Source organism: Balaenoptera acutorostrata, chromosome 5 (genome assembly GCF_949987535.1).
Source record: "Balaenoptera acutorostrata chromosome 5, mBalAcu1.1, whole genome shotgun sequence".
NCBI lineage: Eukaryota > Metazoa > Chordata > Mammalia > Artiodactyla > Balaenopteridae > Balaenoptera > Balaenoptera acutorostrata.
Genome location: NC_080068.1, coordinates 35,836,985 through 35,981,163, shown reverse-complemented (window position 1 = coordinate 35,981,163; position 144,179 = coordinate 35,836,985). Strand labels below are relative to the sequence as shown.

The 144,179-nt window shown below is 41.2% G+C and overlaps 2 protein-coding genes across 2 annotated transcripts; both read left to right on the top strand.

Annotated features, from left to right (window-relative positions):
- Positions 1 to 48,304: 48,304 nt before the first annotated feature.
- SFRP2 (secreted frizzled related protein 2) lies at positions 48,305 to 56,693 on the top strand. Its single transcript, XM_007189443.2, has 3 exons — positions 48,305 to 49,077; positions 51,445 to 51,525; positions 55,509 to 56,693. Exons 1-3 carry the CDS (start codon positions 48,579 to 48,581, stop codon positions 55,811 to 55,813), a joined length of 885 nt encoding a protein of 294 aa, XP_007189505.1. The 5' UTR covers positions 48,305 to 48,578; the 3' UTR covers positions 55,814 to 56,693.
- Positions 56,694 to 78,501: 21,808 nt separating this feature from the next.
- RNF175 (ring finger protein 175) lies at positions 78,502 to 142,888 on the top strand. The gene is given in 10 exon segments (XM_057546300.1): positions 78,502 to 78,693; positions 89,788 to 89,825; positions 92,576 to 92,717; positions 110,946 to 111,100; positions 123,716 to 123,823; positions 126,998 to 127,121; positions 131,561 to 131,694; positions 134,728 to 134,829; positions 141,104 to 141,110; positions 142,769 to 142,888. Coding segments are annotated over 10 exon segments (1,122 nt in total).
- The last annotated feature ends 1,291 nt before the right edge of the window (positions 142,889 to 144,179 follow it).

Genomic DNA, 144,179 nt, shown 5'->3' with positions numbered 1-144,179 from the left:
GGCAGACATACTAATATAGAAAAACTATCTTTATTTGTGATCATGCCACCTCTGAAATATCAAACTCAGACTTCCTACTCTCTCATCATAATCTCCTGCCCTAGTTCTCTCACTGAGTTATTCCCCACACCTATCAGCCCCATGTGACTGTCGCTACACACAGCCAGCTTCGATTCTATCATCTGACCACTCTCTTACCAGTATCATTGACTCATTTGCCCAACTGGCCTTCCATCATTTCTCCCTGGAAAAACCTAGATCTGTGCACATCCAACTTTCCACCTTCTCCATGCCACATCTATGCTGCTTAGCACTAGCTAAGAACCAAACTGGTAAATTACTATTAGAATAATAATAATAACAATAACAACATCAGTAATAGAAAATATTTAACAATATTAATTCTTCAATCCAAGAACACATGGTATATCTTTCCATCTGTTTATGTCATCTTCAATTTCTTTCATCAGTGGCTTATAATTTTCTGAGTTCAGGTCTTTTACCTCCTTACATAGGTTTATCCCTAGGCATTGTATTCTTTTTGATGCAATGGTAAATGGGATTGTTTCCTTAATTTCTATTTCTGATAGTTCATTGTTAGTGTATAGAAATGCAACAGATTTCTGTATATTAATTTCGTATCCTACAACTTTACTCAATTCATTGATGAGCTCTAGTAGTTTTCCTGGTGGTGTGTTTAGGATTTTCTATGTACAGTATCATGTCATCTGCAAACAGTGACAGTTTTATGTCTTCCTTTCCAATTTAGATTCCATTTATTTCTTTTTCTTCTCTGATTGCCATGGCTAGGACTTCTGAAACTATGTTGAATAAAAGTGGTAAGAGTAGGCATCCTTGTATTGTTCCTGATCTTAGGGAATGCTTTCAGCTTTTTACCATTGAGTATGATGTTAGCTGTGGGCTTGTCATATATGGCCTTTATTATGTTGAGGTATGTTCCCTCTATGCCCACTTTCTGGAGGTGTTTATCATAAATGGGTGCTGAATTTTGTCAAAAGCTTTTCTGCATCTATTGAAACAATCATATGGTTTTTATTCTTCAACTTATCAATGTGGTGTATCACATTGATTGATTTGCAGATATTAAAAAATCCTTGCATTCCTGGGATAAATCCCACTTGATCATGGTGTATGAATCTTTTAATGTATTGTTGGATTTGATTTGCTAATACTTTGTAGACGACTTTTGCATCTATGTTCATCAGTGATCTTGACCTGTACTTTTCTTTTATTGTGATATCTTTGTCTGGTTTTGGCATCAGGGTGATGCTGGCCTCACAGAATCAGTTCAGACGTGTTCCTTCCTCTGCAAATTTTTGGAATACTTTGAGAAGGATAGGTGTTAACTATTCTATAAATGTTCGGTAGAATTCACCCATGAAGGCATCTGGTGCTGGACTTTTGTTGGTTGGGAGTTCTTAAATTACTGATTCAATTTCGTTACTGTTAATTGATCTATTCAAATTTTCTATTTCTTCCTGGTTCAGTCTTGGGAGATTGTACATTTCTAAGAATTTGTCCATTTCTTCTAGATTGTCCATTTTATTGGCGTATAGTTGTTTGTAGTATTCTCTTATGATCCTTTGTATTTCTGTGGTGTCAGTTGTACCTTCTCCTTTTCATTTCTGATTTCATTGATCTGGGCCCTCTCCCTTTTTCCTTGAATTTTTTTTCCTACAGATTCAATGCAATCCCTATCAAAATGCCAATGGAATTTTTCACAGAACTACAACAAATAATTTTAAAATTTGTATGGAAACACAAAAGACCCCGAATAGATAAGCCAATCTTGAGAAAGAAGAACATGCTCCCTGACTTCAGACTATACTACAAAGCTATAGTAATCAAAACAGTATGGTACTGGCACAAAAACAGACACACAGTACAATGGAACAGACTAGAGAGCCCAGAAATAAACCCACATACTTATGGTCAATTAAACCACAACAAAGGAGGCAAGAATATATCATGGAGAAAAGACAGTCTCTTTCACAAGTGGTGGTGGGAAAACTGGACAACTATGTGTAAAAGAATGAAATTAGAATATTCTCTAACCCCATATACAAAAATAAACTCAAAATAGATTAAAGACCTAAATGTAAGATCAGATACCATAAAACTCCTAGAGGATAACACAGGCAGAACACTCTTTGACATAAATCATAGCAGTATTTTCTTGGCTCCATCTCCTAAAGCAAAGAAAGTGAAAGCAAAAATGAACAAATGGACCTAATTAAACTTAAAAACTTTTGCACAGCAAGGGAAACCATTGACAAAATGAAAAAACAACATACTGAATGGGATAAAATATTTGCAAATGATATGACCAATAAGGGATTAATATCCAACATACACAAGCAGCTCATACAGCTCAACATCAAAGAAACAAACAACCCAATTTAAAAAATGGGCAAAATAACTGAATAGACATTTTTCCAAAGAGGAGATGCAGATGGCCAACAGGCACATGCAAAGATGCTCAACATCACTAATCATCAGGGAAATTCAAATCAAAACCACAATGAGATACCACCTCACACCTGTCAGAATGACTATCATCAAAGAGAACACAAATAACAAATGTTGGTGTGGATGTAGAGAAAAGGGAACCCTCCTACATTGTTGGTGGGAATGTAAGATGGTGCAGCTACTGTGGAAAACAGTATGGAGATTTCTCAAAATACTAGAAGTAGAACTACCATATGACCCAGCAATTCCACTCTTGGGTATATATCTGAAAAAAATAAAAACACTAATTTGAAAAGTTACATGCACTCCAATGTTCATAGCAGCATTATTTACAATAGCCAAGATATGGAAGCAGCTTAAGTGTCAATCAACAGATAAATGGATAAAGAAGACATGCCATATATATATATATATATATATATATATATATATATATATATATATATATATTCAATATATATATTCAATGGAATACTATTCAACCATTAAAAAGAATGAAAGTTTGCCATTTGCAGCAACATGGATGGCTCTGTTGGGCATTATGCTAAGTGAAATAAGTCAGACAAAGACAAATACTGTATGATATCATTTATATGTGGAATCTAAAAAAATACAGTAACAAACTAGTGAATATAACAAAAAAAGAAGCAGACTTACAGATACAGAGAATGAACTAGTGGTTACCAGTGGTGAGAAGGAAGTGGGGAGGGGCAATATAGGGGTTGGAGATTATGAGGTACAAACTACGATGTATAAAATAAGCTACAAGGACATATTGTACGACACAGGAAATATAACCACTATTTTATAATAACTATAAATGGAGTATAACTTTTAAAAATTGTGAAGCATTATATTGTTCACCTGTAACTTGTATAATATTATACATCAACTATACTTTGATTTAAAATTTTTTAATAAAATATTTATTAACTGCTTACTACATGCCAGACACTGTGCTATCTCATTTAATCCTCCCAACAACCCCATTAGCAACCCAGTGAACTAATGTTATCTCTACTGCATGAAGAAACTGAGTATCAGAGACATTACATACCTGCCCCAAGTTGCACACAGAGTGTCAGTGTAGGGACTCATGGCGGACTGAATCCAGGCATGTCTTATCTCAAGCCCATGCTCCTTACCACTACAAGGAAGGGTCACTGTTTTCCATCTCCATTGGCCCTAAACTGTCCTATGGTGCTGTTTCCCACATAACACAGCAGCCATTCCAAATCTTCATTCTACTTAGACCTCCCACTTCTAACCATCACCTCCATCCTGAAGCTGAGCCCCTCAACTCCTGCTTTACAGGAAAAATAAGAGCCATCAAAAAAGAGAGCAACTGCCTCTGCTTCCCATCACCAACCCTATAAAATTACATCCCACCCTTCCATCCTTTCCTCCTCCTTTCTAAGACTAATTTCTCCACTTCGGCCTGAGTCCCATTCAACCCACTCCTTCAACTCTGTCTTTAACTTTCACTCCCTTTAGCAGGAAAGCAGGCTATTTCTCATCTCTGGTTCTCTACTACACAAATTCTTCCACCTGAGACAATGTTATTCTCCTCCTTCACTGACTGGGATTCACATTCTGCCACTTCCTCCAGGGTTTCCCAAGTGATGTATACCCATCCTCGAAGCTCCCTCCCACCATGGTCTAAGCTTCCCTCTATCACTGGCTTACTCTCCAGGCTTCTGCTAGACAGCACACTCCCTAAGGGCAGGGACCCCATCCACTGTATTCTTGTCAGTCCTGGCATAGTGCTTGGCACAGAGTAGGCACCAGAAATATATACTGAATGAATTAATGAATGGATTAACAGAGGCAAGGAGAGGCAACCTGAGAATTTTAAACTTGGCAAGAATTCAGACTTAATGAAATAAGGAAAAGGGAGTCACTGAAGGTTTTGAGCAAAAGGATGAAATTATAAACTCTGAGGGGTTGGAGACTTCCCTGGTGGTCCAGCAGTTAAGACTCCACACTCCCAACGCAGGGAGCCCGGGTTCAATCCCTGATAATGGAACTAGATCCCACATGCTGCAACTAAAGATCCCACGTGTCACAATGAAGATCCCACGTGCTGCGACTAAGACCTGGCGCAGCCAAATAAATAAATAAATAAATAAAAATTAAAAAAAAAATCTGAGGGGTTTATTGTTTTGTTTTATAAGATTCATCTTGTTGTGTCTTTGGAATAAAATGAAGTGCAGAGACTAGAGTTCTGAGGTTAATTAAAACAATAATACCAGCATAAAGTAACAAATGCCTCATTAGGGTTATAGTGGTAGAAATGAAATCATATTTTAAAAAAAAATCAACAAGACTTTCTGATGGACCCATTATGTGAGCTGAGTACAACTGGACAAGTCAAAATAACTCCATCTACTTCAGGATTTTATAGTCCATATGTAAAAGACTATATACAGGGTATAAGGTGACATGTATGCTATAAGGTGCTTTGGTTACTTGCCTAAAGGCAACCTGTTTTATTCATTCAATATGTCCTTTGAACTGACCATGATGCCTTGAATATGGCAGGTGCCAACTGAACAGGTGAATGAATCTAATTCCTCTTTTATTGCCTAGGGTCACTTTATGGAAAGTAGGAAATATAATATAACTATGTTTACATATAGTTTTAGATATACAGTTGTGCGTATTAGATATGTGTGTACAAATATGCATATATGTGTGCATATATGATTATACAAACATTCCTGTTTCCTCTGATGTCTTTTTTCAATCACGAAAGTCATAATAACACATAGAATGAAATTTTTCCTTGGACTTCTCTAACCAAATGTTAATCTCCTATTAATCTTTTCCAAATCTCTATCTGATTTACCAACGCATTTTTCTCCCTAAAGATATTATTATTATCTGAATAGATTTCACCAGAGAACTGCAAATGGACAATAAGGCACATGAAAAAGTCCCCAACGTCATTAATAATCAGAGAAATGCAAATCAAAATGACAATGAGATACCACTTCACATTCACTAGGATGACTTTAATCAAAAAGACAGATAACAAGTGTTATTGAGGATGTGGAGAAACTGAAACCCTCATACAGTGCTGGTGGGAATGTAAAATGGTGCAGCCACTATGGATAACAATATAGCAGCTCCTCCAAAAGTTAAACATAGGGTTACTATTTGACCCAGCAACTCCACTCCTAAGCATATAGCCAAGAGAAATAAAAACATACATACACACACACACACACACACACGTGCACATGCACAAACTTATACACAAATGTTCATAGCAGCATTATATATAATACCCTAAAGGTGGAAATAAATCAAATGAAGGGATAAACAAAATATGGCATGTCCATACAATGAAATATTATTTGGACATAAAAAAGAATTAAGTACTGATACATGCTACATATATGCCTTTTATATGAAATGTCCAGAATAGGCACATCAGGTAAAGACAGAAAGTGGTTTTGGGGAATAAGGATCAAGGGGTGGTGATGGCTAAAGGGTGTAGGGTTTCTTTGGGGGGTAATGAAAATATTCTAAAATTGATTACAGTGATGATTGCACAATTCTGTGAATACACTAAAAAATATTGAATTGTACACTTTAAATGAGTGGATGTGCGAATGTATGATATGTGATTTATATCTCAGTAAAGGTACTACAAAAATATTATTATTGAAGCGGCATTCTTTTACAGGCTCATTTACATGGAGAAAAGGACAAAGAAATGGGGGTGGCGGCAGATACTATTTTCAGCAGTGAAGGGTGGGGCTTGTTTATGCCAACTGACTGCTTTTCAGGGAATAAATCAGGAAATGTAAAATATACAGCATTAATCAAGGGCAGTTTACTTTTTTATATTTATTTATTTATTTATTTTTGGCAGCGTTGGGTCTTCGTTGCTGCGCGTGGGCTTTCTCTAGTTGCGGTGAGAGGGGGCTACTCTTCATTGTGGTGCGTGGGCTTCTCATTGCGGTGGCTTCTCTTGCTGCGGAGCACGGGCTCTAGGCGTGCAGGCTTCGGTAGTTGTGGCTCATGGGGTCTGGAGCGCAGGCTCAGTAGTTGTGGCACACGGGCTTAGCTGCTCCGTGGCACTTGGGATCTTCACGGACCAGGGCTCAAACCCCTGTCTCTTGCATTGGCAGGCAGATTCTTAACCACAGCGCCACCAGGGAAGTCCCTCGAGGGCAGTTTAAATACACCAATAATATTTCCTCCTTGCCTCCACTTAGGATAAATCCTTATGTTAATTAATAAGCATCTTTGTCTATCATTTTACTGAATTTGGTTTTACCTGTTTTGTTCAAAAGCAAGTGAGAGTGTCAAGGACGGGGGGAGGGAAATGGATGATCTAATTTTAAAAATACTGAGACAAAGATTCTTTCATTGGGAGGGAAGTTAAACTGAAAGTATCTCAAATTCATCCTTCTCTGAGATCTCATACAAACTCCATTTTCTCACTTGTAGAATGGGGAGGAAGGTTTTTAACTAGGCATCTCTAAGGTTACTCCTAATTCCAAAATTCTATGACTATGGCACGGAATTCAACCACAGAATATGTGTAAGAACTGTGGTCAAACTTCATGAATTAAAGAGCAAACTTTGAGATTTCCCAGGTGCGTGAATGAAAACCACATCTCAGTTAGCAGTTGAAAACCCTTGTCTAAGAGCTTGTCCTTTACACTGACTCTTTTATCTGAAATAGGTTAGGATGGGGAAAATTCAGTTCAGCATGATTGCTAGCTCTGCTTTCTGTAATACCAACTGACAATTAAGGTGTGTAGTTAGCCTGAATTGTTTCAGTCACTGTGTGAACAGGAACAATCACAAAAAGCTTCTCTCTGAAATTATCTGGTCTGTTCAGGCCATTGAATTGGGATTGGCAATTTCTTCCAAATATGATTATGTTATTTTCATGGAGTAGGGACTCAGCAAGAAATTTTTCAGACCAAAGTGATATATTCTTTTTCCCCCTTGATAAATTTAGACAAGTTGGGGTATTCAAAATAAGGCGAAGGACTTTGAGACAAGGAAGGAATGCATGTTGGCTCCTTAGCTTTGGAACTGGAAAGCAAAATTCCAAGAAGTGGAAACTCAAAGATGAGGCGGTCTGCTGGGGAAGCATAGCTCTGTAATGGAGGAAGCTAAAAAAAATAATAATAATAAAAATCTAATGAGTTTTCCAGGAATTGGAAATGCTGAGTAGTGAATGAAATTCAGAGAATTAAAATCGGGGTAGATAGAAAATGTATTTTATCTCTTTCTTTAAAAAATATTTTTTGACAGACCTAGGCTATCTGGGCAAGGTACTAAAAAATGCTAATACAATTACAGCCTAGTGTTAGAGGTTCTCTTGGCTGTTCTTAATCCCATGGAACTAGTCTCTGCCTTCACCCCATAAGGAATTAACCAAAACCAGCCTTAAAAAATGAAATGGGTTGGGTCCACTCAAACCAGCTCAGATAGTTTCCATCTTCTTAGATTTTAGTTGGCTTTTAGGGAGGAGGCACGTAAAAATTAGGCTTCCCTCTCCAATCCATAAATTTAATTTTACTTCAATGTAAGTAGGCCTTGACATCAATCTGGTGTGCACTTCGGCTCTATTCCAGCTGGACTTGTAAAGGCTTTCTGTGTGGGGCAGCAAAGTGCCCAGTTTCATGCCTGAAAAATTAATTTCAGGTTGCATAAGATGGTACATAGGTAAGGAAAAATAAGGAAGACTGGAAGTAGCACTATACAAATTGCATTGTTGTGGATAAGGAAAGAAATGTGGAAGGGAGGCTGGGAAAATCTATTTGCCAGTTGTTTTAACAAAACATCAGACTTTTTTCAAGATTTCTAAGATGGCCTTTGATAAGATTTGACTGGTATGTAGTACCTATAACTAGAGTGAGGGTCCTGTCTGTGATTTATGAGACTATTGTGACTAGTTCAATCCATCTACGTACAAGGCAATAAATTAAACAGAAGCCCACCAAAGACTTGTTTCCTACAAAAGCATAGAGACACCTCAATCTGAGTTTCCAGAAACTTCTGCAAATGGGACTCAGTTTCAAAATTTTTTCAAATGGAAATGTGAGTTCCTTGGAAGCAAAGTAAGTATACTACCCTACATTCTCGGTATGAGGGTAACTATGTTATACCATTACATTTCTCCTGCTTGACTTAAATTATATGTGGTAAGTAGAATTTACAGCAAAGACACTGCAAAGGAATTCAAACGTTCAATGCATTTACAGAAGAAAAAAAAAAGGAAATCATTATAGGGTTGAAAAAATGAAAAACTCTCAGATCCAAAATGAAACTACACATTTGCCTACAAACTTACCAATAAAATGCATGCTCTGGAAAACACTAAGAGGAAGTATACTAATTTCATGGGAGGAAAAAAATCCCTGATATACATGGGGCTTTAAGGAAATAGGAACTTTTCATGAGGTCCTATACATACACTGTATAACTCAGGCCTCCCTACGACATTGAGATGTAAGTGTTACTCCCTGTCTCACAGCTGAGGACACGGAAGCTCAAAGAGGCTAAGCACTTTGTCCCAAGTCAACCCAGCTGGTAAACCAAGCCAGAATTTGGACACAAATCTGTCTGGCTCCAGAGTCCAGGCCATTAAATCATGCTCCATGAAACACCCTGCGCTTTTATAAACTAGAGAAAAGAATTACCTGAGCAGTCTTCCGTCTTTGCTCTCTAATTTTTTTTTTTTTTTTTTTTCTGTAAGGGACCAGCTCGGTCTGAGTATAGCAACAATCCAGGCACAAATATATTTCCTTCCCACCCCCACAGACTAAAATAAGCTCTGTAACATCCACGTTGTTACTAGAAATACAGTGTATGAAAAGAAGTGGAAATGCCCGAGATAACGTTAGTTTTCCATCTGACTTAATCCAGTCAATGATGTTCATAAAAGGAAGAATGCATCACAGGTGAGCTCTTTACATTCAGTTCTTTCAAAAATGCAACTTCATTAAAAATAATATTTTAACTATGCTTTTTAAAGCTTTTTTCCCCAGAAGCTCTACTCATTTAACCTTGATAATTATCCATGGGGTAGGACAGGTACTCAACCATTTTATTAGTTGCTATTATAATATGGGCAAGGTATAGCCTCACTAGACAAATATTAATAAATACTTAATTGGCATATTAACTGCTTGGATACAAATGGATTATACAAAATACTTGAAATGAGTTATTTTACATACAAGAGACTCTCAATTCACCATTTCCAGTGTGGGATAGCTACTGAGCCAATTTGCCTTCCTCCCTAAAAAATGACTCTTTTTATTTGTTTTCCATTATTATATTCATTCAAGGTGGTTTTTTTCCTCTAAAGGTCCACTGAGGATAAAAAACAGTGCTAGACATCATGGAGGCTACGAAAACAAAGAATCCCTCAAGGACCAATAGTTTGACCAAATAAAAATTGCAGTACTACTAAAATAATCTACAAAAATGTCACATATTAGCAGACACAAATACTTGGCTGCATATAGGAATCACTTGGTGAGCTTTAAAAAGTACTAATAACTGGGTCACAGACACAGAGATTTTGACTTAACTGGTCTGGGATGCAGCCTGGGCATTGGTGCTTTTAAAAGCTCCCAGATGATTCTGTATAGTGCTGAGGCTGAGAAGCACATAGGACCACAGTGATGGGAGCCCAGAGGTGCCTGAATGTTGAGGGTGTCAGTTCAATATCTGTGGCACATTGTAGGGATGCCCTCCCTCCCTCCCTCCCTCCCTTCCTTCCTTCCTGAATTGACCCCTTGAAGGAGAGGCAATATGTACACGGGGCCATAAAGAATGGGGGGCCTTGAAGCATTGGAGAGAAGGCAGAGAAAGGGTGTTGAAGGAGGTGGAAATGCTATACACCAAGGCAAGGGTGCAAGGAACATTTCAGGGATTTTAACTTTGAATGGAGCAGAGTCCTGGGGAAAATTAGAGGGGAGAGTGGGTCAGAAATGTGGGCCAGGGCCCCCAGGCAGTGGGACTCATGACAATTAAGTTTGGAGCTGATTTCAGAAGCAGTAAGAAACCACTGATAATTTTTGAGCCAGGAAATGATAGGACCAAATAACTATAACTCTGTAACTGGAAATTTAGAAAAATTCATCCAGAGAAAGTGTGGTATGGGCTTGCAGGGGAGAGCCTGGAGAGAGAGGGAGCCCAGGGAGGCGAGGGAGGAGGTGATGAAAATGAGGGGGGCAAAGGTCAGAGGCGCTGAACCAGGGCCATGGCAGTGGGAGGGCAAAGGACAGATTCCAAGCACACAGTGATGGAGGGAGTGACAGGACTTAATTGGATGACAGGAGAAGAGGAGAGAAAGGGATCAAAGATGGCAGCAAGATTTAGTGCTTGGTGACATAATTAACAGAGATGGGAAGTCAGGAGGAAGAAGCAGGTTATACATTTTGCTTCAGCTGCCATCATGTCATCAACTTGGAAATGTCCAGTGACATGTTTGAAATTAGGAATGGGAACACAGCAGAGAATTTCAAAGTAGAAGCAGAGATTTGGGTGTCATATCATTGTGGGTCATTAGGGAAGGTGACATGTGAATTCTCTGAGGGGCATGAAGTAGATAAAAGCATCTTTGACTATGCTTGAGGGGGCTTGTGAAGGAGACAGGAAAACACAGAAAGGGACAAGGACAGGCTGTGTCTCAGGACTCAGTGAGAAGAAGAGATTCCAAGAGCATGGCATAATCTATAATGGCGAATGTTGCAGGAAAATAATCACAAATTAAGGCAGAAAAAAAAAACCGGGGTATAGCCATTCACAGGTCATTGGTGACCAAAAAAATACTAGGATGAAGGCAGCACCCATAGCAGGTGGGGCGAGAGCAAGACAGCTGGGAGCTGAAGGTGGGGGGCAAGAAAGTGGAGCCATGAAGTCAGGTCAACTGACTCAAAGAGTCTGCAGGTGGAGGAGAGAGGGAACTACCCAGACAGCTGAACTACCCATTCAGAGCAAGTGAAATCGATAAAGGAGCTCCATGAAAGTGGACACGTGTGGGGGCCAGAGCAACCAGGGGAGACTTAGATGCCCAAGGGGAAGGGGTGCTGAGGAGAGGGCAAGGGGTCATTCAGAAGGTAGGTCAAAACGCAGCCCTTCCCAGGAAGGAAGGCTAGGTCATCTTTTTCTTGGAAACAGAAGGAAAGGAGAAGGGATTCACGAAAGGACAGCTCAGCAGCAGTGGAAAGGAGAATAGTAAGGGAGCTGGAAAACCTGATGATCGAGGTTTTCCCAGTGACCCAGAAAACAAGGGTCCCTTCGAAAGATGGGAGAGCAGGTGGCACAGAGGCAAGACGATGCCTGTGTGTGGGTGGAGGCAGGCAGAGCCCCGACCTGGGCTAGACAGACGACCCGAAGGAACCAAAGAACCCAGCCGGCACCAGCCTCAAAGTGGTCTCCCTTAAGTGCTACCACCCAGAAGCAATCTGAGTGTACAAGCCCCTCTCCACCACACAAGCTCCCCTTGAGGTCTTAAACCAGTAAGTCGTTCCCACCTCCCACTTCGGGTGTCAGGAGTTCTTTAAAAGGCTGCAAACCTCAGCCTGGCCCGATGTAAGCTCCCCTCCCCAGTTCAGCTTCACTGCTGTTATCTTCACTTTCAAGGCTCCTATGGCCCAAACGGGCAGATTCTCAACCCAACCTGCGTTCGTGAACAAGTCACATATCACGCGTCTCCTGGACTGGAAAATGAAGGGCGATGATGATGGGGCTCGGCCTCCAGCACAAAGGGCTTCTGAGGATTAAAGGACAAAGGGCTGAGCAATTTGCAGTTATGAAGCCATAGAAAAGCCCCGCGATCATCTCTGCCTGGCTGGGCACAGCGCAGTCCAGCACACACAAAGGCCACAGTCAGACCTTCCCAGGTGCCAAAGACCCGCAGGGAGCTGGTCAAATGAAGCAGAAGCAGAAGACAAAAGAAAATCCCTCAACAAAACAAGGCCAGAGGAGAGAGGATACATAGAGGAAAGGGATTGGGCGGTTAGAGGGTCATGGGGTTTCTGCCGCTGAAATTCCCCCGGACAAAGAAATCATTTCATGTTTCTGTTTGGGTTCCAATACGTGGGCGCATATAACGGAGGCTGCGCGTTGACCCCAGCGCCAGCTAGGAAATCTATCTGATGGAGTGGGAGAGGTCTCTGCGCAGCACAGTGCCACTGTGGTCCAATAAAGCCAGCTGCTGTGGCTTGTCAAGCCTACCGCCATGCATTCCTCCTGCGGAGCGCTTCCCTCCAGGGAAGAAGCAGCACCTCGAAGTATCGGGGGCAGCCCTCTTTTCCTTTTCTACTCAGCCAGAGACTTGCTCCATGGGGACTTCATGAACTTTAGAGACTTTCATCTTAAATAATAGTCTGTGCAAAACTTTTTTAAAGCCTACTAAATGCCGAAAGTCACCAAACTTGTCCACCCTTATCAGTGTTGTAAAGTGCTATGGAATGAGCATCCCCATGGCATTCTGAAGAAACATACTCCTTGGGGTGGGTCACACTTGAAGTTGTTGGGTAACGCAGGGTTCCCAGGACCCTGTCCAGTTTTCAGGCCCTAGAAGAACACATGAGCACGGTATGTCTTGGCTCTGTGAGTGGCCTTCATCCACTAGAGAGTGGTTATCCCCAGGCTCTATGTTCCCAGGTTTCTGAGAGGCCCTGAAAGGGCAGACGGGGTGGTGTTCTTGCATGTATTCTGACAAGAGCTGAGCCAGTGTCTTTTCAGCCTGGCCCTGCGCTCCAACTGCTTCCTCCATCATGCAGCTCTGGGCTCCCTGGGCTCCAGGCCACTGCTGTGTGGTTGCCAAGCCCACCATATCCTATGCTGACTGTCTCGTGACCACAGCTGCCCCCGGCTTCAGCCCTCTCTGTACGGCCAGCCTCCACCTTCCTCATGGTCTCCGCCTTATGATGGCCATGCTACCTTCCTCCAGCTGATACAGAAAACAGCTGATACAGAAAATGTCCTCCTTGTTCAGAAAAGTGAGGGACAGTCACAGCCCTGGGGTCGGGGTGCTTGTGGCATGATTATGTCACTTCGTCCTCAGCTGCAGCCCTCTCTCACAGAACATGTGGGTGAAGGAGGGAGGACCACAGTGGTCCTTGGTCCCCTGTGCCCTCCTGACATCAGTTCTCAGGCTTGGTCTGACCCATGCTTTCAAACTCCTTATTCATTCCTGGTGGTTTTCTTACAGGGACCCTGCTCCCAGTCTTCCCTGAACCAGGTTTCCAAGGGGTAGGAGTGGGAGAACTGTTACAGGGATAGTTAGATAGTGTAGTCAGTCCGTCATGTCAGGATAGGTCTGAACATCAGTTGTGAATGAGGTTTAAACCTTCTTAAGTGGCTTCTGGGCCTCTGGACTGCAGCTCATTCTCTTAGAAAGGTCCCATTAAATGACTCAAGCCTGGGTCCACACTCAGTGTGCACTTGGCCCCTGGGAAATTCATCTTCTTGCCACTCTTTCCAATGAGAGGACAGGACCTGCTGCTGCCATCCTATCCCCCTTGTCAGGCAGCTCTCCTTCTTTAAGAGGATGCCCAACCTCCAAGAGCGGTTCTCTTGAAGCGCTACTCCCACCTCCTCCCGTGAAATACATACACATATGTACAAGTGCGAGTGCATGTACACACACACAGACACACACACACACACACACAGAGCCAGTACCTCCTAGGCTGGCACAACCCTATCTTGAACTCCTTACGCTTTACTTTGATGGCTGTCTTCAACCCATCTTCTGAAGGTCTAGCCTTATCCTGGATAGGCTGAGCGGGTGACAGGTTTTCGTGACTGGCTCTGCTAGCCTCTTAGTCAGTGCAGCAGGGAGGTCTCTGGCCCCCTCTTTGGAAAGTAGGAGTTACTTAATGCTTTGTTCTCAGCTTTGGGGCAGCAGCTGAAATTAGAACAATAGGATATCATTTATTTTTGTATGTGTTTAGGTTATTGAATACAAATTATTGATATGAGTTAACAGTTGTTGAAAAGCAATGGTTCCTAACAGTTTTTAATATAAATTAGCCAGTATTATATCTGGTTCATGATGAGATACTTTCCAGAGTATACTCATAATTTAGTGCATGAGAAAAGAGATTATAAAGGTTTACTGGAGCTTCAAAATAATAAGGAAGAAATCCAACATAGAGGCATTTAATACTGATTATTTCACTTATTTGAAATCCAGTGACTCACTTTTGTTCACCAAGCCTCTTCCAGGCAGTAACAGTTCTGATTGCTCTAAGAGGTCTACAGTGATTGGAAATCAGGAAATTAGTTGAAAAAATTACTATTTTCTCTCACATATTAAAGTACAAAAAAAGATTCACCCTATGTAGGGTCTAGCTATTAAGTTGAATTATTAATGGAGCCCTCAATACCAGAGTTTACCACTCAAGTAAAAATATTCCAAATAAGTTAATATGCTTCCAAACCAAAGATAGTGTACTATTTAACATCACCCAGAAATGGTCACACAAGACACATCTAGCTTGACATTTAATCCCTGCTGTCATATTTTTGGCTCTCTCTGTATCACTGACCAACATAAACATAAACTTCTACTCTGAACCTAGACACAGTAAATCGGCTGTATCTTTTGCTTGGGCCCTTTTGGCAGAGTTGGCAAGTTTCAACACAGAAAGAATTAGGAGCAGAGGCATCCCTGACAATCCCACTGTTGATCTATCCCTGCGGTTTTCGCCTCTGAAATGCAGTGCATCCACAGATGTTGTTGAGATACTGTTGGCCAGAGAAGCAACTCAGGCAGCTGGTTCCACTCGGCACGGTCTTCATACACAGCTGCATCCCACCCACCACAGAAACCACTGCTTCTCTCTCAGAGCCGTGGCACTTTCACCAGCACTTCCTCAGGTAACAGCGTCTGCAGATGCCCCGTCCCTTACAGTTCCCCTTTCCGGCTTCACCCCCACCCCGGGCCCATTGCCCTGAGTCATCGCACCCCAACCAAATAGGGAAAATACGGCTTTGACTCTCCCACCTCTCCCTTTCTCCACCTTCTTTCTTCTTCAGTGTCATCTCCTGGCCACAAGTCCCCAGGGGTCTTGAGTATGTTCCCTCCTTCCTAACAGAGTATGTTCTCGGGAAAGAATCAGGACAAGTCATTAGCTCATTGAGACTGAAGTATAAAAGACTGACAAGGTTGCACTTTTCCTTAATGATTTTCACAGTCATTAAGTCCCTTGTTTGGCTTTAGCTGGAGCTCTGATTGTGGCAGACCTCTGCCAGCCTGTCTCAGCAATAAACTCTCATGGTCATTCCTTCATAACTAGCTTCCCAGTCTCATGACCTGGTCTGACACAGCCTTCTTCCCCCTGCATACTCCCCCCACCCCCAGCCATTTCACCTCTAAATTTCTAACAAGATTTGCCTTTTATTCTCTGCCAGTTACTCTGCTTCCCCTCACCCCTGCCACACACACCCCTATCTCTCAACCCTAAGTCTGCCTTATCTTTCCCCATTAAACTATACTCTCGGGCTTCCCTGGTGGTGCAGTGGTTGAGAGTCTGCCTGCCAATGCAGGGGACACGGGTTCGAGCCCTGGTCTGGGAAGATCCCACATGCTGTGGAGCAACTAAGCCCGTGAGCCACAATTACTGAGCCTGCGCGTCTGGAGCCTGTGCTCCGCAACAAGAGAGGCTGCGATAGTGAGAGGCCCACGCACCGCGATGAAGAGTGGCCCCCGCTTGCCGCAACTAGAGAAAGCCCTCGCACAGAAACGAAGACCCAACACAGCCAAAAATAAATAAATAAATAAATAAATAAACTATACTCTCCACTCACTCCTCTAGCTATAAGCAAAATTGTTAAACAAACTTCCTCAGATAGCTCTTGTCCGCAACCTCTTTAAAGAGAAAAGAGAAATTGTAAGTTCCCTAAAGTGAATTTACAGCTTATTCCTCCGTTACACTAAAAAAGCAAAGGAGAGAAGATAAAGTACCCATCAATTCTTGGTTAACTGAAACCAAGTCGGTGTGTTTTCAAACAAACCTCTAGCACAGGATAAAATTAGTTAGCCAAAGAATACTAGGTTTAATATATGGAGAGCTCATTTTTTAAAAATCAGTGCTTTCCAGTAGAAAAATGTAAAAGTTACCTGAACAAACAATATAAAAAGTGGAAATGTAATTGGCTATAAAAAGAGAAATCTTCTCTCTCTACATAGTAAATGCTTCAACAAAATTTACATTTTTCATGTACAAAATTAGAGGAACAAAATGATAATACTCAACATTGTGGAAGAGTAAATTCAGAGACCTTTTTGGAAAGCAATTTGGTAAAATATATCTAGTAGCCTTAAGAAGTTTATACTTTTTAATCAGAAATTCCATTTCTAAGGAAAAATTCTAAACACAGAAAAAAATAAGATTATTAAAAGTTTACAGTAGCAATGCTTATAAGAGCAAAATGTTGGAATAATCTGAAGAGCCAATAAAAAAGATATGATAAAATATGATATATACACTTTATAGAATGGTGAAACAGAATGAAAGGTTTATATATTCATATATTATGCCTGGAAAAGATGGAAGGAAATATATTAAAATGTTAGCACTGTTTTGTCTGAGAGATGAAGCTAATGGTGATTATTTCTTTTTATTTGATATTCTCCATGATGAAAAGGTATTCCATTTATAGTTTTTTTTAAGTATACCTTAAAAGAAATCATTTATAAGCTATACTCATTTTCAGCCTAATAAATCTAGAAATCCAAAAAAGTCTGGAGAAGTCCTCTCACCAGGTTCATCCTTGGCTACTTCTTGATGACAGCCTTCTGATTCTCACTGGGGAAAAAAATCAAAGGATAGAAAGTAATCCTAGTTCAAGGTGGTAAATTGAACATACACACATGCACACACACACCTGCCTTCCGTGCTGACGGAATGCAGCAGAAACTGTTCTGGGCCATCTGTATCCAGTTCTCCTTGCCCTCCTGGGTACACAGCTAAACTTCATTTCTCAGCTTCTCCTGAGGAGTCCAGCCAGTTAACGCTGGCAGAGGCACTACAACGCACTTCAAGGCCTCTCTCTAAAACCACTCTAGCTCTAGCTATCTCTCTCCTGCCTGCATGGCTGGAAGTGAAGGACTCAGCTTGGAGGACAGCTGACCAGAAGAGATGCCCAAACAGGATCAACCAATTAGACTCTGGATGAGGCAGAAATACACCTTTACTATATTAAGCCACAGAGATGTCAAGATCTGTTTTTTATTATAGCACAACCTAACCTTCTCTGCCTAATATACCAAGGCCCTGGTGAAAGTAAAGGAATCCATGTAGAAATAAACCCATAAACACATTTTGAAAAGAGAAGGCCAAGGGAGGCAATTTGATGGAAGAAACAGAGGAGAAAGAGCTGCAGCTCCAAGTGTGCGCAGGACAACGCTGCAGCTGTGGGAGCATCCTCCCACAAAAACCTAAAGATGATGTCAAGGAGGATGCAGGACAGGTCTGACAAATGGAGCTGAAAACAAGGAATTGGATGGATACCTATCAAGGGGAAAGCTATTCCAGGTACCCTGCTCTCAGCAGTAGGTTAGCCAGCGTTTACCTCCAAGGAAAAAATATTTCTTCCCTAAACAGCAGAAAGAAAAGGCACTAGGAAGAATGATCCAATAAGATTTCCCAAATAGAGAACACGGAGAGCAGGAAATTATTAGAGAAATGATAATCAAACATCCCCAACCTGAAGAAAGAGAGTGTTCTGATTGTAAGGGCTCACGGAGCACACGCACAGAAAACATAAGTGGGCCGACCTAGAAATAGCATCGTGAAATTTGAAAACTGCACAGAGTACAAGAAGATCAGTTCAAGACAACGGAATCATCAAGGTGGCCACCCACAGAATTGAAAACTGAAACAGTTCAAAGTGACTGCCTCTGACAAGGACTGCTGCTGGGAGGGGTGGGGTGGGGACTCGCCTTTCATTTGAGTATTTCTATCATATTTCTAGTCAAACCCATACCTGAATAAGAGACCTTTACAGAAGTGTTATTTGCATAAGAAAATTTTGTCAATTGATTCAGTATATGCACTTTCCCAAATATCTGATGGGCCTCGGCCTCTTTGGTTCTCTCACTAACCCACTTTAGTCCTTGGCAGGAACAGGGATGAAATGCGTACTTGTGTGGTAAGGTTAGAACTGCAGTCAGAGTCCAAATGAAAGTGGTTTAAATTGGGAACCATTTAAATCATTGTCTTTTTTTTTCCTGCATTAACAACTAGTAATTAATAGTTCCATTTAATGTATTCATACTCTGCCATTTTTCAGGGAAAACAAAGATTAGAAGTCACTTACAAAACAAATATCATAAAATGCCTCAAAATAGGGATGAAAAAGAAGGTAACACAGGGGTAGAAAGAGGAAATCTAAAGGCCAGTCATCATAATGGTTGTGGTACATGTGACTGAGCATAACCAGCATCACATTTTCTGGCAACTGAAGTTTGAGGAGGGAAGAAAAGAGGGAAGATTCTCATAGAAAAAAAAAACAAAGCATTCCTTAGGAAAGACAAAGGTCTTTCTTGGACCAACTTTGAGAGAAATACACTGGGTGGGGCATGACAGAGAGCTCTGAGAAACAGGAGAGCAACATTCTTTCAGCATCTTCTCAACAGAGACAGAAACCCTCCTCCGACTGTTACTCAATATTTATCATCCCCACCCCCGACCCCCCCACACACACCCAATCACAAAATCCACCCCTTTTAAAATGCCCGTCCTCATTGTACGAGGTGAGTAATTCCCAGACTTGCCTGATCATAGCAATCAGCTGGTCCATTTCCTCAACTGGAGACGCAGTTGATTTGATGAGTCTGCAGGAATCGCCATGGTGAACACCTTCTCCAGGTGAGCAGGTGAGTCTGGGAAACAAGGTGACAGGGGATAGTCTCCAGCTGCAAATGAGTATGCTCCTCTGGTTGATTACAGCCCTGTGGTAACCTCCCTCAGCTGGACTCTCTCCAGATGACAGCCGCTCTGACATGAATTTGCAGGAATTTGAGAAAGATAAATAATGTAACATTTGTTCCTTGATGGTAATAACTCAAAACTCTCCCCTCCCTTCCTCCACGACACTAATTTCATCAGTGTTACCATGAGAATTCACTAGAGACTCCACATGAGGTACATCACCCACACGATTTGATACAAACACATCTGTGCTGATGTGCACAGCTCTTTATCACTACAGATGATACGTAGGCCGCTGCAGAATGTTTTTAAAGTCTTAAGATTGCATCTATTATTTCTGAAACGAGGGAGGAAAAAAAATCTCCCTGGGAAAAGAGCTACATACAATGGGGCATACATTACTTTTGCTAGACTCCCATGCTGAATTAATTGCACTTCCAAAACATTCTTGCCTGAACCACGTTTCAAGAAGGCTCTTAGCTACAGAGAACGAAAATTCCCTTCCATACACATCGAAATCAGGAAATCAGAGCAGGCACCAGATTTCCCCCCACAGTGTCGTTTCCCTCCTGCCATTCATGAGAAACCTGGTCCAAGATGTTGCATTGCAAGGAAATTGGAGATGAAATGGTCACAAAAGTAGAGAGATGTTTAGCCTAAGGACAGTTATATGTGTTCCAGAACAAAGGAAAAAAAGGTCAAACCTAAGTCAAGGGACTGGCTCAGCTTTCTCTAAAATAGAGACAGAGAACTTTTCTCAGCTGAAAACATAATAATTGCAGGAGAGGAAAGAAACCTGAGAGGGAGCTCGATAGCATTCTCTTGACTTGGCCAAATGTTCATGTGGATTGTCAAAATTCATGGAGAATCAAACTGTGTGCAAAGCCTAAAGGTGAAGTATGACCTATAAATAAATACAAAAATCCTTAATCATGGGTTAGGAGTGGGGGTTCCCCAAAATACATTGTCCATGTACCCTGAAATTTTAGGATGCATTGGAAGCCATAGATTCAAAAAAGGCCAACCAGAGAGGCCAGACTTACTACATGCATTCCAAGTCAACCTAACCAGTCGAACCTTGGCCACCCAAAAAGGATTAAAGATTAGTTATCATTTCAATCCTGTGAAAGAAGATCTATATTTCTCTTTTAGACACAAAATTCTCTAGAGGATAGTGCTTGCCAACACTCTGAAAAAATAATCTCTCAAAATTCTTGCAACCCACTGTGTTATGATTTCATCTCATGAAATACAACACCTTTACATTAAACCTCATAAAACTAAGTCCCACTGGATCTCTTCCAAACTCAGAGAATAAGCAGCTCTGTTGGTGATGCTTAGAAAAGTGAAACACAGCCTCTCCTCATTGGGTTGGTTCCCACCACTGTGTCCATTTTGCTTTACTTCTACCACATATTTACATGTGATTAATCTCACACATAATAGACCTTAGAAATGCTTTGTGATTGAAATAACACCTTCCAACATCACAAAGTTAATTACCTTAAAAAGGATCTTTTAAATTGAAATGTACACAAATTCATTCTGGTTTTCCAATCTATGAAAGTTATATCTAGTTGCCTTGGATTTGCCTGTGTGTGGTCAAAAGTGTGAATATAGGTTCAGAAAGGACAAAATAAAAGGGTCTTCTGGCTAAGGAGAAATTCCCTCGGGTTTCCATTATATTCTTGACTCAAGAACAAGAAACAGTTGCCTTGTTAGAGAGACAATATCTCCATCTATCATACACACACATTCACACAAAGCAAATCTTCACATGCTTTCATCAGTGGTTATATGTTCTCCCAATACTGTAATTTTCAGCAACAAAGTCATCTCTTGATAAAGATCTCACCAAGAAATCAATCAATGATCAGTACCCCAAAGATCAATACCTCGTGCTTTCATATTATTATCATTAGAATCGCCTCCCTTCACTCACATTTACCATCAGTCTTTCCATTTGTCTCAAAGGTGGGCCAAATGTCAAGAAAGTTCCATTGGAACCCCACATGTCTTCTCACACTCCCTTTGATACCATCCTTCTTCTGTCAGATGTAAAATGATATGGTATAGACTATGCTTTGGTATCATCACAGACAACTTTCCATACACCCCAGCAAGTATCACTTGGAATACAGGCTAGTTTCTTGGCCTGGGAAATTCTTCTCTAGTCAGGCATTCATATGATAGGATAGAGTTACCATTTTATTCAGCAAATAACTGTTGAATGCCTTCATTGAACCAGCATGGTGATGCAAAGAGGTATTAGGTAGTAATGTTTATCCACCCAATGAAGAATCTATTTTCATTTCAGAAAGATAAATACCATATGACATCACTTATATGTGGAATCTAAAATATGGCACAAATGAAGCTACCTATGAAACAGAAACTGAATCACGGACATAGAGAACAGACTGGTGGTTGCCAAGGGGGAGGGGGTTGGGGGAGGGATGGAGTGGGAGGGTGGGGTTAGCAGATGTAAGCTTTTATATATAGAATGGATAAACAACAAGGTCCTACTGTATAGCACAGGGAACTATATTCAATATCCTATGATAAACCATAATGGAAAAGAATATTTTTTTAAAAAAGAATGTATATATATGTATAATTGAATCACTTTGCTATACAGCAGTAATTAACACAACATTGTAAATCAACTATACTTCAATTAAAAAAAAATAATCTATTATCATTTCTAATGCATCTTCTAAAGGGCATTAGTACAGATTTGACATCCTTTTTACCTTTTCTATGTACATATATTTTCAGGATTCAACCCATCATTCTTGAGTAAAAAGTGATTAGTCAGTGACATTTAGATGTGACATGGGAATTCCAATGTTCTACAGAAGAGTTTCAGCTGGTCTTCTATAGCATTCAAATTCATAATGTACTCATGTCCATACTTATTTCAGGAATATATTAATAATTTACCCACAATAGGCTCTCAGACATGGAAATCCATTATTTCTACTATTCCAGATTAGTGGGGGTAAAGGTTATAAACCCCATGTTTCTAGTGGTAGGAAAAGACAGGATGAATGTGTCTGTATTATTCTTAGTCCCATCAAGCTTCCTTTATCTCATTCAGTTTGTCAATCATTTACATTAATGTTAACACAGAGAAAGTATTTTATTCTTCAAAACATCAAAATTCTTCTCCCATTTGGTATTTGCTTCCACTGGACCCATAAAACTCCTGTATTGACCCTCTCTGGCTGCCCTTGGAATATGAATTAAAGACAATGCTTGTGTTCCTACAGGGCTGATAGGGGCCATGAGCAGTTAATGTAAATTCCAGTGACATTTTCTCATCTAGATATAAACACGCTTGTTCTCTGAACTGATACACAAGAAATACAGAGTAATCACATAGTTACTCATTCACTTAATATGTCATTAAAACATTTACTCATGTCCCCAAATCTGGCTGTATAGACAAGAAATATGGGGCACAAAATTTGTAATATAATTATCATGAGGTATGAGACCTTAAGATGCTTAATTTCTCTGAGCTTCCTCAGTTTTCTCATCTGTAAAATAGAAATGATACCTTTTTACCAGGGTTTCTGTGATTAATTGAGAATAATACCTATGCTTTTTAAACTAACATTAGTAGTAGTAGTTGTTGTTGTTATTAATAAGCCCAGATTGAACTTCCCAAGGCTACTCTTTCATGAGATCATACATTCATTCTACAGATATGTTCTGAGTCCCTGTGAAGGGCTGCCAAGCACTGCATGTCTCAGTGATGACCAAAAACAACTATAGCTTCTGCCTTCATGGAGCTTTTTAAGGTCTTCCTAGTGAGGGGGAAAGACAGTAATTTAATAATCACACTAAAAAAGAAAAAAGAAAAATTGTAACTGTAATAAGTGCTTTGAAGCTGTACATAGTGTTATGAGAATTTCTCATAGCGGATTTTGACCAGAAGGGGCCATTATGGTTCATTTATTTAACAGTATTAATTGGGCACATGAATTGCCACACACTGTGAAAATGCCGGGGATTCAAAGACTAAAGCCTGATGCCAACCCCCAGCCAGCTCACCATGCAGAGAAAGGGGTCACGTGGGTAAACAAGCAAGCACCGTGCCCAGGGGAAGCCAGTGAGGCATCAGGAAGAGGGAATTCTACAGAGAAAGGAAGGGAAAGGAAGATGAGAAAAGAGTTTGTAAATGAGGTAAGCCAAGACTTAAAAGTAAGTAGAAGCCTCTCAGGTGTTCACCCAAGAAAGGGCAACACAGAAAGAAGCAGAAATGTAAGGAAAGACAGAGCAGTGGGAAGCGTAATCCACTGGAGCAGTAGTTGGTGGGGGGAGGCGTGATTTCCCCCACCCCTACTACCAGGGACATTTGGCTACATCTGGAGACATTTTTGGTTGTCACAACCTGGGGGAAAGGGGAGGTACCACTGGCATCTAGTGGGTAGAGGACAAAGATGCTGTTAAACATCCTACAAGGCACAGATGGTCCCCCCACTGGTGAAAAATTACCTGGTCCAAAATGTCAACAAGGCTGAGGTTGAGAAACCCTACGTTAGAGGAAATATGGTAGAAAAGCCTCAGTGCTCATACATGTACGAAAGAAACACAGAAATTTTTCCTTCCTTATGAGAAACAGTCCCCAGAATTGGATGTCCTTCTTCTCTGGGGTGTCGCCCACATCTCCCTATAGGAGACATTCAAGAAGTGAAGTGCACACTTTCTTTCAAGAGAAAGATGTACAATGGAAATATAGGCTTAGGGCACGTCGGGAGGTGATGACTGGAGTCCTGGGAGTGGACGAGACCATGCAGGAAACATGTGTGATATACTGAAAATAGGAGAAGGCCCAACACGGAGCTCTGGAGAAACAGCACCATCTAAGAGGCTGACAAAGGAGGCAACAGCAAAGGGGAACAGGAGGGGATCAAAGGAGAAGGGCACCTGTGGAAGTCAGGAAGGACAGGCTTTCAGAATTGAGGGGCCATGACCCAAATGAGCAGAAAACCTGCACACGGATGTTTCTAGCAGCTTTATCCACAGTTGCCAAAACTTGAAGCAACCACAATGTTTTCAACAGGCAAATGGATAAACAAACTGGAGTACATCCACACGATGGAATATTACTCAGTGATAACAAAGAAATGAGCTATGAAGCCACACAAAGACATGGAGGAACCTTAAATGCATGTTGCTAAGTGAAAGAAGCCAGTCTGGAAATGCTCACACTGTGTGACTCCAAGTATATGACATTCTGAAAAAGGCAAAACTATGGAGACAGTAAACAGATTAATGGTTGCCAGGTTCAGGGCGGGGGGGAGGGGGGTGGTCAATAGGTGGAACACAGGAGATCTTCTAGGGCAGTGAAACTATTCTGTTTGGTACCATAACTGTGGATACGAGACATTATACATTTATCAAAACCCATTCAACCATACAACACAAAGAGCAAGCCCTAATGTAAGCTGTGCACTTTAGTTAATGATGTATCAATATTGGCTCATCAGTTGTGACAAATATACCACACTAATGCAAGATGTGAAAACTGTGAGAGAGGAAAGAAGAGGTATATGGGAACTCTCCCTGTACTTTCCATTCAATTTTTCTGTAAGCCCAAAACTGCTCTAAAAAATAAAGTCTATTAATTGTATTTTTAAGACTAGGATTTAGTAACTTAAGTTCAATTAATATGCATACTAATGAATGAAGATTAATATAAAAAGATGCTAAACATTACCTTAAATGTTATAATTTATAATTTATCTGCATTAACCACCCCCCCAAAAAAACTGAGTGATAAACTGTTAAATATCATAGAGAAGTCAAATAAGGAGATCCCAAACTGAATCTACTCAACTTGATAATCAGGATATCATGGTGACATTTGACAGACAATTAAGTGAAATGGTCAAGGCAAGGATTGCAGAGGGCTTAACATGAATTAGCGGTAAGAAAGTGGAAAAAATAAGTGTAGAAGCTAATACTACAATGGCAATAATATTGCAAAATATAAATGTATCGAATCAACATGTACACCTTAACCTTACACAATGTGATACATTAACTATATTTTGATTTTTAAAATGAAAAAATAAAGTGTAGACAACTCTTTCAAGAAGCTAGGCTGTGAAAGAATAAAAGGATAGTGGGATGCAGAATAAAGGTCTTCTTCTTAATATAGGAGGGACTTGAATATGTTTGTAAACTGCAGGGAAGACCCGGCAAAGGAGGAGAGATTAGAAATATGGTAAAGAGAGATTACTAAAGAACAGGTCAATGAAGAAGACATGGAAGATAATTGACTCAAGTCTTAGAGGAAAATACAGGGACATTTTTCTTTACTATTTTAATAAGGAGATTTTGAAAGACAAGGGGTAGCCTGAGAGTGGAGAGAGTAGCAAGACCAGCTTTGTCTCCCTCACCATCCAGCCTGGTCCTCAGTCTCGGATTCTCATAGACCAGCATCAGGAGCACTGGACAGGCTGACATGGCCAGCTTTCCATGGATGTGTGAACTTGAATTAAGAATCAGGAATTCTAGGACCTGCCCCCACCCCACATCTATTGCATCTCCATACCACTATCAGCTTCATCTCCTAGTGATTTAGCTAAGTTGTTTGGCCCTCTTGGGACCTCAGGTACATCACCTATAAAACAGCAGAAGCACTAAATTCCCAGCCTAGGGCTGGGTGCCTGATCAATTGACCTTGGGATTGTACAGCCAGAGATACTGCAGATGGACCACCACTTTGGCTGAGGAAGTAAGCCTTCTGGTCATGGAGATTTTCCTTCAAACATCATGGAGAAGAAAAACAAGTCAACCAAGCAGTATTCTCCATGGAAATTTACAGTATCTAGCCTCTCCAAAGTCAACCTCAAAAGATAAAGTTGCACTTTGAGGTCAATATGAATTTCAACATGAGCCAATTCTAATGTTAACCAACACTGGCATTCATCCAATTTTTTAAAGCCTTTCTGTTTATATCAAAGGAAACTGCACTGAGGCAATCACAGATGGACTAAGCAATCTCTGAAACAAACAAAAACAGTTTAAATGACTTCATATGGACTAACAATCTTTATCACCAACTTTTGATCTTACAAGCATGACATTTTTTAATCAAGAAGGGTAATGTTCAAAAAAAGGTGGGAAAAGCCAAATAGGCTAAAACCACATCATCCCGAAGTGTGTTTCCACAAGCTAGAGATCAAAGCCTCAAGACCCATGGCATCCTATTCCCACAGATAAACCATCTTGGTCTGAGAAGTTTAGCAGAGTATGGCATGGAAATCTTAGTTGGAGGATTTTCCAAGGGAAGACATTTCAGTGCCGTAGAAATTAGTTGGCAAACTTCCTACCTAACTTCAGTCCTGCACCCTGATACTTTCAATTGCTTCTTCTGTAGCCTTATCCCAAGCCTGGCCAGATTGAAAGTGCCAGGGATAGACCATGCAGCAGCCTGAGTCACAAACCACACATTCAAGGCATGACCAGGCTTGCCACAAAACCTTTGATACTAGCCTCACAGGAACACTAATGAAATCTGAGTAGAACTAACAATCCTAAGTGCCCCTCAACTCATGCTCCTGGAGGTTCTTTCAGCCAAGGATGACCCAGGGCTGGGCTGCTCCATGCTCATGCCTTTATCTATGCCACTCCCCCTGCTACCCTGTCTTCAGCCCTTGACCAGAACCAAAGGACACTCTGTGGGAAGGCAGGTGGCATGACCTGTCCTTGCTGGGAATTCATTCATCTGTGTCAGGGAACCAGAAACTGGACCAAGTGTTCACTGCCAAATCTAAACCTAGGACTGGTCAGTAATGCAAGAAGTTGGATTATATCTTTGTGTGAATTGTGCACAAGATGGTGACATGGAATAGCAGCAGGATGCTTGTTTCTTTCAAAGCCACACCAATAGAATACAGACCACCCTGTGGCTACAACAGGTGGACTGGAATGCTTGTGTCTCTTGAAGCAAATGCCTTAGAGTTCCAAAAGGAACTTTATATGGATTGTTTTGTAGTAGAAAACACACTGTTGAACATCTCATACTACAAAATAGTCCTGCGAGTATTTATAATGTGACTTTAGGAGCACATGACATGTGCTCTGAGGACTAAGTATTTGATGCACAAAAATATCCTTGTGGTACCCAAGCTGCCACAGTGAATCCAAGATGTTTGTAGAAAGATCATCTAAGGAAAACTTGGAACCAACTGTTGGCACATGGGGCACTTACTTATCATAAACTGCCTCTCAATCTGTAGTCATGTTTTACTCCTCCTATTAGAAGTTAAATTCTGGATACACAAGGAACACGTTCTGTCTTCTCCTTTCCCTTCCTCTGTTGGATCCTCCCTCACCTCACTAACTCATACCCATTACTGTAAATGTTTTCAGTGATAACCAATATTGAATGAATGAATGAATGTGTTTGGCTATAAATGAATGTAAAAAATAAAAACTTTCACTACAAGGCCTTACCCAGATATGGGTTTACTTTGTCTCTGGCGACAGGAAGTCTAAGGGTAGGAACACCAGGCTGTCAGAGGAGCTCAGGATGCCACAAGTCTCTGTCCTCAGGATCACCAGACGGCCACTGCACTTTCAGATGCCAAATCCACTCTCCAGGAAGCAAGACCGTGTGAGGGCTAATGGCCTTTCCCCCAGGCGTGTTGGTCTTTTTGCCTGGGAAGGTGTGCTGGGCAACTGAATCACTGGCCAGCACTGAGCCACGTGTCCCCCCAAGACAGAACATGTCCAAGAAAAGTGAGTGTTGAGCATTCTGGCCTCTTTAAAGGGGGAAGGCAAGGGACAAGCCGGTTGGGAATGGGGTTGAGTGAGCCAAGCCCTGGAACTATGTGCTAACAGCTCTTCTCCCAAGAATAAATGGTTTTCACATAACTTGCTGCTCACTGATACTGTTTTGTTCTATTTATTTAGTCCAGGCTCTTGGGTTGCATGTGATGAAGGGTCCTCTTCATTTCATTCCAGTATTTCTAGAGTCCAGTGAGAGCCTTATGGTCCAGCTCTTCCAACCATTTCAAATTGATACAGACAGCTCAGGTTTCTGCCCCAAACTTCTGTCCAATTATATTTATTTCAATATCAACTTTTTTCACTTTGATTCATTTTGTTAACATTCTTTTTACCCTACTTTGTTTATAAGTGAGAGAGCTTGAATTCAAACTCAATCAGATCTGTAGTCACCATTTTTTAGCTGCTTCTAGAACACCTGTGACTCCGGGGATACTTGGACACACTTTGCCATTAAGAGGATTTCCACCGTGTTTGCTCACCGAAGTCTGTATAAAGTTGCCTGGTATGTGATAACACATGAAAATAAAATACAAAAAGAATTATTTATGGACTTGAAGGGTTGGCTATTACAACCCTATCTCAGACAATTCACAAAAAGCAATTCCAGGTCAATTAAAGACTATGAAAAGCAAAATTTCTAGACAGAATGTTAGGATACATTTTTATGAAGTTATGTTGAAAGGATTTCTTAACCAAGTCATAGAAAACATAAACCATAAACAAAAAGAATTATAATTTTGCCTAAATTAAAGTTACTTCTAGATGAAATGAGACAATAATAAAAATTTAAAAGACAAGATCCAGAGAAAGTGAAAATACTTGCAATTGATTTCATGGATTTTTTTTTAAAACATGACATCCAGAATATATAAAGAAGATCTACAAGTCAACTAAAGAAATAGAAAAGACAAAAAATAGAAAATAGGGGAAAACACTCAATTGGCTCAAGAAGAAATCTGAACAGCCCATAAATATTACAAAATATATGTTGACTCTCAGTTGTAGTCAGGGAATTGAAAAAAAAATTAATACAATATTCATTCACACCCATCAAATTGGTAAAAATGTATGTCTGCCAACACTAAATGTAAGGGTGTGGGAAAATAGGAGCCCTCCAACATTGCTGGTGGGATTTTCGATTGGCACAGACACTTGGAGAGCAATTTGGACTATCTAGTACATCCCAAGACTCAGCAATCCTATCCCCCAGTTCATATACTGAAAAAAACTCTCCAGTGTGCAAGAGAAAACATATGCTAAGGTGTTCACAATAGCTTTGTTTGTGACAACAACAATTTGGAAGCAATTTAATTGTCCATCAGTAGGAAAATGGGTGAATAAATTATATATTCGTCCAATGGAATACTATAAAAACATTAAAATGAATGAGACAGAGCTCATGTTTCAAGATAGATAAACCTCCAAAACATGGGGAGATGAAAAAGCACTGCCCTTCATCGAGCTCTGCGCCTCGCCTTCCATTTCCATCCTCCATCTGTTTAAATTCCATCTCTCCTCCAAAATCCTTCCAGAAACTTTCCCTGCTGTTTCCAACTTTGATCCTTCCTTGGGGGCTTGTGGTTTGTATCTCTATGACGCTCACTCTCAGTGCAGCACAGCAGAGTGCCCTAGCATCATCGCCTCCCCGACATTTTTTCTTAATCTTGGATCACTTGATAGAAGGGAAAAATCTTACTTTAATGCATATTTATCAATTGCTCATGAGATTGAAATTTTTTCATATGTTAATTATTTACGTGTATTTCTTCTGTCTTATTTACAGCATCCCCTACAGCCTTTGAACATGGTGCCTAGCACATATCGAAAACAGCAAAGAAATTTTGACCTGACTTGAATTAAAAGCTAGAAATTCAAAGTAAATCAACAAAAACACTCAAAAAATTACCCCAACATAAGCAGTGTACTAAAATATAAAAGCATATCACTAATACTACAAGCTTGCCTGTTGAGGTCCTTTCTTAATTAGGGAAATGGAACACGTCTTATTGCTTATATGATGCCAGGTATAGGAGGCATCCACCCTTTTAGGCTTAAATAGCTTCTGCTGGTTTGAGGAACAAGTGGAATTTGATGCAAACAAAAAGAATACAGATGTCAAGAGAGTATGTGCCAGGAGCCAGTGTTCCCTACAAAGTCTCTAATGTGAGACAGGTACCCACTCCAACAAACCTTGAATTCCACAAATGTATGACCTTACTCCCCAAGTTTAATGTATGTGTCTTTGGAAAGGTTCCTATTAACCTCATGACTTCTGGGGTTTATAGCTAATAAGCAGAATCATAATTGAAATGATTATGTAAATACAGAGAGTTACTTTTCTTCCAGAAAATGTAAGCTATTTTTTCCCAGCAGTTCACAGGGCATTTAGTGGTCCCTGGGTTTCCTATTATTTCTTCGTAGGATTCTAGAGATCCCAAGGTTCATTTCCAGACAGCATAGTTTTTCCTAACAGCTTCCAGTAACTTATTCTGCCATTCAAATTCAGAGGTTCAACTTGGGAATCAGATGTTGAGTATAAAAAATATCTGTAGCTAAAAGAACAGCTGTAGCACTGGAATTACCAAGATCATAGCCAGTGACCATCACTGCAATAATTTTCTCTCTTTTCATTTATGAGTAATTTATCACTCTGTCTGGATTTTGACACGTAGCATCAACCAACCCAGATTTTAAAAGAGCACTTGGCTCCCAAAGTGCTGACCAGACAGAATCTCTTCTTTCAAGAATAGTCAGAACATCAGGGTAGAGCTCCTTAGGAGATTAACTCTAGAATACTACTTACTCAGGATTTAACCTGTAATGAATCCAACTGAATGAGGATGAGGTTTTATGATTATCACAGGACATTAAAAACAAGCAAATTAAAAAAAAAAAAAACCAGAAAGGACAAGATTGTCACATTTCCATTACCTTGTCCCTTTATGGGGCTATATTATAAGAAGGTAAAAACATTATTCAGTTGAAAAGCAAAATAACAATGGCAGCATTGCCCAGAAATATTATGCTTCCTCTGAATATTCTACCAGCTTCTAAACTATATTTTCATTGATATAAATTTAAATGTAACTTTATCTATATGTTGTAAAGTGTTCAAGGGATGTTTCTGCTTTTTGTTCATTTGTTGTTTTTTGTTTTTGTTTTTAGTCTCATGCAAAATAAATAAGACTTTGTACTAAATCTGTAACTATCATGAGTGAATACTTGTCACAAAGTTTTAAAAAAATCAGTGTAAACCAGACTTTATGTTAAAAAGTTCCCTAGGGAACTGGGTTTTACATTTGAGCCCTGTTTTAGCTAAAAGATTTATAAGGGCACATGTAGAAATACAGGTCCCTATTGGGTGATGAACCAGGGGTGAGACATAATTATGATTCTCTCTGCTCTCCATTCCACTGGAAACTGCTCCCAGGAGCCCAAAGGTGAGCTGGTGATCGAAGAAGAACATAAATGCTCTACACAATACGACCATCTGGTCACCTTCCCAACCTCCAATGCCAACCCAAAGGACACTAGAAGGTGATGCACAAATCTTTTCAGATATTCAGTTAATCGGAATATTTGTTTCTCTTGGAAAACTCATGTCACTGAAATGTTTTGTAGGCCTTGAAGCCAAATTTGGTTGGATCTACTTGTGCGTTATCACTCCAGGCTGCCACTCGGCTCAGCCTGTCACAGGTGCAGTGACAGCCTAAGCAAAAGATGAGGTCGCCACGTAATGTGTGTAGAACAGTCCAGGAATGGAGAATTGAAATTTTCCTTGTAAAAAAAAGGAAAATGAAATTGCTCAATAACTTGCTGAAACTTCTCAAGAGTGAGGTAACACACTGGGAGGCCTAATCTTGGCAGCCCGTCCCCTTTGAAAATGTCCCCAAGTTATCACCTTAAGGGACAGAGTGGGGAAACCTATTTATCAGTCTACTAGGGAGTACCACAAGTTTCTTACAAGCCTCAGGGCATGACAGTATTGTTGCCATCACTGAACTATCAGAGCAAAGATCTGGGCCACCCAGAAAACTCCTCACAGGAGCCTGGTAATCACCAGCCACGGGCTCAGGAACACAGGGGTTGAATGTCAATATTCAATTATATAACCAAAACAAGATTTAACAAGGAGATTATACGGGAAAAGTGTCTATTCTTTCTCTCGATGACAACCACCCCACCACCAACCACATACCCTCACCTCTGCCAACAGCTAAATGAATGCAACAGGGTTCCAAACTTACAAAACTTTGATAACCACCCTTCCCATATGAAAACTACCATGTTATCAGTTCTAAGAAAACTATACATATTTTGTACCCATATTTTGTACTGTAGGTAAAGGTGTAAAAAGTCAGAAATGTACAAATCTGGAAAAAATTTAGCAAGGTATTGTTCAGAGTATTTTCTGAAAGTTTGTTCCATATGGAGAAGTCAAGTAAGTTCCATATGGAGAAGCAATTTCAAATTATTATTCTAACCCTGTTTAGTTATGTGGAATAAAACACTGGTCATCATTAATTGTTTATTCCCTAAAGTAAGATTGCTTACATACTTTTCTAATACTTCTGCTGAAGATTTTCTATTCCTTTGACAAAAGTACTTCACTGTTATAACTTTACTAGCTTGCCACTATTTTTATTTTTCATAATTATTTTATTTTTACATCCAATGTGAGGTTTGTTTCATTGTTTAATCTCATAAAGCGTTTATGGAAATTAATGTCATTTTTAGATAGCCCCAACATCGAGCTTTCTCCACATTAGAATAAATTTCATCTGCTAATTTGTGTAACAATCTGCCCATCAACAAACGGTCTCTTTGCCTGTGGCTTTAGCTTAGGAACTGGACAGTGGATTCACAGATGTCCCTTGTGGTTCCAGGGATTAAGCAGTGTGACCCATGAACCACAAGCCACACGGGATATAATACTGAAACCGTCCTATAACTACTGCATAAATAACAGGTGAAGTTTTCCCATGACTGGCAGCCTTCCTCTTGATCATTAACACAGTTTCTTATGGCTTAAAGCAATAATGCAGTCTGTGAATGTATTTGTGCCTTATTCTCAGTTCTAGAGGACTACTTCCTTATCGTCGGGTGTGTGATATTCAAAGGCCAAGGAGAGTAATCATCACTCTATGTTGCCAAATAAGGACAACCTTTATCCTCCATATTCATCTAACTAGGTCCAAATGAAAAAATTGGTAGTAAACATGGAAATAACACATGCACTGAAATATTTATTTTATGGAGATAGATCTATTTTTAACAACTGACCTTTCAAAATTAACAGCAACATGAAAAAGTAGGAAGGAACATCAGAACAGAAGCAAACAGAGAAAATGTAAGTGCCTACTACATAAGGACATCTGTGACATTAGGAAGAAATGTACATGAGAACAAACAGGGGAGCCAGATGCAGACTCCACCAACTGAGCACTCATGGGTGAAAACGGGCGATGCATCATTAGTCAAAGCAGGACGAATCTTCTGCTGCTAAATAAGAACCTACTACACCCAAGAGTTTGTAAATATCATTAAATGAGAAGGGCAAAGACATAATAAAAGAGGATGCCTCATTGAATATAAGTAATCTAGATTATAATGACCTACCCAAAGGTCATAAATAAATAACATTTGTCTACACAGAATAGAAAGAGCAGCTCATTGAAGCATGTAGAGCAAATCTGTTTGCTTTATGAAATATCTGCAATTATCTGCCACTAGCCATTTGGAAATAAGAAATCAGAGTATAATCAGCACCTATTTCCAATAAGAATGCCCTTCAACTGTAATGAAAACTTATTGCATTACTGATAAGTATGAAATCCCAAAAGACAATCACACATGTAAGGCCTGCCTGATGGGATCAGGCACTAAACCACGTGGAAAGTCATCTCACTTTCAAAGCAGCAAAAGTACTGATGTGCCCGGGCGCCCTCATGAGGCTGTTCTCTCACATCTCCAATGTTTTTAATCTAATCTGCTTTGGCTTTCAACCGGTGAGCCCAAAGAATAAAGAGATGCATCTCAGTTTATTTCACTGGAGTTCATTTGAGAATTGAGTGCTTACTATGTACTAGGTACCATGCTAGACTCTGGTAGCCCAAGAGGGAGAAGGCAGGACTCCTGTCATTCAGGAGCTCACTGTCAAATATGGTCATTCAAGAGGTGATAAAATAAAATGAGGCCATTAGGGCAGGGCCCTAATCCAATATGACTGGTGTTATAAGAAGAGGAAGAGAGGGCAGGGGTGTGCGTGTGCAGAGGGACAACCACGTGAAGAGGCAGCGAGAAGGCGGCATCTGAAGCCAAGGAGAGAGGCCTCCAGAAACCAAGCCTGCTGCCACCTTGATCTTGGACTTCCAGCCTCCAAAACTGTGAGAAAATAAGTTTGTGTTGTTTAAGTGCCCGCACTCTATGGTATTCTGTCATGACAGCCCTGGCAGACTAATACAGCATCCTTCCCTGTACCAGGGTTCCTTGGTGAACACAGGAGACAGTGAAGGGAGTTAGATGACCTTGAAAAGGAGCTCATGAGGGAGTTCCTCATCCCCGTGTGTGTTCAAGGAGAAACTGGGTGAATCCCTGTCAGGGACATCACACTGGGTGGGAAAATGGACCAGCTGGTCTCGAACCTCTTTCCAACACTTAGATTGTATCATTTTTCTCTACAAACTTCAACTTATCCATGGAAGACAATTATCTCTTCCATCATCAAATATACTTTGGGGTCTCCTATCTAGAAATTTAAAACAAAACAGAAACACATTTAAATACTTTCACTTGACTCCCTCTGGCCCCTCCTTCATTTGACTCCCTAATTTCTCAAACCCACAGTGTCTTACTGCTGCCATCATCTTTCTCCCACTTTTTGGAGATGAGTATTTGAAATGGAACTTGAAGGACCAATGGGACCTTACCAAGTGGGAGGGAAAGGACTGGGAGTTGTCTTTCCAGGTGAAGAGAAGGAGGGCGATGAACCCGTCTCTACTGTCAGAGTCACAGAGAGCTGAGATGATCTTTGAACAGCTACAGTTACAAGTATTCTAGACTCTTCTGCCAGGCTCAAGAGTCAGCAGATTTGCATCTACTCTTGCTGGTTGTAAAGAGTCAACTCACCTTAGGGAACCGTGACCTGTGTTAAGTTATTAGCCAGTCTAACCAATTCTGTTGTAAGAAAAGAATAGCAAGAATAGTGGCTATTGATAATACAACATTTTCATTTTGGTCAATAAATTCTATTTCCTACACCAACAAATCATTTTACAAAGCTGTTGCTGAGAGAACCCATTAAATGATAAGTGTGTCCTTGCTCTTCTGTACCCTCTCTTTGGTAAAAATGCTAATGAACAGTAGATTCCCCAAAATGTGAATGGCACTTCGATCAAACAGTTAATACATCTATTTAATGTCACTGAACTGTGCACTTTAAAAAGGATTAAATGGTAACGTTTAGGTTATATATATTTTACCACAATTTTTAAAAAGTAACACCAAGTTTTAGTCACATAATAAAATAACACCTCTAAGCCTGTTAGCCTTCTAAGAGAGTAGGTAATGGATAAATAAAACCATGTTGGTCAGTGTGGTGGGGTGGGAATAGGAGTGGAGAGTTGAGAATTATATCATCTGTACCCAAAGAGACATGAAGTCTCTATGCTGAGAATAATACTCAGTATGAACTTGTCTGCAAAACATGAGTTCCCTTGCCCTAGTAGGTTTTACAAGGTTACACTCTTATGCTGTTTGAATCATTTTTCTACGAGCACTGTCTGTCTACTGTTTTGGAAGGAGAAGGTGAAGGCCCAGGGTGAAGGCCCAGATGTGAGGCTCATACTGTCAGACCCAAGTTCACTCTTCCCACTTGGATTGTCTCTGAACACCAGCGTGTGATTGGAAAAAGGAATGGCTCTGCTCCAGGAAACCCTTCTGTTCTATGTTTGCCTGAAGTCTAGGATTTGATGTCCTACTCTCACTGCAGAGTAGTAACAAAATACTTTGATTATACACTTGCTGTATACACAACACACCACTAAGTCTTGGGGCTGTGGCAGTACCCAAAAAATAAACTCCTGCCATCCCCAGGCCTAGACTCTGGATGGGCTGAGAAAATGTGTTTCTAATTAGTAACGGTTACCCTGAGATTACCAGTGAAGATTAATTACAAGGGTTTTTCTTGAAGTGCCAAAACTGTTTCCCTCAGTTAATATTTCAACTACTTGTCATCTATTTTGGAATACAATTTTGACTTCAAATTCAAATTCCAACAACAGTAACAACATTTAAAAAATAATTAGATCTCTTTCCAACTTAGTGAGTCTGATTTTCTTTTGAACCTGTATAAAGCGTAAGTTGGATTTGCCTGCCCCTTCCCGGGATGCAGGTGTGGAGTCCACCCCTGGCCGTCTTTCACAGCTGAGTGGCACTCCACCTCTCCTAATGATTCAGGACTTTCTTTGTTACCTGGGTAAGTCTCTTAACACTTCATTACACCCACATGAGAAGTTTCCAGAGGAAGCCTCTGTGGCTAGAGTTGGCTGACATCATGCACTAATGACTACCTAGTAGAACAAAAATAATAAACAGCACTTACATAAAGTACTTAACTGTACTGCTAAGTGCTTTATTCCTTTCATCAGGCGCATTAGTATCCCGTTCAACTGGTGAAGAAACTGAGGCACAGAGAGTTCAGGTAACCTGTCCAGGATCTCTCAGCTAGAAAACAGTGAAGTTAGATTTGAATGCAGTCTGAGTTTTGACCATCAGGCAGCCCCAGGAATCAGCCTGGGAGAAGCTGATCTCTCCCAGTACCAAATGGATATCTCAAATTAAGCCACAGGATTTGCTTTCTTGGGTTGCAACACTGTTGCAAGAGTCTCTAAGAAAACATCTGCAATCCTCATTCCCCCTCTGTGACAAGAAAGACTCTGACTCCCCTCCCCTGGGGAGTCTTGAAGCCTGTTCTTTTTGGCATTCCTCGGTCTATGGAAAACAAGAGAATCAAAATAGTTCAGAGGGTTCCTTTCTCTTCCTTCCCTCAATCTGCCATCTTTATCTAATTTCCTGGCAATTTACATTTCATTGAACATATTTGCATAGCTGGATCACCTTAAAATGCCACCAAAAAAATCTAATCCGTGAAGACCAGAAATGCATGTTATACAAAATACATCATAATATGTATTCCTGGCTAGCGCCCTGATAGATTTCAGTTTGCTCAAGGATTTTATTTTATTAAATTATTTCACAAAGTCATTTTATTTCGTTGTTTTATTCTCCCAGATTACATTCTCCCAGAGAAATCATTCTCTAAGCTACATAATGGAAACATATTATTAAAGCAAATTTCCATAGATAGGTCCTTTAGGTAATGCTCTTATTTCCTATACTACTGGAAACACCTATAGTTCATTAAAATTACCAATTAGAAATGTAGAGGAACTTCTATAGCACCCATCAACTCAGGCCTCTCAATTCCAGGGAGCAGGTTTATATTTCTCTAGACCTCTTAAGAGTGGCCTATTTTTATTTCTTCATGTAAGTTGACAATGCCAGTTAAAATGCAGTGGACTCAGATCATAACCTAGCTTGCTGTCATATAGATTCTGCTCTGATACAAATCAAAGCATAACCATAGAAAAAGGTTCATGTAATATTTTCCAATTGTCAATTTTTTCACTAACCCCAACTTTACAGCATATTATAATCTATAAACCTTACCAGTATTTACTTATTACTTGACATTTATTGACATTTCTTGATTAACAATAGCAGCTTAAGCACGGTACAAAGCATGGAATTAGATGTGGAGTGTGTACAAATACGCTATAGGTGTTGCTACCATTCTCTGACATCCCATTCTTCTCCACTTCCAGCTGCAGGGCAGGAGTGCACATTCGACCCCTCTGAAGTTAGGGGTGACCTTCTTACTCATTTTGGCCAATAGAATGTGAGTGAAAGTGACATGTATCATTTCCCAATGGAAGCATTTACTTCCAGTAATGGATTCACCAGCCCTTTGCCTGTTAAGTGACTATGGGAGCACATCTTGATATGGAAATGCCATAAAATAAAGCAGCTGGGAATGCTGAGCCGAGAAAATAGCTGCCCTGGAAGACCCCCCTGACCCTGACCCACAGCAAACTTTGCATTAGTGAAAGACAGACTTCTGTTGTTTGGTGATGATTGTTACAGCAGTAAAACCTAGCCTATCCTGATTGATATGGTATTGTATGTGATGCATGATTTGCATCACACTGAAGCCCAGGGCCGTGTGTGTAATTCCTAAGTAAACCAGTCAATTTGCTTTGTCAATGGCTAAACATCATTTTAACCCTACCATCTTGAAAATGAGTACTAATGTGTGTTACAAGGAAAACTGAGAAAGATAATTTGCATAAATAAGTGTACATTCCCTTGACTTCTATAAAAGTGAGTGATGGCACATATCTTAATGATTAATATTCAATAGGACCATCCTCGCCCATAAATGACAGTTCATTACATCTTGTAAATCAAAAATCTATTTTAGCTAAATTGATTCTAGAAGTAGAACATAGATAGACACAATATATCAGAGAGTGTCCAGCTATTTCATGCCAGCGTGAAGAGCCTCACTAAAGGTCTTATAGGCACACACTATGTGAACAGACAGAGCACCACTCATGTGAGTGTGTCAGACCTATCCTGACACTGTCTCCTTCCAAAACTACACCCACCTGAGAGGAGAAAAGGGAACCCTCCTACACTGTTGGTGGGAATGTAAGTTGGTGCAGCCACTGTGGAAAACAGTATGGAGGTCCCTCAGAAAACTAAAAATAGAATTACCATATGATCCAGCAATCCCACTCCTGGGCATATATCCAGACAAAACTATAATTTAAAAAGATACATGCAGGGACTTCCCTGGTGGTCCAGTGGTTAAGACTCCATGCTCCTAATGCATGGGGCCCGGGTTCAATTCCTGGTTAGGGAACTAGATCCTGCATGCCGCAACTAAGATCTGGCACAGCCAAATAAATAAATAAATACTTTTTAAAAAAAGTTACATGCACCCCTATGTTAATAGCAGCACTATTCACAACAGCCAAGACATGGAAGCAACCTAAACGTCCATCAACAGATGAATGGATAAAGAAGATGTGGTACATATATACAATGGAATATTACTCAGCCATAAAAGAATGAAATAATGCCATTTGCAGCAACATGGATGCAACTAGAGATTATCATATAAGTAAATCAGAAAGAGAAAGACAAATCCTATATGATATCACTTATATGTGGAATCTAAAATATGAAACAAGTGAACCTACCTATGAAACAGAAACAGAATCATGGGCATAAAGAACAGACTGGTAGTTGTCAAGGGGGAGGGGGTTGGGGGAGGGATGGAGTGGGAGGTTGGGGTTAGCAGATGTAAGCTTTTGTATATAGGATGGATAAACAACAAGGTCCTACTATATAGCACAGAGAACTATATTCAATATCCTATAATAAACCATAATGGAAAAGAACATTTTAAAAAAGAATGTGTATATATATATATATGTATAACTGAATCACTTTGCTGTACAGCAATAATTAACACAACATTGTAAATCAACTATACTTCAATAAAAAAAAAAACCTACACCCACCTGAGAGTGAACACATTCTTCTCCCAGAAAACATGAACTCATGGAGTGGCAGCCCTTAACCATAACTCATCCTCCCCTCACCTTCCCTGTGGATCACCCTTGTGGTAGACAGAACTGAGCCTTCCAAGGATGTTCTCCAAGAACCAGAAAGTTCTGGTTCCCAAAGTACATTCTTCTCTGCACAAAGGGATATTTGAAATACGTGAATGGGAAAAATGGCTCAGAAAAATAAGAGCTAACCCTTCTCAAATTCTAACCACGCCATTTTTGAGGTTAAAAGCAAAGCTCAATTGCTTTTTTTATTTTTCATTGCAAATCTAAAATTCCTCTTTTCAACCAAGTTGATATGGGAAATATGAGAAAAACAGTTTCTGCGTTGTGGCCAACCTGTCCAAATGCCAGAAGACATTACGATCAAACTAATATGTTGGAAGAAATCTGGACAGTGAGGTGCTTACCCAGACCCATGTTAATCATGATAGGCACAAATCAGTCACTACAAAAGCAGTGCCACTTATGAGCCGGTAAGAAACTAGAGGAAACATCAATGCAGAGGAATTCACTCATGAAATTGAATATGGTTCAAGTATTATATTCAAAGGTAATTTATTATGACATAGATCAGCATTTGTTGACATATGGAGAGTTGTTATAAACAGTATGTATGTTTGACTGCATTTTTATAAAGCTTTGTGTGTATTCATTTTCTCTTAAATTAGAAAAATACAATTATGTTTCTCATTTTTTGGCAAATCAGGACAGTGAAATTAAAAGATTTCCACTTTCCTCTTTATAATTCTCTGTGTTGCCTGAATTTTTTACATGTATTACCTTTACAAACAATAGGCATTGGTGGGGGAGGAGCAATTCATGAGTAAAAATGAGTTTCATATTAACTTGATTTAATTTTCAATTCATTCCTTCAGTCCTCTATCCAGCTGTCTGCTGTTGATTTGGGAAATGGAGCTGTGCAGGATACATCATTTATCTGTTGGTTAATGAGAATTTCCCATGTATCTATTACAGTTCAGAGTTTCTTAGACACTGAATATTCTTCTCTGAAAGTAACTTCATAAACTGGACAGAATGTAATCTCCTTTTGTTAGTTTAAGCTGGTCCATCTGTTCCTCTCAAGATCTTTTACAGAAGGTTTTTCCGATTGCCTGCCTTCTAATAAGGCTTATGACTATATTCTATCACAATTCAAAAAGGAACTAAGGTTCTCAGACATGACCTACAACACATATTTCACTCTATGTGAATCATCATAGCTTTCACAGCCTTTTATCCAAGTGCAGTGGGGAAAAGTCTTTATCCTCAGAAATATGTGCCATCTTCACCTTTAAAGCTAAATGCAGGGAAGTGGAAATTTTACCTTTACCTGCAAATACTAAACCATAAACCCTTTAAAGGTGGGGACCTTTTGATTACTCCCACAGTATGTGGTAGAGGCCCAATAATCTTTTGATTGGATGGATCGAATTAAACCCTGAGGAACTTGAGGAATTACTTCTTTACGGCATTAGGCTGCTAATTACATCATCTATGGTTAAAGAGAAGAGCAGGGCAGAATATTTGTCCTGCCTCTGGTGATATGGCAACATTCCATGGAAATAATTCAGTGACTACCTGGCTAAGTCTTTCAGATACCATGAGAATATCCTAGGGAATAATACATTCTTTCACCAAAAAATAAATAAATAAATAAAAATCCAAAATAAAAGAAATCTGGTTGTGAGGCACGGTACAAGCAAAATTGACAGCCCCCCTCATCTTTCCCCCTACCACCACACCCAACTGCTCTGAACGGAATGATAACTAGCATAAGAAGTAAAAGTTTCAACTTAATAACACCAAACAGCTTAGAGTTAAAGACTTGTTTATTCCAGGGAAGAATTGATAAAAGAAAACATCAGATAATCTTGCTCATTTTGAAGCTGTAATCCAGACAAACTTGGACATGGAAAGGGTTTCTGAACTAGTACAAATAATAATAAATTAACTGTACTCATAAAAGCACTCTTTTCTTCTTTATTTTCTTCCAGGGCAGAACTTGTCATGAATTTCTTTAATTAATTAAGATTTCAAGGAAACTAAGGAAAAACAGCAAAGCTGTGGACAACATGGCTAAGATGATCCCTAGACACTTCACAGGCTGGCCATCTCCCAGAAACCCAATTTAACATTTGGAACTGTTATTTCTATGTAATATTTCACTCCCTATTGTACCACTGGAGATTTACAAGCTATTAAGAAATATTAGGCTCGCTAATGAAACTTTAACATTTAATGCCAATGAATTCATTCAGAGTGCTGAGTCTGTGTGTTTGGATCCTGTAGTTTGAAGCTACAGGTTACACTATTAGCCCTAAATCAACTAAAAACAAATGCTTTTTCTAATTTACAGATTTCTTTGTTGCTGTGAATACCTGTGACTTACTGAGTATGTCATAAAAGGATGAATCACTTTAATGAATCTGACAAATGTCTTATTTTGGGCAACATAAAAATCTACCATTATAGAGAAAGACCCAAACAGACAAACACACACAGAGTATGAAAAGGTGTCCCTAAAAGTCAGTTTGGTAAGAATGACAAAGGGCTTTTGATTCTGGGATTTGTATCTGGAAAGACCATACATGTGTGCAGGAACTCAGATTCCATCTGTTGCTTTAGAGCCAACAGAATTTATTGTATTGACTTTGTGCTCTTATCTGATGGCAATAAATTCCCACCAGAGTGAAACACCAGCTTAGCCAGTGACCCCTGCTGTTCAAATCAGACAATGGAGCAGGTCTTTCTTCCCAGAGACACTCTGTGGCTTCTGGACGGCCCTCTATGAATGGCCTTGGGATTCTGCACTTTCCATTCAGGATTCCCTAATGTGGGCAATTAGGAGATGCTTCATTTCAAGAGTCTCATCAGCAGTTGCAACACATCGGTGAGCAATGAACTACTGAGACCCCAGAAAGAGACAGGAAAATTGGGAAGAAAGGGGCAGGGGAGAGGAAAGGGAAAGTATCCACGGGGTTCCTTGCATACAAGCTGTGTTCAGTATTTCTTTAAGAATGCCAAATGGACTAGCTGTACACAGATGACACAAACTCCAAGTTTTTGAACACCCAAGACCAAGGAATTACTACTGGTCCAGCAAATTTGAGACTTTCTGCTGTAAACAAAAAGTTGCTGAGGAGGATACCTGCACTGCACAGAAATAGAATCTCCTTCCCAGAGAGGTCCAGGCCACTGAACCATCTCAGGTGCTTTTGTTTAGTTGGGTGGGTTTCTTTTTGTTTTTTCTTTTGTTTTTGTTTTGAAGCAGAAGCAGCCCAGGGATGCAAGTAGGACATACCATGCCCTAGTTCCATCCTTATTCCCAAAATGTCTAGGGCCATTTTCCCATTGAGGGAACAAGAGAAGAAATGGAAATTGGTCTCTCCCAAGGCAGACAGCCTCCATAATGTGCCTCTAGCTTTTCCTGAGAAAAGTATACTGTCAAACAGCTTTCTCAGTCCATCCCAAGTCAGCTTTGACTAAAACACTCCAGTGACTGAGGAAGAGAAAGAAAAATGCACTGTTGCACTAGTAGATGATCATTGTAGGTGTAATTGTTTTTTACCATTTTGGAGCGACTGTTTTTCCGTAGTTTTCTATTGAGCTCCAGAAGTATCCATCCACAATGCCTTCAGACCTTTCTCAAAGAGCTAGTTCACTGTACTCGGTACCCAGAGGCCTCGGGAACCAGGGGTTCGCACTGGCTTTGGACCCCCACCCCCAAACAGAGAGCTCACACAGACCCGAGCAATTACAGCTCTCGCCGGCAGGCTCCTTCGCGGCCAAGTAGGGCCCGGGGACAACTCCTGCTTCGCCCCCAGGGAATCGTCGCCCCGAGCCCTGCGCCAGGGCTCCGGTAGAGCGCCGACCACAGTCTAGTCTCCGCCGCCCCTCCCGCTCCCTTCCTCGGCCAGCTCGCCAAGTCTGAGCCTCTCTGGACCCTTCGTTTGCTCTTGCAGCGCGGATCTGGGGCCCATCAGCCCCTTAAATCTTAAAGGAGATAAGCGCAAGAGCTTGGGTTAGCAGCTGGTAAACTGTTCGCTCTCAGCCTTGACTTTTCTTAAAATGCGAGGCAAAGGCTTTGCGGTCGCAGGCACGGACCTCGGTATTGGAAATCCGCGACTGAACCCTTGGACTCCGAGGGCCCAAGGGGAGCACAGAGTGGGCGGCAGGGGAGCTGCGGGCACTTGCCCCGCGCGCGCGTTTGCGCCGGGCACCTTCACGTCCAGCGGCAGTCGGCGTCCCGGCGGTGGGTGCAGGGGAGCGCCCAAAGCGAAAGAACCAGGTAATCCCTTCCCGCTGCACATTTAAAAAACAAATGAACAAAACACCCTCACGCCCAACGTGTAAAAATATAAAAGATCTCAGAGCCTCAACAGAGTAAAGGAAGCCGATTTGCAACCCTAAAGGGGTTTGAGGAAACTATGTGTTTTGGGTAATGGCGCCCCCAGATGGCTGCCGCGAATCCCACAAAAAATGCTGGGGCTGGCGCGCCGCTCCGCCCCCGGGGAGCAGGGAAGGCCCGGGTCCCTAGTCCCACTAGAAGGTGACGTCACCCACCCCGCCGGCCTGCGCGTGGATGAAAGCCAAACCACCGCGCTGTCCTGGCAGGTAAGGGTGCATCCCCACAGCCGCCTGGGCAGGAACCTCACCCAGCTGAGGCACGTGCAACACCACCAGCTGTGCCACACGCTGTGTGACCCTGTTCTAGTTCCTTAACCCCTCCGTGCCTCAGTTTCCTCGTGACTAATTATTTGCAAAATGATAATAATCACACCCACCTGCCGGGTGGTAGTGAGGATTTCCGGGAACAGGGGTAGCGCTCAGCCGGTCTGTCAGGGAGTCGGCTCGGGGCGTCCTTCTCAGTGCTTACCCAGGGCGCTCCGGGCCTGCCCTCTGTAACTGCACTCTTCCCCACTCACGAGTTGTTGTAAAGGCTTAAATCTCGAGAGGCCGTGCATTTTAACAGGGAGCGTCGAAAGCCAAGCTTTCCAATCTAGTGGGGGCTAAGAAGCTTGTTTCCAGGTCGAGGTTGCCCCTCCACCGGTGCTAGATTATGAGAAATTAAGGCGTCGGTTTATCACACGTGTCGTTCACCCCCTTCTTGCTTGCACTCCCTCTCGGAAATAAGAGTCTGAACGCCTTTACTCAACTATTCTCGGGGTGGGGGGGGGTGGAAGGCTTCTCCGCCGAAGCAGAGCAGATGCAGGGGTCTGGAGGCCCCCCTGGAGACCGCTCCCAGCCCCAGGGCAGAATCTCTGGGCCGCAGAATGAGGGTCCTGCCTGCCCAGAAACTCTTCCAGCCAGCACAGGTTTAACCAAGCAGCCGAATTGTTCTGGCGAGATTGGCAGGAACTTTCTTTGTGCCTCAAGATTCTTTAGTGCCTTGACAACAGAAAACAAGCAGAGAAGCGGGGCCAAATCCAGAACGCGGGGTTGCTGAGGTTCTCAGGCCTGCAGCATTCGGGTGGGGTGTGGTTCACCGTGGCGGGGGTGGAGCACGCCCAACCTCGTCACCTGGGGCCAATGGGCCACCCCTTTAAGCAGGTCGCCCGGCGGGGTACTTCGGCCCTCAGAGGAGTGGTCACCCCCACTACTTGTCCTGGGTTTGGGCGAATAGTTTCCGTTCCTAAAAACGGCAAGTACTAAATAGACCCCGGAGGAGTGGAGGGTGGAGGGGTGAGGGGGGTAAGCATTGACTCTCCATTTGTGGAAAACAAAAGCCTTTGGCGGATTTTGATAACTTGCATGGATCGGAGGAGACCTGTAGGCCCAAGGGCCGGCATGGAGGGCAGAAGAGTCCGGGTTACTGAAGGCGCCGCCGGGCTGCACCACGTGCGCCCATCTCTCTGCGGTGGCACAGCGACCCGGGCGGGGGAGGCGCGCCAAGCATCTGTGTTCGAGCATTTGTCACACAGACAACGGTCCGCGCTCGCGTCCGGGCCTCGGTGAGAGGTTATTCTCCTCTTCGTCTGCAATCTGCTCGTCTGGCTGGTGCGCCTGTCACACGCGCACGCGCTTGCCCGGGCGCTAACGAGCGGCGGAAGGGAAAGGGAGCGGGCCGCGACCCCGAGGTGGGGGAGGAAGACGCAGCCTGTGCAGGGTGAGGTCTAGGCTGGGTGGCGCGGGTGCGTGGAGGGGCCGCGACCCCGGAACCAGGCAGGCCCGAGCGCGAAACTAGGCGCGGCCGAGATGGAGCCCCTCGTGCGGCTCTCGACGCCCCCTGGCGGCCAGGGAGGTGAGGCAGCGGGTTCTCGAAACAATGCGTCCGGCCGCGCGGGCCCCAAGGGCTCCTGGGCCCCCAGCCTCTCTCGGGTGCACGGCTGCGCACCGCCTCGAAGCAGCCCGACCGGCTTCGGGCTCCTTGTGCCCCGGGCTCCTTGAACCCCGAGGGAGTCTGAGAAGCGGAGGGGACCCAGGGGAAGGCGTTGGGGCTGGGGGCGGTGGAGGCGGGAAGGCCCTCATCCCAGCCCCGGGCCCAAGTCCTAGCATCTCTCAGAGCTCAGGCTCTGATTAGCTGCTTGGTTCGGTGTGCTTCCGTTTTATTTGAGGTTTATTTTCAAAGTAGTTTGTACTGGGGAGCGGGGCTTTTAGGCATCTCAGTGCTTTAGTTAGACACGAAAAGACCCAGGACCCATTCGGCGGAAGAGCGGCCTTTTGCTGCCGCCCCCGGCCCTTCTGCAGAGCACCAGCGTCAAAGGAGACAAGACGCAAGCTGGGGTTTTAAGGACCTAGATTATTGGGTCAGAATCAAAAGATACCCTCCTTCCAGGTGGCGATTTTCCTGGTGGGTTCACAGCCAGGATGGGGTAAGAGAAAACACTAAGTGGGCTTTCGCCATCCCACGTTAACCCCCTCCTCTAAGCAGTGGGACCACAAAGCTAGCTGGGCGACTTGGGCCTGGGGGGCCGCCAAGGCCAAAGCATCTTCCGGAAGGAGGGAAATAGAGACGCTGCGGACGGAGCCCACTGATGGCTCTAAGTGACCGGGAAGTGATAACAATGCGCCCACCTTCCATATGAAAGAACCTTGGAGCCTCGCTCTCCGGGGATTCTCTCTTTGGAGCTGCACCGCCAACCTGCGGGGAGGGGTGTGGGGGTTGGCTGAGAGGGAGGAGACGATCAGCTACAAGGGGAAACTCGGGGCGATTAGAAGAAAGGAGCCCCCCCCACACACACACACACACCTTCCTCCTGCTTACACCCTAGTGCCGGTTTACAGCTGTGAACTTACAGTTTGGAGTCCTCCAGGGCACGAGATCCCCAGCTCCGCGAGCGCACAGGCCCTCTGCCTGTTCGCCTCCATACACCCGGTGCCCGCCGGCATATGTAGCATGAAGGAGCCGTCTCTGCCCAAGCTTCGTGGATGTCTAAGCAGGGCTTCTTCCTCTGCCCCCACCCCTTCCCAGCCTGCCCACCTGGGGCACTTTCTACCAGTCCCTTGTGCCGGGCACCAGCCTTTCCAAACCGTGCCCTGAGGGCACACACCCCTCAGCGCCCGCCGCCAGGGCCAGAGTGGGTTAGGGCGCGTGGTGCCTTCGAGCCTTGAGTCAACCCGTTCCTTTAGGCAGGGAGGGCAGGTCTCTTCTCCCAAACCGGGAAATGGTGGGCAGTCGTGTGTGATTCTGACGAAACTCTGTAGAGGCGCTTCCACAATGGCCAAATTTTCTATACTTACCCCAGCAAAATAACACCCACAAGGTTTTATTGATATTTCCTTTTTCATGTAAAAGTTTTGCTCATACAACTCTACTTATGTAAATTCTGATATTTGGAAGGGCAGGCGGGAGCCACCGTACGGGCTGGGCCAGGCTGGGAACCGTGGCTGGGGGTCCGAGAGGAGAGCAACCAGGCCGAGACGGCCTCGGGCGGGCAGGTCCCGGGCGCGGGCCAGGGGCACAAAGGGCCGGCCGGCTGCTGGCTCGCGACTGCCCGGAACGCAGTTCCGCCCCGCAGCCCCGGGGCCCGAGCAGAAACTTCGTGCTGGGGTCAAGCAAACCCACGCCAGGGCCTCGCGGGGTCGGAGCGCGTTCCCTCAGGGACCTGGCGACAAGGCCGCTGGTCACGTCCCCCTATCTCCCGCAGCCCGTGCTCCTCACGCTCACTGTTGGGGCGCAGCTGCCAGGCTGGTCTATTTGTTTGTTTGTTTGTTGTTTACAGCAGTCCTAGAGCGCGCGCTTGGCAGCATCCTCGGGGGCGGGGGGAACGGGGGTCGGTGGGGCGCAGCCAGAATTTCCTTCCAGGGAGCGCGTGAGGGGCATTCTCAACGTAAAACCAGACCCAGAGAGTAGTGACCAACCCTCCTCGGATTACTCTCCACTGGCTCCTCCCTCGCTCCCCCCCACCTCCAGATTTGCATTAAAAAGGCCAAGAAAACGCTGGCCGGGCCCCAGCAGTGGCTCACTCTGCTCCCCCGGGTCGGAGCCCCCTGGAGCTGCGCGCGGACTTGCTGCGCGGAGCCGAACGCAGAGCCCCTCGCCGCCGCAGTCCGCGCGCCCGGCGTCCCGGCTTTCCCACCGCCCGCTTCCCAGGCCCCGAGCCGCGCCGAGCGCAACGAGCGGGCTGGGAAGAGCTCCGGCCCCTGCCGCCTCGCGCTTCCCCGCCTTGGCTTCCTCCGCCCCACCGGGGGTCGCGCGCCCACGATGCCACAGGGTCCCGGCTCGCTGCTGCTGCTCGTCCTCGCCTCGCACTGCTGCTTGGGCTCCGCGCGCGGGCTCTTCTTCGGCCAGCCCGACTTCTCCTACAAGCGCAGCAACTGCAAGCCCATCCCGGCCAACCTGCAGCTGTGCCACGGCATAGAGTACCAGAACATGCGGCTGCCCAACCTGCTGGGCCACGAGACCATGAAGGAGGTGCTGGAGCAGGCGGGCGCCTGGATCCCGCTGGTCATGAAGCAGTGCCACCCGGACACCAAGAAGTTCCTGTGCTCGCTCTTCGCCCCCGTCTGCCTCGATGACCTGGACGAAACCATCCAGCCGTGCCACTCGCTCTGCGTGCAGGTGAAGGACCGCTGCGCTCCGGTCATGTCCGCCTTCGGCTTCCCCTGGCCCGACATGCTTGAGTGCGACCGTTTCCCCCAAGACAACGACCTCTGCATCCCCCTCGCTAGCAGCGACCACCTCCTGCCGGCCACCGAGGAAGGTAAGCCCTCCTCCTTATTACACACCCCCCACCAGCTCCGCTAAGGCTTTCCGGGGGTGTTCTCGCGGCCCCCGCCCCCCATCCCGATGCTTCCCCGCCGGGGGTGCCAGTCCCGGGCAGGGCAGACGCTCTCCTTGCCCTGGTGTGTCATCGTGACAAATCTGAGATACCCCCCCCCCCAAACACACACCCAAGTCTCTCATTCCCTTCCCGAGTTATACCAGTTGCTCTTTCTAAGGGACAGTTTAGAAGGGGAGTGGGGTGAGAAAACGTAGAACTGAAAGAGATCTTTCCCGTGTAGATATATGTACAATTCTTTTTGAAGATGCTAGCACGGGGGCCGCAACTGAGAGTGTTGGAAGTGGTCCTGCTAGGAGGAGTTGGCGGTGAGCACCCTGGCCAGAGCACGCTGGCCTCAGCCTCACGCAGCACGTTCTTACCACTGGGCAGGATTCTAGGCACAGGGACATTCCCTACAGGCACGATCGCCAAAATGTGCAAACAGATAGTCTTTTAAGGCACTCTCTGTTCTTTGCCGATTTAGGCTTTGAAAATAAAAAGCAGGACTGGCTCATGCGTGTTGAAAATTGAGCATTGGTTGTAACTGCTCAGAGGTCCAAGAAAGAGGGCACAAAGGGAATCTCCAGGAATCATTTTTCTATCACTAATCAGCTTTTATCTTAGGAGTGGTTTTAATTAACTGGAGAAAATCGTGCAAAAGAGAGTTTCCCAAGTTTTTTAGAAAATAGAGGGGGAGTTCCTGTGCAGAAACCATCAAAGCAATGAAAACCTCATGGGCTCTTGATAGTCTTCCTGAAAGGAAAACATATACAATGTGTCTGAGCTGATTTAGGTCCCCCCGGGATGGAAAGGGGGCTTCCTAATCCCTTTCAGGGCTCCACCAGCATCTCCCTTTCCATCTCTAATTGTTTTCCTACAGCCATCATTAGTTAAAGAAAATGCAAAGTTGCTTAGCAATCTTTCCTGGCAGGCACCGTGAGTTTGCAATCATCTTATTGGTTAGATTTATAATTTATTGCAAATGTTTGGCATATTTCAAACATTTGTCCAACATATACCACAGACCAACCAACACAGGTTAGTAACATTTTATATACACTCCTAGAGCTCCTAATTGGAAAAGTTTCATTTTGTTTGAGACAGGGGAGTTAAGGGCAGTTTTATGTGTGTTGCTTTTGTTTTTATTTTTCACAGTCCCACAAACATTATATACTACATTTCTCCAAAAAGTCATTTCCCCCTTCAAAATAAAAGTTTACGTGTTTCAAAATCTGCTCTGCGCTTTTTCTTATTTGATAAATAACTTCTAAAATGAGTCATATAGTTCTTTTTTCCCTGCGAAAATGCAATTTCATATTAATGAAATTTCACCTAAATTTTAAAGACAGCATTAGTACATTTATAAGTGGGAGAAAATGAATGTTTTCTTTTTTCCCTTTTCCCAAGGAATCAGACTCTTTTAGAAGAGCCTTTAGCAGGCTCTCTCATGATTGTGCTAGTGCACCTTCCTGGGTTTGGTCAGATTTCAACTGGCTTCAGGAGAAGCTTTGGGTTTTTGTTTGTTTGGGTTTTGTTGTTGCTGTTGTTTTGTCTGTTTGTTTTTGAGAGTTTGAAACAGGCAAAGAGAGGCAAGAAGAATCTGCACCAGGGATGAAGATAACAGTGAAATAAATGCTGCTTAACTCAAGCACAAACTTGGCAGAAAGCACGAGGTGATACAGAACCATTTAGAGCAGGCTATAGTCATTAGCAAGGTGTGCTACCAAGGGGGAAGAACCCAGACGTGAGCCTTACAATGCTAGCCACCCCGCCCTGTCCAGACCTGAAAATATCTTGAAATGACTCCCCCGAGAGACAAGTCAGCTGAAGAGCCCAGCAGAGGCCAGGCTGCACCAGTGACCTGCAGCTGAGAAAGACGATCTTCTGGCCGTAGTTTGTGGTTGCTAGTTTTCCAAAATTCCTTAAGGGTCTTTTGGTGCTTTCTCCTCAGAGAGGCTTTGGGACTAACTTTTTCAGAGACCGAGTTTGTCCCAGGAGTGGGAGGAAGAGTGAAAAGCTGCAGCCTGTCTCAGTTACCTGCGGCTGCACCTGCACACTCCACCAGGGCGCCCTTTGCTTGGGGAGTCATCATACATGAAACACAGCACGTGGGTATTTTTGCCTGTCCGAAAGATGGGAGGCATGGGAGACTGTCTTAAGAATGAGTGGTTCTTCTTTTATAAATGAGGCAGAAGCTGGGGTCTTCCAGGACAATTGCTACTCTTGCCTGAATAAGCCCCTGAGTTGTTTACAAATGCCACCTGCTGTTTCATTTTAAGCAGACTTACTAACTTTTCATGTTTCTAGCTCCAAAGGTATGTGAAGCCTGCAAAAATAAAAACGAAGATGACAACGACATAATGGAAACTCTTTGTAAAAATGATTTTGGTAAGTAATACACCACCAACAACAAAAGTTTTATTGCCCAGTAAAACTGAAAGGTACAATTCATTAAGATGTTACTAGATAAAGTTTGGGTGACATATCATCACAGTTCATCTTTCCTTGAGCTAATCATCTGTGTTATCCTAGTTTCCTCCCTATGTAACTATCTTGTATCGAGTTGTATCTTTTTAGGTGAGAGTCATTGCTCTGTTAAGCAATAATCAAATAATGAGAATTGTTCACATTATGAATTTACGATGGCACATTTTTCATTTCACTATGGCTTTTTCTTGCCAACAAGCATAATCTTGGACCATGTTCTCTTTTAGTCACTTAACATGTGTCCCAGGGATGGGAACATGTAAATATGAGCCTCAGCAAAACAGATTCAAAGCATGAAGTTGGCCAAAAATTGAAATTTACTCCAGTGCCAAACAGAAATATTTTTACGTTATTCATAACCCATGATGCTCTGCTTCCCATGTTCCACCATCAGTGAGTATATCCAAGGTACTGGTTAATAATATGTCAGGGAGAGTTTCCTTAAATTTAAAAAGAAGAAACAATAAAACTAGGAGTTTACTCTGGCAAGATACATGCAAGGTTCCATGATGACAAGGTTCTGGAGCACAGTAAATAACGTGCGAGGTATGTTACCCAAGTTCCACGGCGTGTGGGTCACTCCCCTTAAGAAAGAACTATAAGAGGAAGGAGGGTTGGAGACTGTCCACCCAGAGCTCCAGCAGCACCTCATCTGTGTCCTCAGGCCTCCAAGGGGAGCAGAGGAGCCAGCTAGACACAGGATCAGTGCTGTGTTGGGGGAGAGTTGGGAATGGCCAGGAACTTTGCCCAGATACCTGAGACATTCGTGTTTTCCTCCCATTCCAAGAGCAGGCACTTTTGGGTGTGTTTGAGGGGTTGGTATTTAAAAGTATTTATTCAGGCAGAAGGTTGAATTTACTGGTAAACAGATGTGGTCCCTGTTCTAGCAAACAATAACAGACTGTAACAGATCTGTATGAACACTTCTACATACTCAATTAAGTCCTGGAGACAGAGAAATCACTCCAGCGCCCACTGTGGAGGACTGCCCTCCCACCCTCTCCTTACAATTTACCAGCCCAGAAATCTCAGACCTGGCCAGGTCCCTGAAACTGGAAACAACCCAATCACTGCCCCTTACAACCCCAGGTGTCTTGCAGGAAGGGTCCTGGGCTTAACCTTAGCAGGTCCCGGGACAGCCGTAGCTATAGGAGAAGCTTCAAACTGCTGAGGAAGGGGAAAGGAAGGAGGTAACTCTGAGTGCTAGCCAGTCCTTCCCCTCAGTGAGAGCCACAGATGGATGATAGGGTTTCAAATGTCTATATTCTAATACATACAGCTCTCAGAGTAGGAGAGGGCCAGGCATGTTGGCAGCAGCAACCCTAAAGCTCCAGAGCCTTGCCCAAAACACGGTTCTTAGCTTCTATGCTACAGGATTTGATTAAGGACAAAATTTTTAAATATAATTTTAATAAAGTTTATATAAAAATGTATATAAAATATCATTTTCTTCTGGTAAGTTATGGCCTTTGCACCAGATTTAGTATAGATCTCTCTCCTGACTTCCATGAAAAAGTTTAGTGGGGCTCCACAAAAGTTGAAATTAGAGCACATGCGCACACACACACATTACCTGCTTGCTTTGTGGCTTACCTTACAGAAGACCTCCTTCCTAAGGATGCTGCATCAAGACCTGGGCCAAAGAAATGTTTGTGTCTGTGTGTGTGTGTGTGTGTGTACAACGTTCTCTCTCCTTAGAGGAGAGAGCCTTTCAAAACAACATGGAAGTCATTACACTTAAGGTATCACACATGCAGATACCTCACAAGCTTTGTTTTCTATTTCTCCACATTCAATTTGTCCCAAAGGGGATAATGAACCTAAATTGTAGGGGGTGCGTGTTATACTGGTTTATAAGCGGTTCTCCACATCGCCTCTGTACCCTGGGGGAGTAATGAAAGGGTAGAAGGAACAAGGGTAGAAATCGGAATCATCCATGAAAGCATGACACTCTCTCCACTGCACTTGGAGTACAGGGAAGATGGAGAAGACTTCCTTATTACAGTGGGGAAAGTACTGGTGAAGAAAGAATAGCCCAGAACTGCCCGCCTCTGAATGCAGTCTATTGTTGGAGCAGACAGTATCAACACCCCTGCCTCCTACCATGTGTGGCATCCCCGTTCACATCTTCCAGGGCAGGAAAAGTTATCTGAGGACTTCGATTCCCTATATTTGGTCCCAGCTGAAAACCCAGGGAGGAAATGTCTGAAGTTCTCCCATGGTAAGCTCTTGCAAAGTTGGTTATTTCATAGCTAGAGAAAGATGAGTAATAAATCTCCCCCCTTGTTAAAAGTGATGGTTCTTCTGATATTTGGAGCTCAAGAAAGTCTAATTTGACCAGGAGAAATCTCACACATGCTCTGTCTGTGCTATGGATGAGACTCCCAGGTAACATTACAATCACTTCTCCTACCGTATACCTTCCCCACTCCCAGCCCTTAGGCAGAGGCCATAGGAACATGTGACATTGCCATGTGGCTTATCTCATGATAAACCCTGAGAGCTCAGTACTACAGCCCAGATGCATATCAGACAAATAATGGTTGGCCAAGTCCCAGTATCCTTGATTTACCTGGTTGAGCCTCAGTCATTTCTTGGTTGACTAGAAAAGCCATGCTTAGTCAAATTCCCCTTCTGAGAGAGAAAGAAAGAAAGAGGAAGAAATTTCCAGAACAGTGATATACACAAAAAAACCTCTTCCTCTATTACTAATTTAAACAATGCATTAAACTCCATCAGAGTCAGGAAGTCACACCTGCATGTCATCTATATGGAACAATTGTTAATGTCACCAAGGGTCTGACGACACATTACAGTGGGCGTATTAATGCACCAACCAGGACAAGAAATTCGATACTATGCCTAAGAGATCACAGTGGTGTTACAGGAGGAGGTTTGGGGACCAGAGTTCTGAGAATTAGACTTTGCCAGGGCACAGCCTAACTGGGTGACCTCATGTTAAGTCACTAAACTTCCCTGGATTTCAGATTCTTTGTGTACCAAGAAGAGATTTTAACTGGATGATCCCTTCCAGCCTTAAAATTCTATCCTTTCCCTGCCTTCATGGAGTCTTGAAATTTAATTCCAGCATGTATGTTTGTAGGGTTGTCTTTCCCAAAGCATACTGTTCATGACTATAAAATGTGACTTTTATCGTAAACCACTTACTTTTGGTCTTAGCATTCTAATGAGTCTACATATCCATCTTGGAAACAGTACATATATGATCTGTAAACGCCTTGGCCTCAGACAGGCAAATGATAGCATATGAGGATGAGGTCTTCAGAAAAACACTTTTACAGCTAAACATGTTGTGCTCTTAAAAAGAGTCTTGGCTATTTTTTCTCTGAGTTACTTTACCAAATCAAATGCAGCTGTAAGATCAATTCTCCTTCCCTGTAGTTTGTTCTTTAGAAAACAATGATTTTGTGATATAATTTCCTTACAGGTTTGTCCAAAAACCTCTCCGACGTAATAAATTGAGTTTAACGTTTATGGCCACAGAAGGATCGTGTTTCACCTAAGAGTCAGGCATTTCTTTTCATGCTGAAGTTTCCAATAGGGGAAGTCATTTGTCAAGGAGAGCACACACCACAGGCAGCCTACGTACAAACACAAGAACACAAGGGCAAGGAAGAAAAGTCAATTGAGTCCCCGCAAAGAAAGTTTTTAAAGGATGGCTGGTTTGAAACAAAGTGCCTGACAAACCCTTTGAGGCTTTAGAAATGGAGCCACCTGCTGCCCTCAGCTCCCAACCCCCTACCCGCAGCCCCTGACTGTCCCATCAGCCCTGGGAAGCTCTTCTTCCCTCTCCCAAGCCGAGTCACAAATATGCAGTGGGATGTGTTCCCTCCTTATCACTCTGTCCTCTCTTGTCTTCGTAGCACTGAAAATAAAAGTGAAGGAGATCACCTACATCAACAGAGATACCAAAATCATCCTGGAGACCAAGAGCAAGACCATTTACAAGCTGAACGGTGTGTCCGAGAGGGACCTGAAGAAGTCGGTGCTGTGGCTCAAAGACAGCCTGCAGTGCACGTGCGAGGAGATGAATGACATCAATGCGCCCTACCTGGTCATGGGGCAGAAACTGGGCGGAGAGCTGGTCATCACCTCTGTGAAGCGGTGGCAGAAGGGGCAGAGAGAGTTCAAGCGCATCTCCCGCAGCATCCGCAAGCTGCAGTGCTAGTCCCGGGGCCACCACCCGGGCTCTGCTGACCCTTCCCACTTCTGCTGTGGGACCTCAGCACTCATTTCCCAAGCACAGTCCCTGCAGCTCCAGCCCCAGCCTGGAGCGGCTTCCCCTGTCTTTTGCACGTTTGCACCCCTGGCATTTTCTGAGTTATAAGGCCCCAGGAGGCCTCAGGAACAAATAGTTGTTTTCACATAAAGGAAAAACCCACCCAAATCTTGTAGAAATCTTCCAACTAATAAAATCACGAAGATTTTTATGAAGTTTTAAAATAGCTCACTGAAAAGCTAGTTTTGAATACGTGCAACTGTGACTTGGGTTTGATTTTTTTTGGTTGTTTGGTTTGGGTCAACCGATTTTCACTTTCTGCTGAGGTTGCCATAACGTGCAAATAGCTTTACTTTTCTCTGTGGCCCAAACTTTCACTTTTCTGTGTGGGTCCAAAACCCAGTTGAGATAAAGCTGGCTGTTATCTCAACTTCTCTCTCAGCTCCAGCCTGACACTCAGCACCTAAAAGTCTTATAACAATTCACCTGTCATTTTACATCCCTGTTGGGAACTTACAACTCTAGCATGTATTGCATTTCGCATTTCCAGGTAGAGTACTCCCATTTATAAAAACCACATTAACCACCGTAGCATGAGTTCTTCAAATAAAGGGCAAGACAGACTGATGTTATGATTGACCCGAGTACTTTAAGCTTTGTTTAAAACATTTTTTTACTTAATTTTGCAAATTAAACCATTGTAGCTTACCTGTAATATACATAGTAGTTGACCTGAAAAAGTTGTAAAAATACTGCTTTAACCAACACTGTAAATATTTCAGATAAACATTATATTCTTGTATATAAACTTTACCTCCTGCTTTACCAACTCCTGGTCTTGTGTCTTGTCTTCTTCTTGGGAGGAACTGGGAAGGGAGCTGAACAAGAGCTGTCACCTCCTTTGTCCTGAGGCCCAGCCTTCCCGCAGTTTGAAGTGCCCGTTTCCTCTGTGACTCAGAAAGTGCCTTTCCCCACACCACCCATCACCCGCTCCTGCCTCCCATCTCACTCAGCTTTTACCACTGCGGACCCTGCCGGGAGGCAGGGATGGACAGGCTTTTGTCTGGTCTCAGCAGTCCCGCAGCAGCTCGTCGGGACACTAGTCTTAGCCTACGGTTCACAAGCTTGACAGTTGTGCTTTTCATTTATGCAGATTTTTTTAATGAAAAAGAATCACCATTGCAAAAATGTTCATTCTTTCCCCACTTCAACTCTAATGCTCAGCTAAACAGAACCATGATTTGAAGAGTAGCCATTGGAAGGCAGAGGGTAGGGAGGGGATGGTGAAAAAACAGCATGAAGGTGAGAAGGGCATCCATCCACAAAGCGTCCATCCAAACGCTTCGTTGTTCTATTTTAGGAGCCTCCAGAGAAATTCTATTAAACACACGAGGAAACAGGCTCAGAGGGGTTAGGCGGCGTGGACCCACTGCCACAAGGCAGAGTCAGAGCTAAAACTCAGGCCTTTCAGATGACAAATTCTATCTTCTATTTAATCCAGGATGGATTATAGGAACAGGGTGGCACTCATCAATTCAACAAATACTCATTGGGCATCTGCTGCATGCCTGGCCCTGTTCTAAGTGCTGTGGATATGTACATCAGTCCTTGTTCTCATGGCGTTTACATGAGAGGGTGAAAGAAAATAACCACAATTACAATTATATATTTACAACTGATAAGTTACATGAAGTATAAGGACAGGTAATACATGAGAGCAACAGAGTGTCCTCAGCAAATCCGAAATTTTTAGTGGTGTTCGTGTGAAGACTTTATCTGATAGCATTTTGTTGATTTAGTTTAAAAGTTTCCTGAACATACAGCCATGATCTCTCTACAGCGCTTCAAGCTCTTCTAGCTCCAAAAGTCAATAGAGCCCTTTGCCTACCTGAGCTGCACAATTCCTTTCATCTTTCTCTGGATTACCACCTGACTCTGCTTCTCACCGATTCCACAAACTCATGGCACGACCCTCTTCCTAAAAGGCACGCATGGACTGGAAGAGGGACACTCATGATCAAGGCCATTACTCATTGTAAACATTTGAAACAGGAAGCTAGGAACCCTGGAAAAGGCGAGAGAGAGAGAGAGAGAGAAATAAAAGACAAAAGAAAGTAGACCAAGGATTTAGGAATTAGAAAGTGAAAATAGGTACAACACATCCAAAAGTAGTGGAAAGAAACAATTTGGAAGAAACTGACCTGTCTGAATGCCCCCTCTCCAATCAAAGCAAAAGCCACCTGCCTGTGTTAAGGGATGCAAACTCTCCAGCTCTGGAGAGCTTGTTAATGCCAGACACAGCCTCCTTTGGTCATGTTGTAAAGAAGTGGCAGAGGCATCACTCCCGTGCCTGCATCCTGCCTTATGGGCCTCTCTATGGACTTTCCAATCCCCACACAAATCTTGTTCCCATCTTTGGCAAGCCTATAAGTCAATGAGACATGTTTGGACAGAGCAGGTAGGTTTTTGGTTCACTTTTCATTCTGTTTTATTGTTTTCTTTTGCACAATGATTCTAGTATATATGTGGCTCATTTTTGAAATAATCATGACTGTATTCTTAATTAGTTTTTCAACTATTAGATTTCTTTCATAGGCAGATAAAAACACAAATGTTCACCCATTATTGGAAAAAGAAAGCAAGCAGATGTCAGAAGACATTGGATTTCTGAGTTTCCTAAGATGATTCGTGACCTGTTAATAAACTGCTAAAATGCCCCAAATAGGAGATCAGGAAAGTTTAGAGATATAAAAACTACACATCTACTACACATGTAACTCCTCTTCCCTTTCCTAAATAACCTGAGAAATGAGTTGTGTACAAGAACACATTTATAAGACTTTTGGGGCAACATTTCCTAAGTGTTCAAAAGCTCTGTCTACGTGCACTGAAATTCATAGAGTTAAAAAAGATCCATTTTATCTAACAGCACCCTCCAGTCTTCATTCCCTATTCTGTCATCAAATGATAATTTGATTTTTTACCTTTCAAATCTTGTTTACTACCAGGTTTTCAATGTTCTTGATGGCGGGAGGGGTCACCTTGGAAAGCAAGTCCATGCATATGTATCCTGCATGCAGTCACTACCTCTGGATTATGAAACAATGTAATTTTTGCCCATGAACCTTGTTGCACAAATACACATTAATTCATTAACTCAGCAAAGATTTTCTGAGCACCAACTATCACCATTGATGTATTCACTCAATAATAGGTAGTGAGTGCTTACCCACATGCCAGGCGCTGTTCTAGGTGGTGGATGCACAGTGATCCTGCCCTCCTTCAGCTTCTATTCTAGAGTTAGAAATTGTGTTAGGCACTGAAGATAGACGGATCCTTCCCAAAAGGAACTCTCAATCCAGTAAGGGAGAGAGGCATGCAAACAAATAATTCCAACATGCTGGGTTAAGAGGGAGGTATGCACATGCCCAGGGATGGCATAAAGGAGAGAGTGCATTAACTCAGGTAGAAAATAGAATGTTTGGTTCAGGTCGAACTCAGGTAAAGGTGCTTGCAAGGAGAGAACTTTCACTGAGTTGTACCAGAATATTTTCTAATAGGACAGAGCCCTAGAAATTAAGTATTTATCATCAGTTTTACATATTGACCAATCAACATTGTGCAATTATCGTGCTGAAGGTATTTTTCTAGACACTACAAATAAACCTGGCATGAGGCTCATTGCCTTTATAATCAATAAAATCCCCACATCCTCAAATTACAAACAAATGAATTCACATTTAGCTCAGAAACAAAGAGCAAGTGAGCATAATAAAATATTTCTTAAAGCTGTCCATGATTGTCCAGAGAATAATGCAGATAGGTGCTAAAAAAAAAAAATCTATTGATAAAAATAGCAGTTAATACAGATAGCGTTAGAAGAGAAAACCAAAGAATTTAACTGTCCCAAGATGTCCCAGTAGAGAGTAATAATAATCATTAATTTAACAACCCAGACATTCTGCTATACCATGAAATGTGCAAAGCACGAGAACTTACTGTCATTAACTGGCTCCCCAGTAGCAATACCTGAAAACCTATGCACTTCCTCATGCATGCATGTGCTTTCTTGTACACCCACACACAAATGTAGCTCTGGCAGGAAATCTAAAACTGTATAATCTAAGGGATGTCAGAACAAACCACTTAGCAGACTAGAAACTGCAGTCCAAGTGGAAAGCACCTTGGTGTAGCTTTCGAAATTCAGAGAGACCTAGGCAAGTCAATAGTTTCTGCAAGCCTGAGACTACTCATCTATAAATAATTAAGAATTATTACTCTATAAGTTATGCTTAAGCTCAATACATTCTCATCTCTTGTTCATCGTCTGTTTTAAGGTGGAATTCTCAGAGCTTGTTTCTGTGTCAGGAGGCACCCAGAACAGGAAGGAGCACCAGTCTGCAACCAGCCCTAGTCCTACACTGACACACTCCACTGCCCCACCAGCAACCCCACGCTCTTCAAATTCTTGAGCACATTGGGTTGCTCTAGGTGGTATGGCCGATCACGGCCTGCTTGGAAGCAGCTTAGGCAAATAAGAGGGAAAAAATGGAGCCATAAGTACTATCTACTCCTCCCTTCTTCCCAAAAGATTTTTCCACCCCCAAAGAAGATTTGGGTGCCTCCATGTTGCCCTCTAACAGCATCAGGCTTCCAATCTGCAGCAGAGTGCTGAGAGTCGATTCAATTATTCAGCAATCTTACATTGAACACCTACTATGTGCCAGGTGCTGTCCTAGGTGCTGAGGTACCAACAATGACCAACATACATGGCTACTCTCAAGAAGAACACAGGCTAATGTGTCATATACACATGTGACATACAATATTAACTGAGACCCAAAATTCTCCAGACTTTGCTGAACACAGTCTTCCTGGGCTCCATTTGTTCTTATGGGTACAGATAAGTTCACATTAAAATAATATTAAAAATCAAAATCTCTAGGCCCAGAAAGTGTCACTAGAGAATTCTGCCAAACATTTAAAGAATAATGGACACCAGTTTTACATAATCTCTTCCAGAAAATAGAAGAGGAGGGAATGCTTCCCAACTCATTTTATGAGGCTAGTATTGTCTTAATACCAAAACCAAATAAAGGACAAAAAAAGAAAACTATAGACCAATATCTTTAATTAATTTAGACACAAAAATCCTCTACAAAATATTAGCAAATCAAATCCAGCAATGTGTAAAAAGAGTAATATACTACAAACACACTGGATTTATTCAAGGTATGCAAGGCTGTTTCAATATTCAAAAATCAATGTAATCAACAAGTTAAAGAAAAAAATCATACAATCGTGTCAACTGATGCAGAAAAAAAGCATTTGACAAAATTCAATAACTATTCATGATAAAATCTCTTGGCAAACTAGGAATGGATAGGAGCTAGCATACAAGATTGACATACAAAATCAATTGTATTTATATATACTAACAACAAACAAGTAGAAATCAAAACAAAATCACAATACCCTTTACAATTGCTTCAAAGAAACTAAAATATTTAGGTATAAACATAACAAAGCATGTACGGCTTCTGTACACTGAAAATTACAAAATATTGATGAAAGACATCAAAAAAGACCTAAATAATTGGAGAGACATACCATGTTCATAAATTGAAAGACTCAACATGGTGAAGATGTCAGCTCTCTTCAAACTGATCTAAGGGTTTAATGCAATTTCTATCAAAATCTCGGCAAGCTTCTTTGTAAATATGGACAACGTTATTCTAAAATTTGTATTGAAAGGGAAAGACCCTAGAATAGCCAGAATAATTATGAAAAAGAATAAAGCAAGAAAAATCATTCTTCCTAATATTAAGGCTTACTATAGAGCTTCAGTAATCAACACAGTATGGTACTGTGGGATAGACACATAGATCGATGGAATGGAATACGGAACCCAGAAATGAACCCAGCTCATTTTTTACAAAGATGTAAAAGCAACTCGATGGAGTAGGGATGGTTTTTTCAACAAATGGTGCTGGAGCAACTGAATATCCTATAGGCAAAACAAAAAAATCTAAACCTTACATGGTATACAAAAACTAACACAAAATGGATCATGAACTTAAATGTAAAATGTAAAACTATAAAAGTTTTTGAAAAAACAGAAGATAAATTTATTTCAAGACCTAGAACCTGGCAAAGAGTTCTTAAATTTGATACCAAAAGCACAATCCGTAAAAGGAAAAGCTGATAAATGGAACCTCTTCAAAATGTAAAACTTTTGCTATTCAAGAAAACCCCATTAAATGTATATCAAATCATCACATTGTACACTTTCAATATTGTACAATTTTGTTTGTCAATCATACCTCAACATAGGGGTGGTGGGAGACCCTGTTAGAAAATGAAAAGGTAAATTACAGATTAAATACTTGCAAACCACGTATTTGACAAAAGACCTGTATCTAGAATATATAAAGAACTCTCAGAAGTCAAAAGCAAAAAAATCAAACAATGCATTTAGAAAATGGGTAAAGACATTAACAGACATTCAGTGGAAGAGGATATACACTTGGCCTTGATGGTATCTGCCACGGGCTTGGGAGGAGGGAGTGGTAGCCACGCCCCAGATGCTTGCCACCCAGGCCCTAGGGGGCAAAGGAGACTTGCAGTGCTTAATTCTATGGTGGGCAACACATTGTGTTTAGCGTGCCAGTAAAGCAGGGTTTCTAAAAACAGGACAATTGGGGGAAAAGCATTTGATTTTGGTTTTTGATTTTTTTAAAAAGCATCAACATAGTCATCATAGAAGAAAACCAAACCATTGTATGCTTACTTATACCTTTTAAAATGAGTTAGTGGGTTTTTTTGTTTTGGGGTTTTTTTGTTTGTTTGTTTTCAGAATGAAAATATGGGGGTGATGTGGGGAGGTCATAACAATATTTTTAGTGTTTTGGACTTCTAACAATCTGAACATCGACTTACGGCTGATATAGAAAGGGGAGAGGTTCTGAGTGTAGCATGGTCCCTTCATGCTTCCTGGCCTAGTTCCTTTACATTCTTGTCCTTCAGAGGATTAGAATGTGCACACTGGCCTGTGATGAGAGACTAGAAGATAAAATTTAAACTAAAACCAACCCAAACCAGTAAAGTTACCCCCTGCTCAGCAGATCCAGACCAACAACCTGAATCCTGAATGACTGTTTATGGTATGAGGAGTTATCTAGGCAAAGGAGAAAGTGGGTGGGGACACAGTGGATGGACAATTCAACAATAATAGAAGCTTCAAAACCCACTTTCAGCAAGGGAGTGAACAAATAGCTGGAAGATCAAAAGCAAACAGAAGACTCCAACACACTATAAGCCAACCAGACAAACAAACGTCTATAGAACTTTCCATCAAACAACCGCAGAATATACATTTTTCTCAAATTGTTCTATAAGTGACCCCTGTATATTGGCCCTCACATTGTTTACTTTTTCACAAGAAGTTGGCACCATCAACCCAAAGCCAAACTCAAACTCTTACATATCCAATTGCTTTAAAATATATCCAAAGTAAACATATTTTTAGCATTTAGAGCCTGCCTGCTTTGTATACCCTGCAAAACTGCACCCAATATCTGCAAGCCATAGAGAAGACAAACCCTGTAGGCGTAAAGGACCCGGAACCACTGCTGCCCCTCAGAGCTCTCTGACTCAGAAACCCCCTTACCTTGCTGCTGAGTGACATCACCTTGACACATAAGCTCCCTCTCCATTTCCCTCTTCTCTGGGAGTTCACTTACCCTCTTCTCCCTTTGGATGGTGGTCCCTGTCTCTGTAAGATCTTCTGCTGTGAGGCTCTTCCCCTCTCATGCAACCCTGTCCAAATACTGCCCAATAAGCTCACTGTGCACCACAACCATCTCATGCTCCAGTCTTTCCTTGATCAGCCCCAAAATCCTCAAACTCAACACACAAGTGAATGCACACGGGACATTCTCCAGGATGGACCATATGTTAGGCCATATAAGAAGCCTCAATATATTTAAAAGTGCCAAAACCATGTCAAGAATGTTCTCCAATCACAAAAGAATGAAATTAGAAATAAATAACAGAAGGAAATTTGGGAAATTCACAAATATGTGAAAATTAAACACCACATTTCTAAATGTGTTTAAAATTTAGTTGAATGAAAATGAAAACTCAATATACCAAAACATGTAAGATGCAGTTAAAGCAACACTGAGAGAGAAATAGATGTAAAAGCCTATATTAAAAAAGAAGAAAGATTTCAAACCAACAACCTAATCTTCCACCTTAAAAAACAAAAAGAGCAAACTAAGCCCAAAGTGAGCAGAAGAAAGTAAGTTACACAGATTAGAGAAAAAATTGATAAAATTGAGAATAGAAAAACAATAGAAAAAATAAATGAAAATAAAGTTGATTGTTTAAAGAACTCTACAAAACTGACAAAGTTTTAGCTAGACTGACCAAAATAAAAAGAGATAAGACCCACATTACTAAAATCAGGAATGAAAGAGGGACATTACCGCCAACCTCACAGAAGTTATGAGGGAATACTATGAACAATTTTAACCCAATAAATTAGATAATGTTAACACACATTAAAGAAGAACTAACATCAGTCATTCACAAATTCATCCCAAAAAATAGAAGAGGAAGGAACACTTCTCAACTCATACTATGAGGCCAATATTACCCTGATACCACAATGAAACAAAGAAATCCCAAGAAAATAGACTTCCAGCCAATACTCCTTATGAATATAGATGCAAAAAGCCTCAACAATCTAGCAACATATTGAAAGGATTATGCACCACGACCAAGTGGGGCTCATCCCAGGAATGCTAGCTTGGTTTAACGTACAAAGATCAATCAATGTAATACACTATATTAATATAATGAAGGACAAAAACCACATGATCATATCAATAGATGCAGAAAAACACCCTTCAGCACCCTTCTGGATAAAAACACTTAACTAGGAATAAAAGGGAACTTCTTCAACCTGATAAAGCCATCTACATAGCCACAATTAACATCATACTTAATAGTGAAAAAAATAAATGCTTTCTCTTTAGGATCAGGGTGAAAAAAGAGTAATATCCACCCTAAGCACTCTTACTCAACATATTACTGAAAATTCTAGCCAGCATGATAAGGAAAAAAGGAAAAAAAAAAAGAAGAAGAGAGGAGGGGGGACAGAAAGAAGGAAGGTGAAAGGTGGAAGGGAGGGAAGGGAAAAAAAAGAGCGAAAGAGCACAAAAATCTAGATCAGAAAGGAAGAAGTAAAACAACTACCTCTATTAGCAGATAACAAGACCCTGTATACAGAAAATCCTAAGAAATCCACTAAAAACTATCAGAACTAACAAGTGAGTGCAACAAGGCTATAAAATACAAGTACGACATCCAAAAATCTATTGTAATTCTATACTCTAGCAATGAACAATCCAAAAATGAAATTAAGACAACAATTCCATTTACCATAGAATTAAAAAGAAGAAAATATTTAGGAATAAATTTAACAAATGAAGTGCAAGATTTCTATAGTGAATATGATAAAACATCATTGAAACAAATGAAAGAACTAAATACATGAAAAGACATCCATGTTCATGAATGGGAAGACTTAATATTGCTAATATGGCAATACTCCCCCAAATTGGTCTACAGATTCAATACAATCCTTATCAATATTCCAGTTACTTTTTTGCAGAAATGGACAAGCTGATTCTAAAATTCTCATGAAAATGCAAGAGACCAAAAATAGCTAAGGCAATCTTGGAAAAAAAGAAGAAAGTTTGAGGCCTCACACTTCCCAATTTAAAAACCTAATACAAAACTACAGTAAGCAAGACAGTGTGGTACTAGCATAAGGACAGAAGAATAGAACTGTAGGTCAAAAGAATAGAACTGAGAGTCCAGAAATAAACCATTATATTTATGGTCAATTTATTTTTGACAAGGGTGCCAAGACAATGATTCAATGGGGAAAGAATAGTCTCCAACAAATGGTACCCGGAACACTGCACATCTGCATGCAAAAAAATAAAGTTGGACCACTGCCTCACACTATGCACAAAAATTAACTTTAAATGAATCAAAGACTTAAATATAAGAACTAAAATTATGAAACTCTTAGAAGAAAACACAGGAGTAAACTTTTACAATCTGAGATTAGGCAATGATTTCTTAGATATGATACCAAAAACATGGTACAAAAGAAAAAATGGTAAATTTTAAAACTTTTGTACTTCACAGCATACCATCAAAATAATTAAAAGGCAACTCACAGAATGGGAGAAAATATTTGTAAACCATATATCTACTAAAGGACTGATATCCAGAATATATAAAGAACTCTTAAAACTCAACAATAAAAAGACTAATGACCCAATTTTAAAATGGGCAAAGAAAGATATTTCTCCAAAGAAGATATACAAATGGCCAATGATCACATGAAAATATATTTGACATTATTAGTCATTAGGGAAATACAAATCAAAATCACGGTGAGATACCACTTCACACCCACCAGAATGGCTAGAAACAAAAAGTCAGAGGATGTAGAGAAATCAGAACCCTCATGCTTTGCTCGTGGGATTGTAAAATGGTACTGCTAACTTGAAAAGCAGTTTGCCGGTTTCTTAAAATCTTAAACATAGAGTTACCGTATGACAGAGCAATTGTACTACTAGATGTTATAATCAAGAGAATTGAGAACATATATCCACAAAAACACTTGTATCTGAATTTTTATAGCAGCATCAGTCATAAGAGCCAAAAAGTGGAAACAACCCAAAAGTCCATCAGTTGCTGAGTGGATAGCAAAATGTGGTATAACTGTATAATGGAATATTATTTGGCAATGAAAAGAAATGAAGTACTGTTACATGTTACAACCTGAAACATTATGCTAAATGAAAACATTATACACAAAAGGCCACATATTGTATGATTTCATTTATATGAAACATCCAGAACAGGCTAAGCTGTATGGACAGAAAGTAGATTAGTAGCTGCTAGTGGGTGGAAGAAGGGGGAAATGGGCAGTGACATCTAATGAATATGGGTTTTCTTTTGGGGGTGATGAAAATATACTGAAATTATATAGTGGTGATAGTGGCACTGCTGAATCATATACTTTAAAAGGGTGAATTGTATAGTATGTGAATTATATCTCAAGTCTACTATTAAAAAAAAATGTCAGATATCCCAAGGCTTAAAGTGACACAGTGTGTATGTTATAAGTGACAATTGAAGCTTGTTTGATTCTGAAACTCATTGTCTTAACTATCAACTATAGTCCTGGGCTGCCTTCTTTTTTCACATTACAGACTTTCAAGACAATGCCATTCATTCTATAGAGTGAATTTGGCCAACACCAGATCTCTATCTCTATCCTTTATTTTTCTCCTGAGTGGACTTGTCTCTCACTGTGGACTACTCTGCCTGCGTGGCCTAGAGAGGCCTCAAAATCAACATGTGTTAAATTAACTAAAGTCTGTATGAAGGGCAGACACTCAATCCATAAGACCTTAAATAAAATGCCTAAAATATATCCTCAATTTATGCATCTGTAAAATTAGAACAAGCATTTCTTAATCCATTTCACAGAATTGCTACTATAAATATGCAAAGATACAAATGACTATAAATAATTAATTATCTGAAATTCCTAACTCAATGTATAACATATCAATGCAATCAGTGACTGTTGATTTTTATTATTGTTATCATTATCATTTTATTCAATGTATGTCTTATCATGATCTGCCTTCAACATCTTTTTCCAGTTATTTCAACCTATGTATTCAGATGTCAATAAAATGATACTGAACATACTTGAAAAAAAAAATCAACATGTGTTAAACCAAATTTAACTTCACCTTCCGCAACCTTATCTTCCTTTTATGAATAGCTCTCACTGGGAGTTATTCCTAGTTGGCTGCTGTCCTTTCCATTCCTCAGGCTATTTGGAAAGCAAAGATAATTAACTTCCCCCAAGTCCAGTAAATGATCAAGTTTTTCAGGCTCATGTTACCAGCTCTGACCATTCTCTTTGCTGACTCTTCACCCAGACGACATATTCCCAAGAGATTTTTCATCCTTATTTCACATTAATAATGCCTTAGGATATGAACACAATAGCAACTAAGGGGAAATGATAAAGACCCTGTCTCCAAAAACTTCTAGGGAGCCAGCAGTGGAAGTAGGACCTGGACTCAAGTCTCGCTGTGCACTGGGATCACACACGTTTGTCTCCACATGAAACTTCCTTTGAGTTGTTCTCTTAAAGTCATCTCGAAGACTACGGTCATTCTGGTGGATATCTTCAGGAAAATCTTAAACTGGTAAAGTCGAACTATTCCCTAAGTTATACACTAACTATTGTATCTAGGATAGCTTCTAAAATTTTCCTTCTTTTGAGACCTAGCAAAATATGTTTGCTATAAAAATTAAACATACATAAGTAATTTTATGCCAAGATACTAAAATTTAAAAATAGCCATAATTAGACAACATGCCCAGCCCCAAAGTTTTGTTTATAACCATTTAGTTACTTGGAATAATTGAAATCCTTCATCCTCCCCCGCAAAAAAAGGTGAAATCAACAACAACCAACCAAAGACACTAATATTCCATTTCTCTCATACTCTAAAATAATATAAATATGTGTTTTATTTCCATCCATGCACTATTCCAACTATTATATGGTGTGCTAGGATTACTGCATTTATGGAATAAATTAGAAAAGCAACTATATCATCAACACTCATGTGCCACATATTTTCAGCAGTTATGTGGCTAAACACCAAAACTTATGTTCCTTTGACACAAGGATAAAATAACAAGAAGAATGGAACAGACTCAAGCCTTAACCAGGCGTGGCTTCCTTCTCCCAATCCCATGTCAGCATCTCTAAGTGATGGCAAAAGTATGTCCCTGCCCTGGTGAACAATGCCACATCATAAAGCAAGTAGTATACGCACATTCTGAACTGGATGGATTTATGTTCAGGGCACAGTTTAGGCCTCTTATTTTAAGTCCGTATCTATGTACAGAATTCTCGATGGTCCTGTAATGGGTAGATGGCGAAAGTCTGTGGCCACAGTGACAGCAGCTCCGTCCCCTTCCTGAAGGAAGTTCTGCAGGCGATGGGCTAAGGGAAAACATCCGTCCTATATATACACTACCAAATGTAAAATAGATAGCTAGTGGGAAGCAGACACATAGCACAGGGAGATCAGCTCCGTGCTTTGTGACCACCTAGAGGGGTGGGATAGGGAGGGTGGGAGGGAGGGAGATGCAAGAGGGAGGAGATATGGGGATATATGTATATGTATAGTTGATTCACTTTGTTATAAAGCAGAAACTAACACACCATTTTAAAGCAATTATACTCCAATAAAGATGTTTAAAAAAAATGAAAACATCCGTCCTGGGAATGTGACCACACCACCAATTCCATTTGGCTCCAGGCCAGGCATCGTGCCAGATGCAGAGGTGGAATAAAGATGAGAATGGGTCTCTGCTCTCCAAGCCTTTGCAGTTGGTGGCTGACAGAGACATATGTGCCAGCACCTTGAACACAAAGCAGTCTGGAATAGAGAGGCAAATGCAAAAAGCTGTGGGAGCACAGGGTTGAGAGAGATGTGTTCCCACCTGGGATCTGGGAAAACCTGGTGAGAGAACAAAGTTGTCCAGGCCCTTGGCTGAGGGATGGGACTTGGGCAGATCCAAATGAGGAAAGGAAAGGGCATTATAAGCAGAGGGGATGGCCCAGAAGCCCTTATTTGTCCTTAATTGTAAGTAACGGTAAGAATAGTACACCTACCCCATAGGGTGGTTTTGAGGATTAAGTATATGTAAAGTACCTGGCACTGGTAGGCACTAGAAAAAGTCTTAGCTATTATGGCAGGTAGGGAGCAAAGTAAGTAAGGCCAGCAAGGCACACTGGACGGCTTTTTACTCCAGAAAATAATAGCTGTGTCCTCTTGACGTTGCTTCTATAACTGATCTTGTTCCAAGCCCCCAAGTAGGACAAATATCTAAAGTCAAGAGAAAACAGGAATGTTAGTACTTCTCTTTCACGAGAATGTGACTTTTGTGGAACAAAGGTGCAACGTGATCTTGGCAATTAACCTGAGGTAGAGGAATTATGACGGCAAGTCCTCGGTCTTAACTAGAAATGACAAATACAACTTCCACACCAGGACGGGGTTTCCTGGGGGCACCCCCATGAAGCAGGGGACCTCCCACCCCACCCAGGGATTAGGGCACTAGTGGGGCAGTGTCGCAGCTCAGCATTCTTAGATGAAACAATTACCCTCTTCTAACTTATATGGCTTCATCTGCAAAACGGAGATGCTGATGCCTGTCACTCGGGGTCATTTTGAGGATTAAATGATATTAGACACGTAGCCTGCTTAGCCCAGAGCATGGCATGCTGTAGGTGTTTGATAAATATTAACTCTTTTGATAGGACAGGGGAGAGGCTGGCTTGCCTGGGACAGGATGTCTGGCTTCTAACTTAGTAAAGATGAGACTTCTTAGAGGAGGCACCGGGAAAGGAAAACAAGGAAAGGGGAGAGGGAAGAACCCCCATCAAGGATTTTAATGTGGTTTTTCCTCCTGCTGAGAGGACCCCTGCACTCAATAAACCGAAATGACCCAGGTTGAACTTTCAGGCTTCAAAGTATAGTTGGTTTTTAAAAGGAGGTCTTCTTTTTCAAGATCAGTTATTCAGCAGAACTGGAAAGCTTGCCCTCAGAAGAGGCTTAGTCCTAAAACCTGCAGGGAAGACCATGAAGAGTGAGGATGTGCGATCTCTCTATAGGGAGCGGGAGTCCCATACATGCTATTGTTTGATCACTGCGACTCTGCTGCCACCTCGATTTTAAATTAACCAGAAACCCGAGAACCTGAAAGCTGAGCTCCAGCTAACATTATTTAAATGAACCAGCTGTTACATGGACTTTAAACCACATGTCATTTGGTAGTGGGGCTGCCCTGGGCCAAGAGACATCAGTACAGAGAGTTCCCAGCTCACAAGTGGATTGTGTTCCAAATGTGCATTTGGAAGGCTGTGGTTTGAAAGGCAGAATACACTTTCCCAAAGCAGCGATGTTATAAATGGTGATTAGGGCCATACGCCAGCTCACAAAACTCCATGTAACCATAATATAGCTAAATACTATACATTTTAGCCAAAAAAGTAGAAGTCAATAATGTTACAATACTAATAATTAAAGAATGAGATAATAAAGTTGAGCATCTTTCATTTGTCTTGAGTACTAGTGATTAAGCAAAAGCAGATTTAATTAAAGGAAAACGTAAAGGTCTACCCCGTGAGGCTGAGGGGCCTGGGAACACTGCTACTGTAGTCAGGAGCCCAGGCAGTCGGCAATCAGACGAGCTTGCGTGATTTCTGCCAGTGTCTACACCTGAAGACTAACCTATCATCCAGAGGGGGATGAGGGGATGGGGGTTGAAGTGCCGGGATGGAAAGTCAGACTAATTATCTCTATGCAGCCACTCCATCTTCCAAGGTAGAACCTGGCTTTGGGGTCACTTTCCTTTAAGGGATGATTGCCCCCATCAATGACCCAGGCTGCCCCTGACCCCAAGAATCACTGAAGTGCAGAACTTTTGGCGCCTCTTTTAATACTGATTTTTGAGACCAGGCAAGCTGTTGATTACTCACATTGCCTGGATGGTTTTGAACTTAACCCCCCTGCCCCATTTAGACTGAATCTGCCATTGCCAGCCTTTCACAGAGGAGAGGCCCCACCAGGCTCTTCGACTCCCTCCCTCCAGCTCCCTACTCCACGTGACCGGCACTGCACCTGGCTGAAGACATCCTGAATCACCCATTTTAGCTGTAATGATGAGGATGAAATACAAATTTTATCTATCAGTATGAAAAGGGTTTGAGAAAGAGGAAAGGAGCACCGGGAAAAAGAAAGTTACTTGAAAAAGATCATTTATAAAGCAATATAGTGGTTTTTTGCAAGATCAGACCATTAGGGGGCACCATCAGCCATTAGCAGTTTGGTTGTTCTCAGCAGAGAAAGGGGAAATTAATAGGTGGTCAGAATGGGTGGGAAGGTGGAAGGGACCCACTTTGCATTCAGTAATTTAACATATACAAGGCATTTCTGTGAAGCATGCACTTTAGATTAACTCTTATATACATAAATGCAGTAATTAATTCTCTTTAAATTACAAAAACAGTACTATTTCTTCCAATTTGTTTACATCCCTTGACCATTTTCTAATGATTTAGATTTTAAAAAAAAAAATATTTCCAGCAGTTCTGTTTATTCTGAGCACTGATCCTTTGACAGCTAGATAAATGCAAATATATTCTCTTGGTCCAAGACTTCTTTTTATTTTTATTTTTTTATTTCTGTGTGTGTGTGTGTGTGTGTGTGTGTGTGTACACCACATATTTTTTTTGAATTTTTGAATTTTATTTTTATGTAGAGCAGGTTCTTATTAGTCATCAATTTTATACACATCAGTGTATACATGTCAATCCCAATCGTCCAATTCAGCACACAACCACCCGCACCACCCACAGCTTTTCCCGCTTGGTGTCCATACGTTTATTCTCTATACCTGTGCCTCAATTTCTGCCCTGCAAACCAGTTCATCTGTACCATTTTTCTGGGTTCCACATATATGTGTTAACACACAATATTTTTTTTTCTCTTTCTGACTTACTTCACTCTGTATGACAGTCTCTAGATCCATCCACGTTTCAACAAATGACTCAATTTCATTCCTTTTTATGGCTTAGTAATATTCCATTGTATATATTTACCATATCTTCTTTATCCATTCATCTGTCGATGGGCATTTAGGTTGCTTCCATGACCTGGTTATTGTAAATAGTGCTGCAAGGAATATTGGGGTGCATGTGTCTTTTTGAATTATGGCTTTCTCTGGGTATATGCCCAGTAGTGGGACTGCTGGGTCATATGGTAATTCTATTTCTAGTTTTTTAAGGAACGTCCATACTGTTCTCCATAGTTGCTGTATCAATTTACATTCCCACCAACAGCACAAGAGGGTTCCCTTTTCTCCACACCCTCTCCAGCATTTGTGTTTGTAGATTTTCTGATAATGCCCATTCTAACTGGTGTGAGGTGATACCTCATTGTAGTTTTGATTTGCATTTCTCTAATAATTAGTGATGTTGAGCATCTTTTCATGTGCTTCTTGGCCATCTGTATGTCTTCTTTGGAGAAATGCCTATTTAGGCCTTCTGCCCATTTTTGGATTGGGTTGTTTGTTTCTTTAATATTGAGCTGCATGAGCTGTTTATATATTTTGGAGATTAATCCTTTGTCCATTGATTCATTTGCAAATATTTTCTCCCATTCTGAGGGTTGTCTTTTCGTCTTGTTTATGGTTTCCTTTGCTGTGCAAAAGCTTTGAAGTTTCATTAGGTCCCATTTGTTTATTTTTGTTTTTATTTCCATTTCTCTAGGAGGTGGATCAAAAAAGATCTTGCTGTGGTTTATGTCAAAGAGTGTTCTTCCTATGTTTTCCTCTAAGAGTTTTATAGTGTTCGGTCTTACATTTAGGTCTCAAATCCATTTTGAGTTTATTTTTGTGTATGGTATTAGGGAGTGTTCTAATTTCATTCTTTTACATGTAGCTGTCCAGTTTTCCCAGCACCACTTATTGAAGAGACTATCTTTTCTCCATTGTATATCTTTGCCTCCTTTGTCATAGATTAGTTGACCATAGGTGCGTGGGTTTATCTCTAGGCTTTCTATCTTGTTCCATTGATCTATGTTTCTGTTTTTCTGCAGTACCATATTGTCTTGATTACTGTAGCTTTGTAGTGTAGTCTGAAATCAGGGAGTCTGATACCTCCAGCTCCGCTTGTTTCCCTCAAGACTGCTTTGGCTATTCGGGGTCTTTTGTGTCTCCATACAAATTTTAAGACAATTTGTTCTAGTTCCATAAAAAATGCCATTGGTAACTTGATAGGGATTGCATTGATTCTGTAGATTGCTTTGGGTAGTATAGTCATTTTCACAATATTGATTCTTCCAATCCAAGAACATGGTATATCTCTCCATCTGTTGGTATCATCTTTAATTTCTTTCATCAGTGTCTTATAGTTTTCTGCATACATGTCTTTTGTCTCCCTAGGTAGGTTTATTCCTAGGTATTTATTCTTTTTGTTGCAATGGTAAATGGGAGTGTTTCCATAATTTCTCTTTCAGATTTTTCATCATTAGTGTATAGGAATGCAAGAGATTTCTGTGCATTAGTTTTGTATCCTGCTACTTTACCAAATTCATTGATTAGCTCTAGTGGTTTTCTGGTGGCATCTTTAGGATTCTCTATGTACAGTATCATGTCATCTGCAAACAGTGACAGTTTTACTTCTTCTTTTCCAATTTGTATTCCTTTTATTTCTTTTTCTTCTCTGATTGCTGTGGCTAGGGCTTCCAAAACTATGTTGAATAATAGTGGTGAGAGTGGACATCCTTGTCTCGCTCCTGATCCTAGAGGAAATGCTTTCAGTTTTTCACCATTGAGAATGATGTTTGCTGTGGGTTTGTCATATATGGCCTTTATTATGTTGAGGTAGGTTCCGTCTATGGCCACTTTCTGGAGAGTTTTTATGATAAATGGGTGTTGAATTTTGTCAAAAGTTTTTTCTGCATCTACTGAGATGATCATATGGTTTTTATTCTTCAATTTGTTAATATGGTGTATCACAATAATTGATTTGCATATATTGAAGAATCCTTGCATCCCTGGGATAAATCCCACTTGATCATGGTGTATGATCCTTTTAATGTGTTGTTGGATTCTGTTTGCTAGTATTTTGTTGAGGATTTTTGCATCTATATTCATCAGTGATATTGGTCTGTAATTTTCTTTTTTTGTAGTATCTTTGTCTGGTTTTGGTATCAGAGTGATTGTGGCCTCATAGAATGAGTTTGGGAGTGTTCCTTCCTCTGCAATTTTTTGGAAGAGTTTGAGAAGGATGGGTGTTAGCTCTTCTCTAAATGTTTGATAGAATTCACCTGTGAAGCCATCTGGTCCTGGACTTTTGTTTGTTGGAAGATTTTTAATCACAGTTTCAATTTCATTACTTGTGATTGATCTGTTCATATTTTCTGTTTCTTCCTGGTTCAGTCTTGGAAGGTTATACCTTTCTAAGAATTTGTCCATTTCTTCCAGGTTGTCCATTTTATTGGCATACAGTTGCTTGTAGTAGTCTCTTAGGATGCTTTGTATTTCTATGGTGTTCGTTGTAACTTCTCCTTTTTCATTTCTAATTTTATTGATTTGAGTCATCTCCCTCTTTTTCTTGATGAGTCTGCCTAATGGTTTATCAATTTTGTTTATCGTCTCAAAGAACCAGCTTTTAGTTTTGTTGATCTTTGCTATTGTTTTCTTTGTTTCTATTTCATTTATTTCTGATCTGATCTTTATGATTTCTTTCCTTCTGCTAACTTTGGGTTTTGTTTGTTCTTCTTTCTCTAGTTCCCTCAGGTGTAAGGTTAGATTGTTTATTTGAGATTTTTCTTCTTTTTTGAGGTAGGCTTGTATAGCTATAAACTTCCCTCTTAGAACTTCTTTTGCTGCATCCTATAGGTTTTGGATCATCGTGTTTTCATTGTCATTTGTCTCTAGGTATTTTTTGATTTCCTCTTTGATTTCTTCAGTGATCTCTTGGTTATTTAATAACGTATTGTTTAACCTCCATGTGTTTGTGTTTTTCACGTTTTTTTCCCTGTAATTCATTTCTAATCTCATAGCATTGTGGTCAGAAAATGTGCTTGATATGATTTCAATTTTCTTAAATTTACTGAGGCTTGATTTGTGACCCAAGAGGTGATCTATCCTGGAGAATGTTCCGTGCGCACTTAAGAAGAAAGTGTCATCTGCTGTTTTTGGATAGAATGTCCTAAAAATATCAATTAAATCTATCTGGTCTACTGTGTCATTTAAAGCTTCTGTTTCCTTATTTATTTTCATTTTGGATGATCTCTCCATTGGTGTAAGTGAGGTGTCAAAGTCCCCCACTATTATTGTGTTACTGTCAATTTCCTCTTTTATAGCTGTTAGCAGTTGCCTTATGTATTGAGGTGCTCCTATGTTGGGTGCATATATATTTGTAATTGTTATATCTTCTTCTTGGATTGATCCCCTGATCATTATGCAGTGTCCTTCCTTGTCCTTTGTAACTTTCTTTATTTTCAAGTCTATTTTATCTGATATGAGTATTGCTACTCCAGCTTTCTTTTGATTTCCATTTGCATGGAATATCTTTTTCCATCTCCTCACTTTCAGTCTGAATGTGTCCCTAGGTCTGAAGTGGGTCTCTTGTAGACAACATATATATGAGTCTTGTTTTTGTATCCATTCAGTGAGCCTGTGTCTTTTGGTTGGAGCATTTAATCCATTCACGTTTAAGGTAATTATCGATATGTATGTTTCTATTACCATTTTCTTAATTGTTTTGGAGTTTTTTTGTAGATCCTTTTCTTCTCTTGTGTTTCCCACTTAGAGAATTTCCTTTAGAATTTGTTGTAGACCTGGTTTGGTGGTGCTGAATTCTCTTAGCTTTTGCTTGTCTCTAAAGCTTTTGATTTCTCCATCGAATCTGAATGAGATCCTTGCCGGGTAGAGTAATCTTGGTTGTAGGTTCTTCCCTTTCATCACTTTAAGTATATCATGCCGCTCCCTTCTGGCTTGTACAGTTTCTGCTGAGAAATCAGCTGTTAACCTTATGGGAGTTCCCTTGTATGTTATTTGTTGTTTTTCCCTTGTTGCTTTCAATAATTTTTCTTTGTCTTTCATTTTTGTCAATTTGATTACTATGTGTCTTGGCATGTTTCTCCTTGGGTTTATCCTGCCTAGGACTCTCTGTGCTTCCTGGACTTGGGTGGCTATTTCCTTCCCCATGTTAGGGAAATTTTCAACTATAATCTCTTCAAATATTTTCTCGGGTCCTTTCTCTCTCTCTTCTCCTTCTGGGACCCCTATAATGTGAATGTTGTTGCATTTAATGTTGTCCCAGAGGTCTCTTAGGCTGTCTTCATTTCTTTTCATTCTTTTTTCTTTATTCTGTTCTGCAGCAGTGAATTCCACCATTCTGTCTTCCAGGTCACTTATCCGTTCTTCTGCCTCAGTCATTCTTCTATTGATCCCTCCTAGTGTAGTTTTCATTTCAGTTATTTCATTGTTCATCTCTGTTTGTTTGTTCTTTAATTATTCTAGATCTTTGTTAAACATTTCTTGCATCTTCTCGATCTTTGCCTCCATTCTTTTTCCGAGGTCCTGGATCATCTTCCCTATCATTATTCTGAATTCTTTTTCTGGAAGATTGCCTATCTCTGCTTCATTTAGTTGTTTTTCTGGGGTTTTATCTTGTTCCTTCATCTGGTACATAGCCCTCTGCCTTTTCATCTTGTCTGTCTTTCTGTGAATGTGGTTTTTGTTCCACAGGCTGCAGGATTGTAGTTCTTCTTGCTTCTGCTCTCTGCTCTCTCCGCTTGCTTCTTTTTAATGGCAACTTTCCATTGTACAGAAATTTTACATTTTAACATAGACCAACTTATGAATCTTTTCCTTCATGGTTTTTTCTTCTTGACTCTTGTTTAATATATCTTTCCTATATTGAGATGACAAAGATATTCTTTTAAATTGTCTTCTTAAAGTTTTGCTTTTTAAACCATCTGTTTGTCTTGTTATGCTGTAACTTTTTTCATATGGATAAGCTAATTACTACCCAGTCAATCCTTTCCCTGCTGATTTGCCATTCTTCTCATAAAACTAGTTCCTGTCAATGCATGTGTCCATTTGGAGTCTTTCTGCTGTGTCCCATGGGTCTATTTCTCTCTTCCTGTACAATATACCATATTTGTCTATCTAGTCTTGACTCTACCTTGTTTTTCAGGCACCTTTATGACATTATCTCAATTCTTCTCTTACATCATTACAAGCACCTCGGGGGTCTAGACCAGGAGAGGATGGGGGCAGCAGACTGGGGCTAACATGCTGAAGAAATTACAGCTAAACAACAGGAATAAAGTTCATCTTTTCCACACTGATGATGGAGTCAGCTGCCAACCATTCGATCTGGGAAACAAAGTTGCAAATTACATGGGCTGGACCCAGAAGACAAGGGTTCAGGTGATCTCCCAGGGGAAGGCCCAGGTCCTGGAGGAGCACAGGGGTGAAGGGGCTCTGCATTCTCCCACAGTGGAGTTTCCCTCCTTTGTCATCTGTGGAGGGGCCGATGGGACTCTACCAGGGAGCTCTCTCACCTGACTGAGGCTGCAGATAACTGAGGAGGAAGGGGCAGGGGGCTGGACAGGCAGCAGAGGGTCAGTCTCCGGGCATGTGGACCATCACCTGAACTCTTGTCTTCTGATAAACACTTCTGAGGGATAGAACTGAGGAGAAAACGACCTCGCTCGTCCTTGCTCCTCTCTCATCTCCACTGCTCACTCTTAGACTCCCTACATCTTATCCTTCCTGTAGCCTGGTAACAGAGCCGCTGGGTCCAGCCCAGAGCACGGGAAGCGGGGTGGGGGTGGGGGGGCGCAGGACGTTTCACTAGCGATGGCAGCTGATGGAACGGCTACACCACAGAGGGCCCCAAGACCCAGAGGGTCTCCTCAGCAGTAATGGTGACCATCATGAGCGTCCCTGCTCTGCAGGAGGCTCCCCGTGCTGGTACCGGGACTGCACTGCCCGGGGCTGGGCATCCGGGCAACCACCACCTGCATACTCAGAGACCCTCAGCAGCGGCTGTGCACGTCGAAGGTATGACCACGGGGGTGACGCCCGGACTGGAGGCGCCCCCCCAGCATGAGCAAGTACCGGTTGCGGGGCGCGGGTGTGGGGGGACACTGGGCTGGGGTCCCGAGGCCCATGCAGGGGCTGGGAGGCCGCACAGATAGGTCTCCAGGGTCCCCCACCAGCACCCGATATGAACTGGCCGGGGATGGAGGGAGGGATGACCTTCTAGAAAATGCTGTCTCTTCGCCCCGCCCCACCCCACCCCAGGAGGCCGAGCTCCTCTCCATTTCCCTCTCTGCCTCTTTCCTTTTCTTCTCCCCTTCCTTCTCCCCTTCCCCTCTCTTCCTCCCCGCTCCTTCCCTCCATGGCTCCCCACCCACTCTGTCTCTTCCAGCATGAGCCTTCTGCTCAGCCCTCTCTGCTGGCTGCCCTCTGTGCTGGCTGCACCCCTCTCTCCTCCTTGCTCCCTGGCGGAACCGGGTGAAGGCCAAGGCACTGGAGGAGGACAGCTGAGGAATGATGGATATACCTCAGGCTCAACTCTATGGTTCTCACTCTGGAGCAAGCGTCAGAGCCACTTGGAGGGCTGGTTAAAAAGTAGATGTAGGTCGATTGCTGGGCTCTGCCCCCAGGGTCTCCAAGCCTCACCTCTGGGGTAGGGCCTGACCATTTGCAATCTAACCAGTTTCCAGGGGGTGCTACTGCTTGAGCTTTGAGAATCACTGGGCTAGCACGTTCTTCCTCCTGCTGGTGGTGATCTCAAACCCAATCGTTCATTTATTTTTCATTCATAGGACAATTCTTAGGTCATGACCAAGTACTGGGAACTGGGGTAGGGAGAGGGGGAAGAATACAATTAAAGGTGGACCTTTCCTCTGGGAGCTCACATCCTGGAAGGAAAGTAAAACTAGGACACAAATAACTCATCGAGGGGAGGAAGAAATTACTGAACCAAAAACAGGTTCAAGTGAAGCTTTGTAGGATTTCTAAGAAGCAAGGGATCGCTCCTGGCAGAGGGAATGAGCAAGGCTGGTGGGGGACATGGCATTTGAGCTGGGCCTTGGAGGATGGGTGAGATATGACCTTGTGGCCATGAGGGGAATGGAAATTCTAAACGGAGGGAACAGCAGTACCAAATTGCTTGGAGGTGAAGAACATTGTTGGGGGATGGAGACCCTGGGGAAAGGGAGAGGGAGCAGTACTTATTGTGACCCTGGTAGAAATCCAGGGTTCATGAAGACTTGTAGTGAAAGATAAGGGAGAGAGCTAGGCTGCTGCAGGCCTCATGTCCCACACTATGCATTTGGGAGTTCGTCTCCAAAATGGAGAAGCTCTAAGGAAACTCCATGGCTTCCTTGCTGGTTTCAAACCCGGATCATCCAGAGAGAGTTATGGATGAAGACCTCTGCACACCAGGAGGGGCAGAAGACTGGCAAGGGTCACTTTTGCTGCTGATGTTTGCTCTCCCTTAAGCCTGACATCACTGTCTTGCCATCGCCCTCAGGAGGCATGGTCCCTCTGTTAACTGGGAGGGACTCTCAGCTTTCCCCTTAGCCCCAAAGGCAGAGCTGTGTGGTCCAGGGCCAGAAGCCAAGGTGTCACCTGAAAGTTATTTAGAAGTGAGAGTCTGAGTCCCCACCCCAGACATACTGAATTAAAATCTGCATTTTAACCAGACCCCTGGGTGACTGCACATCAAAGTTTGAGAAGTGCTGGTTTAAACCAGACTTTACAAGAGCCGGGGATAACAAAAGAAAAATAGATAGGGTTACTGAGCACCCAGTAAAAATTTACTAACCACCCTATATATTATATCACCCTCTCACTCTAAACCTCACCCTGTTTTATTTTCTTTCATCTCCATTGCCACCTGAAGTAGTCTATTTGTGTATTTGTTCCTCTAAGAGCCTCCATCACCTCCCAAGGTCCAAGAGAGCAGGCACTTCATCTGCTTTACTAGCTACTATGTTTCCAGCACTGAAAATAGTCTGGCAAATGGCAGGATGTCAAGAAATATTCACTGAAAGAATGAATGAGTGGACGAATGAGCAGACAACCCCATGACCTGGGACACAGTCTGCGCAGCTCCCAGCGAACCTCTCTGTGGCAGAGGTCCGCCCCATTCCCCACCATCCTCCTCCCCCCAGCTCAGCGGCACCCCTGGGGTCTGCTGAGCCAGCTGGCCTCGTGTGCTTTTGAGATGCCTCAAAGTTGGAGTGCAAGAGAGCAGAGAGTGTGAATTCATGTGTTCCCTCCTCTGCTTGACTGAGGTCTGCTTTGCAGGCTCTATCGTCCCCCGAGAAGACCCACCTCTGCCCCAAAACTACTGCTCTCTGCCTCACAGCCCTCCCCTCCCCTCTATGCATGGGAATTTTGTCCTCTTCTTGTAACATGAATTCCTTATTGCTGGACAGAGCGCTCCAAACCTAACACCCTTTCCTCCCGCTCAAGTGTGCCCTAGGGACATCAGTAGTTTGAGTTCACTGTTCTGCTTTTGCCACTCGTTTTAGCAAGATTCTTCTATCAGATGGATTGTCACGAGGGAAGAGTTGAAAGGGAAAGGTAGCAGCTGGGGTGAGAAAGGATGAGAACTGGCACCAGTGGGGGTTCAGTGGTGGGGGCTGGCCCAGCCCTGCCCTCCTGCAGATTCAGACACGGAAATAGTCAACAGTGATGGTGCAGTGTGGCAACAGTGTTCACGGGCCAAACCTGAAGGGCTTCCTGGAGGAAGTGGGTCCAGGGCAACCCACAGGGAGGCTGGGGGTGCAGAAAAAGCATTCAGGAGACAGAAGGTTCTGCTTAGTTGGAGCAGAGGATGTGTAGGGGCAGTGGACGGAGGTGAGGCCAGAAAGAGACACGAGGCCTCATGAGGGACATTAACAAGGGTGGCCAGGGGGATGCTAATGTGATCAGTTGGCTTTTGATAAGATCACCTCACTGTGTGAAGAGGGGAAAGGCGAAGGCAAGGGCCCTGGGAGGAGGGGAGCGCCCTGGTGCCTGGCTCCATCTCCATGTCTCCTGCTCAGAGCGCCTTCCCCGCCCACCATCTAGAGTCAGGGCCCCTCCCCCGCCGCCAGTTATGCTTTATCACACATTGTGTTTATTTTCTTCTAGGATTTACTCCATTAGGTAATTGCTTTGTTTATTTGTTTATTGTCCACGCTTTCTGTCGCACACAAGGCTCCATTCATGAGAACAGAACGTCTGTCTTATTCTCCATTGTATGCCAGCCCCACCCCCCAGTGCCTGGCACACAGGAGGTGGTCAATAAATATTTGTTGAATGAATGAAAACATGGATGGTATAGAGGCCATAGAGGTGGAAAGAAGTGGTTTGCGAGGTCTTTAGAGGTAGTGTCAACGGGAGGGTGACAGGCTGGAGGCGGAGGGTTAGATCAACAATGGTGCCCCAGGTTTCTGCTTTGAGCGATTGGGTAGATGGGATGTGGGGCTATTGGGGGAGGTGGGGGGCGCTGAAATGGGAGCATTTTGGGTGAAATTAATGTATTCAGTTTGGGGCAGGTTGAGTTCGTGTGCCTGAGGGACATCCAGGTGGATTTGTGTAGGAGGCACTTCAGTAGAAGAATCCGGAGCTCAAAAGTGAGATTTGGCTTAAAAGGAGAGGAGAGGTCGACTGGAATGGTGATGCAAGGATAGGAAGAAAAGGGCTTGGCAACTGACAGACAAGGAGAAGGGGCAAGGAGAGGGCCAAGTAAACACGACTGCTTGATTTCTTTTAAGTGACGTATTCATGTAGAATATATTCAATATAGACGAATACAAAAAAAGAAGTAAATATCCCAAGATCCAGCACCACCCATGGGTCATGGTTACATTTTGGTAACTGTTCCGGATCTCTCTCTCTTCTGGATGTCTCTGTTCTTCATTCTATATAACTGCACATTTACACTGATAGGCTCATATTATACACAACTGTTTTTGGAGCATGCATTTTTTCTTAACCATACGTCATGGAAATATTTCTGCATTGATAGATATGGTTCTGCACCATCATTTTAAAGAGCTACATGGATTTCCTTTGTAGAGAGATACCATAACTCATTAACTGATCCCCTGCAGACTGACACATAGATTGTTGCCAGTTTCTCAATTTTTTTTTAAATGTATTTATTTATTTATTTAATTTATTTAATTTATTTATGGCTGTGTTGGGTCTTCGTTTCTGTGCGAGGGCTTTCTCTAGTTGCGGCAAGCGGGGGCCACTCTTCATCGCGGTGTGCGGGCCTCTCACTGTCGCAGCCTCCCTCGCTGCGGAGCACAGGCTCCAGACGCACAGGCTCAGTAATTGTGGCTCACGGGCCTAGTTGCTCCGCGGCATGCGGGATCCTCCCAGACCAGGGCTCGAACCCGTGTCCCCTGCATTGGCAGGCGGACTCTCAACCACTGCGCCACCAGGGAAGCCCCAGTTTCTCAATATTATAAATAAAATTACATGAACATCTGTGTCATCCTTCCTTGTCTCTTCATTTCCTGAGACAATATTCCTAGAACATTCTACACTAGAATAGACAAACACTTACAATTTTGATATGCGTTGCCAAATTTCTCTCCAGAGAAACTGTCTTAATGTACACCCACACGTGACAGGCGCGAGAGGGCTATTTTCCCCTTGTCACTCTTTTCGGTGAAAATTATACCTTGTTATGGGAATTTTTTCTTTTTATTGTTAATTTTTATTAAAGTTTTGTACATCCCAAATTTAAAGACTCATACATAATTCTGTAAGACTTAAAACAAACAAAAAAAGCATCCCCACTTTCACTCACCTTTCCCCATTCCTGATTTCCACTCCCCAGAGGCAACAATTTTCAACGCTTTCACCCATTTTTTCTGGTATGTGTTCCATATTTTCAATAACACGATCATGCAACATTTCTTGATTTTTAGTCACTGGTGTTATCTGATTGATCCCCTACTGTGGATGATGAGAACTACACTCTCTCCCACCAGCCTGTCCACCCCACCCCCACTGCTTTCCTTCTTCCATCCTCTCAATTTAGTTACATCACACATTTTGGCTAAGTCTTCACTCACTGCCTACGTTAGCGACTCAAGTGAGTACTAGTCACTCCCAGACGGGTCGCTACACATCCACTCTGTACTAGTCTGCTTTCCCTTGAGTTTCATGTTCTGGTTTCCTTAGTTTTCGGTGTACCAGTCACCCATTCATCCCCAAACCCACTGCCAGAATTGTATGGATCTTCTCAACATGCCAGAACACACTGGCTGATCTCTCAGCTTCATCTTTTTCTTGGAGATGCACTTGGTGAAGCCCCCCATGCCTGGTCCAGTCTAGGCTGGCCACATCCCCAGTCTGAGGCCCAGACACCAGTCCTGGATGCCCCTCCACCGTCCTCCTGGAGCGTCCCTTCACCTGGAGGGGACTCTCCTGGTTGCACCCCTCTTTCCTGGAAATCCGGTTTTTCTCTTTCTCAATTTACTCTGTTGTTTTAGTCAAGCCTCCTGAGACAGGACACATGGGAGATGAATGTTTTTGAAATGTTGCATGTCCATAAATATCTTCATTCTGCTTCCAGACTTGATTGGTAGTTTGTCTATAGAAGTAATTTTCCCTTGGAAGTTTGAACACTTTGTTCTGCTCTCTTTGTAACTTGTGGAGATGGTGTTCAGGAGTCTGTGCCATCCTGAGTTTTGATCCTTTACATTTGACCTGCATTTTCTCTCTGGATAGGCTCTTCCTTCTGAACCACAATTTTCAAATTTCCAACTGGTGTGATTTGACATGGCTCTTTTTTCATTTACTGTGCTGGGCACCTGGTGAGTCCTTTCATTTGAAAACAGGTGTCTTTCAATCCTTGGGAATTTTCTTGTAGAATTTCTTTTAAATTTCTTACTCTCAGCTATCTTGTTCTCTTGTTCTGGAACTACTCTATTTTGGATTTGAGATTTCCTGGCCAGATTCTCTCATTTTCATATATTTTCTTTCTTCTTTTCCATCTCCTTTGGGGGTTTTTGGTTATTCTTTCTGAGGGAGTTTCATAATTTATCTTCAACTTTTCCATTAGATTTTTAATTTCTGTTCTCAAATTTTTCATTTCTAAGAGCTTTTGTTTGTTTCCATTTTTAAAGCCTGGGATCCTTGTCATCATTGCAGAACCCTTTCCTGACTCAAGGACTTGGTGATCTTTGGCCATCTGTTTATATTTAAGGGGAGACACTAAAACACTGTTCAGAAGCTCCCGTAAGCAGAGAGAGCTTGTTGACAGGCAGGTTGTGCTGGAAGGGGACCTACCTGGGCCTTTTCACAGGAAGAATGATGACGGTCCATATCTGTAAGTCTTTTCTCTTGTCTTGGATGGTTTTACAAAAAGTCCTCTGGTCTTCCATGTGCTGCCTGGCAGCCAGCATCCCCAGCCAAGTGGCAGGCCCGCATCTGATAGGCCCAGGGCAAGAGTACAAATAAAGTCCCACATGCCACACGTCTAAAGATTATAAGCCAAGCTGCTCTGCCAGCCCTGCCTGCAGGGTCCACCGGGACCTGTGCAGCCTGCTTGACCCAGAGCTTACAGGGGTCACGCCCTCCCCACCCGCCCCGCTGCTTGCAAACCGGAGTGTATAACGACCTGCTGGGGCTGGACATGCGTGTATCCGTTTCCCGGAGCTGCCATAACAATAGGAATTTACTGGAGGGATAAATTGGGAGATTGGGATGACATACAGACACTACTATATATAAAATAGATAACTGATAAGGACCTAGTGTATAGCACAGGGAACTCTACTCAATACTCTGTAATGGCCTATATGGGAAAAGAATAGATACATGTATACGTATGACTGAATCACCGTGCTGTACACCTGAAACTAACACAACATTGTAAATCAACTGTATTCTGATAAAAATTATTTTAAAAATACAGAAAATAAAAGAAATATTGATAGAAAAGGGGGAAAAAATCATTAGAAATTTACTCTTTCACAGTTCTGGAGGCCAGAAGTCCAAAACCTGCGTATAGGCAGGGCCATGATCCCTCCAAAGGCTCTAGGGTGAATCCTTCTTTGCCTCTTCCAGCCTCAGGGGACTCCAGGTGTCTTTGGCTTATAGCTGCTTATCTCCAGTCTCTGCCTCTGTCTTCACGTGGCCTCCTCCTGCATGTTTCTCCTCTGTGCTTATGTGTCTCTGCTTATGTGCAAATCTCCCTCTGACTTTCTCTTGTAAGGACACCAGCCGTTGGCTTTAGGGCCCACTGTAAATCCTGGATGATCCCATCCCAAGATCCTTAACTTGATCACATCTGCAAAGACTCTATTTCCAAATAAGATCACAGTCATGGGTACCAGAGGTTAGGAATTGGCCATATCTTTGGGGGTAGGGGGGGACGTGGAGGGACATAGTTCAACCCACTGCAGCACGGAAACCAGGGAGGAGGACTGGTCCCATCAGATGCACCAAGGACCCGGGGTAGGAAGGGCCCCCCTGCACACCTTACCTCCTCACTTCTCAGACTCAGGATTTCCAGGCTGTTCCTAGCTCCTTCCAAGCTACCCCACCGCAGTGGAGGGAGAGAGGCAGTGCGGTTACAAGGGGGACCCCCATCTGCTTAGACACCAGCTTCGGATGGCCTGGGGGGGGGGTGGGCAAATTAAAAACTCTATCTCTGATTTTCCAGGGCTGGGGCTGTTCTTTATTTCCGCCCTTCTCCCTCAACCCACCTGAGGGCCTACACCCTACACCAGCCCTCTTCTGTCAATTTCTACTCAACCAGCGACAAAACTTTCAAAATATTTTCTTAAGAGTTAGAAAAGACAAAAAAAAGTTTTTGTGTTTCCAGGTTTGAGATGCACAGGGGCTTGTAGAGCAGGGCAATGCCCGTGGGACCTGATAGAGGACGGGGCTGGGATCCCTCCTCCAGACACGGGCTTTCAATGCCTCCGCCCTCCCTCCCAGCTCCTGGGCCTCTGAGCCCTGTCCAATCACCCTAGGGGTGGGGTGCAGGGGAGAACGACACAAAGCCTCCCACCACTCTTAACTGAACCTTCTGTTTTCACCCAGCTGCACCCACACTTCCAGAAGTGCTAGGACCCCTCCACCCCTCATCCCTCCCAAGGGTCTTCAGCACAATCAGTCTTCTTTCACAAAGGCTTTTCCAAAGTTTTTACTAGTGAGTTGATACATCTTTTCATAAATGAGCCATTTATATTTCCTCTTTTATGAATTTCTTGTTCATGTGCCTTGCCCTTTGGAAATGTTTTGTCTCTTTTGGATTAAATTGTAAAAGCTCTTTTTCTATTCAGGTTATTCACTTCTTGCCTTCACATATGTTGTATCTTCTCCAGTTTAATTTGTCTTTCAAATATAGGTGATTTTAATGTATTTGATTTTTATGTCCTCAAAATTCATCAATTTTTTTACTTTACAATTTCTGGGCTCCACATCATACTTAGAAATGCCTTCTTCACTGCGTGATTATTAAAATATTTACTTCTAGCCCTTTTAAGATTTTCTTTTTTACATTTAAATATTTGATCCTTCTGAAGCCGGGTATGGATCCGGCTTTATATTTTTCCCAAATGACTAGCTAATGGTCTCAGCACCATTTATTGAACAATCATTTCTTTCTCACTGATTTCTCACTGCTTATCATATGTAGTTGGGTCTGTTCCTGGCCTCTATGTTCTGTTCACTCCTCTGTCTTCTTGTTCCTGGGCCAGTAATGCTTTCAATTAACTTCTGTGGCTGTATTGTAGATTTCAGTGGCTGATAGGCCAAGTCTTTACTCTCTTCTTCTGAATTTTCCTGGCTATCCTTATGCTTATCCTTCAGATAAGCATAAGTCTTAGTGTCATTTCAATTTCCAAAATAAATCCTCTTAAGATCCCAGATAGGCTTACATACCAGAAGAAAATTGTCAAAAAGTAGATTCCACCCTAGAAAAAAAATATTGTACTATAGGGAACTATTACTAGGAAAAAATCATTTCCATCATCATCATAGTTTGCTTTTTCCCTAGGAAATAAGAATATTGTTTCAATATCACTTGATCTAAGGAAGTTCTTAACTGTATCCAATATTTAGCAGAAATCTTTTCAGCTATAATTTCTACTCCCTAAGCTTTCCTGGTCTTCTGTAGAATAATTTATCATACTTCTTTTAAAATGACTTGAGAAACAGACTAACAGATATAGAAAACAAACTAGTGGTTACCCAAGTGGAAAGGGAGGTGGGAGGGCGAATTAGGGGTGTGGGATTAAGAGATACAAACTGCTATGTATAAAATAGATAAGCAACAAGGTTATACTGTATAGCACAGGGAATTATAGCACTATCTTGTAATAACTTTTAATGGAGTATAATCTATAAAATACTGAATCACTATGCTGTACACCTGAAACTAATATAATATGGTAAATAAACTATACTTCAATAAAAAAAAAAAGGCTTAGAATCTGATAGATAGTTACACATTTATGCCCAGGGCTATATTGCTTGTAAAAGTCAAAGGGAATTTATCTTCTCAACAAAAAACCCATTCCCTGTTTTAAGGTTATCTGAACAAAAAGCACTGTGAACCCAAAGATCTTGAATAGCAAAAAGAAAAGGACCCAGGGAGTCTTTGGTTACAACTTTTACTGAGATAATTGGCCCTTAGATGAAGCACCTTCTTACAAAACTCTCATCTATTGTCTTATTGATACTCACAGTACTCCAGTGAAGTAGACAAGAGCAGCTTTTATGTCAATCTCCAGTCTCTAAGAAGGAAATGGAGACAAACACAGGTTGGTGATGTGCCCTGGGTCACCCAAAGCCCCAGTCAGCTCGATGTTTAGTGCTGGGTGTTGCTGGGTGGCTGCACGGCTCTTGGCTCCAAGCCCGTCCAGTGTTTTCTCCCCCAAAGCAGATGTCAGCCAAGTGAGCCCTATCAGACAAAGGAGGGGACTCGGGTACCGCTCTTCCCTGAGGGTTGCCACTAAGGTTTTGCTCCTGGAAAGCAGCCTTGAGCCCAGGTGCCATGACCTCCATTTGCATCTCAGGGACCACCTGGTGGGACCACCAGTGGGCAGAGAGCCCGGGAGAAGCTGCCAGCATCCCCTGCTGCCTCACCCACTTCCTCTCCTGGTATCATCCAGCCAGCCCTCGCGTTGTGCAGATACTGCCCAAGCCTCTGCTTAGCTGTATCACCTGGAGCTTTCGTCTCTATTATAAGGGAACCCCTCCAGCCTCTGACCAAGGCATAGGTGTTTTACGGAACCAGTTGACCTCAAGTCAGAGAAAGCCTAGCCTGAAATATGGATGGCGTTGTTTCTTTCCCTGTCAGAATTGTTTATGCCATTTGAAGAAAACAAAAGGAAAAAAGCTGGTTAATGTCAGATTTGTGTAACAAATGCTTTATTTGCCTTCTCTTCTTTGCCATCATTAGGGATTTTTAGCTTTTGATGCTACTGGACTAGAGATTAAGCAGCCTGTGTTCTCCATGAAGGTTATACGATGACGTATTTTCGAAGATTGGCCTTAAAGGCTTCAAATGACCCAATGTAGTGGATTAGCAGTGACCAACGGAAGGCAGGCAGCACGTGGGAACACTCTGTAGATCAGCCTAAAGCACTTCCTGGGGACGGTCTCTATGCTCTCCCGCTCAGTGTGCAAGGGCAAGGCCACATTACCCCACTTCCCTGGGGTCAGGGTTTAAATTAAATTAACAGGAGGACACAAAAATGCTGCAAACAAGTAGCTGGTCAGCTCTGACTCTAAAACCTTGAACTTGGAGATGATATTTACTCATTGGTATCATTTAAGACACCAGCAAAACAGATGTTTTTTAGAGGCTCTCCACTTCACAGATCATATACCAGAAGCCAGGGTGACATTGCCCATTAGGAGGCCACTCCCTACAACCCTGACTGAATTGCCAAACAAAACCACAGGAATGGGGCCTCATCTGGTTCTCTGACCTTAGACAGAAGAATCAAGTATTTAGTAATAGTGACCTGATTACTGTTTTGTTTAGGGTGTGTATGTGTATGTGTGTTTTAGTTCCATAAGCAAATATTTTATTAGCGTTTTCATCCTAAATTATTCCAATACTAAGAAACATCACTCTTTTTCATGGTTTGGGTTTCTCATGTAATGCTGTAAAATGCAAGCTAAGAAAACAAGAAAAACTTGAGAAGGGCTCTTTTTATGTTTTTCAGGTCTCTCACACAAAGCTTTCTGCCGATGATGAGTGGAAGTAAGTGATTTGTATTTTTTTACAGCTGGTATACTAAAAATTAGACTTCCATCTTAACAGTTTGAGAAATTAAATGAAGCCATCATTTTATTTATAAATTTCCCAGGATAGAAGGTGGGTTAGCATGGCCATGTGTGCACAGTGATTGTATAGACCAAAACCACAGGGATTTCATCTGTTTTCTGCAGTAGGCTCCATGCAGTCCCACAAATGTGTATGTCCCTCAATATATGTCCTTATATGTCCTTGTCCTCTGAGGCACAAGACACATCTGGTTTTCTTTATAGGCTGTTTCCCCTGTGCTATGGTACCTACTGTGGGACCATTGGACCCCTATGGGCACCAAATGAAATAACAGTGAAATGTTCCTCCTTTTTTGCATTATGGTTATCAGTTATGAATGTATTCCTAATCAAAGTAGAAATATTTATTACATTTGTATGCTACTTTATACTTTCCAAAGTACTTCCACATAGGTTAACCATCTGAGATGCATTTTACTGTATATGCACAAAATAGATAAATGTCATAAAGTATATTTTGTTTGATATCTATGCAAGTCCTATTTTAGACTGATGATAAATTCACTCTTCTATCTACGTGGCCTAAGTTGAAGTCCACTCATTACAGAGAATATTAAATAGTTATTTGGGATTTGGGGCTGTAAAAACTATAACTAAGTGCTTGTACCCTTTTATTTTTTTTTCACTTCCCATTTCTTCAGAAGAATGAATATATTTTTTAAAGAGCTTCTAGAAATCATTCTCAGCTCCTAAGCTCAGCTTCCAACACAGAAACAAATAGCCATGTAATTTTATTCAGGTTGCTTACCTGATGTGGATTTCAGCTTCTTCATTTGATAAATGAAGGGGTCTCAGTACATCTATGGTACCTCCCAGCACTAACATTTTCAGATTCCATCTCAGAAAAGTTGAACTCAAGCAGGAATATTTATGAGGGTCTGTGGGCTCATTTCTGTGCATTCTCCAGCAGGGGGCACCCCTGGGATTTGGATGGGGCTCTTACTGAGGCAGCTCTGTAGAAATGCTGGTTAAAGACAAAGACACAGCCCAGGTACCCAACAAGTGCCTTTAAAAGGTCACAGAATGTTACCGTGGAGTGCTTTCTGATCAGTGCTCTAACTAAATACATATTGTGACCAGTCATAAGTGGACACTGAGAGATTTTGTGACTGATGGTTCCCCACTTGGGGTGAAAGATAATGCTAATCAATATTTATAAAGTAATTGATTGGCAAGATTCATACTTTTCCCCCTTTTCCCTAATCTTGATCCCGGACTGCTCTCTCCTCTAGGCCAGCGAATCCCAATCTTGGCTGCACCTTAAAATCATACAGGGAACTTTAAAAATTACTGATGCCTGGATCCCATCCTGGAAATCTCTATTGGTTTGCTCAGGCTGCCATATCAAAGCACCACAGACTGGGTGCTATAATAACAGAAATCTATTTTCTCACAGACTAGAGGCTAGAAGTCTAAGATCCAGAGGTCGGCAGGCTTTGGTTTCTTCTAAGGCCTCTCTCCTTGGCTTGCAGGTGGCCACCTTCTCCCTGTGTCTTCACATGGTCTTCCCTGTGGGAGTCTGTGTCCTCACGTATAAGGACACCAGTCATGTTGGATTAGGACCTGTCCTAACGACCTCATTTACCTTAATTGCCTCCTTAAAGACCCCCTCTCCAAACACAGTCACATTCTGAGGTCCTAGGGGTTAAGACTTCAACATATGAATTTTGAGGGGACCCAGTTCAGCCCAGAACACCCAGCAATGCTCATTTCATTGATCTGAGGTCCAGCCTGGGCACTGTGATTTTTAAAAGCTCCCTAGTGATTTCCAACTCACAGACCAGGTCAAGAGCCTCTGCTCTAGACTCTCTTAGAGACCACTTCTGCTGTAGGAAGTTAAACCAGATGACATAATATTTTAGTGGTTTTCTCTACCACTGTATAAAATTAAGAGTCCAACTAAACACTGAAACATTTAGCCATCCTCTGAATGTTTGTGCCTAAGATAATACTTAGGTCTCTTCTTTCTCCTTATAATGAAAATGATTTATACAACTCAGGAGTTTTCTGTAGCCCCGCGGATAACATTCTCTTCACAGGCACCATCTGCAGGATATCTTTGTACTTGAGAATGTTAGCAATTACTTGAAATTACCAGTATTTGACTGGGTTTTTTTTTTACTTTCAAAAATGGCAATTTTATATGATTCAACCTAATAGCAATTATTATTCCTCATATAGGTACAAATAAAATATATATGTGCTTTGCAGTTTTAGACCAATCCTGCGAGGTACAGAGGGATCATTATTTGAGATCTGCAAATGAGGAAACTGAGGCTCAGATAGAATAAGTGACTTTCCCAAGGTGATCCACGTGGCAGATCAGGGGCTATAACCCAGGTCTTCCCAGGGCCCATCAGTGAGTTTTTGGCCCCATCACTTTCCTTGAAAGGACAAGGCTGAGCCCAAAAGCATGTGGGAAAGCTAAGGGCTGAGAGGAATTGGTTTTGCTGACAAACTCAGGCTCCTCCTCTCAGCTGTCCCTTCCCCAAGCCCAGGAGAAAGGGAGGAACCAAGAAGGACTTTGGAAAACTTTGTAATCAAAGCTTCAAAAACCCTACATTTGAAATTCCCAGTTGCTTCTTATGAGTCCCACCTATTTTTCTTGTTCTGCTAAATGTGCAAGAGTTGAGGGCTTTTTCAGCTGACCTCCTTTGCTGGTTCCAGCCTGCAGCAGGAGAGGATGTACAGGATGCACCGGGACCATGAGTCCATGCACATGGAGATGATCTTGACCTTCCTCTGTGCCCTGGTCATCGCCCAGATAGTGCTGGTGCAGTGGAGACAGAAGCATGGTCATTCCTACCACGTGAGTCAACCCGGGGGCCGCTGGAAGCCTGCTCCTCTTCCCATCACATCCCTCCTTTGTTACCACTTTGAAGGAAATGGTTTGGTTTAAGTTGGTGGCTCTCAACCCAGTACAGTTTTGCTCCCGGGAGCAACATCTGGAAACATTTGTGATGGTCACGTCTTAGCGGGAGGGGAGGGGGGATAGGAGCTGCTACTGGAATGTAGTGGGTAGAGGCCAGGGATGCCACTGAGACTGCACAGGACAGTTCCTCATGACAAAAATGTCAATAGTGTCAAGGCTGAGAAACCCTGGTTTAAGTAACCCAATTTTCCTTTTGGGCATGAACTACTTCTGCCAGTGGCCCAGGACAGGAGGATTAGGCATGGCAGAAACAAAAGACTGAGTCTGTCTAACTTTGCTTCATTAGCAATAAACTGTCTTGGCATTGATGGTTTCCATATCCAAGGAAGCGTGATAAGGCAGACACTGTGCTGACCTTGGCCACACAGAGCGGGATCTTGTTGTCACAGACCAATCCCACCCAAGCACGCCCACTGGAGCCTTCCCATCTCATGGCCTCAGAGTCATACCCTGGGCTTGTTGGACCTGAGACCAGGCCACTGCAATGTGCAGAGCAGTGGTGCTCACATCTCAGGGTGCATCAGAATCACCTGGCAGGCTCCTTAAATCAGATTCCCAGGTCCTACCCCCAGAGTTTTTGATTCAATAAGGGCCAAATAATTTGCACATCGAACAAGTTCCCAGGTGGTACTGATGTTATTGGTCCTGGGACTGCATGCTGAGAACCAATGGTTTAGACCTGAGTATGGCCTGAATGGAGAAACGTTGCAGAGGAGAAAGGTCCTCAATTAACGCTCTCCATGGTTCGGGTCTTGGACTGGTCGTTGTATAAGAAGACTTGCCTGTGACATATGAAGGGCTGGCTTAGACCAGTATTTTATTTTCTTTTTACCCACCATAAATATTACTTCCTACATAGCATGGGATCTAAAGGAATTCTTTTGAGTTCCCTATAATATGTAAATTTAGGTAATTTTGAACATTTATTTAGAAAGGGGAATCTTGGGGGGAGGGAGTTTGTTTGTTTTTTAAGCAAATGCATCCATGTGCTGCCATGTCACCACTGCCTTGTCAATTAAAATGAACATCCTCTATATTCCACTTGGACAAATTTTCTTCAATGAAGGAGATGAGAATCAAACCTCATTAGTTACCTTATATCAAAGAAAAGCCCCTTAAATATACGGTTTCCTTATCTTCAAAATGGAAATACCTAACATAGAATTTCTAGAGTCCTTAAGAAGAAACCTGGATTCTTAATGAAAAGGTTCATAGCCCTGTTCCATCCTTCCTTTATAACTGTTAATTACCTCTGGATTAGATTTTTTTTTTAAGTTCCGTTTCCATGATGACACAGGTGTGGATTTTACATAGAAAGAAATCCCCCTTGAAAGGAAACACCACATGAGCCAACTGACTTGCACTGTGTCCCACCACTCCTCTGCTATTTTTATTTGATGATTTTTGAGGTACTTACGCCAAAAAGAATCTGTCCTTGTCTTGTATTTGACGAAGTTGCTCATGTGGCAACTCTTTGAAGCAAATGCATCCATGTGCTGCCATATCACCATTGCCTTGTCAATTAAAATGAACACCCTCTATATTCCACTTGGACAAATTTTCTTCACTGCCTCCGTCAATGTGGAGTTCACACACTGGCTATACCACAGATACACCTGCCCATGAGTCAGAGGCCCCTTGAAGGGCTTGTTGCCATTGGAGGTTCTGACCCTTGGTGGCTCAGGCTACAACTGTTGGTTAGCTGGAGTGGTCTGCCCAAGTTGTTTCCTGTTGCTCACTACACAAGTTGTACTGCCTAGAATGCCTCTCCGGGGACGTTGCTTTTGACTATGCTCCACTCCCCCCCCCAAACTAGACTCCCTTAGTCACCCCACTTCTCCCTGCAGTTCCTGTTTCTGTGTCCTTCTGTCACACAGCTGTGCTATTTTATGGCTACCCAGAGGGCCTCTGTGGTCCTAAGGATACCTTGGAGGTAACCAGGTGACTGTGATCATGGCATCTCTTAAGATGACGCAGTCTGGCACTTTGACAAAGCCAGGAGTCTAAAGATGCCCTCAGGGGTCAAGGACAGATTTGGGTCTCATTGGAACTGTGGTGCCATTGGAACAGTTCTGGGTTGGCTCATAGATACAGCTGAAAATACAGTGGAGTATTTTCTACTTCTTTGCCCATCTGTCCATCTATTACTGTATTGCCCCAAAGGAAAAGGTGGAGTAGCCCCCTTCCCCTGCATGTCTCTGATGACAATCTTTGGCTCAAGGTGAGATCCAGCACGTGAGGCTGCGCTTTCCCCATGCTGCGGCCTTGACGTTGCCCCATGCTGTGCATCCCTACTTGGATGTTCACTACAAGAGCCAACATCAGAACTCAGCCATTTCAGTAACTCTTGGTGACAACTGCAAACATTGGGCCTGGAAATGGTTCCCAGAGCACCAGTAGCTGATTCCAGCACTGGTTTCCAGCTTTTTTATTGTGCTCTGCATGAACTGTATCCAAAAACCTGAACCTAATACACTGCTCAGTTTAATATCTTTGGGGTGGAATTTGCTGAACATGTTTCCACAAAAGCTGACCTAAATAGCCTTATCATCCAAAAATAACCTAACTTTTAACTTGTTTCTCTTGTCATTTAAGATTATGTAGGACCTACCAGAGCTAGAGCTTTGAACATGTTCATGAGGTTCCTGGCTATTTTCTTTTTTTTTATTTTTATTTTTTTTAATTTTTACATCTTTTTTTTAAACATCTTTATTGGATATAAACGCTTTACAATGTTGTGTTAGTTTCTGCTGTATAACAAAGTGAATCAGTTATATGTATACATATATCCCCATATCCCCTCCCTCTTGTGTCTCTCTTCCACCCTCCCTATCCCACCCCTCTAGGTGGTCACAAAGCACTGAGCTGATCTTCCTATGCTATGTGGCTGCTTCCCACTAGCTACGTATTTTACATTTGGTAGTGTATATAGGTCCATGCCACTCTCTCACTCCATCCCAGCTTACCCCCTCCCTGTGTCCTCAAGTCCATTCTCTATGTCTATATCTTTATTCCTGTCCTGCCCCTAGGTTCTTCAGAACCTTTTTTTTTTTTAGATTCCATATATATGTGTTAGCATACAATATTTGTTTTTCTCTTTCTGACTTACTTCACTCTGTATGACAGACTGTAGGTCCATCCACCTCACTACAAATAACTCAGTTTTGTTTCTTTTTATGGCTGAGTAATATTCCATTTTATATATGTGCCACATCTTCTTTATGTTGCTTCCATGTCCTGGCTATTGTAAATAGTGCTGCAATGAACATTATGGTACATGACTCTTTTTGAATTATAGTTTTCTCAGGGTATATGCCCAGTAGTGGGATTGCTGGGTCGTATGGTAGTTCTATTTTCAGTTTTCTAAGGAACCTCCATACTGTTCTCCATAGTGGCTGTATCAATTTACATTCCCACCAACAGTGCAAGAGGGCTCCCTTTTCTCCACACTCTCTCCAGCATTTATTGTTTGTAGTTTTTTTGATGATGGCCATTCTGGCAGTTGTGAGGTGATACCTCATTGAAGTTTTGATTTGCTTTTCTCTAATGACTAGTGATGTTGAGCATCGTTTCATGTGTTTGTTGGCAATCTGAATATCTTCTTTGGAGAAATGTCTATTTAGTTCTTCTGCCCATTTTTGGATTGGGTTGTTCGATTTTTTGATATTGAGCTACATGAGCTGCTTGTATATTTTGGAGATAATCCTTTGTCAGTTGCTTCATTTGCAAATATTTTCTCCCATTCTGAGGGTTGTCTTTTCGTCTTGTTTATGGTTTCCTTTGCTGTGCAAAAGCTTTTAAGTTACATTAGGTCCCATTTGTTTATTTTTGTTTTTATTACCATTTCTCTAGGAGGTGGGTCAAAAAGGATCTTGCTGTGATTTATATTATAGAGTGTTCTGCCTATGTTTTCCTCTGCTAGTTTTATAGTGTCTGGCATTACATTTAGGTCATTAATCCATTTTGAGTTTATTTTTCTGAGTGGTGTTACGGAGTGTTCTAATTTCATTCTTTCACATGTAGCTGTCCAGTTTTCCCAGCACCACTTATTGAAGAGGCTGTCTTTTCTCCATTGTATATTCTTGCCTCCTTTATCAAAGATAAGTTGACCATATGTGCGTGGGTTTATCTCTGGGCTTTCTATCCTGTTCCATTGATCTATATTTCTGTTTTTGTGCCAGTACCATACTGTCTTGACTACTGTAGCTTTGTAGTATAGCCTGAAGTCAGGGAGCCTGATTCCTCCAGCTCCATTTTTCTTTCTCAAGATTGCTTTGGCTATTCAGTGTCTTTTGTGTTTCCATACAAATTGTCATATTTTTTGTTCTAGTTCTGTGAAAAATGCCATTAGTAGTTTGAAAGGGATTTCATTGAATCTGTAGATTGCTTTGGGTAGTATAGTCATTTTCACAATGTTGATTCTTCCAATCCAAGAAAATGGAATATCTCTCCATCTGTTTGTACCATCTTTAATTTCTTTCATCAGTGTCTTATAGTTTTCTGCATACAGGTCTTTTGTCTCCTTAGGTAGGTTTATTCCTAGGTATTTTATTCTTTTTGTTGCAGTGGTAAATGGGAGTGTTTCCGTAAATTCTCTTTCAGATTTCTTATCATTAGTATATAGGAATGCAAGAGATTTCTGTGCATTAATTTTGTAAACTGCTACTTTACCAAATTCATTGTTTAGCGCTAGTAGTTTTCTGGTAGCATCTTTAGGATTCTCTATGTGTAGTATTACGTCATTGGCAAACAGTGACAGTTTTACCTCTTTTCCGATTTGGATTCCTTTTATTTCTTTTTCTTCTCTCAGTGCTCTGGCTAAAACTTCCAAAAGATGTTGAATAATAGTGAGTGTGGGCAACATTGTCTTATTCCTGATCTTAGTGGAAATGGTTTCAGTTTTTCACCATTGAGAACGATGTTGGTTGTGAGTTTCTCATATATGGCCTTTATTATGTTGAGGTAGGTTCCCTCTATGCCTACTTTCTGGAGGCTTTTTTTTTATCATATATTGGTGTTGAATTTTGTCAAAAGCTTTTTCTGCATCTATTGAGATGATCATATGGTTTTTATCCTTCAGTTTGTTAATTTGGTGTATCACATTGATTGATTTGCCTATACTGAAGAATCCTTGCATTCCTGGGATAAACCCCACTTGATCATGGTGTATGATCCTTTTAATGTGCTGTTGGATTCTGTTTGCTAGTATTTTGTTGAGGATTTTTGTACCTATGTTCATCAGTGATATTAGCCTGCAGTTTTCTTTTTTTGTGACATCCTTGTCTGGCTTTGGTATCAGTGTGATGGTGGCCTCGTAGAATGAGTTGGGGAGTATTCCTCCCTCTGCTATATTTTGGAAGAGTTTGAGAAGGACAGGTGTTAGCTCTTCTCTAAATGTTTGATAGAATTCACCTGTGAAGCCATCTGGTCCTGGACTTTAGTTTGTTGGAAGATTTTTAATCACAGTTTCAACTTCAGTGCTTGTGATTGGTCTGTTTATAGTTTCTATTTCTTCCTGGTTCAGTCTCAGAAGGTTGTGCTTTTCTGAGAATTTGTCCATTTCTTCCAGGTTGTCCATTTTATTGGCATATAGTTGCTTTTAGTAATCTCTCATGATCCTCTGTATTTCTGCAGTGTCAGTTGTTACTCCTCCTTTTTCATTTCTAATTCTGTTGATTTGAGTCCTTTCCCTTTTTTTCTTGATGAGTCTGGCTAATGGTTTATCAATTTTGTTTATCTTCTCAAAGAACCAGCTTTTAGTTTTATTGATCTTTGCTATTGTTTCATTTCTTTTTCCTTTATTTCTGATCTGATTTTTATGATTTCTTTCCTTCTGCTAATTTTGGTGTTTTTTTGTTCTTCTTTCTCTGATTGCTTTAGGTGTAAGGTTAGGTTGTTTATTTGATATTTTTCTTGTTTCTTGAGGTAGGATTGTATTGCTATAAACTTCCTTCTTAGAACTGCTTTTGCTGCATCCCATAGGTTTTGAGTCGTCATGTTTTTATTGTCATTTGTTTCTAGATATATTTTTATTTCCCTTTCATTTCTTCAGTGATCTCTTGGTTATTTAGTAGTGTATTGTTCAGCCTCCATGTGTTTGTATTTTTTACAGTTTTTTTCCTGTAATTGATATCTAGTCTCACAGTGCTGTGGTCAGAAAAGATACTTGATACGATTTCAATTTTCTTAAATTTACCAAGGCTTGATTTGTGACCTAAGAAATGATCTATCATGGAGAATGTTCCATGAGCACTTGAGAAGAAAGTGTATTCTGTTGTTTTTGGATGGAATGTCCTATAAATATCAATTAAGTCCATCTTATTTAATGTATCATTTAAAGCTTGTGTTTCCTTATGTATTTTCATTGTGGATGATCGGTCCATTGGTGAAAGTGGGGTGTTCAAGTCCCCTACTATGATTGTGTTACTATCGATTTCCCCTTTAATGGCTGTTAGTATTTACCTTATGTATTGAGGTGCTCCTATGTTGGGTGCATAAATATTTACCATTGTTATATCTTCTTCTTGGATTGATCCCTTGATCATTATGTAGTATCCTTCTTTGTCTCTTGTAATATCTTTATTTTAAAGTCTATTTTGTCTGATATGAGGATTGCTACTCCAGCTTTCTTTTGCTTTCCTTTTGCATGGAATAACATTTTCCATCCCCTCACTTTCAGTCTGTATGTGTCCTTAGGTCTGAAGTGGGTATCTTATGGACAGCATATATACAGGTCCTGTTTTTGTATCCATTCAGCCAATCTGTGTCTATTGGTTGGAGCATTTAATCCATTTACATTTAAGGTAATTATGATATTTATGTTCCTATTACCATTTTCTTAATTGTTTGGGGTTTGTTATTGTAGGTCTTTTCCCTCTCTTGTGTTTCCTGCCTAGAGAAGTTCCTTTAGCGTTTGTTGTAAAGCCGTTTTGGTGATGATGAATGCTCTTAGCTTTTGCTTGTCTGTAAAGGTTTTAATTTCTCTGTCAAATCTGAATAAGATCCTTGCTGGGTAGAGTAATCTTGGTTGTAGGTTCTTCCCTTTCATCACTTTAAATATGTCCTGCCACTCCCTTCTGGCTTGCAGTTTCTGCTGAAAGATCAGCTGTTAACGTTATGGGGATTCCCTTGTATGTTATTTGTTGCTTTTCCCTTACTGCTTTTAATATTTTTTCTTTGTATTTAATTTTTGATAGTTTGATTAATATGTGTCTTGGCATGTCTCTCCTTGGATTTATCCTGTATGGGACTCTCTGTGCTTCCTGGACTTGACTATTTCTTTTCCCATGTCAGGGAAGTTTTCAACTGTAATCTCTTCAAATATTTTCCCAGTTCCTTTCTTTTTCTCTTCTTCTTTAGGGACCCCGATAATTCAAATGTTGGTGCATTTAATGTTGTCCCAGAGGCATCTCAAACTGTCCTCAATTCTTTTCATTCTTTTTCCTTTATTCTGTTCTGCAGTAGTTATTTCCACGATTTTATCTTCCAGGTCACTTATCCGTTCTTCTGCCTCAGTTATTCTGCTATTGATTCCTTCTAGAGAATTTGTAATTTCATTTATTGTGTAGTTCATCATTGTTTGTTTGTTCTTTAGTTCTTCTAGGTCCTTGTTAAACATTTCTTGTATTTTCTCCATTCTATTTCCAAGATTTTGGATATCTTTACTATCATTACTCTGAATTCTTTTTCACGTAGACTGCCTATTTCCTCTTCATTTGTTTGGTCTGGTGGGTTTTTACTTTGCTCCTTCGTTTGCTGCGTATTTCTCTGTCTTCTCATTTTGCTTAACTTACTGTGTTTGGGGTCTCCTTTTCACAGGCTGCAGGTTCATAGTTCCCATTGTTTTTGGTGTCTGCGCCCAGTGGCTAAGGTTGGTTCAGTGGGTTGTGTAGGCTTCCTGGTGGAGGGGACTAGTGCCTGTGTTCTGGTGGATGAGGCTGGATCTTGTCTTTCTGGTGGGCAGGACCACGTCTGGTGGTGTGTTTTGGGGTGTCTGTGAACTTATTATGATTTTAGGTAGCCTCTCTGCTAATGGGTGTGGTTGTGTTCCTGTCTTGCTAGTTGTTTGGCATGAGGTGTCCAGCACTGGAGCTTGCTGGGCATTGAGTGGAGCTGGGTCTTAACTTTGAGACGGAGATATCTGGGGAGGGTTGTCACCAACTGGTATTACGTGGGGCCAGGAGGTCTCTGGTGGTCCAATGTCCTGGACTTGGCCATCCCACCTCAGAGGCTCAGACCTGACACCCGGCTGGAGCACCAAGACCCTGTCAGCCACACGACCAGGTACATGGGGAGTTTCTTGCTTTTTGGGAAATCTGAGGTCTTCTGCCAGCATTCAGTAGGTGTTCTGTAGGAGCTGTTCCACATGTAGATGTATTTTTGATGTATTTCTGGGGAGGAAGATGATCTCCACGTCTTACTCCTTTGCCATCTTGAAGGTCCTCTCCCTGGCTCTTTTCTATAAGGGGCCATATAGTGAAGTTTATTTCCACGAATTGATATTGTAACTCCCACCGGTATATTAGTAGTATATTATTATATATAACTTAATTATAATTACTATAATAATAGTTACTCCATAATAATAATAATTATTATATCACTATAATAATATACTTATATATGAAATACTATATATAAATTTATATATAACTATTACATTTTATTATAGTTGTAATAAGTGCTTTTTGTACGTTATCTAAGTTACCCTGGGAGACAATAATTCTTTTCTTCCCTTTGTGAAATATAGTTCAGAGAGATTAAATAACTTGGTCAAGGTCATATCATTAATTAGTTGCAGAGAGGAGACAAGAATCCAACTTCACTAGTTATTTGCTCTCATATCAAGGATCAACTCCTTCAATATCTCTGAATCATGGTTTCCTTATCTGCAAAATGCAAACAACACTGCAGATAAGAGCCCATCTCCCAGACTTGTGATTCAGAATATTTCCCTGTGAGAATTTCTAGATACACAGTGAGTGTTCAGTACCATTAGTTGACTCTGAATACATTCAAGGGATATGACTTGTATATAACATTTGTGCAAATTTAATCATACACTGTAAAAGCAGTTTACTAATAAAAGAATCCTTTTCTGAATGCTTTTGTAAAGCTAAAATGAATACACCCCCCATTAATTTACATTCTCTGTTAGGATATTTTGATGTACTGTTTTTTCAAACATCACACCTGTTTACCCTGCCTTAGCACACCCTCCTACTCTACCATCTGCTTTGTCTGGGAGTATTCCTCGGGCTGGTTTGATGAGATGTATTACCAAGAACCAGGGGCAGGCTGTGAAGAGAAGAGCACTGGCTTAGGAGTTAGATGACTCTAGCTACTCATCTTACCACAGTGAGCCTCAGTTTCCTGATCTTTAAAATGATGGAATTTTTAAAAATAGGAAGGCCTTCTAGTTTCAGCTCTAATATGTAAGAAGCTTGAAAATCATCACTCCCATATAACAACAACAACAAAAAAAGCTGAACCAACTGAATGTCAGTGACTTTTCCTGGACCTATCAGAGAATTGAGGTCACAGGGAAAGCCATCATCCCCAAAACCGGAAAGACAGATGAATACAGGAACTCAAAACTAAGATCTGCTTATTGGAAGCAGAAGCTGCAAGAGCCATAAACTGGAGGAAACACTTAATGGGTAACTTGGAAGAATTGCTGGGAGTAGAGTTTAGGCCAATGTGAGAGTGAGAAACTCCTGGGAGTAAGGACCGCCCATATTTTTGTAGGTTTTACCTCCAAGGATCCCACCAAGTCTTCTCATGGTAAAAAGCCAAGAAAAACTTTTGTGCTTCTGACAGGGTTAGGGGAAAAGTTAATTATTTTGAACTAGACCCAGAGTGTTCACCATGACAAAGACCTGCACCGCAAGGGAAAAGATTTTATCAGAGCCTTAGCCAATGTGGAGAAAGGGAAATTACCCAACTCCAGGACCCTCTAGCCTTCATGTCTCACCTCAGGGGAAAACAAAAAGTTCAGAAACACTGTGAAGGTCGTAGTATGGGGACTACTAAAAGACCAAGGCTTAATCACAGAATAATAGAACACTTCCACTGCCCATCACCTGGCCCCCACATCATCAGGCATCCAGTATAACAGTGGATTACAGCTGAAAGAGCTGCAAGCTACACAAGAATGAGTTTCTAGGGGAACCAGTGACAAAAAGGGAGACACAAACACATATACTAATGGAAATTGAAGCCTCTAACACATAGCAAACATCAAACACAGCCCAACTCCTAGCCAAATTAACACAAAATCTCACACTAAAGGTTCTTACTACCCAAATAAGAACCTCAATAAGAACTTCTCAACCAAAAATTACAAGTCATGCTAAGAGGAGAAGAGTTCAAAACTAGTTCAAAAGCTAGTTCTTTGAGAAGATCAATAAATTTAATAAACCTCTAGCCAGCTAACGAAGAAAAATAAGAGAGAGAACACAAATTACTAATATAAGAAAAGAATAAAGGGTCATTATTACTGATCTCATGTACATAAAAAGCAAATAAATGAATATTATGAACAACTGTATGCCTACAAGTTTAGATGAAATAGACTAATTCCTTGAAAGACTCAAACTATACCGGAACTCACCTAAGGAGAAATAGTCTGAATAAGCCTTATATCTATCTTTAAAAATTGAATCAATAATTAATAACCTTCCAAAACATAAAGCACCAGGTCCAGATGGTTTCACTGGTGAATTCTACCAAACATTTAAGGAAGAAATGATACCTATTCTCTACAATCTCTCTAGAAAGTCGAAGCAGATGAAATATATCAGAACACATTCTTTGAGGCCAGCATTATCCTAATACCTCAACCAGATGAAGACATTACAAGAAAGAGAAACTCTAGACCAGTATCTCTCATGAAAATAATTGTAAAAATCCTAAACAAAATAGAAGCAAATTGAATTAAACAATGCATTAAAAGAATTATACACCATGACCAAGTGGAATTTGTTCCAGGTAGGTAAGATTGGTTCAACAATTAAAAATCAGTTTATGCAATCAACCACATCAAGAGGGTAAAGAAGAAAACTTGCATGATTATATTAATGGATGTAGAAAAAGCATCTGACAAGGTCCAACACCCACTCATATAAAAACTCTCAGCAAACTAGAAATAGAGGGGAACTCTTCAACTTGATAAGAATATCTACAAAAAACCTACCCTAACATTATACTTAATGGAGCGAAACTGGATGCTTTCCCCTTAAGATAAGGAAGAAGACAAGAATGTCTCCTCTTATCACCTCAATTCGTCATTGTACTGGAAGTCCTAGCTAGTACAATAAGACAGAAAAAGGAAATAAAAGGTATACAGATTGGGAAGGAAGAAATAAAACCATCTTTGTTTGCAGATGACATGTTTGTCTCTATGGAAAACTCCAAGAAAATCAACAAAAAACTCCTGGAAATAATAAGTGATTATAGCAAGGTTGCAGGATACAAGGTCAATATACAAAAGTCAATTACTTTCTTATATACTAGCAATGAATAATTGGAATTTGAAATTAAAACACAATACCATTTGCAATACTTAGGAAGGAAATACTTAGGTACAAATCTAGCAAAATATGTACAAGAGCTATATGCAAAAACTGAGAAGATCTCAAATAAATGGAAAGATAATCAAGGTTCATGGATTGGAAAGTTCAATATTGTCAAGATGTTGATTCTTTCCAACTTGGTCTATAGGTTCTACAATCCCAATCAAAATCCCAGCAACCTATTTTGTGAACATTGACAAACTGATTCTACAATTTATAAGAAAAGGCAAATGACCTAGAATAGACAGCACAACAATGAAGAACAATGTTGGAGGAGTGATGCTCCCCAACTTCAAGATTTACTATAAAGCTGTAGTAATGACTACAGTGTGGTATTGGTGAAAGAATAGACACATAGATCAATGGAACTGAATAGAGAGCCCATAAATAGACCCCACAAATATAGTCAACTGATCCATGACAAAGGAGCAAAAAGGCAATTCAATGGAGCAAGGATATCTTTCAACAAATGGTACTGAAACAATTGGCCATCGATATGCAAAAAAATTAATAATAATCTAGACAATCTAGACATAGAACTTACATATTTCACAAAAATGAACTCAAAATGGATCATGGACCTAAATGTAAAATGCAAAACTATAAAACTTCTAGAAGATAACATAGGAAAAATATCTAGATGAATTTGCATTTGGTGATGAGTTTTTAGATACAACACCTAAAGCATGATCCAGGAAAGAAAATATTGGTAAGTTGGATTTTATTTGAAGTAAAAAGTGCTCTGTGAAAGACACTGTTAAGGGAATGAAAAGACAAGCTACAAACTGGGAGAAAGTAACTATAAAATACATACTTAATAACGGACTGCTATCCAAAATATACTTAAAACTCAATCATAAGAAATCAACTCAGTTAAAGTCAAAATATCTAAGAAGACAGCTCATCAAGGAAGATATACAGATGGCAAATAAGCATATGAAAAGAAGCTCATCATCATTTGTCATTAGGGAATTGCAAGTTAAAACAATAATGAGTTACCAATACATGCTTATTAGAATGGTTAAAATAAAAAATCTAACAATACCAAATGCTGATGAGGATGTGGAGCAGCAGGAACTCTTGCTGTGTGGGAATGCAAAATGGTAAAGCCATTTTGGAAGGCAGCTGGGCAGTCTCCCACAAAGCTAAACGTAGTCTTATGATTCAGCGATCACTACTAGGTATTTACCCAATTGAATGGAAACCTACATTCACACAAAAACCTGCATGAAAATATTTATAGCACCTTTATTCATAATCACCCCAAACTGGAAGCAACCAAGATGTCCTTTAAAATATGAATAAATAAGCAAACTGTGGTACCTCCATACAATGAAACATTAGTCAGCAGTAAAAAGATATGGGCTACCAAGCCACAAAAAGACATGGAGGAACAAGCCAATATGAAAAGGCTATATACTGTATGATTCCAATTATATGACATTCTGGAAAATGCAAAAACAAAGACAATAAAATGATCAGTGGTTGCCAGTGGCTCAGGGAAGGAAAAGGATAAGGATAAGCAAGTGAAATGGGAATTTAAGGCAGTAAAACTGATCTGTGTGATACTGTAATTTTGCTTACAAGATATTATGCATTTGTCAAATCCCATTGAACTATACAGCACAAAAAGCAGACCTTAAGGTATGCAAATTTTAAAAAATCATTTTGGAAGGTTAAGGAATCCCAGGGAGAAATGCAGACCGTGAAGAGAAAATCTAAGTGCATTACAAGTGTGTGAAACAACCTCATTGAAGGGAATTAGGGGGAAAGGTGCTGCTCTGAGTACCTTTGGAAATGAGAGGAGTCTGTAAGATGAAGGCGATAGGAGCTGCATGTGATCACTAGTGGGTAAGGTTGTTTCCCGTGGGGTACAGGTTAACAATTCTGATACTCCTATATTTGTGTACTGGGATGGAACAATTCAGTCAATCAATGATAAATGGTGGGAGTGGGAGTTTACAGATAAAAAAGGGAGGAATTTAGAAAAAAAAGTAGAAAGCACACACACAATAATGTGTGTGAACAGCTTTGTACATTGAAGGTATTATTATTATTTATACATAATATTTATGCCCTGAAGGTACTATTTATTATGCATAAAGTATTATTACTTTCACATTATTTCATGCATAATTTGGACCAGATACTTCAGAGGCAAGAGACCAATCCAAAAGCTCAGAATTTTTTCAGATACAGCTTTTAACAAATTTGTCTGTCTTCTGAAGTGCTCATTTAATTTGTCTAGACTGATTCTGTTGTATGGTCTATAGGAGCTGTGTACATCAGAGCAGCTTATTGTAAATACCTAAAGCAAAGGAAACAGGTTATTGAGAAAATAAAGTTGAAAAATATAACATTAACTGCTCCTAGGTGATACCAAAAAGTGTAGGTAGAAAGTAGAAAATTTTTAATATTTTGTTTGAGATACTACTAAATACCTGAATGTTTGCAAATACACGATCACATTTTTAGCACAACATAGACTGAACATCTGGATATTTGAATTTTCCTCTCTCCAGCTGTTAGTGTTGATACAGTATAGACATAGGCAAAGCCTCAAAGTTAAATTATTCCCAAATGCTTTTAACAGCATTTAATTAAAAATAAAATTTCATTCAACAACACCCTCACCACCTTCTTTTATGTATCCTGGTTTTCGTATCTGCAGGAAATGGAGGAGAGTGCACCAAAAAAGAATCTTTCTACTGCTCTTCAAATCAATAGAAGGCTTGATGACTAAATACACAAAATTTCAGCTTCAGATACACTGTTAACTTGCCTCAATACACAGGCAAATAATTTGCCACAGATTGAAAATTTGCTCTATTTAAATCAAACTTCCTGCCTATTAATAGCTGTGAAACACTAGAACATATTATTGTACCAATAAAGTGTTATCTATTCGAATCTTTTTAATACGCAAATATATACATAGTTGCATACATACTTACATGCATACATATATGCCTCTGCAGAATCTCTTTTAAGAATTTAAGTAGCAAAATCAACAGTCAATTGATTTGAAGATAGAAATATGGAGCAAGTGAATTTCTAAGAGCCCTTCATATGCCAGGATTCCGTACTTTACTTGTTCGATTTGTCCACACTCTCCTTCATTGACTTTGAACTGATAGCAGCAGTATTTCCTGGAACCAGGAAATTATAATTTTCTGCTTACCTCTGAGCATTGCTCTGCTCTTCCTCCAGCCCCACCCATACAAATACACACAGACACACCACAAATGGTTGCAGATAGTTTGGGATTTGTAGTGTAAAGGGAATGAGCATAACACAACTTTCTTTCTCTTTTTCTTTCTTTCTCTTTTTCTTTCTTTCTTTCATTCTTTCTTTCTTTCATTCTTTCTTTCTTTCTTTCATACTGTGTGACTCATTCATCATTCTGTACAATTAGACAAATGAAAAGATTCTTTTGTTTTGACTTGATTAGCAGCTCTTTTCAGATTCATTATGTGCATGGCTGCAAGAACAAACATGGTACCTTTCGGCAGCATCTTATTCATCAGGAAATTCCTTCTGCCATGATGTGTGGGTGGGGAGGATGGGGTGATGTGATCCAGATGCACAGGCTGCCCTTTGCCAGGAATGCAGATGTGTTTTATCCGCACATGCCCAAATGGTGACCCCTCTGGCATTATTAATGTGTCCCAGCTGCCAGGCTTCCTCCTTTGCATGCATGTGCCTCAATTTCACATATTTCATGCATTTATTTATGAGGCACAACATTCCTACATTTCATATGTGGCAGTTACTATTAAAAATGAGAAATTCTAACTGCTCTGGAAATTGATAAAGAATCTTTTAAATTGCTCTGAAATGTGGCCCTCATTTTAAAATGAGTTCTCATACAATTATTGAATTCATCATGCAAACTTCTGACCTTTCCCCTTGCATGTTGAGAAAACATGGCACTGGGTGTCCACTTTAAAGATAGTTAAGAAATTAAATATTTGCATACACAATACATTATAATGATTTTTTGCTTTCTTTTTATTTCTGATCTCCAAGGCCTATTTTTTTTTAAGTAGCACGTGTATACATTTGAACGTTGTTATTTACTGTTAATTAAATCCAGGCATCAAGTAAGAGAAATTTGGCATCTTCTAGAAATAGGTTGTACTTATAGACCTACAGGGAAAGAACTAGTTTTATAAGAATATAGTCCAGTCATCACTTCAAACTGTAAAAGATTGTAGCTCCACTGATTAGAGGAAATGGATTAGTCTTGTAAATTTTGGCTTATAATCTAAAGTATAAAACATAGGAGCATGGTAGTTTCACTAAATTAAATTGAACTGAATCTTAACTTTTTATTTTAAAAAAATTCAGCATTTTATGGGGTAGATATAAAAGTGAATCAAATTCTTAAAACAAAAAGATGAAAAATGCAAATGAGAGATGATCGGATTTTGAAAGATGAAGTTTATGTCCATTTCCTCTTTTAATATCAGAAGTAATAAACTAAGAAAAATGCCAAAATCTATCATTCATTATAGCTAACAAGCTCCATGATCAGCTATGGGAAATGAATGATCTAGATACATAGGAGATTTTTTGAGGGGCTGCACACTTTCATTATCACTAGTAGAGTCCAAGTTGCTGACGCTGAGTGCTGAAGGAAACATATCTTGAGTCCTGGTTACCTAGCATGTGGTTTGTGGCCCTCATGAAAACTATTCTACTTCCTTAAGTAAAGCCTGTTTTTCCTGTTTAGATATATACATCTTTATCTCAATTTCAGAAAGAAAGGTGCAAACTCATTCATTAGCTTTGACTGTACCCACAAAGTAGAGTGGAAAATTAAAGCAATGATCTGACTAATTTGGGCAGAAGTAAAGAGTATTTACTCTTCCCTGAAAGTATTGCCTGGAATTTAAAAACAAAAAAAGTAAGTTATAAGATATTTTTTCCTGAACTCTCCAAATAGTTACTTCAGATTTGGTCTGTGTGTATTTTTGTTCAAATGCATATATATAATAACAATTGTAGTGTTCTCTGAAAGAAGATTTAGAGCCACTCTAAGAAGACTTCAGATCCAGGCCATTTATGCGATGAAGAAATAAAAAGAATAAAAAGCCTGGAAGATTTCTTCTTATTTGACATGGAAAGAAGAATGGCTGTGGCCTTGGACCTTTTTGGTTTAAATCTTGAAGTTCTATCAAATAATTTTGGTTATTGACCTTGAGACTATTATAACCAAGTTCCTATTAAAGGACCCAAAAATATACTCACAAACTTTTTTTCTAAGCCACCTCTTTTTATCACAAAGATGAAGAAAGTAAACAAACAAATGACATCAGTCTTTTTAATACTCAGATGACAAACATGTGGCATGTGTGCTCTGGCAAATTTTTCCACATCACTGTCAGACATAATTAACTGATCATGATACTCTTTACTGCTAAACTAAGACCCGAGCTCAGAATCTTCCTCAACAGAGTATTGCCAGGTGCCACTACCTATTAAAGTCTACACCTGAGACAAAACCTCTTTGCCAGCCTCCTCGTATATTGGTGCTGAGCATATATAGGTGGTTAGTCTGAATGTGATAAAACATAAAAGATCAAAGGTTATTGCTATTGTGCTTTTTATAAGGAGGTGAGTAGCTGGCATTAGGCCTGATCTATAGAATAAGAGTGTCACTATGGTAACCATAACAAGTCATTGACCCACAGCCCATCAGCACAGTCTATCCTGCTTCCTGCCAAGTGGGATTGAGGCCAGCCAACTTAAAGGACCCTCTGAAGGCTACTTGGACTCAGGTCAGTGGTATAGGCCACAAAGGGGTTACACACAGAGGGACACGAAAGAGTCTAATCCACATCTGGGGCTGCCTGGACAGGGGACCAATAATTGAAGAGAAAAGACAAGAAGAAATATGGTGGGTTGCAGATCCGATCATCAGGGACAAGGTAACCCCACAGTAGGGATGCGAGAGTAGCCCTGCAGAGCGCAGTGGGACAGCAGGCAGGAGAGCCCCAGACGCTGCTGCATCGACACCACTCGCTGCTGCATCGACACCACTCCCTCCTTTTGCCATCGCAGTGCATTTGCGTATGTGCTGTCATAGTAACAGCCGCTGGGCTCCCTGTAGCCCAGTACGGCTTCCAGAGCACTTTCCCAGCTGTGATCTCGTTTCTTCCCCACCTCAGTCAACACGGGAAGCAGACATTGTGGCCCCCGATTTTACAACTAAAGTGCAGCTCATTTGTCCAAAATCACATAGCTGTTGCACCCTAAAGTTCCTTTCATCTGAAATATCTGGAGAAGGAGGTGACAGAAGATGGATATTTTGGATTATTTCCCATCCGAATGTTCAAATAACTGTGCCCTCCATAGCTGTTCATGTACAGAGCAGCTTGCAGGTTGGTGGTGAGCCAGGCGCATGTTCCAGACAGGATGGTGAAGGTGGCTTCCCCTCACCCCAGAGTAGCTTCTGAATCGTGTAATAGTAGACGTGCCATCTGGCCCTCAGTCACTGAAGGAGTCTTTCTGTTTATCTCTCTGACAGCTGGTGACCCTGTTGCAGATGTGGGTTGTCCCTTAGTATTTCATGATAAAACTTTACTGGTGGCGATTTCTGTCTATGTGGGGAATGTTCTCAGTTATTACCAGCTGCATCCTCTTCAGCGCTACCTGAAAACCCCTCTCAGGGAGAACACCACAGTAGGTATTCCACTCATTCTTTCCCCACCACACCCTTAATTTTAACCATTAGAAAGTATATTTAATTTCCATTTTCCTGATGGGGAGGAGGGTATTACACCTCTTTGACCCTTTGTAGCAAAACTGGAGATTCGCTCTACTGTTGGGCATTCACATTCCTATTTAATGGTGATTCCAACATGTCTGTGAAATTTATTATTTTAGACATCAGCTAGTGAAGGCCTAGAGAAAGAGAAGTGAAACTCTTGTTTAAATTTTTTAGAGCATTATTTGCATGTTGACTTTTAGCTCAGCATTTTATTGGATCCCATGCTAAGTCACGTCACATACATTTTATCATAAAGCAAGAGTTAGAAGTTTGTACTTCTAACAACTATGTATGTATTTTATGTCTGATAAATCATGAGTAATGGACAAGCTATTACTCTCATAACAAATGAGGCTTTAATATTCCAATGCTCACTTTAATTACCATTGCCAACCTCTTGAAATGTACATAATTCCATCAGAGCATTCACAAATCTTTCCAAAGGGCTTATAATCTCATAACGTGTCCACAAGTTTGTTCTTGCTCTCTGTGTTCTGTAGACAAGATCTGAATCCAATCCAGATAAAACTGATGAGATGAAAAGAAAATGTGTAGTGTTCAATGATAATAAGGCAATGTCAAATTTTGATCTGTGTAGGAGAATAAATCATAAGCTTCTATGAAATATTTTTATGATTTTTTAGCCATTCAGGTATTCTTTTTTAATCCTCTAGAAAAGTGGGAGAGACAAATATCAATTTTTTCTTCTACTTTGGAGAAGGAAAATATATTCAGTGAGAGAAATCAGATAAATAAATGTAAAGATAAAGATTGAAATTCAAATAAATGAATTCTGGTTTATGAGTATCTTAATTTAATCCCATTTGGGGAAGAGCTTTAGGGTGGTATTAAGAGACCTTCTAAATTGGCCAGTTTGGAGTTTTACACAGCCTTTGTAGGGCCTGGTTTATCCATGAGTAAATGGACATATGGTACCCTTTCTCCTTCCTACAAAATGTAAGTTGTTTAAAACTTGTGAAGGGGATCTAAGTTTTGGATGAATTGAAATTTACTTGTTTTCATCCCCTGAACATAATCCATATTCTGTTTCATTGAGAATGGTTCACTTTTCTATTGTATAATGAATTACCTGAGCTAAATGCTGTATTTCTGTGCACATAAAGAGGAACTCCAATACCAAAAATACCCAAATGCCGCCTCACGGCACTTCACGGCTCCTATATCTCAGATGGCCAGGGCCCATGCTGTCTGCTGCTCACGCTCACCGTGCTGCCATTCCAGCTTCTTCGGGCTGCTCAGCTCCGAGCCCTGACACAGTCTGAGAGCCAAGATGCTCCACTGACATCTTAAGAGACAACAATGGGAGAGGCTCATTAGGACCCCATTTCTTCCAGAAAAGCAGCCTGGATAAAGAAGCTCCAGTTCATGATAGGTAGTGCACCCTAAGGATCTTTATGGATCATTGCTTATTCATCATATTATAGGTAAGCCTCATATTAGCTATGTTCCATTTGGAAGTGGAGGATTTCATGACAAACGAGGAAAGCTGGTCGGAGCAAATTGGCATGGTGCAGAGGGCAAACCCAAGAAGAGTCTCCAGTACCAACACCATTTAAAAACTGGCTGTTCCTCTCCCAGAGTATACCAGGGCTCCTCTGTGGAAAAGAGAGCAGAGAAAGGAAAGTGGGTTTCCTCTCTACTATAGTTGGGTTGTCTGTCAAGCAATATTCAGGCTCAAAAACAGGCCACAGGCCAGCCACAAAGAGCTGGGCTCGATCACATCAACTCCAACTTAAGGCCAAGCTTCCCTTTGTGGAGGCTGCTCTGACACCAACACAGTTTCTAATCTAACATATCTGTGTCCAGTGTAATCTGAGTAGCAAGGAAGTTCTGGGCTTTACAAACTCATACCGCCAATAAGCAGGAAGATTTGGGTGGGGGGAGGGAGGGGTACATTTGGAAAACATAACACAACCATAACAACAATATGACATATTGAGTTACTACATTTTCTCACATAATCTTCGGGACTGCTTTAGGATCTGGTGCTACCCTCCTCACTTCATAAATGAGGCAATCACAGTTCAGAAATGCTAAATAGGGTGGCCAAGGTCCCACAGGTAGTAAGCCAGGGAGCCCAGAATCAAACCACGGACTACTGGAATGCAAAGCCTCTGCCCCAAAGCATGCTGTGGCTTAATTACATCAATCAGCTGCTTTGCACAGACAAACCCTGCAGTTTAAACAGTTATCAGACACACCTCTAATGCTGGTACAACCTTGAGATGGGAAGAAAGTACATGTGGAGTTCAAGGAAGCCCACTCTGGTGCTGCCAATGTTGTGAGGGTTGGAGGGGATATCCTCTCAGAGCTGCCACTTTTCCCACTTTTCCCATCATCACCCTTTTAGGCAACATTAACTTCTGCCTTTATCTCGATGCACTGAACGATGTTCCACAGTGCTCAGCACTGGCAAGTCATAAGGACCGATGGCCCAAGGAGTCACTGTGGCAGAAAGACCCCAAAAGCCCTTTCTGGCTCCCTTTGGAGATGACACAGCCTCATAGTGATTTTAGACACCTTGTGCAGCCCATGTGAGTTTCCTGCTCCAAGTAACGCTACATTGTTGACCCCTCTGATGAGGCAGGATTACACCTATAGGAGAAGGTGCTGTCTAGATAACTCTTGTATGTCACTTGCTTGAAGTGGAGAAAGCATTTCATCATAGAAATAATGTAAATGACAAATCATTTCTCAGGCAAGCCCACAAACCCCCATTTAAATCATGTTTCATAAGGTCCCTTCTAACCAGAACTCAGTGAAGCACAGTATCTTTTAAAACAACACTGGCCCCAGCCCACACCCACTCCAGCCATCCTGCCAAGGCAGCCCAGCCCCAGCATGCCCTAGGAAATACCCAGCCCATGCCCACTCCAGCCCTAGCCAGCCTGCCAAAGCTGCCCAGCACACACAGTCCACACAGGGGTGCTGCTGCACAAGGCCACCTCCTTCAAGACTGGGAGGTAGCTATTACACCTAATTCATAGAAACAAACACAAAAGGCCAAACAAAATGAGGAGACAAAGGAATTTGAAAGAACAAAACAAGATAAAACTCCAGAAAAAAAAAAAAAACTAATGAAACAGATATAAATAATTTACCTGATAAAGAGTTCAGTTAATGGTCATAAAGATGCTCACAGATCTTGGGAGAAGATTGGAGGAACACAGTGAGAACTTCAACATATAGTTAGGAAGAGAACCAATCAGAGCTGAAGAATACAAAAACTGAAATGGAAAATACACTAGAGGGAATCAACAGCAGATTAGATGATACAGAAGAACGGATCAGTGACCTGGAAGACAGAATAGTGGAAATCACCCAATCAGAACAACAAAAAGAAAAAAGAATTTTAAAAAATGAGGATACATTAAGGGACCTCTGGGGCAAAATCAAGTATACTAACATTCACATTACAGGGGTCCAAGAAGGAGAAGAGAGGGAGAAAGGGACAGAACATTTTTTGAAGAAATAATGACTGAAAAATTCCCTAACCTGGAAAATGAAACAGATATCCAGATCCAGGAAGCACAGAGTTCTAAACATGATGAACCCAAAGTGATCCACATCAACACATGTCATAATTGAAATAGCAAAAGTTAAAGATAAAGAGAATATTTTAAAGGCAGCAAGAAAAAATAAGTGACATACAAGGAAACCCCCAATTTTTCAGCAGAAACTTTACAAGCCAAAAGAGAGGGGCAGGATATATTTAAAGTGCTAAAAGGAAAAAAACTTACAACCAAGAATACTCTTCCCAGAAAGGTTATCATTCAGAATTGAAGGAGAAATAAAGAGGTTCCCAGGTAAGCAAAAACTAAGAGTTCATCACCACTAAACCAGCCTTACAAGAAATGTTGATGGGTTTCCTTTAAGTGGAAAACAAATAGCCATAACTAGACATATGAAAATATGTGAAAGAAAAAAAATTCACTGGTAAAGGCAAATAGATAGTGAAGGCAGTGGATCAACCACCAGTAGTATGAAGGTTAAAGGAAAAATTTGTAAAATAAACCATAACTACAATAAGTAGTTAAGGGATACACAAAGTGAAAAGATATAAAATTTGATGCCAAAACCATAAAACATGGGCTGGAGGGGAGTAAAAATGTAGTACTTCTAGAATGTATTCAAATAAGTGACCATCAGCTCAAAATAAACACACACACACACACACACACACACACACACATATATATATATATATATATATATATATATATATATATATATATATATATATATATGTGGTTACATGTATATGAACCTCATGAATCACAAACCAAAAACCCACAATAGAAATACCAAAAAATAAAGTGAAAAGAACTCTAACCTAACACTAAAGAAAATCATCAAACCACAGGGGAAGAAACTAAAAGAAGGAGAAAGGAACAGAGAACTACAAAAATGACCAAAAAACAATTAACAAAATGGCAATAAGTACATACTTATCATAAGAACTTTGAATGTAAATGGACTAAATGCTCCAATCAAAGGAAATAGGGTGGCTGAATGGATAAAAAAAACCAAACCCATTTATATGCTGGCTTCACATCAGATCTAAAAACACACACTGACTGAAAGTGAAAGGATGGAAAAAGATATTCCATGCAAATGGAAACTAAAAGAAATCTAGGGAGGCAATACTCATATCAGACAAAATAGACTTTAAAACAAAGACTAAAATAAAAGACAAAGAAAGACATTACAAAATTATAAAGGGGTCAGTCCAAGAAAAGGATATAACATCTGTGAATATTTATGCACCCAACATTAGGAGGACCTAAATACAATATAACAAATATTAGCAGACATAAAGGGAGAAACCGACAGCAGTACAGTAAGAGCAAGGGACTTTACTATTCCACTTATATCAATGGATAGATCAGCCAGATAGAAAATCAGTAAGGAAACATTGGTCTTAAATGATTAGATCAGATGAACTTAATAGATATGTATAGAACACTGCATCCAAAAACTGCAGAATACACATTCTTTTCAAGTGCACATGGAACATTCTCCAGGGTAGATAACATGCTAGGCCATGTGTCAAACGTGTCAATAAATTTAAGAAGATCAAAATCATATCAAGTGTCTTTCCTGATTACAACAGTATAAAAGTAGAAATCAATTACAGGAAGAAAACTGGAAAAAATATAAACACATGGATACTAAACAACTTGCTACTAAACGACCAATGGGTGAACAAAGAAATAAAAAGAAAATCAAAAAACACCTCAAGACAAATGAAAATGGAAACACAAAGATCCAAAATCTATGGGATGCAGCAAATCAGTTTTAAGAGGGAAGTTCATAGCAATACAGGCCAACCTCAAGAAACAAGAAAAATCTCAAATAAACAACCTAAATTTACACCTAAAAAGAACTAGAAAAAGAAGAAGATACAAAGCCCAGAGTTAGTACAAGAATGGAAATAATAAAGATCAAAGTGGAATTAAATGAAATAGAGACTTAAAAAAAATTAAAAAGATCAATGAAACTAAGAGCTGTTTCTTTGAAAAGATAAACAAAACTGATGAACCTTTAGCCAGTCTCATTAAGAAAAAAAGAGAGGGTCCAAATAAATAAAATCAGAAGTGAAATAGGAGAAATTACAACCAATACCACAAACATAAAAACAATCATAAGAGACTATTATGAACAATTATATGCCAACAAATTACACAACCTAGAAGAAATGGATAAATTGCTAGAAAAGTACAATCTGCCAAGACTGAATCAGGATGAAATAGAAAATCTGAAAAGACCAATTACTAGCAATGAAATTGAATCAGTAATCAAAAAACTTCCAACAAACAAAAGTCCAGGACCAGATGCTTCACAGGGAGTTCTACCAAACATTTAAAGAAGAGTTAATACTAATCCTTCTCAAACTATCCCAAAAAATTAAAGGGGAAGGAACACTCTCAAGCTCAATCTACAAGGCTAGTAATACCCTGATACCAAAACCAGACAAAAACACTACCAAAAAAGAAAATTACAGGCCGATATCCTTGATGATCATAGATGCAAATATCTTCAAAATATATTAGGAAACCAAATTCAACAATACATTAAAAGGATCATACACCATGATCAAGTGGGATTTATTCCAGGGATGCAAGGATAGTTCAGCATCCACAAATCAATCAACATGATACACCACATTAACAAAACAAAGGATAAAAATCACATGATCATCTCAATGGGTTCAGAAAAGGCACTTGACAAAATTCAACATCCATTTATGATAAAAACTCTCAACAAAGTGGGTATAGAGGGAACATACCTCAACATAATAAAGTCCATTTATGACAAACCCACAGCTAACATCATACTCAACAGTGAAAAGCTGGACACTTCTCCTCTAAGATCAGGAACAAGACAAGGATGCCCACTCTCATCACTTTTATTCAATATATTGATAGTTTTGGAAGTCCTAGCCACAGCAATCAGAGGATTAAAAGAAATAAAAGGAATCTAAATTTGAAAGGAAGAGGTAAAACTGTCACTGTTTGCAGATGACATGATACTATACATAAAAAATCCTAAAGATGTCACCAGAAAACTACTAGAGCTCATTAATGAATTTGGTAAAGTTGCAGGATGTAAAATTAATACAAAGAAATCTGTTGCATTTTTATACACTAACAATGAACTATCAGATATAGAAATTAAGGAAATAATCCCACTTATCATAGCATCAAAAAGAATAAAATACCTAGGAATAACCTACCTAAGGAGGCAAAAGACCTGTATTCAGAAAATTATAAGACACTGATAAGAAAAATTGAAGATGACACAAATAGAGAGATATACTGGGCTTATGGATTGGAAGAATTAATATTGTTAAAATATCCATACTACCCAAGGCAATCTACAGATTCAATGCAATCCCTATTAAAATACCAATGGCATTTTTCACAAATAGTCCTAGAATTTGTATGGAATCACAAAAGACCCCAAATGGCCAAAACAATCTTGAGAAAGAAGAACAGAGCTGGGGGTATCACACTCCCTGATTTCAAACCATACCACAAAGCTATAGTAATCAAAACAGTATGGTACTGGCACAGAAACAGACACTTAGATCAGTGGAATAGAATAGAGAGTCCAGAAATAAACCCATGCTAATATGGTCAATTCATCTACAATAAAGGATGCAAGAATATAAAATGGAGAAAAGACATTCTCTTCAGTAAATGGCATTGGGAAAACTGAACAGCTACATGTAAAAGAATGAAATTAGACCATTTTCTTACACTATATACAAAAATAAACTCAAAATGGATTGAAGGTTTAAATGTAAGACTTGAAGCCATAAAAATCCTAGAAGAAAACATAGGCAGTATACTCTTTGACATCAGTTTTTGCAATATTTTTTTGATCTGTCTCCTCAGGCAAGGACAACAAAAGCAAAAATAAACAAATGGGACCACATCAAACTAAAAAGCTTTTGCATGGCAATGGAAACTATCAACAAAAATGAAAAGGTAACCTACTGAATGGGAGAAGATATTTGCAAATGGTATGTTCAATAAGGGGTTAATCTCCAAATATATAAAGAACTCATACAACTCTATCAAAAACCAACAATCCATTTTAAAAGTGGGCTGAGGACCTGAATAGACATTTTTCTAAAGAAGACATACAGATGGCCAACAGGCACATGAAAAGATGCTCAACATCAATCATCAGGGAAATGCAAATCAAAACCATAGTGAGATATTATCTCACACCTGTCAAATGGCTATTATCAAAAAGACAAGAAATAATAAGTGTTGGCAAGAATGTGAAGAAAAGGGAACCCTTGTGCTCTGTGGGTGGGACTGTAAAGTGGTGGAGCCACTATGGAAAACAGTATGGAGGTTCTTTAAAAAAATGTTTAAATACAATTACCTTACCATCCAGCAATTCCTCTTTTGGGTATTTAACCAAAGAAAACAAAAACACTAATTTAAAAACATGTGTGCTCCCCCATGTTCATGGCAGCATTATTTACAATAGCCAAGATATGGAAGCAGCCTAGGTGTCCATCAATAGCTGAATGGATAAAGAAGATGGGGTATAAACCCACAATGGAATATTACTCAACCATTAAAAGTATCGAATTTTGCATTTTGATTGGACAACATGGGTGGACCTAGAGGATGTTATACTAAGTTTAAAGGTCAGACAAAGACAAATACCATATATTACTTATATGTGGAATGTAAAAACAAACAAACAAATGAACAAACATAACAAAACAGAAACAGTCATAGATACAGAGAACAAACTAGTGGTTGCCACAGGGGAAGGGAGTGGAGGAATGGGTGAAATAGGTGAAAGGAATTAAGAAGTACAAACTTTGGGACTTCCCTGGTGGTCCAGTGGTAAAGAATCCATCTTACAATGCAGGGGGTGCGGGTTTGATCCCTGGTCGGGGAACTAGGATCCCACATGCCTCGAGGCAACTAAGCCTGCACACCACAACTACAGATGCCACGCACCCTGGAGCCTGCGCGCCACAACTAGGGAAGAGGAAAACCTGCTCGCCACTAGAGAGAAGCCCACGCACCACAATGAAGAGGCCTCGCACTGCAACAAAAGATCCCGCGTGCCTCAATGAAGATCCCGCGTGCCACAGCTAAGTCCTGAGGCAGCCAAAAATAAATTAAATAAATAAATAAATAAAATAATTTTTATAAAAAGAAGTACGAACTTCAAGTTATAAAGTAAGTTACAGGAATGCAATGTACAGGCATACCTTTTGCATCAGGTTCCAGACCACTGCAATAAAGTGAATTTCACAATAGAGTGAGTCACACAAGTTTTCTGGTTCCCCAGTGCACATAAAAGTTTACACTATATATGCTTACACTATACTGTAGCCTATTAAGTGTGCGATAGAAATATATTCAGAAAAACGATGTACATACCTTAATTTTTAAATATGTATTGCTAAAATGTGCTAACCATCATCTGAGCCTTCAGCAAGTTGTAATCTTGTTGCTGTCGGAGGGTCTTGCCTCCATGTTGGTGGCTGCTGACTGATCAGGGTGGTGGTCACTGAAGGCTGGGGCTGCTGTGGCCATTTCTTAAAATAAGACAGCGAAGTCTGACACATCGATTGACTCTTTCTTTCATGGACGATTTCTCTGCAGCATGTGGTGCTGTTTGATAGCATTTTACCCACATAGAACTTCTCTCAAAATTGGAGTCAGTCCTCTCACACCCTGCTGCTGCTTTATCAACTGAGTTTACGTCATATTCCAAATCCTTTGTTGTCCTCTGAACAGTCTTCACAGCATCTTCACCAGGAGAAGATTCCATCTCAAGAAACCACCTTCTTTGCTCATCCAGAAGAAGCAACTCCTCATTTGTTCAAATTTTATCATGAGATTGCAGCAATTTGGTCGCAACTTCAGGTTACACATCGAATTCTAGTTCACTTGCCATTTCCACCACATCTGCAGTTCCTTCTTCCACTGAAGTCTTGAGCTCCTCAAAGTCATCCATGAGGGTTGGAATCAGCTTCTTCCAAACTCCTGTCAATGCTGATATTTTTACCTGTTCCCATGAATCACAAGTATTCTTAATGGCATTTAGAATGGTGAATCCTTTCCAGAAGGTTTTTTATTTACTTTGGCCAGATCCATCAGCGGAATCACTATTTATGACAGCTATAGCCTTATGAAATGTACTTCTTTAATAATAAGAATTGAAAATTGAAATTGGTCCTTGATTCATGGGCTGCAGAATGGATGTTGTGTTAGCAAGCATAAAAGCATTAATCTCATTGTGCATCTCCATCAGAGCTCTAGAATGACCAGGTGCATTGTCAATGAGCAGTAATATTTTGAATCTTTTTTTCTGAGGAGTACTAAGTATTCAGTAAACCGTGTTGCAATCAGATGTGCTGCCAGGTAGGCTTTGTTGTTCCATTTATAGAGCAGAGGCAGAATAGACTGAGCATAATTCTTCAGGGCCCTAGGATTTTCAGAATGGTAGATGAGCATTGGCTTCGACTTAAAGTCACCAGCTACATTAAACCCTAACAAGAGCATCAGCCTGTCCTTTGAAGCTTTGAAGCCAGGCATTGACTTCTCTTCTCTAGCTGTGAAAGTCCTAGAAGGCATCTTCCAATAGAAAGCTGTTTTGTCTACCTTGAAAATCTGTTGTTTAGTACAGCCACCGTCATTAATTATCTTAGCTAGATCTTCTGGGTAACTTGCTGCAGCTTCTTGTTGCAGCAGCACTTGCTGCTTCACCTTGCACTTTTGTGTTACAGAGATAGCATCTTTCTCTAAATCTTAAGAACCAACCTCTGTTAGCTTAAAACTTTTCTTCTGCAGCTTCCTCGCCTCTCTCAGCCTTCAGGGAATTGAAGGGAGTTAGGGCCTTGCTCTGGATTAGGCTTTGGCTTAAGAGAATGTGGTGGCTGGTTTGATCCTCTATCCAGACCACTAAAACTTTCTCCACATCAGCAATAAGGCTGTTTCACTTTCATTTCTGTGTTCACTGGAGCAGCACTTTTAAATTCCTTCAAGTACTTTTCCTTTGCATCCACAACTTGGCTCACTGTTTGGTGCAAGAGGCCTAGCTTTCAGCCTATTTCTGCTTTTGACATGCCTTCCTCACTATGCTTAATCATTTCTAGCTTCTGATTTAAAGTGAGAGACACGCAACTCTTCCTTTCACTTGAACACTGGGACCACTGTAGGATTATTAATTGGTCTGATTTCAATATTGTTGTGTCTCAGGGAATAGAGAGGGCTGAGGAGAGGGAGAGAGATGGGGGAATGGCCAGTGGATGGAGCAGTCAGAACACACACAATATTTATCAATTAAGTTTGCCATCATACATGGGTGTGGTTTGTGGTACCCCAAAACAATGACAATAGTAACATCAAAGATCACTGATCACAGGTCATCATAACAAATATAATAATAATGAAGTTTGAAATCTTGCAAGAATTACCAAAATGGGACACAGAGACAAAAAGTGAGCAAATGCTGTTGGAAAAACTGGTGTCTATAGACTTGCTCGACAAAGGGTTGACACAAGCCTTCAATTTGTAAAAACAAACAAACAAAAAAAATCCCACAGTATCTGCAAAGTGCAATAAGGTGAGGTCTGCCTGTATAGTTGATAATATAGTAATAACTTTGTATTGTGATAGATGGTAACCAGACTCATAGTGGTGATCATTTCGTAATGCATAAAAATGTCAACTCACTATGTTGTACACCTGAAACTAATATAATATCATAAGTCAACTATACTTCAATAAAAATTTTTAATAAATAAATTAAATAACGCTGAAACATTGCATCAGTAATACCATAGAACATAGCATTTGGTGCAATGTCTCCAACAGGGAGGAAGTCGGGGAAGGTGAGAGTTGGGGACAGGGCTCCAGGGGTCAGAGGTAAAAGGGGGGACCAAGTTTTTCGAGGGCGACTCTGAATGAAGTTTGGGGTGAAATGCAGGAGAGGGGCTTGAAGAGGATGAGGAGGGAAAGGGCTGAGGGCGAACAGGGCCCCCTGCCATTGTTCACCTTTGTGTGCAAAGTGCCAGCACCCCCTATCTTCTCTGGGCACCAAGCCTGGGCCCCCCAGCCCTCCTTCTTCCACCCTCTCTTCTTGCTCCAGTGGGCAGGGCCCTTGTACCACGGTGTCCCAGGAATGGAGCTGTACCCCCATCCTCTTCCCACATTCTCTCGGGCACGAAGCAGCCATGTGGCCTTTCTGTAGTTTTTCTAAGGGCTTTTACTGCCTGGAATGAGGGAAGTGAACAGGGTACATGGCTCCTTCTAGATCATCTCCACTCTTGCCCTCCATCTCCATACTCTCCCTTCTCCACTTGGACCCTGTGGGAAGAGGGAAAGGCCTTAGGAGTCATCATGGTGAGTGTGGGACACACAAAGGACCCGTCCACATAGCAGAAAAAACAATTCTAAGGCACTCTTGTTCCAGGACTGCAGGGTAGGGTACTGTTTGAGTGGAGAGGCGATGGGGTGAGGGCTGGTGATGCCTGCCCTGGGGCTGGGGCAGCAGGAGCAGGAGGGAAGAGAAACTCCTGGGGGTCTCTCCTCTAGACTTCTCTTCCCATCTTTTGCTTGCCTCCAAGGTACTCTTGCCAAAACCACTCTAAGCTAACCTAGGGCCAAATGAGAAAAGGAGGAGAGGAAGGTAGGCAGGGTCCCATATAGAATAACCAGTCCTGAAGGCCATTTTTACATGAGGAACATAAATAAGTCACAATGAATTTACATATGCATATACACAGAAACACATGTGCATGATAGTACTGTTTATATACTGCTTGTTGATAGTGTATTAAAACTCGAGATTATTATGGGGTTTAGCTGATATATATTCATGTTCTGTATATTGCATAATGAATAGAATTTTAGAAACTGAAAATTGACTTATAACAATGTTCTAAAAAGGTAAAATATTTTATAGTATAGTGTTTTATAGTATGCGTTTTGTGCTTCTCCCCATTTTTTACTCCACAGATTGGTCTACAAATGGTTTCTTCTCATCTACAAAGTCAGCTGTGCATTTGGTGCTGTGGGTTATTTGGCTATCATGTTTAAAATGTGTGGATTCACTTTATTTTTCAAGTAAGTATCTCCAATTAAGACATTCATATCTCCAAGCACTTGCTTATAACATTCACCTGGTCAAGTTCTCTGTCTCTGCAAGCCACGTTTGGCCCTATACTTTTCCACACACATGTTGTTTATAGGCCTATCATTGGTATCATAGATATCACTGGGGAAAACCAGGAGAAAAGGAAGAGAAAAACCCACAGATTTAAAAGTTTTCCAAAAGTTATAAGCTTTAAAGAGAATCTATACGTGGTCTATAAGTTTAAAAGATCACCATTAAAAGCAGGCTGACAGGGCTTCCCTGGTGGCACACTGGTTAAGAATCCGCCTGCCAATGCAGGGGACATGGGTTCGAGCCCTGGTCCGGGAAGATCCCACATGCCGCGGAGCAACTAAGCCCGTGAGCCACAACTACTGAGCCCACATGCCACAACTACTGAAGTCTGCATACCTAAAGCCTATGTTCTGCAACAAGAGAAGCCACTTCAATGAGAAGCCCATGCACCGCAACGAAGAGTAGCCCCAGCTCGCTGCAACTAGAGAAAGCCCGTGTGCAGCAATGAAGACCCAACGCAGCCAAAAATAAAATAAATTTTAAAAAATATTTTGAAAAAAATAATAATAAATAAATAAAATAAGGAAGACAATCAGATGGAGAGCCAGCCCTGGGAGGAAGGGCTCTTCCTATGGCAACATATCAATCTGATTTTATAAGTATTTCATGAAACTTTCAGAGTGGGAACTCCTACCATTCTCTAGCAGGAAAGGGATAGAAAATAACTGTATAGATCTATTATTATTAGTTTAAGCTATAGAAAGACACTGATTTATTTTTTCAGCATACTGTCTGTATTACTTTAATGAATGTAAAAGTATTCATAAGGACTTTTATGAAGTTACTTGGGAATAGAGTTGCCCCAAGATTATTATCCATACAATTTTAAGATCCTTAACCAGGAATTCTCCTATAGTGAGGCATTCAAAGAATCTAACCCTTCCGATGGGAAGGAACTATTTTTTTCACTTCTAATTTTTGTTGAGCATTATGGTATTAAGATTCTTTTCTGTGAAACCACGAGTTCATTGCTACACTTTTTATCAATTAGATTATAAATATGTGCTCCCCTGGGTATGGAGGGAAGGTCATCTTCATTCTTCCTCACTGCCCCATTCTCAAATATTGAAAGGATGAAACCACCCGCTGTGTTGGAATTCCCGGTTCGCATTACCAAAAGATGGCTGCCCTCTAGGTCTACACAGCTCTCTGCCTTTACCATTTCCTCCTCAAATTAAGAGTACAAAAACTACCAGAAGAAGGTTCCAGAGACAGACTACCCAACGTCTCTCCTCTCTCCGCTTCCTTCCCAACTCAGTCAGACCCACTTACAACCATTGCTAGTATTTGAGACTGTTTACAGAGGTAGCACATCAAAAGTGCAATGATTAAGATCCAGATATTACATTAGAAGCTAATCATTTACTTTCTTTCTGAATTTTTTTTTAATACAGCAGGTTCTTATTAGTTATCTATTTTATATGTATTAGTATATATAGGTCAATCCCAATCTCCCAATTCATCCCACCACCACCAATCCTGCCCCCACCCCCGCTTTCCCCCCTTGGTGTCCATAAGTTTGTTCTCTACATCTGTGTCTCTATTTCTGCCTTGCAAAACTGTTCATCTGCACCATTTTTCTAGATTCCACATATATGCATTAATGTACAATATTTATTTTTCTCTTTCTGACTTACTTCACCCTGTATGACAGTCTCTAGGTCCATCCACGTCTCTACAAATGACCCAATTTCATTCCTTTTTATGGCTGAGTAATATTCCATTGTATATATGTACCACATCTTCTTTATCCATTCGTCTGTCAATGGGCATTTAGGTTGCTTCCATGACCTGGCTATTGCAAATAGTGTTGCAATGAACATTGGGGTGCATGTGTCTTTTTGAATTATGGTTTTCTCTGGGTATATGCCCAGTAGAGGGATTGCTGGGTCAAATGGTAATTCTATTTTTAGTTTTTTAAGGACTATGTTCTTAAACTATGTTATCAATAGTGGCTGTATCAATTCATATTCCCACCAACAGTGCGTGAGGGTTCCCTTTCCTCCACACCCTCTCCAGCATTTGCTGTTTGTAGATTTTCTGATGATGCCCATTCTAACTGGTGTGAGGTGATACTAATCATTTACTTTTTAAAGAAACCTTTACCTTTAAAAAAGAAATAGGGGTTGTCATAGAGAATCCTAGTGCATTTGAAATATGATCCAACTAGCAAAAAGATTTTTTTTATTAACACATGGCAACCACGGCATAGCAGCAAAGGGCCTCAAAATTTGTGCTTGATTCCTAGTTTTGTTTTGTACCAATTGTCATGTTAAGCAAATCATTATTTCTAAGTCTCCATTTTTTCAAAGGTAAATTGGGGATAATAATATCCATCTCAAATATTTTTAGGAAAGATAAAGTATTTGAAAGCATTCTGTAAAATCTAAGTTTTATAGCAGGGATTCTCAACCCTAGCTGCTGTCCCGACCTCAGCCCAGGCCACTTAAATTAGAGCCCCTGAAAGTGGGCTCGTGTATCAGTATATGTTTAAATCTCCCCCAGGTGATTCCAATCTACAGTTAGGGCTGAGAACCATTGGACTATTAAAGAGGTTCCTAATGTTAGCGGACCACTGCAATCACCTGGTGTCTGGAGAGCCTCCAAAAATATTGCTGCACAGGCCCCACCCCCAGAGAGCCTGATGTAATTGGCCCAGGGTGCAGCCTGGGGATGGAGGTTTTTACAAGCTGCCCAGGTTTTTCTACATTCAGCCAAGCTTGAGAACTGCTGGTTAGAGTTGGCTTGTCTCAGCACTGCAGTCCTAAGAGGCCTTTAAACACCCTCAATAATGACTTTGTCCACTTAGCCCTGAGTAGTAAAATTTGAATGGAATTGAGAGAATTTTAAATTCTTTCATTAAAAAAAAAAGAGACATTAAACAAATAAATGGGGGGCCCAAAGCTCTATTAGATACCATGGCAGGGCTAGTGGGTTCGCCAAAAAGTTCGTTCGGGGTTTTGGGCAAACCGAATGAACTTTTTGGCCAACCCCATACTGTCCAAGCTGCAGCCCTCACCCATCCCCGCAAATGCCACGTCCTTATTTCCCTTCACTGTTGTTTTCAGTAGAATCAAGGCTAGAGATTCCATGGATTTTGGCATCGTGCCCTTGTTCTATGGCCTCTACTATGGAGTAATGGGGAGAGACTTTGCAGAGATCTGCTCAGATTACATGGCTTCTACTATAGGGGAAGCATTGCTTTCATTCTTTGAAATCATTTATGGTACATGGAAAAATGGTCTCATCTTACACATTTGTATCCATTTTCAAAAACAGATAAGTCTTTTTTGGTTCTGTCAGCCCAACTGCTCCCTGGATTCTCCTGGCATCAGATTATCTGGAAGTAACCATGTCTAGCATACTCCAATTGTCAACATATAAAGGATTAGTAAAAATTAATCTAAAAATATAAAAATAAAGGATTAGTAAAAATTCAGCAATAACAAAAACCCTTGATCTCTGCTAATGCAAATAAAAGTCATATTTGATGCGCATAAAACACTTTAGAATCAACCAATGCCTCAGAGTAATGCTCATCATAAAGATATGATGTTATCATTATCATTATACAGCAGTTATCATTATACAGCATTTGAAGAAGTAGAAGACAAAAGAAGTGTGCTAAATGTATTCTAACTGTAATATTCTTCCCTGGAATTTAAAAAAAATCCCTAATAGTTTTTTTTTTAACTCTCTTAAAATTAAAACTCAGAATGGACATACTTTCTGGTTAGATGGATTCCAGATTCAGATATTAGGAGTATCCATCTGTGTCTAACACATGCACATCTCTTAAAAACTTGCATACCAAGGGCTCCAGGGAAGACCCAGTGGTTTCAGAAATTCCACATCTCTGCCCTCTACCAGTCTTTTGGTACACAGCCAGATGTAAAATGGAAAAACCAGTGTGAGTGGCAAGAGAAGAGTGAACTTCTGGACTGTTGTTCTCCCTCTCTTTATGGGACAGGACTGAGTAAACAAGACCTTGACTTCATCTCCCATCTCTGTAGGCTCCATCTTACTCTTTTCCTAGAGCCTGGAATCCAACTTCTGTAGTGAAATTCTGGAATCGCCCTGGCATGTGTAATCTCTGAGACAACTGCCTTTCTTATAAGGTTTAAGGTGAGCACAGGAGGGAGCATTTTCACTCCTAGTTCCTCCAACAAAAACCAGAGCCATCCCCCCTTTAAAAAATTCCCAAAGTCTCTTGTGCTTGTTTATGGACAAGAGAGGAAGAGAAGAGTTGTATGTCCTCTGTTCTCCAGTGGACCAGGAAGAAGAGATATAACCTGGCAAGACAACCAAGTCTTTAAGCACCAACATCCTGGAGATTTCTCACCTGACCCCACCCCGCCAGTCTTCAACATCTTGTCATCTCCTGTCATCCTCTTTCCAACCACCAGATACATAAAAACCCCTGCCTCGAGCCATTGGCACAGCCATCTGTGATTTAAACTGATGGTGTGTGTGTGTGTGTGTGTGTGTGTGTGTGCATGCACACTTGTGACAGAGGTAAAGAGGAAGCAAAGAATGAGCACTCTCCATTCTCACCCCAGTGCCTAAGCCCCACACTAATTAAGTCAGACTCTGGGAGTGGAGCCAATGCATCTGCTTTGTTTTAAAAGCTCCCTAGGAAGAGGAATGAGCTATTAAGCCATGCCAAACTTGGATGAATTGTAAATATATATTGCTAAGTGAAAGAAGCCAGCCTGAAAAGGCTACATACTATACGATTCCACTTCTATGACAATTTGAAAAAGGTACAGCTATGGAGACGCTAAAGAGATTTGTGGTTGCCAGGGGGTTAGGGAGGGAGCAGGGTTGAATGTGTGAAGCACAGGTAATTTGTTAGGGTGGTGAAGTTATTCTGTATGATACTCTAATGGTGAATACATGACACTATGCATTTGTCAAAATCAACAGTATTTTATAGCAGAAGGGGTAAACCTTAATGTGTGCAAATCTTAAAAAATCATTTAGGATGTCAGGGAATGCCAGGATAGAATGTAGACTGTGACAAAAGAGTTTAACTGTATTACAAATGTATGAAATAACCTCACTGAAGGGGGTGGGGGGAAAGTGCTGACCTAAGTCACTTTGAAATGAGTGGGGATCTAATATTAAAAGCAAAAGGAACTATACATAAGCACTGTATGCTAGTTTATAAGGTAGTTTCCCTCAGGGCCATGGGTTAACAATTTTGATACCACTATACATGTATTCTGGAATTGGACTACCAAGTAAATGGAAGACCGATTGTGGGAGCTACATTTCTTACTCTCAGAAGCTTACATACAAGCAAGGAGAAAAGGGTAGAATGATCTATGTAGTAATGGATGAGTCAAAGACACCAGGCTGAACTCATGTTTAGCTTAATGTATCTTAATGTAGATGATACATATAGAAATATTTATAGATATGTGTATATACATGGGTTAGTATATACAGACATATTTCCTTGCTCTGTCAGCTACGAAGCCCTAGAAGCAATGACACCTCAGTAGCAGTGAGCACACCGAGTACCCAGATCTTGGTTTCTAATACCATTCTATAATAAGAGGAAGCAGTGCTTCTTGGAAAAATGGCTGATTCTGATCTTGGCAGGGAATATACAATATGAGCCTGGAGTATCTTGTAGTGTCAGAAAGTAAGGAAGTGCTCAAAAAAAACCCCACACAAGAAAACACCCACAATGATGGGGATATGTCAAAGAGACATAGAAGCCAACTGAAAGAGATCCCAATGGCCAAATCTGAAACAATTTGAGCAACACAATAGTAGGTAGTAGTAGTAGTAATAGTATTGGGTTATAACTCAAAGTATAGAATAAATATCCATGAGTCCATAGTGACATAAATAAATGATTGGATAGATAAATAAATAAATAAATAGAGGAGAATAGACAAATCTCCTATGCAGAAGAATTCCACATAATTTATGTAGATACTCCACCCTTAAGAAGGTTGTGTGGTTAAATGTTATGTGTCAACTTGACTAGCCTCTGGTGTCCAGGTGTTTGATCAAACACCAGTCTACGTGTTGCTTTGAATGTATTTTGTAGATATGATTAACTTTAAGGGAAAGAAAATACCCTTGAAAATATGGATGGTTCTTAGCTAATCAGTCGAAGGCCTTAAGGGCAAAAACTGAAGTTTCCCAGAGAAGAAGTAATTCTGCCTTAAGTCTGAAATAACTCTTTGCAGAGTTTACAGCCTGCTAGCCTGCCCTCCAGGTTTCAGACTTCCCAGCCCCAAGTCTTTAAAATGAGTCTCTCTCTCCCTCTCCCTCCCTCCCTCCCCTCCCTCCTTCCATCTCTCCCTCCCTCTCTCTCTCTCTCTCTCTCTTTCTCTCTCTCTCCACACACACACACTCATGCATATCCTATCAGTTCCATTTCTCTGGAGAACGCTGACTAATGCAGAGGTGGAGCATAACTTATAACTTCCCACTCCTTAAGTGTGGGCTGCTCATGGTGATGATGATTTCCTTCCAAAGAGTACAGTATAAAAAGAAGTAAAAGGACGAGTAGCTTTATAGTGGAGAAATTTGACAACCACTACCTCAAGCTAGGTGATCAAGATCAACATCAACAGTGACGTCATGTTGACTGCATGTACCCTTGTTACAGTGTGGTAAGAATCGCACTTCACCTCTGTTATCTTCCTCCCGAAAACCATAACCCCAGCGTAATCAAGAGAATAAACATCAGCTAAATTCCAATTGAAGGACATTCTACAAAATACCTGCCTCCAAAACTGTCAAAGTCAGAAAAAAACCAAAGTCTGAGAAACTGCCAAAGCCAAGAGGAGCCTAAGGAGACACGATAATTAATGGTATCCTAGGTGGGGTTTTGAAACAAAATAAGGACATTAGGGGAAAACCAAGTAATCTGAATAAAGTATAAACTTTATTTCATAATAATGTATCAATGTTGGCTCATTAATTGTGACACATGTACCATACTAATGTAAGATGTTACTCATAGGGGAAACTTGGTATGGGAAATCTGTACTATCTTCGTATCTTTAAGTTTAAAGCTATTATAAAATAAATATTTTATTTTTAAAAAAGCTTCTGAGACATTCTAATGTGCTGCCAATGTTGAGAATCACTCCTCATCCGCAGCCCTGGGGAGACGCAGTGCCTTAAATTAGGGTTCTGGATGCATTGCCTTCTAATGGGATTAGTCTGTGTGCTCCGTATAATCACTTGGGATTATATTAAAATTTTAATTATATTAAAATTAATTAAAAGGTACATAGATGCCTGGGTTTACTCCAGATCTATGAATCAGAGTCTCCAGGAAAATAAAGGAGAGGATCAGGCTCTGGGTGAGCTTAAAAAGCTTCCCATGTGAGTCTGAACTTACAGCTCTAGATAAAAACTGTTCCTCTCAAAGGATTCCTTGGTGGGGAGGTTAGGTAGTTATAATTAGCGATGTGCTTTGGGTCCATTTGGGGTTCAGTGGGGTTTTGCCTAGAAATATTTACCCTACAGTAGCATTGTCCCTATGGGAAAAAGTGTTTCAAGTTCTAAACCAACAGAGAAACAGTAAAGACTATGTTCCCAAGCCTGGCAGTGGCTTCCCTGTGTTCCAAGAATGGTGGTGCTCTGTGCCTTTCCCCCAACAGTTCTACAGAGTCAGTGGGATGCCCACCAGGAGCTTGTCAGACAACATCTGTGCCATCTGTGGGCAGAAGATCATCGTGGTGCTCGATGAAGAAGAACCAATTGAAAACACCTACCAGCTTTCGTGCAAGCATGTGTATCCTTTTCATGGGAGACCCTTTGGTCTTCATTAAGCCAGTGCCAGGAGGCAATTTTCAGATAATCTGTGTCGGGCATGGGAGATAGCCAGTCAGGGAAGACTGTCTCATCACTTCCCTCCTCCTTCCTCTCCTCCCCTTACCCCCACCCTCTGCCTTGCTTAACGCTCATCCCCAAACCCCAAGCCTTTATCCTCCCACCCATCTTCTTTTTGAGACTTTCTGGCAATCCCTGCTGAATAATGAACTGCTCTTAATTAGCAGGAGGTGAACCTCCTCCTCCTCCAGTAATTTCTTTTTTAAAAAGGAATCTTCATGCCACACAGACAGGAGGGCTGCAGCATCTGTGCAGACGCTGGCTGGGAAAGCTGGCGAAGCTATAAGCGAACAGGTAGCCAAGAAGGACAAGAGAGAGAAAGGGTTGGGGAGTGAAAAACAGAGTGAAGTTTCAGGTGCAGGGAGGAACTCAGGACTCTCCAGGTGGAGCCCGTGTCTGAGTCTCACAGGAACAAGAACGACAAAGTGGTGTTCTTTGCCTGGAAATAATCCTTAGGAACCTGCTTGTGTCAACAGTGGTGATGGGGGAAGCCAAGTATCAGCTTTGGTCTTGAAAAGAGGATAACGTCACAGGCAGCAGGACACCTTAAGTTACACAAGGAGGGACCAAAACGTGAGTACCCAATTCTTGGACTATTTGGTTCCTCTGCCTATGGGCTGTACCCCAAGTCGCTATCTACTGGCTGAGGGATCTTTAGGTATTAGGGACCAGACCAGCCTGGGCCTGGAAACCAGCATCCTCTGGGACTCCAGTAACCATGAGGAAGATCTTCATGTGCTGAAAGATGCTGAGGTCAAGAGCCCAGCAGCCTGCCCTGCCTGAGCAAGTAACTCTGGATACCAGAGTTATGTTTGCATTGGCCAACAATCAGTATTTTAATTATTTTCTTAAGAGAGGGAAAAAAAGGCATCATTTATCTTTATTTTATAGTACAATATCAATTTTATAATATTGTTATGCACTCAGTCAGTTCAAAGCTCTGGCATTATGAGGTGGTTAAACCATCTGTCTTTTGCCTCTGAAGCCCACCTAACTCAATCAGTAATACCCTAGATGTGCAGCACTCATGATTTGATTCTGTTTAATCTGGACAGATTCCATTTATTCAATCCTGAGAGTCAAAAACTGGACCAAATTCATCTGAAATGTATTATTCCAACTTTTAAGTCTTAACATTTTAAGGTGAGAAACATAAAGATACCCCATGTGGAAGTCTATGTGGTTTCTCAGTGTGATACCTTTCCCAAAAAACTATCATTCTTAGTAGAAATTTTCCAAGTCTGGTCCTAGTTTTAAATATGATTTACTTTTCAAATGTTGGAACAGAGCCCCTTCTGCCATTTGCAAGGGAAGTATTTTCTCTCTCTTCACCTTTAAAAGCCCTTAGGGATTGTTGTACATGTGTGCATATGTAATCGAAAATGTAGTCACCTTTAAATTTGCTTTTCAGGGAGTATTATTAATGGCCCATTTTAGCATGAGTCATATTAACAAGGAGTGGGCAAACCGGAATCATATTAACAAGGGGGCGGGGATCTGAGTCTTGCTCTGCGGCAATTCTACCATTGTGGAAGCTTTGCAGACGAGATTTTGAAGATGAAAGAGAATATTAAAGAGGAGATGGACATTTCGATGCTGGCTCGATGACCCCTGAATGCCATACCTATCTGGAAGAAGGGGCTGTACTCCAGCCCTTTTGAATGAAGAGCTGTATGGGCTGTGATTCAGAATCTTTGTTATAATACACTGTATGTTAACCCAAGCACGTTGCAAACGTGACCCCAACGCCAAGAACATAAAAGAGTGGGAACTCTTAGTTGTACACAGATCTAATATTGAGGAATCATCTACATGGCCTTCACTTGCCTCCACCTTCATACCCTCCGTCTGTTAGAGAAGGAACATAATTGTTGTTCACACAGGTGTGTAGCAGGCCAGGCAGCACATTGTGTGATCTTGATCCAGAAAGCTACACTGGGGTCAACAACTGTAGAAATAAATCAACATGATGGATCTCATTATAGTTAATCATTTTACCCAAATCTATAAGCTGTGGAACCTGGGGGAAATATATTTGCAAAAGTAATCGGTTTTGAATGATTCATTCAAATATTTGTTCAATAAGTAGGCATTTAGGCACTGCTTAAGGTGCTGAGCACAGAGATGGATGAGTCATGGTCCCACAGGTAACATATTGCCCGGAGAGAAATGTAAATACACAGAAAGTCATGACACAGAGTGACTTGTGCTCTGTAAGACTCCGTCCCTGGTGCTGCAGGAAAACATACAGTTCACTGGCAACTTTGGGGCCAAAGGGTCAAACTTTCTGGACAAGGGGATGTGTACAACTGAATCTGTAAATGCCTAGAGTTTTAGATGTTCATTATAGGTTTATATTCTATTAAAAAATAACTGGCCCTTTATCAGTAATAAAAAGTTGAGAAAAAACTTATGAAGCTAACAGAAATATTTGTACAAATTCTTGACCACAAATAATTTAAACTTGTCTAGTGCCTAAGACAAGTCTGGTTACATACATAGTAGGTAGTGAGTAGGTGCACAAAAAGCCGAATGGAGAGATTCTACGGTAAACACAGAAAACTGCATGATAAGCGAGACAGAGAAATACAATGATATGTATACGTAAGACATTCCTGTAAAAAACCATGTCCACATTCTTTATCTAATTTAATCACAAGGATCGAGTGTGGTAAGAACAGGTAAGGCCAAGAAGATCAGTAAATTCCTCAGGGTCATAAGCTATTGCAGCTCTGACTCCAGGCTCCTCTGGGACTTGGTGGTTCCCTTGTCCTGCAGAATCTCCCTAAGAGAGTGATGGACACAACTGAGTCATAACCGAGAGCCATTCCCACCTCCACCACTCCACCCTACAGGTGGGATCACTTCCATTACATCATCATGAAGCAGACCTTGACCTTTAATATCCAGAAGCTTCCCTAACAAGATCCCTAAGCTTTCATGAATTCTGCAACCGAGGTTGGTGTATTGTTGGTAAAAAGCAGACGTACCCTTACTGCAAAGAGAAGGTCGATTTGAAGAGGATGATCAATAACCCGTATCCTTTTTTATAAAGTTATGAAATATTATCTTAAATGTTTTTCTGGTGATGTATTCTTTAATCTAAACTTTCCTTATCTTCATTATAGGTACAGCAGAAAACATTCTGTTCTCCCTAACCACCTATTTCAAAACAACTTTCTGGTTTCTTTTCTCCCCTGTGCTTACGTTACTATTCTAGTTAGGAAGTTAAATGCCAAAAAAGATACATTCTACTCTTTATATTCCACATATTCCACTATTAGGGCTTTAGTGGAAATGTGATGGGACATTGCATAAGATAGGTGAATATATGGAAGGATTAGATAGGTAGGTAGATAGATAGATAGATGATAGATAGATAGATAGATAGATAGATAGATAGATAGATAGATAGATAGATAGATAGATATAGACAGATAGATAATAGATAGATAGGCAAACAGATAGATGATAGGTAACGGGTGGATGGGACGAGTGGGTGGGGAGACAAATAGATTAGAATTGAAATTTTAAAGGCCCCAGATGTGAGCTAGAATAGAAAAGTATTTTTAAGGTGTACCAAATTGTATTATTTCCAGACACGAGTTGGGGTTTTTCCCCTGAATTTTGGCTTTTTTAATTCCTTGCTACAGCTCATCTTTTCTTAGGCTAACCTAAGTAATAATAATATTGAAAGGAGTGAAGACCTACTACAGATTTGCTCAGCAAATGGCAGCAAAAGGATTTTTATAGACAGCAGGGATCCCTAACTGAATAAACCCAAATCTCCTTAAGGTCACAGGAAGGGAATGTCCCCATCCAGAGCTGACTACAAAGACTTAGCCCTCAACCCCCCACTGGCGCAAGACCAGAGTGTATATCTTCCAGGGGTGTAAATGGAACTAAAACATATCCCTCCTTAAGCAGAAGAGCACTGAGGGGATGGTTTCTGCCTGCCAAGTACTCGCTCTTCTCCTAAGTGACAGCCTTACTGTTCCTTCTGAGTTCCAGTCACCTGCATTCACAGTGCTAAAGGAGACCCCCACCCTGCTCCCTGCCCTGCCGACTCTTCAAACCCTAAGTGTTTAGTTTGAACTGGCAGCTGTTGGCAGCAATGCCCCCATATCTGGGGACTGCAAACCAAGGAAGGACTTGCAAGCAGGGCAGTGGAGGAGGCAGCGTGCGTGGGCCCCTGGATCTCGGAGCCGCATGCCAACAACAGAGAGCACCCTCTGCGGCCACCAGCTCCCTTCCCAGGCCTGGCCTTCCTCGCAGAGTCCCTGCGAGGCAGGCACAGGCAAGGCTGAAGGCCTGTCATGCGCCTTCCTCTCCTCCACTCATCCTAACACGAGTCCAGAACAGCTTTTGGTTAATAACTTACTTGTGAAACTGCAGTACATAAATCTTTGTTATAAAATTGGTGATATGATCATAAATGTCACCTTAACAATCATTTAAATAACAAAGGACAATTGGTTTCTCTGAGAGAAAGAAATGGTCTTGAGAGAAGAAACTTTTGAATACTACCTGTACTCTTTTTTTTTTCCCTATGAGATACAGAACTTTATTTCTGAATGTAACATCCTAACAACAATCGTCATTCTTCTACAGCAGCTAAAGAAATACATGTACTCTTTATTGAGACTCAGTGTAAGATAAAAGCTACATGTGAAAACTCTGCCTTTCTGTGTGGAACATTGCTAACAGAGATACCGGGTATTAATTAAGTTCCCTTAGTACAATTTATCAAAGATACCAGGATAACGTATGTAGTATCTATGAACTAATGTTTTTCTTTGTAATATGCAATGAGTTCCCTCTGATGAGCTGACAGTTCTCCTGCCAGAGCTGTTTTTGCTCACTACGGTAGTTCCCATTATTCTTGGTTTTCCACTGTAACCATTCCCCTCTTCCCTCTTTTTTTTAGTATGTGACCATGGCCTTTAATTCTTGTTTGGGATTATGATATTTGGGGATTTTAAAGTGGATGGATTCGATTTATTTTTGGAAATTAAGTGTAGTGTAAATAACAATGAATATTTCTGCTACATGGCTGTAGGTAGAGCAACCTCCTTAATTGAGATTCAGCTCAGCGCGCATACACTTTTTTCTTTTTTTTTAAAAACATCTTTATTGGAGTATAACTGCTTTACAATGGTGTGTTACTTTCTGCTTTATAACAAAGTGAATCAGTTATACATATACATATATCCCCATATCTCCTAACTCTTGCATCTCCCTCCCTCCCACCCTCCCTATCCCACCCCTCTAGGTGGTCACAAAGCACCGAGCTGATCTCCCTGTGCTATGCGGCTGCTTCCCACTAGCTATCAGTTTTACGTTTGGCAGGGTATATATGTCCATGCCACTCTCTCACCCTGTCACATCTTACCCCTCCCCCTCCCCGTATCCTCAAGTCCATTCTCTAGTAGGTCTGCGTCTTTATTCCCGTCTTGCCACTAGGTTCTTCATGACCTTTTCTTTTTTTCCTTAGATTCCATATATATGTGTTAGCATACTGTACTTGTTTTTCTCTTTCTGACTTACTTCACTCTGTATGACAGACTCTAACTCCATCCACCTCACTACAAATACCTCCATTTCATTTCTTTTTATGGCTGAGTAATATTCCATTGTATGTATGTGCCACATCTTCATTATCCATTCATCCAATGATGGACACTTAGGTTGCTTCCATGTCCTGGCTACTGTAAATAGAGCTGCAATGAACATTTTGGCGCATGACTGTTTTTGAATTATGGTTTTCTCAGGGTATATGCCCAGTAGTGGGATTGCTGGGTCGTATGGTAGTTCTATTTTTGGTTTTTTAAGGAACCTCCATACTGTTCTCCATAGTGGCTGTATCAATTTACATTCCCACCAACAGTGCAACAGGGTTCCCTTTTCTCCACACCCTCTCCAGCATTTATTGTTTCTAGATTTGCTGATGATGGCCATTCTGACCAGTGTGAGATGATATCTCATTGTATCTCATTTGATTTGCATTTCTCTAATGATTAATGATGTTGAGCATTCTTTCATGTGTCTGTTGGCAATCTGTATATCTTCTTTGGAGAAATGTCTATTTAGGTCTTCTGCCCATTTTTGGATTGGGTTGTTTGTTTTTTTGTTATTGAGCTGCATGAGCTGCTTGTAAATCTTGGAGATTGATCCTTTGTCACTTGCTTCATTTGCAAATATTTTCTCCCATTCTGAGGGTTGTCTTTTGGTCTTGTTTATGGTTTCCTTTGCTGTGCAAAAGCTTTTAAGTTTCATTAGATCCGATTTGTTTATTTTTGTTTTTATTTCCAATTCTCTAGGAGCTGGTCAAAAAGGATCTTGCTGTGATTTATGTCATAGAGTGTTCTGCCTATGTTTTCCTCTAAGAGTTTGATAGTGTCTGGCCTTACACTTAGGTCTTTAATCCATTTGGAGTTTATTTTTGTGTATGGTGTCAGGGAGTGTTCTAATTTCATTCTTTTACATGTAGCTGTCCAGTTTTCCCAGCACCACTTATTGAAGAGGCTGTCTTTTCTCCACTGTATATTCTTGCCTCTTTAATCAAAGATAAGTTGACCATATGTGCGTGGGTTTATCTCTGGGTTTCTATCCTGTTCCATTGATCTATATTTCTGTTTTTGTGCCAGTACAATACTGTCTTGATTACTGTAGCTTTGTAGTCTAGTCTGAAGTGCAGGAGCCTGATTCCTCCAGCTCCGTTTTTCTTTCTCAAGATTGCTTTGACTCTTCGGGGTCTTTTGTGTTTCCATACAAATTGTGAAATTTTTTGTTCTAGTTCTGTGAAAAATGCCAGTGGTAGTTTGATAGGGATTTCATTGAATCTGTAGATTGCCTTGGGTAGTAGAGTCATTTTCACAATATTGATTCTTCCAATCCAAGAACATGGTATATCTCTCCATCTATTTGTATCATCTTTAATTTCTTTCATCAGTGTCTTATAATTTTCTGCATACAGGTCTTTTGTCTCCTTAGGTAGGTTTATTCCTAGATATTTTATTCTTTTTGTTGCAATGGTAAACGGGAGTGTTTTCTTAATTTCACTTTCAGATTTTTCATCATTAGTGTATAGGAATGCAAGAAATTTCTGTGCATTAATTTTGTATCCTTCTACTTTACCAAATTCATTGATTAGCTCTAGTAGTTTTCTGGTAGCATCTTTGGGGTTCTCTATGTATAGTATCATGTCATCTGCAAACAGTGACAGCTTTACTTCTTCTTTTCCAATTTAGATTCTTTTTATTTCTTTTTCTTCTCTGATTGCTGTGGCTAACACTTCCAAAACAATGTTGAATAATAGTGGTGAGAGTGGGCAACCTTGTCTTGTTCCTGATCTTAGTGGAAATGGTTTCAGTTTTTCACCATTGAGGACAATGTTGGCTGTGGGTTTGTCATATATGGTCTTTATTATGTTGAGGAAAGTTCCCTCTATGCCTACTTTCTGCAGGGCTTTTATCATAAATGGGTGTTGAATTTTGTCGAAAGCTTTCTCTGCATCTATTGAGATGATCATATGGTTTTTCTCCTTCAATTTGTTAATATGATGTATCATGTTGATTGATTTGCGTATACTGAAGAATCCTTGCATTCCTGGAATAAACCCCACTTGATCATGGTGTATGATCCTTTTAATGTGCTGTTGGATTCTGTTTGCTAGTATTTTGTTGAGGATTTTTGCATCTATGTTCATCAGTGATATTGGCCTGTAGTTTTCTTTCTTTGTGACATCTTTGTCTGGTTTTGGTATCAGGGTGATGGTGGCCTCGTAGAATGAGTTGGGGAGTGTTCCTCCCTCTGCAATATTGTGGAAGAGTTTGAGAAGGATAGGTGTTAGCTCTTCTCTAAATGTTTGATAGAATTTGCCTGTGAAGCCATCTGGTCCTGGGCTTTTGTTTGTTGGAAGATTTTTAATCACAGTTTCAATTTCAGTGCTTGTGATTGTTCTGTTCATATTTTCTATTTCTTCCTGGTTCAGTCTCGGAAGGGTGTGCATTTCTAAGAATTTGTCCGTTTCTTCCAGGTTGTCCATTTTATTGGCAGAGTGTTGCTTGTAGTAATCTCTCATGATCCTTTGTATTTCTGCAGTGTCAGTTGTTACTTCTCCTTTTTCATTTCTATTTCTATTGAATTGAGTCTTCTCCATTTTTTACTGATAAGTGTGTCTAATGGTTTATCAATTTTGTTTATCTTCTCAAGGAACCAGCTTTTAGTTTTATTGATCTTTGCTATCATTTCCTTCAATTCTTTTTCATTTATTTCTGATCTGATCTTTATGATTTCTTTCCTTCTGCTAACTTTGGGGTTTTTTTATTCTTCTTTCTCTAAGTGCTTTAGGTGTAAGATTAGGTTTTTTATTAGAGATGTTTCTTGTTTCTTAAGGTAGGGTTGTATTGCTATAAACTTCCCTCTTAGAACTGCTTTTCTGCATCCCATAGATTTGGGGTGGTTGTGTTTTCATTGTCATTTGTTTCTAGGTATTTTTTCATTTCCTCTTTGATTTGCAAGGCAAAGTTCCAGTGGTATTAACACCTGCTTCTTCCAATGTGTAGCTAGTAGTAAATCTTGTTTTGTAATTTGAAGGCATGTGTTAAGGCCAACAGGCAACCAAATTTCGCCTCGTCCGCCAGCCACAGTTGGGGACGCGGGGCAGAGGGCTAGAGAATTTTTAATTTCATTTATTGTGTTGTTCATCACTGTTTGTTTGCTCTTGAGTTTTTCTAGGTCCTTGTTAAACGTTTCTTGTATTTTCTCTGTTCTATTTCCAAGATTTTGGATCATCTTTACTATCATTACTCTGAATTCTTTTTCAGGCAGACTGCCTATTTCCTCTTCATTTGGTAGGTCTGGTGAGTTTTTACCTTGGTCCTTCATCTGCTGTGTGTTTTTCTGTCTTCTCATTTTGCTTAACTTACTGTGTTTGGGGTCTCCTTCTCACAGGCTGCAGGTTTGTAGTTCCCGTTGTTTTTGGTGTCTGCCCCCCGTGGCTAAGCTTGGTTCAGTGGATTGTGTAGGCTTCCTGGTGGAGGGGACTAGTGCCTTTGTTCTGGTGGATGAGGCTGGATCTTGTCTTTCTGGTTGGCAGGTCCATGTCTGGTGGTGTGTTTTGGGACGTCTATGGCCTTATTATAATTTTAGGCAGCCTCTCTGCTAATGGGTGTGGTTGTGTTCCTGTCTTGCTAGCTGTTTGGCATAGGGTGTCCAGCACTGTAGCTTGCTAGTTGTTGAGTGGAGCTGGGTCTTGGTGTTGAGATGGAGATCTCTGGGAGATTTTCTCCATTTGTTATTACATGAAGCTGGGAGGCCTCTTGTGGACGAATGTCCTGAACTTGGCTCTCGCACCTGGGAGGCACAGCCCTGATGCCTGGCTGGAGCACCAAGAGCCTGTCATCCACACAGCTCAGAATTAAAGGGAGAAAAAGAAAGAAAGAAAGAAAGAAAGAAAGAAGATAAAATAAAATAAAATTAAATTAAATTTAAGTTATTAAAATAAAAAATAATTATTAAAAAAAAATTTTAAGTAATAAAAAAAGAAAGAAAGAAGAGAGCAACCAAACCAAAAAACAAATCCACCAATGATAACAAGTGCTAAAACCTATACTAAAAAAAAAAAACAAAAACCAAAAACGACGGACAGACCGAACCCTGGGACAAATGGTAAAAGCAAAGCTATACAGACAAAATCACACACAGAAGCATATACATACACACTCACAAAAAGAGCAAAAGGGAAAAATATGTATATATCGTTGCTCCCAAAGTCCACCTCCTCAATTTGGGATGATTCGTTGTCTATTCAGGTATTCCACAGATGCAGGGTACCTCAAGTTGATTGTGGAGATTTAATCCGCTGCTCCTGAGGCTGCTGGGAGAAATTTCCCTTTCTCTTCTTTATTCGCACAGCTCCCGGGGTTCAGCTTTGGATTTGGCCCTGCCTCTGTGTGTAGTTCACCTGAGAGCGTCTGTTCTTCACTCAGACAGGACGGGGTTAAAGGAGCAGCTGCTTCGGGGGCTCTTGCTCACTCTGGCCGGGTGGAGGGAGGGGTAAGGAATGTGGGGCGAGCCTGCAGAGGCAGAGCCCAGCATGACGTTGCAACAGCCTGAGGCACGCCGTGCATTCTCCCGGGGAAGTTGTCCCTGGATCACGGGACCCTGGCAGTGGCGGGCTGCACATGCTCCCATGAGGGGTGGTGTGGATAGTGACCTGTGCTTGCACACAGGCTTCTTTGTGGCGGCAGCAGCAGCCTTAGCGTCCCATGCCCGTCTCTGGGGTCAACACTGATAGCCGCGACTCGCGCCCCTCTCTGGAGCCCCTTTAAGCAGCACTCTTAATCCCCTCTCCTCGCGCACCAGGAAACAAAGAGGCAAGAAAAAGTCTCTTGCCTCTTCCGCACCTCCAGACTTTTTCCCGGACTCCCTCCCGGCTAGCTGTGGCGCACTAGCCCCTTCAGTCTGTGTTCACACCGCCAACACCAGTCCTCTCCCTGCGATCCGACCGAAGCCCGAGCCTCAGCTCCCAGCCCCCGCCCGCCCCGGCGGGTGAGCAGACAAGCCTCTCGGGCTGGTGAGTGCTGGTCGGCACCAATCCTCTGTGCGGGAATCTCTCTGCTTTGCCCTCCGCACCCCGTTGCTGCGCTCTCCTCCGCGGCTCCGAAGCTTCCTCCCTCCGCCACCTGCCGTCTCCGCCCGCGAAGGGGCTTCCTAGTGTGTGGAGACCTTTCCTTCTTCACAGCTCCCTCCCACTGGTGCAGGTCCCGTCCCTATTCTTTTGTCTCAGTTTTTTCTTTTTTCTTTTACCCTACCCAGGTACGTGGGGAGTTTCTTGCCTTTTGGGAGGTCTGAGGTCTTCTGCCAGCATTCAGTAGGTGTTCTGTAGGAGTTGTTCCACATGTAGATGTATTTTTCATGTATTTGTGGGGAAGAAGGTGATCTCCATGTCTTATTCTTCCGCCATTTTGAAGCTCCTCCACACACACTTTTTATATGGGCAAATCCTGGACTGGCTTCGTTATCTGGTGGCCTGGCAACCCGTGGTGATAGGAATCGTCCAAGGCATTAATTATTCACTAGGGCTGGAATAGCATGGCACACCTACCCAAGAAACAATGTATTGCATGTTGAAATATTTTCTAATCCTTAATCCTACATTTAATATTGATATTCTTTTCTAATTTTAGAGATGACCCCAAGAATTTAGAGAACTGAGTAACAACTGGCACTTTGTGTGGAAAGAATTTAAAGAGAAGCTGAGCAATGGAATAAACAAATAAAGCATGTTTTGCATCCTTCCGATTACAATCATTTTGTAATCATCGCATCTGACACATTTGGTACAACCCACTGTGGACATCCCACCTCTACTTTGGCTTACAGTGATCTCATCTGAGGCGTGTTTCAGAGGTTTGCAAAGTACTCCTCATGTACAACGTTGAGTTACAACAAATACCTTCTTATCAGTTCAACATCTTCAAAGAAGTAGGCAGAGTTGTTAAATCTATAGTTTAAGGACAAAGTCTTTTCTGTTCTTTGTGCTTGTTACCACGTGGCAGCTTTGGCACCACAGAGCCCTTCTGTGTAGAGATCACTCCTGAAGCCTCTAGCACCAGTGTGTTGCAGCCCACTCAATGGGCCAGAGCTACGCTGGGTTTCCTGGGGCTTCCCCATGCACTCAGCCCACCCAAGGGCTGCACTAAAGGGAAAAGAAGCACTCTCTTCTTCTGTGACACTCTGTTCACACACACACACACACACACACACACACACACACACACACACAGTCAATCCATGGCCATACTCTGCTTTTATTTTCTTCACAGCACTTTCCAATACCTGAAATCATATCATAGACTCATTTGTTTACTGTTTGTCTTCACCTCCATGAAGACTGGGAATTTTATCTGTTTTGTTCCCTACTATCTTTCCAGCACTTGGAGCAGCACCTGGCACATAATAGGCACTCAATAAATATTTGCTGAACAATTGAATTAGTCAAGCAAGAAAGAAAAAATTAACAGAATTGGGAAGACCAGTCAGAACAAGTTAAACCAAGAATATGTTGAACTCCCCAAAATTAATTCATTTTAAGTTACTGGTCATTTGTTAAACAGCCAACACTGTCTACATCACACCAGACATCTATTCTGCAATACCTGAAGACATTACATTTGTATGAAGTAGAAAAGAAATAAATCTATTGTCAGAAACATTGGCAACGCATTGCAGCAACTTGGATGGACCTAGAAATTATCATACTGAGTGAAGTAAGTCAGAAACAGAAAGACAAATACCATATGATACCACTTATATGTGGAATCTAAAATATGACACAAATGAACTTATCTATGAAACAGAAACAGACTCACAGACATAGAG

Bases quoted from the DNA above. Each gene is read 5' to 3' on its own strand.
- SFRP2 (XM_007189443.2), top strand. From the start codon at position 48,579: ATGCCACAGGGTCCCGGCTCGCTGCTGCTGCTCGTCCTCGCCTCGCAC. The intron at 49,078-51,444 runs GTAAGCCCTCCT...TCATGTTTCTAG, and splicing joins CCTGCCGGCCACCGAGGAAG to CTCCAAAGGTATGTGAAGCC. The intron at 51,526-55,508 runs GTAAGTAATACA...TTGTCTTCGTAG, and splicing joins TCTTTGTAAAAATGATTTTG to CACTGAAAATAAAAGTGAAG.